This window comes from Cetorhinus maximus, chromosome 12 (genome assembly GCF_964194155.1).
Source record: "Cetorhinus maximus chromosome 12, sCetMax3.hap1.1, whole genome shotgun sequence".
Classification (NCBI taxonomy): domain Eukaryota; kingdom Metazoa; phylum Chordata; class Chondrichthyes; order Lamniformes; family Cetorhinidae; genus Cetorhinus; species Cetorhinus maximus.
Window position 1 is genome coordinate 68,325,394 of NC_135890.1, and position 103,196 is coordinate 68,428,589.

The 103,196-nt window shown below is 43.8% G+C and overlaps 1 protein-coding gene across 1 annotated transcript; it reads left to right on the top strand.

Annotated features, from left to right (window-relative positions):
- Window positions 1–17,565: 17,565 nt before the first annotated feature.
- crkl (v-crk avian sarcoma virus CT10 oncogene homolog-like) lies at window positions 17,566–93,294 on the top strand. Its single transcript, XM_078553816.1, has 2 exons — window positions 17,566–18,712; window positions 87,953–93,294. The coding sequence occupies exons 1-2, from the start codon at window positions 17,912–17,914 to the stop codon at window positions 88,085–88,087; spliced, it is 936 nt and encodes a 311-aa protein (XP_078409942.1). The 5' UTR covers window positions 17,566–17,911; the 3' UTR covers window positions 88,088–93,294.
- The last annotated feature ends 9,902 nt before the right edge of the window (window positions 93,295–103,196 follow it).

Genomic DNA, 103,196 nt, shown 5'->3' on the forward strand with positions numbered 1-103,196 from the left:
TGTACTAAATAAGCCTATTAAACTATCTAGAACTGTTGTTTCGAGACACCAGTAGTTTGTTCAATCAGAACCCTTGTTGCTGCATTACTCCCATTATATAACTGCTCTGTGTCTGCCCAGTTTCCTGACACAAGTCTTGAGCCAGTTAGTGAGGAGATAGCCCTTGTTCCCAAGCAACCATCTACTACCCAAAGGCCTGAGTGGAACAGATGGATATTGAGGACTGACACACAATGAAAACACCACTGAGTGAAAGAAAAGCCTTCCTGTTGTCAAACAGTGCTGGTTCATGTTTGGGAGTATGCAGGGCCATGTGCCTGCAGTCAATGGTGGCCTGCACCAGCAGGAATCCGACAATGTGGGCAAAGCCTAGTGCTTTAACTTTCAGTTAGCCTCCATTGGGCAGTTGTTAATGTCATCAGTGAGTGGCCATGAATGCAGCTTGGAAGGAGTCAAAGGCATGAAATATTCAAGCCACAAGGACCTTCAGTGCCACAAGCAGTGCAGTTCATGCCCTGCCATTGGGATCCAATTCTAGCTGCAACAGACAGCACAGGACAGTCATCCTGCAAATAGAATCAGAGAAAGATTCTCCTCATTTATCAAAACCATTCCTCTCAACCTTCTCTGCTGTAAGGAAAATAACTCCAACTTCTCCAGATTCTCCCACAGTCTTTCATCCCTGCACCATTCTATTAAAACTCTTCTGCACCCTCTCCAAAACCTTGACATCCTTCCTAAATTGTGAGGCTCACAGTGGAACAGAATACTCCAGCTGAGGCCTAACAAGTTTTGTATAAAGTTTTAGAGAAGCCTCCTTGCGTTTGTACTCTATTCCCCTCTTAATAAAAGATCCCATATGCTTTTCAACAGCCTTCCCAACTTGCCCTGTATCAATTTCCACTTTCTGTGTCTGCCACATGTCTGTCCATTTAATCAGCCCTTGTCCTCCTCATTCTTCATTATTTTTTTGAGTTTTGTGTCATATGCAAACTTTGAAATTACGTCCTGTATTCCAAATATCAACGAGAGCAGTGGTCCTCATACCCTGGGGAACACCACTCTCTCCAGTAAACAACCAGTAAACAACCAGTCACTGCTACTCTCTGCTTTCTGTCCCTTCGCCAATCTTGTATCTATGCTGTCATTGTCTCTTTAATCTCAACGGGCTTCAATTTTGCTAACAAGTTTAATATGTCAAATGCCTTTGTCCATTTAAAGAACATCAACTACACAACATCCTCATTGACCCTCTCTGTTACTTTATCAAAGAATTCTCAATCAAGTTAGTCAAGCATGATTTTCCTTTAATAAATCAATGCTGACTTTCACTTATTGATCCACACTCTTCCAGGTGACAATTAATTTTATTCGGAATTGCTATTTTGAAAAATGTTGAAATGCAGCTGCCTTACACACTGCTCCTCTGTGAGGTTCAGGCACGACGATCAGTTCCTGAAGACCTACATGCTCTAAATTCTCCTGCTGTCTTGGCTTCTTCACCCTCTTGCAGTCTGTACAGGGTTTTTTTTCTGCCTTCCTTGTTGATACTCCTCCTGGTTTGGGACCCTCAGTGCTGAGCCTGGCAGCATTCCCATGTTCAGCAATTAGGAGAAAGCAAATCCTGTGAAATACTCATCTCCTCCAGGAGCTTACTCTGTGCATAAGTACGCTTAGCAAGACAGCCAAAAACTTGCCAAAAGCAGCCTAAAATGGCCAGAGTCTTGCCTTGATAGAGATGAGGGTCCTTTTTGAATACTGCTTGTGAAGGCTGCTTACTGATTGTTCCTAGCATGGATTGCTGAGTGGGTTAAGGAGGTGAGATTTCAGACAGACACCAATTTAACAAAAGGATCTGAATTAAGTGCAAGACCCTGATTATGAGTTACAGACAGCCAAAGTGTCCACTGTGGTCTCCTATTGAGTATCCATACTGATGTGGCATCATTTGATCTTTCGGTGCAGACTGTCACGCTGCTGTATTCAACTTCATGGTGCCTGTTTTTTGGCCTGTTAATGTCATAATCTCCCCCTTCAAAATGTGTGCTACTGCAGTGTTTTTAGTAAGAGCTTTGTCATGCCTCACACCAATCAGATAGCAAATGAAAGCTGAGTTTATAATTTCCCCCACTATCTGTTTCATCATAGAGCTGGAACCGTTCCATAGGAAACTTTTGGCGGTTTCTATTTCCCCTCACACACCAGCAACCCCACCTGTTCTCAGCATGTATTCATTGATGCTACTGACCTCACATGACTGGAGCCTTTGCATCAAGATGAGAGATAATGCTGCAAGGCTAATGGAACAACAAACTTACACAGCCCCTGATTGCCTCAAATTGTGCCTGCTAAAGTGAAGCGTGGGCCAAATGCAGAGTAAAGCTCCAATCACTCAGCCCCAACAATGTGCCTTGTCCTATGCCAATATGACATTTTTCCATTTCCAAGGTATGGCCAATTTGTGCAAAATTATGGGTTAATTTGAGCTGTCAAAAATAAATCCCAAACCCCAACAGACAAGAAGAGACATTCATTTTATCATTCTAGATAGCATTTGAACCCAAGTCCCAAATAAAATAGGAGTAGCTAGCCTGCCCACCATTCTCAGAATGACATTAGCCGCTATGGAATGCTTTCAGTACTAAGAATGTCCTCACCTCAGTACAGCTGGAGATGGCCATTTCCTGGCATATTCTAAAGGCCTCACACTGGAGTTAAGATCCCAGGGAATTCAGGCTGATTCCAGGAAAGATTTCTGGGAAAAAGAGGAAGAGGCACAAACATCAGCAAATATCTTCCAGCAGGACGCACTTGTTAAAAGGTGGTATTCCTAGAGGTGGACAATATTCAGACTGGGATTACTGCCAGTAATTGATTAGAGCTCTCTTTATGGTATATGTAATGAAAGGTCACAGAGCACTGTGAGTTTATTAAAACAGGGGACAATTACATTCAATTACCAGACATTTTTATAAATTTATTCTTAGGATGCGCAAGACATTGTCACAAGGTGCCCTGAATAGGTGATAGTGGGCCTTCTCTTTGAATGCTGCAATCTGTTTCATGAGGGTGCTGCTAGATCAGGAATTCCCAAATGATGACCCAACAACAATGAAGGAACACTGATACATTGTCTAAGTAATAGAAACATAGGATCAGAAGGAAGCCATTCATCCCCTTGAGCATCTTCTGCTAATCAATTAGATCATGGCTGATCTGTAGCTTACTTCCATCTATCCGCCTTGGTTCCATAACTCTGAATTCCTTGCCTTGTATGCACCTAACTCAGTTTTAAAATTTTCAATTAATCCCTAGCTTTAATAGCATTTTTGGGAAGAAAGTTTCAAATTACCCCTCCCCTTTGTGTTGCCATAAACGCTTTAATCACAGAAAGAGGTTCATCTTCAAGGACTAAGAACATTCTGGAAGAATTTGCGTTTTTTAAAAGACACTGTTCTTTAAAGGGTTAATGCAAGGACTCTCATTGTTGCTGTTCCTGGAAAAGACAGCATTTTACAAGAATGGGTAATTAAACACTTTTAAAGAAGCTGAAAACCTCTTGACCTTGGTGGACAGTTTGCGAGATGGTCACCTGGTAGTTTATGGTTTTGAAAGAAACCACGCCTTGAAAACAGAGTTTAAAAGCTAGTAGGCTGTTTTGCTTTGGAAAAAGAAGGATCAACTGCTTGAGTAAAGAAGACATCAGCTCCTGAAATACCAGACCCAGTCCAAAGCAGAGGGGGAATGGAAGTTGTTCCGAAGTCACTCTACATTCTGAAATCGACTGACTGCAAGTTTTCCCTGAAGTCCACCTGAAAAGTAGTGCGAGAGTCATTGATTGTTTCACAGGCCAGTGCTGAGAAACCAACTGTATAACCTGGATGTCTCTTCAAGGATGCCATCATTTATCCTTTTCCCTTGAATCATTTGGCAGAATTTCTCTATTTTATTTTATTATTTTTTGCTGTGTGTGTGCTTGTGTGTGTGTGAGAAAGAGAGAGTATTTAGAAAGAGTAATTATTATACATTTGTATTTCATACTATATTATAATATTTGCCTTTCTACTTGACAAGTATGGTTTTATAATAAACGAATAATTTTGTTGTTTACTGAAGAACATATTTGTCCATATAGCTAGCTGGAAAAATCATTTAAATATATGTTGTGACCCACGGGGTAGTGGAACTAGGGACAGACAGTACACTCCTCCCACCTCGGTTGTAGCAGTGTGAAGAAGCACTTCCTGACATCAGCTCCATGTGGCTTAATTCTAATTCTAAGGTGATGCTCTTTTCTCATGGATTCTGTCACCAGAAGAAATAGTTTCGCTCCATCTGCCCTATCTAATCCTTTAATCTTCTAAAAAAGACAGCTCAATTAGATTGTTTCTTAGAGGTGACGGCATTTCCGTAACATTTCTCCTCTTATCCTTGGGAAAGAGCAGGAGCTGAGCTGTTCATAAAAAATATTGCAAGGAATGGAGGTTCACTGTATATGAGTGCAGTAAATAGGAGATGGGCATTTCAGAGAGGGAGGTTAGAGGTCACAACACACATGATGACGAGATGAGGCTTTCGATTCATGACTTGCACACCTCCGCCCTTTGGATCTCAGTTGAATAATGGACTGGATGTCAATATCCTAGAGTAATGTCCAGGCATTTATGAGCCTGGAGAGTCAACATCATCAATAACTACAACAACTTGCATTTATATAGCACCTTTAATGTAATAAATTGTCCCATTGTTTCACAGGAATATTATCAAACAAAATTTGACAATGAAACACAAATAAATATTTGGGCAGGTGACCAAAAGCTTGATCAAAAAGGTAGATTTTAAGATGCATCTTAAAGGAAGTAAGTAAGATTGAGAGGTGGAGAGGTTTAGAGAGGGAATTCCAGAGCTTTGGATCTTGTAAGCTGGAGGCACAGTGGAATGATTAAAATTGGGAATGCACAAGAGGCTAGAACTGGAGGAGCACAGATATCTTGGAAAGTTTTTGGGCTGCAGGGGATTGCAGAGACAGGGAGGGCAACACTGTGGAGGGATTTGGAAATAATGATGAGAATTTTAAAATTAAGGTATTATTTAACTGGGATCCGCTGTGCAGGTCAGTGAGCACAGGGGTGATGGGTGAACAGGACTTAGTGCAAGTTAGGACACAAGCAGCTGAGTTTTGGATGAGTTCAAGTTTATGGAGAGTGGAAGATGGGAGGCTGGCCGGGGTGCACTGGAATAGTCAAGTCTAGAGGGAACAAGGATATGGAGTAGGGTTTCAGAAGCAGATGAGCTGAGAAAAGGCAATGTTGATCAATATTATGGAAGTGGAAGTAGACAATCTTAATGATGGTGTGGATATGTGGTTGGAAGCTCACCTCGGAGTCAAATATGATACCAAGTGTGCAGACAGTCATGACCAGCCTTAGACAATTACTAGAGAAAGGGAACAGACATTGTGGCAGAGGCCGAAACCAATTACTTTGGTCTTCCCATTATTTAGTTGAAAGAAATTTATGCTCATCCAAAATTGGATGACAGACAAGCAATCAGGCAATTTAGAGGTAGTGGAGGGATCGAGAGAGGTGGTGGTGAGGTAGAGCTGGGTGTTGTCAACGTACATGTCAAAACTGATGCTGTGCCTTTGGATGATGTCGTCAAAAGTCAGTAAGTAAATGAGCAAAAGGAGAGGCCAGAGATAGATCCTTGAGGGACCAAAAGCAACAGTGCAGGAGAGGGAAGAGAAGTCATTGCAGGTGATTTGCTGGGTATGACTGGACTCATTGGAATGGAACTGGGCAAGTGCAGTCACAACGAACTGGATGACAGAGGACAAGCACTGGAGTAGAGTGGTGTGATGGACCATGTCAAATGTTGCAGATAGTTTGAGAATGAGAAGTAACTTACCATGACACAGTTACAAAACATGTCATTTGCAACCTTAATCAGGAACACGGAAAGTTAGCATGCAGGTGCAGCAAGCAATTAGGAAGGATCAGTAAGGGGCAGGCGAGGAGGCCAGCAACTATGCCGGAGTGAGATGGAGACAGAGTGAGTAGCAAATTAGGTTCACGTGGGAATTCGGTGCACAGGGGAAAGAGGTTTGGTATTCTAAGTTAGTTAAGTGAGCAATTAAATTAAGTTAACTAAGTAACATAAGTAACAATGCCAAGACAGGTGTTATGTTGCAGCTGTGGAATGTGGGAGCTTTTCGACACCAAGGCGACCCATGACAAACACATCTGCAGAAAGTGTAAGCAGTTAGGGAAATTCTGAATCAGGGTTACTGATCTGGAAACCGAACTGCAGACACTGCGCAACCTAAGAGAGGGGGAGAAATACCAGGACACTTTGTTCCAGAAGGCGGTCACGCCTCTTAGAATAGGGTCATCTGTTTTGGTCAGCAGTGAGGGACAGGGGGACGTGGCCATGAGTGAGGCAGGTAAAGGGGTTGAGCAGAGAGTAGTGGAGGAGCCTCAGACTTTGCAATTATCAAACAGATTTGAGGTGCTCACAACCTGTGTGGACGAAAGCAATGTCTGCAAGGTGGACGAGCAGGCTGGCCATGGCAACATGGTACAGGAAGCAGTTCAAGCCAGGGGAGATAAAAAGAATGTAGTGGTAGCTACGTACGTAATTAAGGAGGAGAACCTCAAAGGTAATAATCTCTGAATTATTACCTGAGCTGATCCATATGCAAATTAGCATAGGGCAAATAAGATTAGAAAGATGAATGTGTGGCTCAAAGACTGGTGTGGGAGAAGTGGGTTCCAGTTCGTGAGGCACCGGCACCAGTATTGGGGAAAGTGGGGGCTGTACCATTGGGACGTTCTACACCTGAACCTTGCTGGAATGAGTGTTCTTGCAAATCGCATAACTAGGAAGTAGAGAGGGCTTTAACCTAAACAAGGGAGGTGAGGGATCAAGTTTGGGTAGAGGTAGCAAATCAAGGCATAGATTCAAGGCAGGAGACCATACTAGTAATATGGGAAATGAAGGTCATAGAATAGCAGGAAGGGACAGAGAGATAAAACCTAAGAATAAACCAATAGTCAAGACTAGATGTTACAAAGATAACAAAAAGACAAAACTAAAGGCTCTGTATCTGAATTTGAGTAGCATTCATAACAAAGTAAATTAATTGATGGTGCACATTGAAGTAAATAAATATGATCTGATAGCCATTATGGAGACAAGGTTGCAGGATGACAAGGATTGGATCCTGAATATTGAGCAGTATATGACAGTCAAGAAGAATAGGAAGATAGGAAAAGGTGGAGGGGTTGATCAAAGATGGCATTGGTGCAATAGTTAGAGGCGACCTTGGTTCAAGAGATCAGGATGTAGAATCGGTTTGGGTAGAGATGAGGAATAGTAGGGGAAAGAAGTCACTAGTGAGAATGGTCTATAGCTCCCCTAACAGTAACCACAATGTAGGACAAAGTATACAAGAAGAAATATTGAGTGTGTGTGATAAGGGGATGGTAATAATCATATGTGATTTTAATCTATATATAAACTGGAAAACTCAGATTGACGGTAGTAGCCTGGGTGAGGAGTTCATAGAATACTTTCAAGATAGTCTCTTAGAGCAGCACGTTCTGGAATCAACCCGAGAGCAGGTTATATTAGACTTGGTATTGTATAATGTGACAGGATTAATTAATGACCTCAGTGTGAAGGCACCCCTACGTAGCAACGACCACAGTATGATTGAATTTTACATCCAATTTGAAAAGGAGTGGGTCTAAGACTAGTATTTTAAACTTAAATAAGGGCAACTATGTGGCCATGAAAGCTGAGCTAGCTGAAGTGAACTGGGATACAAGGCTAGGGGATAGATCAATAGAGAAGTAGTGGCAGACATTTAAGGGGATATTTCAGAATACTCAGAATAAGTATATTCCTACTATAAAGAAAAATTCTAAGGGGAGGACCCATCATCCATGGTTAACTAAAGATGTTAAGGAAAGCATCAAGCTTAAGGAAACAAATATAACTGTGCAAAGATGAATGGCGGTCAAATGATTGGTCAGAATGTAATGAATGGCAGAGAATGACTAAAAGGTTAACCAGGAGAAAGAAATTAGAATATGAGAGGAAGCTAGGTAGAAACATAAAAACTGATAGCAAGAGGTACTTAAACAGGAAAAGAGTAGGTAAAGTGAGTGTTGGTCCTCTAGAGAGTGACATTGGGGAGTTAATAGTAGATAATAAGGAAATGGTGAATGAAATGAACAAATATTTTGCTTCTGTGTTCACTATAGAGGATACTGCAAATCAGGAAGTGGAAGGGAGAGAGAAACTTGGTGAAATTACAATTACTGGGCAGCAGTACTGAGCAAACTGATGGAGCTGTGGGCTGAAAGTCTCCGGGTCCTGATGGACTTCATCCTAGGGTCTTAAAAGAGGTGGCTAATGAGGTACTGGATGCGTTGATGTTAATTTTCCAAAATTTGCTAGCTTCTGGAATGGTTCCAGCAGGCTGGAAAGTAGCAAATATAACCATTTTAAAGAAGGGAGGGAGGCAGAAAACAGGAAACTATAGGACAGTTAGCTTGATGTCTGTAGTGGGGAAGGTGTTAGAATCGATGATTAAGGAGGTCATAGCTGGGCACTTAGAGAAACTCAAGGTAATCAGGAAGAGTCAGCATGGTTTTGTGAAAAAGAAATCATGTTTAACCAATTTATTTGAGTTCTTTGAAGGAGTAACATGCATTGTGGATAAACGGGAGCCTGTAAACATACTGTACTTGGATTTCCAGAAGGCATTTGATAAGGTGCCACATCAAAGGTTATTGTGGAAAATAAAAGTCCATGATTTAGTGGGTAACATATTAGCCTGGATAGAAAATTGGCTGGCTGGCAGAAAACAGAGTGTGGCCAGGATTTTCTGACCCCGTCACGGGCGGGACGTGCGAAGTCCATTGACTTGCAACGGGACCAGACAATCCCAGCAGCAGGCAGGTGTGGAAAATCCTGCCCGGTATGCATAAATGGGTATTTTTCTGATTGGCAGGATGTGATGAGTGGAATCCCGCAGAGGTCTGTTCTGGGGCCTCAACTTTTTACAATTTATATCAATGACTTAGATGAGAGGAGTGAAGGCATGGTAGCTAAATTTGCAGATGACACAAAGATCGGTAAGAAAGTATGCTGTAAAGAGGACATAAGGAGGTTGCAGATGGATATTGATAGAGTGAGTGGGCAAAAATCTGGCACATGGAGTATAATGTGGGAAAATGTGAAGTTGTTCACTTTGGCAGGAAAAATAAAAAAGCAGAGTATTACTTAAATTGGGAACGGCTGCAGAATTCCCAGGTGCAAAGTGTTCTAGTGCATGAGTCACAAAAAGTTAGTATGCAGGTACAGTAAGTAATTAAGAAGGAATTTAACATAAAAGTAAGGATGTTATGCTTCAGTTATATAGGGCATTGGTGAGACCACATTGCGAATACTGTGTGCAGTTTTGCTCTCCTTCTTAAGGAAGGATGTGAATGAGTTGGAGACGGTTCAGAGGATGTTTACTGAATTGATACCTGGAATGAGTGGGTTGTCTTATGAGGAAAGGTTAGACAGACTGGGCTTGTTTCCACTGGAGATTAGAAGAGTGAGGGGTGACTTAATTGAAGTACATAAGATCCTGAACGGTATCGACAAGGTGGATGTGGTAAGGATGTTTCCTCTTGTGGTTAAGTCCAGGACAAGAGGGCACTGCTTTAAAATTAGGGGTTTCACTTTTAGGAAGAAGTGAGAGGAGTTGTGTGACTTTGGAACTCCCTGCCTCAGAGGATGGTGGAGGCAGGGTCAATGAATATTTTTAAAGCAGAGGTAGATAGATTCTTGTTAGACAAGGGAATTAAAGGTTATTGGGTGAAGATAGGAATGTGGAATTCGAAACACAAACAGATCAGCCATGATCTTAATGAACGGCAGATCAGGTGCGAGAGGCCAAATGGCCTACTTCTGCTCCTATTTCATATGTAAATGGCATGTCGGCCTTTATTGCAAGGGAATTGGAGTGCAAGAATAAAGAAGTCTTGCTACAATTGTACAGGGTGTCACCGAGACCACATCTGGAATACTGTGTGCAATTTTAGTCTCCAAATTTAGGGAAGGATATACTTGCACTTGAGGCAATACAGTGAAGATTCATTAGATTGGTCCCTGGGATGAGGGGGTTCTCCTATGTTGAAAGACAGAGTAAATTGGGCTGATATTCTCTGGAGTTTAGAAGAATGAGAGGCGATCTCATTGAAATCTACAAAATTCTGAGGGGGTTTGATAGGCTAGATGCTGAGATCGTCTTTGTTGGGGAGTCTAAAAGATGGGGGCACAGTCTCAAGGATAAGGAACCAATAATTTAGGACTGAGGAGAAATTACTTCACTCAAAAGGTTGTGGATCTTTGCAATTCTCTACCTCAGACAGTTGTGGATTTTTGGTCTTGCAGGGAATTAGGGGATGTGGGGAGTGAGCGGGAAAATGGAGTTGAAGCCCAAGATCAGCCAAGATCGTATTGAATGGTAGAGCAGCTTCGACAACCATACGATCTACTCCTGCTCCTATTTCTTGTGTTCTTGTGAGGCACTTTGGTAATGTGGCAGGGCCAGAAACTGGATTAGAGGGATTCAAACATCTGGTTCCAGGGAAGATGAACAAGGGCTTGGGAGGCAACAGCACATTTAAGGAAGTTGGAGAGGAAAGGGAGGTTGGAAATTGAGTTTGCAAGGATGGAGATATCAAGGATTTTTTTTGAGAAGGTGGTGACAATGGCAGATTTGAAGGAAAGGAGGACACTACCTGAGGAGAATCAGCAAGCTTTCTGACTATCCAAGTCCAGCCCACTTCTGGCCCCACATGACATCCACACAGACACTGTCCACACCCAGACAAAGGCCACGATATTTTTCTGATTTGAGCCTAGGGACCTTGAGCCCTATTATAGCATTACCCCAATGCTACTATATCTGAGATGGGCCAACTCAGCGCAAATTAGAAATGAAATCTATGAACTGATGGGGAGATGTGTCTGTCTATGCAATACCCAGGGGAAAGCATAATTTATGTCTCAGTTCTCAAAAGAAGTGAATTTGACTTTTGTGACATCACAAAAGGTGACTACAATCCCAACTGAATTTCCAAAAATATGGGCGGTGAGCACTGGCCTGCCCGGAACAAGGAAGCATTAAGCTGTTTCCAGTTAATATGGAAACACATTGAGTCGGACCTTACAGTCTGTGCTGTATAGGGAAGTAGCCTGGTGCCACTCTCCATTTCATAACAACACAGAGGTTTTCAGCTGCAGTATTTTCAAAGTGTAAAACAAATAAATGTGTCTATGAAGCGAACCCATGTTGGCACCTCACTTATGCTGTTTCTTTGCATCAGTTATTTTGCATTTTTCTTTTGAGTGACAGTAGAACAAACTTACTGGTGGAAACTCCAGGGGATGAATGTTGCCCTCCTGACGCTAAGCAAACCCGCATCAGGAGGCCCAAACTGGAGGCGTGCAGGGATGCAATTTTATACTTATCATGGCTTTCCTGACGGACGCCATTTTCCTGGGGCAGGAAACATGGTGGGTCGTGGCCCAATGTTTTCATAAAGTGATGGCGGGGTCACCATTTAAATGTCTGCTGCAAATGCTTTCTTCCCTGACATTGGTATTTTCGTTGAGGCAGGTGGGTTCCTGAATGCTGTGGGAACTACACCAGGTAAGTCAATTCATGAATCCTGGGGAAAGCCTGCTATGGAATAGAGAACCTTTGACAGGTAAGTTTAAAGGGTCTTTCAACTTTCAAATGTGAGAGTGTATGATGATTCAAGTATGTTTTCAAAGCACTGATTAAGCGTAGGGCTCTGTCCTTAAAAGGTAAGTGACCATTAAATTGACCAGAATTGTATAAGAATTCACATGCATTAGAGTATTTTATCCAGTGAATAAAGTGTCATTATGCATTCAACAGTATTGAGAATCTGAGTTAAATGGATCATCTGCACACCGTGCTTTGAGTTTTACATTGACTTAAAGTCCAGAGATCTGTTGAAACTTTGAAAGAAAAGCTGAACAGATGTCCGACTTCTTTGATTGAAACTCTGAGCCTTTGTGAAAAGGGAGCAGATGGCTGGACATCCGGTCAGGCAATTTCAAAGACTGTACTTATTGAGCTCTGTTGGGTTTGTTTATTCAGCTGTGCAATGTAATCCCATTATGAATCCATGATGGAGTGGCCTTGATTCCACAGGCCCACGATACAGGGCCAAGAATTGTCCCAAATGAACCAAGCTGGCAACACAAGAGTAGACTCTCAAAGAGAACCAACATTTTCCAGGGAGGGGTTATATTGCAGATTCTTTCAGAAGTAGAGGCTTTACTACTCAGAGTTCCCATACTCTTTAACTAGGATCTAAATCTGTCAACTGTTACTGGGGAAGCTGAGAGATCCCCTGAAACTGGTGGTCTGTATTCTAGAGTTTTAAAGGAGGTAGTTACGGAAATAGGGAATGCATTGGCTTTGATCTTCCAGAATTCCATTGTTTCTAGAATGATCCCCCATGAATTGAAAGGCAGCAATTGTAAACTCGCTATTCAAGAAAAGAGCGAGCATGAAAACAAGGAACTAAAAGCTAGTTAACTTGACATCAGTAATAGGAGACCTTATGAAGTATTACAAAGGCACAAAGTATTTGCAGCTGAGAAACAGGCTGTTCAGCCCAACAGGTTCATGTCAGTGTTTATGCTCCACATGATTCCCCTCCTACCCTTCTTTGTCTAACCCCAACAACTCAGGCATGGTAGCATGTTGGTTATGTTACTGGATGAGTAAACCAGAGGCTTGGAATACTGATCTGGAGACATGAGCTTAAAATCCACCATAGCAGTTGGGGAATTTAAACTCAATTAAATGAAATCTGGAATAAAAAGCTAGCATACAAAATGGTGGCAATGAAACTACTGAATTGTTATAAAAGCCCATCTGGTTCATTAATGTCCTTTAGGGAAGGTAATCTCCTTCCTCACCTAGTCTGTCCCACATGTGACTCTAATGTTAAGTCTTAACTGCCCTCTGAAATGACCTAGCAACCCATACAATTGCATCAAACTACTATGACAAAGCACATCAAGATTAAAACCGGGCGGACCACCTGGCATTGGGCTTGGGCACACCAGCCGAGAGGAATACTTTGTAAACTTCTGGAGTTCTGCTCACTAATATCTGAGGACTTTTGCTAAAATTGGCGAAGCTGTCCCATACAGTAGTCAACCAACAGTCTAACATAAAAATACCCACAGAATCATATCTTTCAGCCAACATCCCAGACTCCTCCATCATCATTCTTCCCACATACAAGACATACTCCTACCAGAGGTGGCTCTGGATCTCATGAATTCTCATGGAATCAAGTCAAACCAGCAAGGAATCCTCCTGCTGATTACCACCTACTGCCCTCCCTCAGATGACGAATCAGTGCTCCTCCATGTTGAATACCACTTAGAAGAAGCACTGAGGGTAGCAAGGACACAGAATGTACACTGGGTGGGCGACTCAATGTCCATCAGCGAGTGGCTCGATAGCATAACTGACCAAGTTGACTGAGCCATAGCTGCCAGACTGGCCCTGAGGCAGGTGATGAGAGAAGTAACAAGAGAAAGATCTACCTGGCCTCATCCTCATCAACCTACCTGTCACAGATGCATCTGTCCTTGAGTAATTAGTCTCTGTGGTGCTTTCACATTGTGACTGCAGTGTTAGTAGGATATCAATGCTGCAGTTACAGTGTAAATGAGGCCTGAATCCTAAAGCCACAAACTGACTCTGTATCAAGGAGGAGGCATGTTCACTACATTTGAGTCAGTTCAGGTTTTGATAATTTGCAACACCACAGGTTTGTTGTTCAGTGCAAAACCTGTGCTATAAATGCACTGCAATTGACACAGGAAAAGCTGCAAAGGGATGTAGACAGGTTAATGAAAGGGAAAGAAGGTGGCAGATGGAGTACAATTTGGGGAAATGGGGAATTATCCACTTTGGGAGGGAGAACGGAAAAGCAAATTTTTTTAAAAAGGTGAGAGGCTAGTAAATGCCAGAAAGATTTTGATGTTGCAGTACATGAATCACAGGAAGTTAACATGCAGCTAAAGCAAATCATCAGGAAAACAAATTATATGTTAGCCTTCATTGCCTGGGGGTTAGAGTTATTTAAGGCTTTGGTGTGACCACATCTGGAGTATTATGTACAGTTTTGGTCTCCTCACCTAAAGAAGGACTTAGAGGGGTTGCAATGAAGATTCACTGGATTATCTCCTGGGGTGAAAAGATTGTCCAATGAGCAGAGATTGAGTAAAATGGGCCTATATTCTCTGGAATTTAGAAGAATGAGAGGTGATCTCATTGAAACATATAAAATTCTTAGAGGGCTTGAGAGGGTATTTGCTGACACACTATTTCCCCTGGCTGGAGAGTCTAGAACTAGCATCATAGTCTCAGGGTAAGCGGTTATAGGAGATTCCTTCACTCAGGGGGTGGTGAAGTTTCAGAATTCTCTGCCCCAGAGAGCCATGGTTGGTTGGTCAATCATTAAGTATATTTAATATTGAGATTGATAGATATTTGGACACTAAGGGAATGAAGGGATATGGGGATTGGGCAGGATAAATGGAGTTGATGTAGACTATCAGCAATGATCTTAGACTCAAGAAGCCATATAGCCTACTCCAGCTCCTATTTCTTATGTTCTTATACGGACTTTTCTATAATTTCACATTTTTCTACACAACGCAAATGTAGGCTACATTTTATTTAAAGCGAATTTTCTATATTGTCACATATGCATATCAAACAGCACCATTTTTCAATGCTCCTTTAGAACTGCCTCTTGTTCTAACATGCCATTCAACATACATGTCCTCCTTTCTACAATTGCCCTGTTTCAAATATAATGCCTAAATATTAGGCATTTCACCACTGCCTGCGATTTGCAGGCTTTCAAGTTTGGTGTCAGTGTTTTCTTCTAGGGTCATTACAGCACAGAAAGAGGCCATTCAGCCCATCAAGACCATGCCGGCTCTCTGTAGAGCAATCCAGTCAGACCTACTGACCTGCTCTATCTCTGTAACCCTGCAAACTTATTTCCCTCAAGTGTCCATCCAATTTCCTTTTGAAATCATTGATTGTCTCCTCTTGCACCACTCTTGTAGGCCTCTTGAGTTCCAGGTCATTACCACCTGTGGTGTAAAAGAGCACTTGTCACATCCCTCCTGCATCTCTCGCCTAAATCCTTCAATCTGTGTCCCCTAAACCTTGTGCATAAGGTAAACAGAAGCTTTTCTTTGTCTATCTAATCTAAACCTTCAATAATCTGCACACCTCTACCAAATCTCCCCTCAATCTCCTTTGCTTCAAGTTGAACAACCGCAGGTTCTCCTAACCTAACCTTGCAGCTAATTTCCCTCATCCCTTCTCTTGGAAAACAGTACACCACATTGGGCACATGGCACTCGTGTTGGTTCAGCACAGTGTTAATAAGATGATACCTAAACTGCTGTTATGGGTTAGTTAAATCCTAGTCCCTTTCCTTTTCAAATATTTGATTGTTTCCCTCTTACAAAGCTGTTATGTATCCTGCATCCACTGTAGGACATGCCATTTCCTGAAAGCCATGTGTGAAACAGATTGCTCCAAATCTCTGCCTTTGTTCTTTTTATAATGCTCTTTTATTTATGCGTTCTAGCAACTAACTGAGCAACCAGTGGAATATTCCATCCTGCACCGTGGGCTTTTGACCATCAGCTGGATTTAGGAATCAAGACCAAACTAACCAAGATGATAAGTGCTTTTATATCATAGGAATAGAAGAAGGCCATTTGATCAGATCGTGGCTGATCCACACGTCAGCTCCATTCATCCGACTTTGCTTCATATCTCCCAGGAGAAAGCTAACTTAGCTCTTATTTTAAAATTAAGTCCAAATGTTGTGAATTCCCCACCAAAAGAAATGGCCTTCTGAATCTATATAGGAATTGTTAAAACAAACCATCAAACTCACATAAGTAAGAGCCCATGGGATCCAAGGCAAAGTACAAGTTGGATCCAAAATTGGCTCAGGGCAGAAAACAAAGGGTAATGGTTGATGGGTGTTTTTGTGACTGGAAGGCTGTTTTCAATGAGGTTCTGCAGGCTCAGTACTGGGTCCCTTGCTTTTTGTGGTAAATACCAAAGATTTGGACTAGGGGTATGATTAAGAAGTTTGCAAGCGATATAAAATTGGGGTGTGGTTAGTAATGAAGAAAAAGGCTGTTGTCTGTAGGAAGACATAAATGGACTAGTCAAGTGGGTGAAACAGTGGCTAAAAATGTTCAATCTGGAGAAGTGTAAGGTGATACATTTGGGGAAGGAAAAGTATGATTGCACTAGAGATGATAGAGGAGATTTACAAGGAGCCTGGGTTGGAGAAATTTAGTTACGATGAAAAGTTGAATCAATTGGGGTTCGTTCTTTGGAACAGAGGAGGTTGAGGGGAGATATAACTGAAGTGTATAATATTACGAGGGGTCTAGACAGAGTGGCTAGGAAGGCCCAATTCCCCTTGGTTGAGGGGTCCATAACAAGGGGACATAAATTTAGGGTAAGAGGAAACAGGGTTAGAGGGGATTTTTTTTGGGCAGGGATATTTTTCTGCCAGCAGGTGGTGGGGATCTGGAATTCTACCTGAAAGGGTGGTAGAGGCTGAAACCCTCAAATCTTTGAAAGGTATTTGGATGTGCATTTGAAGTGCCATAACCTGCAAGGCTACAGACCAGAAACTGAAAACTGGGATTAGGATGGATGGCTCCTTGTCGGCTGGTGCAGATATCATGGGCTGAATGATCTCCTTCCATGCGGTAACTTTCTAGGATTCCATGACTTTTGATCATCCTGGTAGTCAAATGATATAATGATGAATAAAGTTGTTGAGGAATTGAACAATTATCTTCTACAATTCTCCCTCTCACAATCTTCTGCCATTTTTAAACACCTCAATCTCCTAAATCCATGGGAATACAAACTAGGTCAAGCAGGGATTGATTAACCTCCAGTGTACTCCATTTTAGCTGTGAAAATCACTTAACCCAGAATTATTATCTCCCATTATGGGGAGATGGTGGCGTAGTCGTAATGTCATTGAACTACTAATCCAGGAGCCCAGCTAATGCTCTGGGGATGTGGGTTCACAATCTCACCATGGTGGTTGGAAATCTGCCATCCTTAGCCTGTCTGGCCTACTGGTGACTCCAGACCCTCGGCAATGTGGTTGACTCTTAACTGCCCTCTGAAATGGCCGAGCAAGCCACTCAGTTGTAATAAATGTTGGCCTTGCCAACGACGCCCGCATCATATTAAAGAAATTAAATAAAGAAACACCAAGGGTAAACTGTAATAAAACGAAGGGGAAACACTTCTTCAGTTATAATTTTCTTTCCTCCAGCCAAGCCAATGGGTTTTGTATTCTTCCCGCCAAAAGTGCCACACACGACGTGCTATCATGACGTCACGGCGCCGGACGCCGCGATACTCTGACGTCACGACGCCGGCGGCCGAAGGCCAAGCCCAGCGCCGCCGCCATCTTTGTCCAGAGGCCAGCGGAAGGCGGGCGGTGGGAGAGCGGGAACCGGGACGAAGCGGCAGCCACACAGCCAGCTTACAACAACCCTCCCCCCTTCCCGGCCATGAGGAGGCGGCTGTGAGGAGGAGGAGGAGGGCAGCGGGAGCCAGCCGAGAGCAGGCCGCAGTGAGCGGCGCGGCGTGAGCGAGAGGGCCCCGGGAAGGAACCGCCGTCGCGGTGTGTTTGCTGAGTGTGTCCCGGGGCCTCGGGCTTAGGCCTCGGGCTTGATTAGCTCAGGGGGGCGGGAGGAGGGGTGGGGAGTCGCCATGGCGGCCGCCAAATTCGAATCACACGACCGGACGAGCTGGTACTTCGGGCCGCTGAGCCGGCAGGAAGCCCAGGCCAAGCTGCAGGGCCAGCGGCACGGCACTTTCCTGGTGAGGGATAGCACCACCTGCCCGGGGGACTATGTGCTGTCCGTGTCCGAGAACTCCAAAGTCTCGCACTACATCATCAACAGCCTGCCAGGCAAGTTCAAAATCGGCGACCAGGAGTTTGACAACCTGCCTGGCCTGCTCGAGTTCTACAAGATCCACTACCTGGACACCACCACCCTGATCGAGCCGGCCCCCCGAGCCGCGGGCCCGGCCGCCGCCGCCTCCTCCTCGCTGGGCAAAGGCCAGGTCCTGATGGGGCCCAGCTCCTCCCCGGGTTCGGGCGGCGACGAGAGCGCCGAGTACGTGCGGACTCTGTACGACTTCCCCGGCAACGACGTGGAGGACCTGCCCTTCAAGAAGGGCGAGCTGCTGGTCATCGTGGACAAGCCCGAGGAGCAGTGGTGGAGCGCCCGCAACAAGGACGGCCGGCTCGGCATGATCCCCGTGCCTTATGTCGAGGTGGTGGTCAAGTCGTCGCCCCAGCAGCAGCAGCAGCAGCCGCCCGGCTACCGCAACTCCAGCAGCTACGGCATCCCCGAGCCCGCACACGCTTATGCCCAGCCCCAGACCAGCAGCCCCCTGCCCACCGGTGCCAACCCCCTGCCCACCACCCAGAACGGACCCGTCTATGCCAGGGCCATCCAGAAGCGAGTCCCCTGCGCCTATGACAAAACGGCCTTAGCATTGGAGGTAGGTGCAATGTTCAGTTGGCCAGGAAAAAGTTGATTAAAGAAAAAAACACGTTGGTTATGTATAACAAAAGTCTTGCCCTAGATTTTATTTGACGGTGTTTCTACCGTTTAAAAAAAAAACCCGAGTTGAGGGATAGTTAGGTGGAGAGGTTGTTGAAATAAGAATAATTCTTGCAGCAGAGAAGGTCCTGGGGAGATTAAATAGAAGTTATAAAAGTGGGTAGGGAGTATGGCAGAGGCACAGATTTGGGAGATGTGCAGCAAGTTATAAATTGGAACCCCCTCCCTGAAAAGGTGATGGAAGCAGATTCAGTAGTAGCTTTCCAAAGGGAATTTTGCATATACTTAAAAAAGCAATGGACATAAGAGTGGGACTAAGTGTGTCACTCTTCAGAGAGGCACAGTACAATGGGATGAATGGTTATCCTTGCTGTCTGACTTTCTGTTTTTTAAAAAGATCTGCATGCAGATTAAAATGTGAACTGGTTTCTAAGCATACTGTAACCAACAACACCAATCATAGATTGAATGTTGGATCACCCAAAGAGTAAATCACGAATAATACTTGAAATCAGCGAAGAAAGCAGGAGTAAAGGATGTGAATTATTTTTTAAACTTGTTTGAAGTGATCTGCCAGGTGTGGTATTGTAGGCACAAACAGGGCATTCAAGAGGAATGTGACTTCTAAGATAGAGTTTGGGGAGGGAAGGCCCAGTTTATGACTGGGTGGATAGCTTGACAAAACTTCGTTCCTATTAATTTGCATACATCAAATGATGGACACTAAATTACTTTGATTAAAGATCCACCAGTGAGGCAGCAGTTCTTAAAAACTACCCTTCTGCAAACCTTATAATATCTAAATCAAACTGGTGAGTGAGAAATATAAGGGTAAATAAGATTGTCTGAGGCTAGGGGACTGAATCTGGGTGTCATCTTAGGGTACTCGAAGTTTGATGAGTGGTTCAAGTTTTGTTTTTTCCTCTTGTTACGTTCCTATTTGGGAGGATTATTTTAAGATGGTTTTGTGTTGTAATTTGTTTCAGAAACCTCTCAAGTCTATAGTCAATGCAGCAGCCATTATTTTGTATTTGCAAGCTGCCTGTTTACATATTGAGGTTGAGTGCAAGTTTGCAATGCTGGTTGTCAACATTCCAATTGAGGTGTATGATCTGAAGCTGGCCTGCTTTATCACAAAGCATGGCCGGTGGGAAAGCAGTATGACTGCATTGTCAACTCTCTGCTGTAAGAGAACCTAAGTGGTTTTGGGTTAACAGCATCAGGTAATCTTTTGGCTTGTGAAAGTGCACAGAAGGTTGGATGTTTAAAGTTAACTCAGTGATTTTGGAAACTGTCATGTTTTGAAGAGCCAGGAGTAAGAAAGACAAGTATGTTGCTGGTTTGGCCAAGACTGGACACAGTAACAAGGGAGGAAAGAACTGGCAATCCACTAAAGGTGAACTGTAGACAGCTTTAGAATGACTATTTCAGACTGGCTGATTGCAACCTGAAGGTGGTTCTTTGCTATCTTCTGATAACTGGAAATGTGTATTGCCATCCTATGATAACTAGATGTGTGTTTTTAAAACTGAAAGTATGAAACGAGGCAGAGCAGTGAAACATCTCCCTGAGCGGGTAGTGTAAAATCTAAGCTGTAATTTACTAACACAATAGAATTCTTCAAATGTGGTCAAGATAGCCAATGAAGGCCTTGCAATTGAAATTGCCCTGTCATTTCCTAAATTTGCATTGTATTTTCTTTGGGTTTGTAAGTTGGTATTGCGACAAGATTTTCACAATTTCATTCACTGTTAATCAGGCAGGGCGTGGAAGTGCCACTAAGCCTTCTATTTTCCCTAGTGTGAACAGTATAGATATACATCCACAGTATTTGGGCATGCCAAAGTAAATGACAATTGATATTACAAGTTTCGAGTCTGCTTTTGTCTGATTTTTGAGCTAGTTATGAAAGAAGAATGATTTTGGACCTGGCAACTTGCAGGTAGCCATCAACTCAGCAGCACTTCAGACTGTAACCAAGTTATGGAACTGATGCCATGTCAGTTGGCGAAATGTCACGAATAAGGCCACTGCAAGTTAAAGGGTTGTGATTCCAACCACTTTTGCAGTTCAAGGCACCTTGATGCATTAACGTTCAACCAAATTGACTGGCCTGTATTTTCTTGCATTATGCAGTTAACATGGCTTTTTAAAAAGAGAAGTTGAGAATTACAAAGTAGTCTTAAGGATCTCTGGTTAGGCTGGTTGCTTTTTCTTTGATTATGGTCACTTAATGTTGAGTTTGTTGCTTGCATCGTATGGGGGATGAATCATTAGTTTAAATCATTAACTTGTATTTCTCCTAGTAATAGGTTATCTGTTTCCTATTAATTTTTTCCCCTCCTCCCTTTGGAGGTCATTGTTCAAACAGAAATAGAAAGGAATTATAGTTGATCTAAATTGTTGTTAATTGGCTGACGTTTAAAAAATTGCTCTGAGCTTCTGCGAATTGTGACTTCTTCATTTTCGTCACTTGGGACTTTAATTATCTGAATACAGACTGGGATGGTGGTAGTGTAAAGGGCAGATTCCTAGAGTATGTTCTGGGGAACTTTCGACAGCAGCATGTGTACAGCCCATGAGAAAGAAGGCACTGTTAAACCTAGTTCTTGGGAATGAGATGGGCTGAGTAGATCAAGTGTCAGTAGGAGAACTTTTAGTGGACAGTAATCATTGTATCTTAAGGTTTGGGATGATTATGAAAAAGGACAATGAACAATCCAGAGTAAGAATAATTAACTGGGGGAAAACCAACTTCAATGGGGTAAGAACGGACCTGGACCGAATAAATTGGAGCCAGATGTTGGCAGGAGAAACAGTTGTTGATCAGTGGGCTAACTTCAAAGGCGATATGGCTTGGGCACAGTCAAGGTGTATTCGCTCAAAAGGGAAAAGTAGGGCAAACAAATCCAGAGCTCCCTGGATGAAAAAGGAGTAGAAACTAAGAAAAAGTGTGCTTATGACAGGTGCCAGGTAAAAGCTACGATTGAGAACCAGGCTGAATATAGAAGGTTCAGAGGGGAGGCGAAAAATCAAATAAGAGAAGCAAAGAGGGAGTATGAAGAGAGACATGAAAGGGAATCCCAAAGACTTCTAAAAGTACGTAAATAGTAAAAGGAGTAGTAGGTCTGATTAGGGACCAAAAAGGGGATTTACATATGGAGGCAGGGAGCATGGCTGAGGTACTAAACATCTGTCTTTACCAAGGGAGAAGATGCTACCCAGACCATGATAAAAGAGGAGGAAATTCAGTCACTAGAAGGGTTTAAAGAAGTGGTGGCATTGGATAGGCTGTTGTGTACTTAAAGTGGACAAGGCACTGGGACCGGGCGAGATGCCTCCAAGGGTACTGAGGGACATGAGACTGACAATTGCAGAAACATTGGCCATAATTTTTCAGTCTTCCTCAGACCTTCGTTTAACTTCGGTGGTGGAAAAGCTTCGAGAAACTATAATTTGGAACAGATGTATAGTTGCGTGGACAAATGTGGGTTAATTAAGGAGAGCCAGCATGGATTTCTTAAGGGAACATCATGTTTAACTAACTTGCTGGAGTTTTTCAAAGAGGTAACAGAGAGGATTGATGAGGACAATGCTGTTGATGTGGTGTACATAGACTTCCACAAGGCATTCAATACAGTGCCACGCAACAGATTTGAGAAAAAATTATAGCTCATGGAATAAAAGGGACAGCAGCAACATGGATACAAAGTTGGCTGAGCGACAGGAAACGCAGAGAAATGGTTAATGGATGTTCTTTGGGCTGGAGGAATGTTTGTAGTGAAGTTCCCCAGGGGTCGATATTGGGACCCTTTTCCTGATATATGTTAATGATCTAGACCTTGGTGTACAGGAACATTTTCAACATTTGCAAATGATACAAAACTTGGAAGCATTGTGAACTGTGAGGAGGACAGTGTAGACATGGAGCGGATGTTTACACTTGTGGGGCATTCTAAAATGAGAGTTTTAGGCTAAGGGGTGGTAGATTTAAATCAGAGATGAGGAGGAATAACTTTTCTCAAAGGGTCGTGAATCTGTGGAACTCGTTACCTCAGAGTGCAATGGATGCCAGGGTGCTGAATAAATTTGAGGAGATAGATTTTTAATTAGTAACAGGTTATGGGGAGAGGGCGGGAAATTGGAGTTGAGGCCGAAGTGGGATCAGCTATGATCGTATTGAATGGCGGGGCAGGCTCGAAGGGCTGAATTGCCTACTCCTCCTTGTTCTTACGTAGAACTTCAAAAGGACAATAGACAAGTTGGTGGAATGGGCAGATAGGTGGCAGATGACGTTAAATGCAGAAAAATGAGAGATGATATGTTTTGGTAGGAAGGACATAGAGGGACAGTATAAAATAAAGGGTACTACTCTGAAGGGGGTGCAGGAGCAGAGAGACCTGGATGTATATGTGCCTAAGCCATTAAGGGTGGCAGGACAGGTTGAGGGAGCAGTTAATAAAGCTTATAGTATCCTTGGCTTTATTAATAGGGGTGTAGAGTACAAGAGCAAGGAGGTTATGTTGAACTTATATAACTCACTAGTTAGACCTTAGATGGAGTATTCTGTACAGTTCTGAGTGCTGCATTTCAGGAGGGATGTGAAGGCATTGTAGAGTGTGCAGAAGAGGCTTACAAGAATGGTTCTAGCGGTGAGTAACTTCAGTTACGAAGATAGATTGGCGAAGTTGGGACTCTTCTTGGAGAAAAGGCTGAAAGGAGGATTTGATAGAGGTATTCAAAATCGAGGGGTCTGGACAGAGTCGATAGGGCGAAACTGTTCCCACTCTTGAAAGGATCGAGAGTGAGAGGGCACAGATTTAAAGTAATTGGTAAAAGAAGCAAAAACCGTAGGAGAAAAAACTTTTTCACACACCGAGTGACTAGGATCTGGGATGCACTGCCTGAGAGTGTGGCGGAGGCAGGTTCAATCAAGGATTTCAAGAGGAAATTAGATGATTATTTGAAGAGAGAGAATGTGCAGGGTTATAGGGAGAGTGCAAGAGAATGGTGCTGGGTGAAATGTAGACATGGCAGGCTGAATGCCCTCCTTTTGTACTAATAATTCTGTAATCATATAGTTAATTCTGGAGAAAGGATTATTTGTGTTTGCTGCAAGAGGCATGTGGGATATTGAATCAAAATTTATAAAATCACTTAAACTGGATTTATTAGGAACAGGAAGCCATTTTGCCACTCGGGCTTGTTCTTCCATTCAGTGAGACCATGGTCAATCTGCAACCTAACTCTGGCATATTGGATTGAAATAAGTCTTCCAAATACAGTAGTGCCATTGCAATGCAAGTTTCTGGTGTCCATATTCCATCTTTAAGCTTATCTCTTGAAGTGTTTGGCTTACTAGGAGTTCCCCTGTTGTAACATTCTTGTACTGCTGCACTTGAAAGATGCCCAGGCCCCTGATGTTGTGGATTGTTATCTTGTAGAAGGGTGGAGAAAGACAGAAGTATGCAGCATTGTTAGTATCTAATAGGTTCTGTTTCACCAAAGTGGTGGAAAATCATATCCTACCACCTTATACTTGGTTTCAGTCATCCTGCCAATGTTAATGAAATTCCAACGCCAGGTTGTGAAGAAGACACTGAGGCTAGGATGCCTTGTTAGAGACTGTTCATTGCTCGCCACAGAGCTTGCTTCCCCACTCTAACACAATATTCGTCCAGTGCTGGCTGACTCTTTATATACACATCTGAGTCCAATTTACTAATCAATACCCACACCTGTTCACCTTATTATCTTAAAACGACTGGGTATTTAACATCCATCAACAGAATCTATTAGGTATTAACAAGAGAATTGAGTGATTAAACACATGGCTGCAAAGCTGGTGTAGGAGGGAGGGCATCAGATTTCTGGGGCATTGGGACTGGTTCTGCGGAAGGTGGGACTTGTACAAGCTGGACGGTCTACACCTGAACAAGATTCGGATGAGTATCCTCGCAGGGAGATTTGCTAGCGCTGTTGAAGGGGGGCATTTAAACTAGATTGTCGGGGGGTGGGAACCTGAAGGCAAAGTCAGAGCAGGGAACGGGAAATGGAGAATTGGTTAGTAACTCTGAAAAACAGAAAAAGCACAGGTTAAAAAGTGTACAGCACAGAAATTTGGCAGTGTTAAAAGGTGCATGTATAAATGCAAGGAGTATAGCAAATAAAGCCGATGAGCTGAGGGCACATACAGACACATGGCAACATGATATCATTGCTATGACAGAAACTTGGCAAAAATGGCAGCTCAATGCCCCTGAATATAGAGTTTTCAAACAGGATAGGTAGGGGGATAAAAAAAGGTGGGGGTGTAGCATTATTGGTTAGAGAATCAATTATAGCCGTGAGGAGGGATGATATACTAAATGAGGTATCAAATGAGGCTATATAGGTTGAGCTCAGAAATAAAAAAGGGGCAGCCACACTGCTAGGAGTGTACTATGGACCCCCAAATAATGGAAGAGAGGAGAGCAAATATGTAGGCAGATTTCTAAGTGCAAAAACAGTAACAGTTTAGGACTTCAACTATCCTAATATCAGTTGGGATATGAACAGTGTGAAGGGCACAGAGGGTGCAAAATTCTTGAACTGCATTCAAGAGAACTTTTTTAGCCAGCACATAACAAGCCCAACGAGAGGGGGTGCAATTCTAGATTCTGTCTTAGGAAATGAAGCTGGGCAAGTGGATGATGTAGCAGCGGAGGACCATTTTGGAGATAGTGACTTTCATACAGTTAGGATTAGCATCATTATGGAAAAGGACAAAGAACAGGAGTAAAAGTTCTGAATTGGGGGGAAGACAAATTTTACAAAGGTTAACGGTGAGCTGGCGAGAGTGGATTGGATACAGCTATTAGAAGGGAAAACAGTGTCAAATCAATGGGAGGCATTCAAAAGTGAGACTCTACCGGCACAGTGTAGACATGTCTCCACAAAAAAAGGGTGGCACTGCCAAATCTAGAGCTCCCTGGTTGTCCAGAAGCATACAGGCCAAGATAAAGCAGGAAAAAAAAGCTTATGACAGTTACAAAAGACTAAATACTGTAGAAAGCCTAGAGGAGTATAGAAAGTAAAAGGGTGAAGTAAAAATGGAAATTAGGAAAGCAAAGAAAGGATATGAAAAAATATTGGCAGGTAAAATCAAAGAAAACCCAAAAATGTTTTACCAGTACATTACGAGCAAGAGAATAATTAAGGACAGGGTAAGACCTATCAGAGATGTACATGGTAACTTGGACGCTAAAGATGCGGGCAGGGTTCTCAATGAGTACTTTGTCTCCGTCTTCACTAGGAAGAGGGATGATGCAGATATCCTAGTTAAAAAGGAGTGTGAAATATTAGATACAATAAGCATAGTGAGAGAGGAAGTACTGGAGTGACTGACATCCTTGAAGGTGGATAATTCATCAGGGTGGTTAAGTCACCAGGACCAGATGGATCGTATCCCAGCTTGTCAACGGAAGTCAGGGAGTAAACAGTGGATGCCCTGAGGATCATTTTCCAACCTTCACTAGATACAGGTGAGGTACCAGAGGGCTGGAGGTCTGCAAATGTACCATTACTTAAAAAGGGTGCGAGGGATAGGCCAGAAAATTATAGACCAGTCAGCCTGACTTCAATGGTGAGCAAATTATTGGAATCAATTCTGAGACAGGATGACCTGTCATTTAGGGACAGGTTGATCAGGGCAGTCAGTATGGTGTCTCACTAACTTAATAGAATTTTTTGAGGAAGTATTGAGGAGCATTGATGAGGATAGTTCAGTGGATGTTGTCTACATGAATTTTAGAAGGCATTTGACAAGGTACCACACGGCAGACTGGTCAGAAAAGTGAGATCCCATGGGATCAGGAGAAGGTGGCAAGTTGGATCCAAAATTGGCTCAGTGACAGGAAACAAAGGGTAATGGTTGATGGATGTTTTTGCAGATGGAAAATGGTTTCTGGTGGTGTTCCACAGGGCTCAGTGTTGGGACCCTTGCTGTTCGTTGTATATATTAATGACTTAAATGTGGGAGGTATGATTGGGAAATTTGCAGATGATACAAAAATTGGCAATGTAGTTGATAGTGAAGAGGATAGCTGTCGACTTCAGAATGATATCAATGGTTTGGTTGAGTGGGCAGGAAAGTGGCAAATGGAATTCAATCTGGAAGAGTGAGAGGTAATGCATTTGGAGAGGGAAGTTATTGAGAGGGGTTGAGGAAGTGAGATACCTTCGCGTGCATGGCCATAGGTACCTGAAGGTGGCAGGACAGGTGGATAAGGTGGTAAAGAAAGCATATGGAATGCTTTCCTTGCATGAGCTTTTGAATACAAAAGCAGGGATGTAATGCTGGAACTGTATAAAACTCTGTTTAGGCCACAGCCATAATTTTGTGTACAGTTCTGCTCATCACATTACAGGAAGGACATAATTGCCCTTGAGAGAGCACAGAGGAGATTTACAAGAATGCTGTCAGGGCTGAAAATTGCAGCTATGAGGAGAGATTGGATAGGCTAGAGCTGTTTTCCTTAGAACAGAGGAGGCTGAGGGGTGATTTAATTGAGGTGTATAAAATTGAGGGGCCTAGATTGGGTAGACAGTAAAGACTTGTTTCCCCTAGCTGAGGGGTCAATTACTAGGGGACATAGATTTAAGGGTGATTGGTAGAAGGATTAGAGGGGACATGAGGAAAAACATTTTCACCCAGAGGGTGATGGGCATCTGGAATTCGCTACCTAAATCGGTGGTTGAGGCTGAAACGCTCAACTCATTTAAAAGGTACCTGGATCTGCATCTGAAGTGCTGTAATCTGCAAGGCTACGGACCAGGTTCTAGAAAGTGGGATTAAAATGAGCAGCTAGTTTATTTTTCTGGAAGGCACAGACATGATGGGCTGAATGGCCTCTTCTTGCACCATAACTTTTCTATGGTCCGAAGGCTCCCTGGGATTAAATTGACCCCAAGTTAGCCCATTTGGCAATGGTAGGTTAGAACTATTAGTGATCTGTTTTTGACCTTGGTTGGGGAATAAATAACCAGAAATTAAAGGCCAGTATGGGGGATAGAGGACTAAAGGAGAAAATGTGAGATAAGACTGAACAGAGAAAGCCAGAGAAAAGAGGGAGCTAGAAGTGGGGAAAGGAGTTGCAAGATAGAAAGCAGAAAACTTAGGCTTTGAAAGTGGGCAAAGAGGGTTGAGGGGATGGGTGGGGGGCAGGCCGACAGGATGAGAAATGATTGCGAGAGGAAACAGGTGGAGTCTTTTGGTGCACTTAGATTTGGAGCTCTTTGTGCAATGGTGGATCTTGTTCTTCTGCGTAATTGTGTGTGGAGCACACATTAGTTTAGATATGATATTTGGCCTTCAGCTCAAAGTTTGAACATGATGGCTTTAAATGTCCATGCTAAAGATTAAGGAACAAGTCCTCAGTTATCCGGTAGTTTCTTTTACATTTTCTTTGTTTGATAAATTAACTTTTCTCACTCTCCCTATGGCTACTCTATTCTGACTTAATTTAATTTGGGGACTTGAAGTCGGTACGTTAATTTCCATTCAACTGATAAAAATTTACTCCAGTATGTTTGGGGTGGGATGTTAAGTTAGATACTAGGAAAGTGGAAATGTGTGGGTCAGTCAACATCAATAAAGAGTAGAGAGATAAAAGCAAAAAACTGCGGATGCTGGAAATCCTGAAACAAAAACAAAAATAACTGGAAAAACTCGGCAGGTCTGACAGCATCTGCGGAGAGAGATATAGTTAACGTTTCGAGTCTGTATGACTCTTCACCAGAACTAGAGAAAAATAGAAACGAGGTGAAATATAAGCTTGTTTTTTTTTGGGGGCGGGGTGGGTAGGTAGGTAGGACAGGTAGAGGTGGATAGAGGGCCAGTGATAGGTCGAGATTGCCAAAAGATGTCATAGACAAAAGGAATGTGCGAATGGCGACATTAAGGGTAGAAAGGACGAGCAAGGTACAAATAGCCCGGGTGGGGTGGGCGAAGGGATTGAAATAGACTAAAAGGTAGAAATAAAACAATGGATGGAAATACATCTAAAAATAATGGAAATAGGTGGGAAAAGAAAAATATAGATAAATTATTGGAAAAAGGGGGTGGGGTTGGAGGAGAGAATTCATGATCTAAAGTTGTTGAACTCAATATTCAGTCCGGAAGGCTGTAAAGTGCCTAGTCGGTAGATGAGGTGCTGTTCCTCCAGTTTGCGTTGAGCTTCACCGGAACATTGCAGCAGGTCAAGGACGGGCATGTGGGCACGAGAGCAGGGTGGTGTGTTGAAATGGCAAGTGACAGGGAGGTCTGGGTCATGCTTGCGGACAGACCAAAGGTGTTCCGCAAAGCGGTCACCCAGTCTGCGTTTGGTGTCTCCAATGTAGAGGAAACCGCATTGGGAGCAGCGAATGCAGTAGACTAAATTGAGGGAAGTGCAAGTGAAATGCTGCTTCACTTGAAAGGAGTGTTTGGGCCCTTGGACGATGAGAGGGGAAGTAAAGGGGCAGGTTTTGCACCTTCTGCGGTTGCATGAGAAGGTGCCGTGGGAGGGGGTTGAGGTGTAGGGGGTGATGGAGGAGTGGACCAGGGTGTCCTTGAGGTAATGATCCCTGCGGAATGCCGCGGGGGTGGGGGGGTGAAGGGAAGATGTGTTTGGTGATGGCATCATGCTGGAGTTGGCGGAAATGGCGGAGGATGATCCTTTGAATGTGGAGGCTGGTGGGGTGATCAGTGTGGACAAGGGGGACCCTATCATGGTTCTGGGACGGAGAGGAAGGTGTGAGGGCAGATGCGCGGGAGATGGGCTGGACACAGTTGAGGGCCCTGTCAACCACCATGGGTGGAAAACCTCAGTTAGGGAAGACATGTCAGAGGAACTGTTTTTGAAAGTGGCATCATCAGAACAGATGCGATGGTGGCGAAGGAACTGAGAGAATGGGATGAAGTCCTTACAGGAAGCGGGGTGTGAGGAATTGTAGTCGAGGTAGCTGTGGGAGTCGGTAGGCTTGTAATGAATATTGGTGGACAGTTTATCACCAGAAATTGAGACAGAGAGGTCAAGGAAGGGAAGGGAAGTGTCAGAAATGAACCATGTGAAAATGATGGAGGGGTGGAAATTGGAAGCAAAATTAGAGTAGAGTAGAGAGAGCCTGGTTACAATGATTTTGGGTATGCACCCTGCAGTTTTGCAGGCCAAAAGATAAAATAATGAAGATTGTAGACTTAATGCAAAAAGGGAGGTTATCTGAGTGAGGCTTCAGTAGTGGGTGTAACTGACTTCAAGGGGGTCACTGAGAAATTATTTTGGCTGTTGGCGAAGCTGCAAGTTGGGATATGATCTGTTTTAAAATTTTTAAATACCCATACTGGCATCAAGCACATTCCAATTTGGTTTACTGCATACGCTAGGAAACCAGTGTTTTGTTGCTTGCCTTCTAATCAAAGTCCAGAGAATAAACAGTTCCACAATCAATTATTTTAACTTTTATGTAAGTTTCAGTCATTAAAAAAAATCTAGGGGGCTTTCTTATGCCTATGAATTCTAATTAAGCTTGTCATATTGATATTCATGCTGAGCTTTGCTGTGATAGAAAGAACATTAACAATCTGTATATAATTCTGAGCAGGAATTCAATGAGATGTAGTGCTACACTGCAGCGTTTTTACAGTTTTATGTAGAGTGAGTATAATTGCTTTTAAAAATATCTTGCATTTATATGGTGCCTTTAAGATACATCCCAAGGCTCTTAAAATAAGCCTGGGGAAATGGTCACAACAGGAAGGAAAGCTTTGGTGGCTGAAAGCTGTGACAAAGAAATGCGTTTGGGATGTAGGGAAGTTGTTTTAAAGATTAGAATCAAAATGGCTGGGGACTGTGCCAGTGGAGGGGCTGGGATATACAGAGGCAGGAGTGGCAGCAGTGAAGAAGATAAAGAGTTGAAGGAGTTTGCAGATTTTGCAGAGTTTGTTGGTCAAGGCCATGGAGAAATTTGTAGGCAAGGGCAAGAACTTTGAATTAAATGTGTTGTTAGGCACTGTAGCACTGAGAAGATTTGGCATATGTGGAGCTGGTTGGTGAGATGAGTGCATGGAATTTAATGCAGGCCAGAATATGTACAATGGCTTTTGGAAAATGTAGAGTTTGTTTAGGACTGGACATCCAAAGAGAGACTGTTGAATTTGAAGGTGATAATGTTATCGAAAGCAGTCAATGGTACAAAGGTTCTCTTTATTCATTAGTGCAATTATACATTCTGCGCTCAAATCTGGAGAACAGCATTTAATAACATTAATTTCTCTTGGTCAGAGGACTGTCATTGAAGGTGAAAGCAATTTATGATCAAGTGTATGGTATATATTTTTTCAGACGCCTGCCCTTCTGCAGTAATTGGTAGAGTTTTCCTTGGAGCTTCAGCAACCATTATGGTGTTAGGTGGCTGAGTTAGGGACCAATACATTGTCTATTGGTAACAAATTTTGCTGCAAAACTTTTTGGTTCAGTAAAATTTTAATGCGGGTTGGGTTTGGTCCTTGTATTGTGTAAATGCAGTAATCACTGGATTCAGGACGGCTCGGGAGGTTTATAATTTTCCCAAAAAGCGTAGCAAGCCCGAGGAATGGGAGGATTTTAGAATTCAGCAAAGAGTGGCCATGAAATTGATAAAGAATGAAGAGTAAACCTAAAAGAAAGAGGTTAACGAAAGTAAGCATGGGTCATAACATAAATAGCAACAGGAGTAGTCCACGTGGTCCTTTCAGCCAGCTCTGCTATTCAATCTGACCATGGCTGATTTTCTATCTCTATTTTCCTGTCCGCTCTCCATGTATCTTGATAGCCTGTCTCAACCTTAAATGTATCCAACGATGGAGCGTCCATAACCCTCTTGGGTAGACAGTCCCAAAGGTTCACAACCCTTTGAGGAAATTCCTCCTCATTTCAGTCCAAAATGATCAACCCCTTATCCTGAGACAGTGGCCCCGTGTTCTAGATTTCTCAGCCAGAGGAAACAACCTCTATGCCTATTTGTCAAGCCCCTTCAGATTTTTTTAATGTTTCAGTGAGATACGTCTTATTCTTCTAAACTCCAGAGTAGAGGCCCAATTAACCCAGCTGGTCATATGAAAACCCTCTCATCCCAGGAAGCAATCTGGTGAACCTTTCAGAGCTCTAGTGCAAGTGAATCCTGTCTTAAATATGGAGACCAAAACTGCAGTCAGTACTCCAGCTATGGTTTCACCAAAGTTGTATACAATTGTAGCAAGATTTCCTTATTCTTGTACCCTAGTCCCCTTGCAATAAAGGTCAACATGGCATTTGCCTTCCTAATTGCTTGCTATACCTATTCTAACTTTGTGTTCCTGTGCGATCTCTCCCAAATTTCTCTGAACATCACATATATCCTGCTTTTCTATTCTCTTGAGCAAAGTGAATAACTTCTCACTTCCCCACATTGTTCCATCTGCCACCTTGTAGCCCACTTAATTAGCATCTCTATATCTCTTTGCAGCCTCTTTGTGTCCTCATGGCTTACAATTCCACCTAAGTTTTGTATTGTTAGCATCAGATACATTATTCGCTGAAAGGTTCTGATGAAATGTCGTAGATCGGAAACGTAAACTTTTTCTTTCCACAGTTTCCGCCTGACCTGAGTATTTCCAGCTTTTTCTGCATTATACTCAGCCTCTTTGTCTAAATCATTAATACAGGTTGTAAATAGCTGAGGACCCAGGACCGCTCCATGTGGCATTCCACTAATTTCAGCCTGCCAACTTGAAAATGCCCCATTTAACCTTACTCTTTCCTTCCGGTCTGTTTACCAATCAGCTATCCATTCTAATACGCTAACCTCTCCAGTCCTGAATGCTTGGGACCAAGTTATTTCTATATTATTGAGTGATGTTAGAATACTTGAGTACAAGTGAGAATCGGAAAACACCATAGATATAAATATTTACCTGAAACCTAAAACAGTAATAAAAAATTATAAAGCAGTAATAATTGTTTTACTTATCCAAAATCTTCCATGTTTCTGCTCCCAAAGTAATGTACTAAAATAATGCAGATGAAGTTGAGGTTCTGCTCAAAAAAATTCCGAACAACTGGTGTTTCCAAACAATAGATTTCCAGACTGGAGAGGTTACAGTGTATAATAACTCCCAACTTCATGAGCACTAATCTTGTATCTTAACCCTCAGTGTGGTACTTGTTGAATGCCTTTTGGAAATCCAGGAACGTTACATCTACTGGTTCCCCTTTGCCCTGATAGTTATGTCCTCATCAGGAGAGGTGATGGCATAGTGGTATTGTCGCTGGACTAGTAATCCAGAGACCCAGGATAATACTCTGGGGACCCGGGTTCAAATGCCACCACAATGGTGGAATTTGAATTCAATAAAAATCTGGAATTAGAAGTCTAATGATAATCATAAAACCATTGTTGATTGTTGTAAAAACCCATCTGGTTCACTAATGTCCTTTAGGGAGGGAAATCTGCCATCCTTACCTGCCCTGGTCTACATGCGACTCCAGACCCACAACAACGTGGCTGGTTCTTAAATGCCCTCTGAACAAGGGCAGTAAATGCTGGCCTAGTCAACAATGCCCACATCCCATGAATAAATTTTTAAAAAATCTTGTGTAAATTTGTCCAGCACGGTTTCCCTTTCATAAAATCATGTTGATTTTATCTAATCATATGATTTTCTAAAGTGTATTGTTAAGACTTCCTTAATAAGGATTTATTTTCCTGATGACTCTCCCAGGCTAACTGGCCTGTAGATTTCCCTGTTTCTCTCTCCCTCCTTTCTTAAATAGCAGTGTTACATTTGCCAACTTCCAATCCACTGGGACCATTCTGGAATCTAGGGAATTTTGGAAAATCATAACCACATCCACCATCTCTTTCTCCTTTAGAACCATCGGGTAGGCAATTACACCCGGGGGATTCGTGAGTTTTCAGCCCCTTAAGTTTTTCCAATACTTTTTTCTCAGCTGATATTAATTACCGTAGATTCCTCACTGTTATTAGCCCATTGGTTACCCTCCTTGTGGCATGTGATTTGTGTCTTCTCGTGTGAAGATGAATGCAAAATATTTGTTCAGTCTCTGAAATTTTCTCATTCCCTGTGATAATTTGTCCTGTCTCTTCTAAGGTACCAATGTTTACTTTAGCTACTCTGCTACTCTCCTTTTTATATACTTGCAAAAGCTCTTGCGATCTGTATATTCCTAGCTGTTTTTCCCGTTTTTGTCAACTTGGTTGCCCTTTGGTTTCTAAGACACTCCTAATCCTCAGACTTACTACTATTCTTTGCCACAATATAAGCTTTTAATCTAATACTATCCTTAACTTGTGTTTTTCAACGGAATGTATTTTTGTTGAACATTTTGATTTGTTTCTTGAAATGTTACCCACTGTTTATTTATCGCCGTATCATTTTAGCCTATTTACCCAATTTAGCCTGCCAATCTTCCCCTCATACCACTGTAATTGGTTTTGTTTAAGATCCTTGTTTGGGACTGGAGTATGTAGCTTTTAAACTTAATATGAAATTCTATGGTACTATGTCACTTTTTCCCAGAGAATCTTTTACTATGAGATTACTAATTAACCCTGCCTAGTTGGTTCTACAATGTATTGTTCCAGGAAACTGTCGCAAAAGTATTCTGCAAACTCATCTACAAACTTTGTCCAGTCTATGTGAAAATTAAAGCCCCTCTCAATTATTGTATTCCCTTTATTACAAACTCCTATTATTTCTTGCTTAATACTCTGTCTAATGGTAACTACTGTTAGTGGACTCCCACCTGCACTTTCTGACTCATATTGAAATCCCCACTTGCTATTTTACTACTTAATCTTCTGAGCCAAGATCTTGACTCTTCAAAGCCTGTCTACCGTCTAAAAGGCACAAATCAGGAGTGTGATGGAATTCTCTCCACTTGCCTGGATGAGTGCAGCTCCAACACTCAAGAAGTTTCAGAACACAGTTCAGGACAAAGGAGCCCATTTGACTGGCACCCCATCCACCACCTTCAACGTTCACTCCCTCCACCACTGACACACAGTGGCAGCAGTGTGTACCATCTGCAAGATGCACTGCAGAAACTCACCAAGGCTCTTTCAACAGCACTTTCCAAATTTGCAACTTCTAGCACCTCGAAGGACAAGGGCAGCAGATGCATGGGAACACCACCACCTGCAAGTTCCCCTCCAAGCCTCACACCATCCTGACCTGGATACATATTGCCATTCCTTCACTGTTATTGGGTCAAAATCCTGGGACTACTTAATAGCACTTTGAGTCTACCTACATCGAATGGATGACAGCAGCAGTTTAAGGTAATGACTCACTTAGGGTGGACAACAAATGTTGGCTTGGCCAGTGATGCTCATATCTCTGGGATGAATTAAAAGAAAAGCCCTGGCAGTGCTGCAGTGTAAGTGAATGGGGTTGTTGGAGAGCCTATGTTTGTTCATGCAGTTCTGTTCTCTCCCTGCCCAGCCCCAAATATAGAGCTCTAGGGCAAACACTTTGTGTTCTATTGTAACGTTGGGTTTCTTTGGTTAATTTGGACCTCAAGATGTGCTTAGACTGCTGCAGGTGTCGCACATGCAATGGCAGGCTTCTGTTTTCCACCCTAATGGACTTCGTTTGTGTGGCTAAAATTTTGCTGGTAAATTAAGCCTATACCCAGCTATCATTAATTCATTTGTTTAAAGTTTGGGCAGGGGAAAGAATTAAGAATAAGCAATACAACAATGCTGGCCTGTGAATGCTATTATAGTCCTGCAGCTGTTACAAGGGTTATGAAATACTTCCTCAAGCAATGAATACTTGGCTCAAGTTTCTTAATGTTTTCTGTCTTCCAGACAGAGCAACATTTAATTGTGTAATTCAAGCATCTTTGCCAGTTCAGATGGAATGTAGCCAATTTTGTGTTGGGGCACAATAGTGCTTAAAAAATGGTTTGATTAGTAAGGGTAATAAAACTTATTTTATGTATTGGTGAGTCTTTGATGCGAGCCATTGGCATTCACAATTTGTCATGTCTTTTTCCAGTTTTTGCCATTTCTCAAGTTGGTAATATGCTGGGGTAGTGTTCCACAGATCCTAGAAGTCCTCAAATACTTCATCTGGGTGCTTCTTTGTGGAATGCATAATTCACACCATTAGACCTAAACCTAGGCTCCTGTAATATCCACATACACTTTGCACCTTAAGTTACTGAATAGTGGTCTGGCTTGTGAACTGTGGCTAACTTATTCTCTTTCTTCATCTCTTCCCTTGTTGTCTCCTATGGCCTGGAGCCACCAGGGTCACGTGTCATGTTCCTTGATAAGGCGGGAGTACACAGGTGGAGAATTTGGTGCCACAGTGGGTTAGACTCTAGCCTTTTACTGTTGGCATCTGTGGCTCCATCTAGTTTTGTGCCTTAGGATGAAAATTGCCACCTTGACCTTGAGTCCTAGTCCTATATGAAATAAGTTTAGGGAATCCCATTTCACTTGCCGGCTAATGTTGGCCAGAACAGCTTGTAACTACATAATGCTTATAGTATTTGACAAGCCCCTGACTTAGCACTTAAATGGTACATAGACTCAAGGAACTAATGGCATTGTGGAAGTGAGGCATAGAAATATTGCACTAATCTAGATAGGGTTGAGACACACTGAGGTTGAGTTTATCTGTGCTGCCCTTTGCCTCAAAATGGTGGTGTAGTGTAATGTCACTGGACTAGTAATCTGGAGGCCTGGGCTAATGCTCTGAAGACATGGGTTCATATCCAATCACACAGCAGCTGGTGGAATTTGAATTCAATTAATAAACCTGGAATATAAAACTCGTCTCTGTAATGGTGACCATGAAACTACATTCGATTGTCATAAAAACCCATCTCGTTCACTAATGTCCTTTAGGGAAGGAAATCTGCCATCCTTACCGCCTATATGTGACTCCAGATCCACAGCAATGTGGTTGACTGTTAACTGCCCCCTGAAATGGCCGAGCAAGCCACTTAATTCAAGGGCAGTTAGGGATGGGCAACAAATGCTGGCCTTACCAGTGATGCCCACATCCCATGAAATAGTAAATTAAAACAAAAAATTGGGGGAAGGCCAATTTCAATGGGATACAAATGGATATGGCCCTGGCATCAAATCCTTCTGTGCTGTAACCATTCTATGTTCATATCACAGCAGTGGGCTCCATTTGAAATGGAGATGGTTTAGGTAGTGAAGGTACATTCCCATGAGGGGAATGACGGGACAAACAAAACCAGAACTCTGTGGATGACAAAAGAGATGGCGAGCAAGATGAAGCAGGAAAAGGGTGCACATGACAGATGTCAGGTGGATAATGCAGGTGAGAACTAGGCTGAATATAGTGAGTTCAGAGGGGGAGAGGAAAAATGAGAAACAGAGCATTAGGAAGAGACTGACAGCTAACAAAAGGGAATCAAAAGTCTTCTAAAGTCATCCAAAAGGCATATAAATAGGAAAAGGTTAGTCAAAGGAGGAAAGGGGGCTGATTAGGGACCAAGAAGATTATTTATACATGATGACAGAGGCTGAGGCACTTAATGAGAACTTTGCAAATGTTTTTAGCAAGGAAGTTGATGCCGCTGGGCATAGTGAAAAGGGGGGTAGCTGAGACACTGGATGAGTTAAACTTGATGAAGTAGGTACCATAAAGACTTGCAGTACTTAAGAAGTCACGAAGACGATATCAGCTGTATCTGAAGGTACTGAGGGATGTCAGGGTAGAAATTGCGCATCCACTGGCCATTATCTGCCAATCCACTTTGATAAAGGGATGATGCTGGAGGGCTGGGGAATTATAAATGTTTACACCTTTGTTTAAAAAAGGCTGGAAAGAAAAGTTCCGCAATTACAGGCCAGTTAATTTGACCTCTGTAGTGGGAAAACTTTCAGAAATGATAATCTAGATGAAATCAACAGTCACGAGGACAAATGTGGATTAATTAAGGAAAGCTAGCGTGGATTTGTTAAGGCCAATCGTGTTTAACTAATTTGATTGAGGTTTTTGATGAGGGTTGATGTGTATGTGGACTTCTGAAATGCATTTAATAAAGTGCGATATGACAGCTTGTCAGCAAAGTGGATAAAGGATATTCCCTTGGAATAAAATGGGCAGTGGAGGCATGGAAATGAAGTTGACCAAAGAACAGGAAACAGCGAGTCATGAGCGGTTGTTTCTTGGACTGGGGGGAAGGTATATACGGGAGTTCCTCAGAAGTCGGTACTAGGAACACTGCTTTCTTGATCTATATTAATGAACTGGACTTGGGTTGCAGGGCACAATTTCAAAATTTGTGTATGACACAAAACTTGAAAGTAATGTGAATCATGTGGATAGCGATAGACTTCAAAAGGGCATAGGTAGACAAGCTGTTGGAATGGGCAGACCCTGGCAGATGAAACTTAGTGCAAACAAGCGTGCAGAGATGCATTTTGGTAGGAAGAGTGAGGAAAGACAATATAAAATGAAGGATACGATTCTAAAGGGGGTGCAGGAGCAGAGGGATCTAGGGGTATATGTGCACAAATCGGTGGAGGTGGCAGAGCAGGTTGAGGAAGCAGTTAATGTGGTGTACAGGATCCTCGGCTTTATAATTAGGACCACAGAGCACAAAAGCAAGGAGGGTATGGTGAACCTTTGCAAAACAATGGTATGGCCTCAACTGGAGTATCGTGTCCAATTGTGGGCACCATATTTTAGGAAAGATATGAAAGCATTGGAGAGGATGCAGGAATGGTTTCCAAGAATGGTTCCAGGGATGAGAGACTTCAGCTACGTGGGTAGATTGGCGAAGCTGGGGCTGCTGCCCTTTCAGAACAGGTTGAGAATAGATTTGATAGAGGTGTTCAAAATCATGAGGCATCTGGACAGTTTGGATATAACCATTCTGATTCTAGATTCAGAACACATCTAGCAGCTCTGAACTGGACATCCATGAGGTAGTGCGGGCAATCAGCAGCAGCAGAATTATATTCCAACCCAATCTGTAACCTCAAGGCCCGGCACATTCCTTACTCTACCATTAGTATCAGGCGTGTGGAAGCACAGGTCAACAATGCTTTGAGTAGAAGGAAAAAAATCAGCATCTTAAACTCTATTCTAAAGGTTTCATTGACCTTGTGCCTGCTACGGACCTGTCGGTCATGTTGACCAATAATTTCTGTGAAAGCAGTAAATTACAGTTTGTGATTAAAAAGGCTAAGTGGCTGAAGTTCAGTCCTGAGTCAGGGGGAGCTTTCCAAGTCGAGAAAGGATAGTTCTCAGTCAGCATTGGAATTTCATACTTGGAATAAATTTCTGCTGTAACCAACTGTAAATTGGACTTAGTGTCTAAGACATAGCAAAATGCTCCAAGGCCTTTACCAAAGGGACCAGGGGAGGAGCTAAGAGGATAAATTTTGAACTACGGAAGCCCAGTCGCAGCGGTATTGGTGAGGGATAGCCTGCATTCCAGTTAGAACTTGTTTTTTAAATGCTGCGTTGTGAATTGTGAGGCAAGAGGAATAGCGTTGTGCATTTTGCTGACAGCTGCATCCAGGTTCTCTAGTTCCCTGCGCACCTGAGAGCCAGTTTTTGCAGTAACCCCAACTAAAATAGAGTTATTTTGTGGTAGCGCTTTCTCTTTTCTAGGAGTTTGCAGCACATAACTTGTGTTTGAAACATCTGATGATTTTCTAATTTAGGATGTATTGGCGGGGCAGCTGCTGGTCAGCAGCTCAAATTCAGAATCCAGTCAAGCAGAGCCCTGTTTACATTGCTGGCTCCTATCTGGCTGGAACACTAATTGAGCTGTTTAGGAGAGAGCGTTTCACATACCTGGATGCACATATGGGTGAACTAGCCCCTGCTCTCTTAAGCATCTAAATTCAGGTCGAGTAGTTTTGCAAACTCCAACAGCCTGGGGACAGGCAGGCTTCTGTAATGTAAACCAAAGTGCTGTGAGGCTAACCTACCTCCCACACCCCCACGGGATACCAGCATGGAACAGAAACTGTACGGTGAAGCAAACTAAAATTAACTTTCAACAGTGAATTCTAATCCTCTTGTAACATTTTAAGGATAGAAGAGTTGATCCTGAAAGGCTTTAATCCTGGCACCATGCCTCTGAGACACAGTTTAGGGGATCTCTGGTGAAGATCAGCTCAGCCGGTTTTTGGTGCTTCCAGTTGTTTGTGAATTCAAATGGTCGTCATGTACATCAGATTCTCGGTAATCCTGTAGTGTGGGATACTTCTGTTGAAAAATTGGTCCTAAATTCCCTTTCAGCAGTAGGAAAAAAGACATTCAATTAGTAAATGTGAAAGTATTAAACATGGGATCAAACCACTTACCATGTTAAACCACCAAACCACAAAAAAGGGTGAATGCAGAAACACCAAAGTGATTTTGCAGATGCTCCAGCAATAGCAAGGAGTCCTCTGGAGCAGCAAATCATTTCCTGGATCAACAGAGCAATTCATGTTCAGAATGGAACCACCACCCGGTTTTCCTGCTGCTCTTTGTTAAGATTTGTGCCCAGCCACCTCACTCGTACCGTGTGGTATTCTGTAACTGGAAGAGAATCTGGGATGGAGACCACTTTCAACTGTTTTATTTGCCACACGGGTGAAGGGGTGCAACTTTACAGTTCTGTATAAAAGAAAACATTGTGGCTGTTTCTGTTGTCCTGGAATCATGGGCTTAATTCCAACTGGATTAGATGTCCAATACAGTACATTTAATCTGATTGACCTTCACATTTACTTCCATTAGATTTTTGACAGCAGGAACAGTGTGATGGAGCTCCTGTTATTACCAAACTTGGATTAATGTTAGCAATGTGTTACAGAGGAAATGGTGCACTTCAGCTCAATGCACTGTGCTACTGTGATGTCCCTCATTACCACACTGGAGCCTAGGATATTACAGCTCAAAATGTTTTTCATGTGCACACCAGTACAATTAAATTGCATCAAATATACATTTTATCTATTGTATGTTTTCATTTTTGTCACACTTGTACCAAATTGGATGAAAGTTTGTGCTCATTAAAAACAGCTCACAACTGGACAGGTACCAGTAGTGTACCAGTCAGAAGTAGGAGTGAAAGCTCCCACGCAGTGATTTAAAGTGGAAAAATCATAAGATTAAGAATGAAGAAGTAGTTAGCAAAACTGAACTTTGTGTGTCGTTGGGTATTTTTAAGAAGGCTACAATTAAGCTAAAGGAAAGCAGCCGCTGGTTTGTTCTGATCTATTTGAGCTACACGATCAGCCTAAGGTTAGTTTGTGATGCTTTCACACTGTGACAGCAGTGTTAGTAGGAATTGATTCCATATTGTACCAATGCTGCAGTTAGTGTAAATGCAGCCTGAATCCTAAGCCATAAACTGACTCCATAGCAAGGAGGAGGCAGTGTTCACTCTGTTTGAGTCAGTTCCGGTTTTGACAATTTGCAACACCAAAGGTTTGTTGTTCAGTGCAAAACCTGTGCTATAAATGCACTGTAATTGACACAGGAAAAACTGCAAAGGGAATAGGTTAAATAAATGGGAAAGAAGGTGGCAGATGGAGTACAATATGGGGAAATGGGAAATTATCCATTTTGGTAGGTAGGAAAAACAGTTTTTTTAAAAGATGAGGGACTAGTAAATGCTAGTACAAAAACAAAATACTGCAGGTGCTGGAACTGACTGAAGCAGAGTAAAGACTGTCTGCACCTTGCAACAGAGCCCCTGACTTTAAGATTCAAGCTGCATTTGCACTGCTGTGATCAAATGACATACACTGAAACGTGAACTCTGTTTCTCGCTCCAAAGACGCTGCCAGACTTGCTGTATATTTCCAGCATTTTCTATTTTTAGTGTACAGAAGAATTTGGAGGTTCTTGTTCACAAATTAAGTCATGCAGGTCTATCAAATAATTAAGAAAACAATGGTATTTTAGGCTTTATTACAGGGGGGGTTTAATTTATATAGGGCTTTGGGTAGACTATATCTTGAGCATTGTGCACAGTTTTGGTCTCTTAACTGAAGGTAGGATATATTTGCCGTAGAGAGACTGCAACAAAAGTTTACTAGATTGATTCCTAGGATGAGAGTGTTATCCTATGAGGAAAGTTTGAGTACAATGGGCCTATATTCTCTGAAGTTTAGAAGATTGAGAGATGATTGCATTGGAATATATAAAATTCTTCAGGTGTTAGTATTCCTTCTCCTGGCTAGAGAGCCTAGAGTTAGGGTCATAATCTCAGGATAAGGGATTAGCTATTTTGGACTGAGAGGAGGTATTTTTTTCACTGAGGGTTAGATTCTTTGGAACTCCTTAGCCCAGAGAGTTGTGCATGCTCACTTGTTGAGTAGATTCAAGTTTGAGATTAATATATTTTTGGACAGCAAGGGAGCAATATTCCCTCTAGCTTCTCTTTGTACTGGGTGGGTTACAGACTCTTCTTAGCACTACCTTTTGTCCATGGACAGCTTCCATTTTAAGTCAGTGTACTTCCATGAAGTTGAGTAACTTGTACATTTCTATGCACGGTGCATTCCAGATTGCTGCAAGGCCATGCACTTTAATGGGAACATTGCTCTCCTCTGACTTCTCCTATTCTCACTCTCTTCCTCATGTGCTATTCTTCTGTTCTCAAAGGTGCCACACCACCTCCATCTCTCGCTGATTCCAATCCACCTCTCCTTTAAAAGGTCCCATTATACTTACACAATCCTACATTCCAATTCATCTGTCTTTTCCCTGGCCTGTTTTCTCTCTACTCTCTCTCTGGTCCTATTCTAATCATCCTCACTTGTTTCAATCTTGCTCTCTTCACACGCATCCTCCCTTCCCCATGCCCACCCTGTACTCCTTGACTGTTAACGCCCCATTCCAGTGCAGGAGCTCACACTTTGAGGAGAAATGCGAGAGGACAGGGAACACGAGTTAATTGTGTAGGAGTGGGGAGATCAGATTGTGTGTTTATCTGACCATGATGTGCAATTCCACTGGGTTTGTGACCTTTTTTTCTTTTAGCCTTTCAGTTTCATGTTGAGTTCTGGGCCATTGAGAACTGTTAAATGGGAAACAATGCTGGGTCTCGCTCTAATCCAGTGCTGGCAACCAGACACTCCTCGGTCCCTTCTCTTTAAACTGGCTCAGCCGCTCCCTCGTACACGGACTGGCTATATGGGAAACATTCCCCAAGTCTCACGCTCTTCTTGGCCAATGGATCTGGAATTCTCTCACCTTCTGAAGTTCACTCGTGCCTGGGAATCTTGAGGTCTTGTCTGGCTCCTTGCCTCAGACCCTTCTCTCTGTCTATTGCTCACTTCTGGATGTGCACACTCTCGCTCTCTCTCTCTCTGTCTCACTCTCTCTCTCTGTCTCACTCTCTCTCTCTGTCTCACTCTCTCTCTCTCTGTCTCACTCTCTCTCTCTGTCTCACTCTCTCTCTCTCTCTGTCTCACTCTCTCTCTCTGTCTCACTCTCACTCTCTGTCTCACTCTCTCTCTCTGTCTCTCACTCTCTGTCTCTCACTCTCTCTGTCTCTCACACTCTCTCCCTCTGTCTCTCACTCTCTCCCTCTGTCTCTCACTCTCTCCCTCTGTCTCTCACTCTCTCTCTCTGTCTCTCACTCTCTCTCTCTGTCTCACTTTCTCTCTCTGTCCCTCTCTCTCTGTCTCACTCTCTCTCTGTCTCACTCTCTCTCTCTGTCTCACTCACTCTCTCTGTCTCACTCACTCTCTCTGTCTCACTCTCTCTCTCTCTGTCTCACTCTCTCTCTCTGTCTCACTCTCTCTCTCTGTCTCACTCTCTCTCGCTCTGCCTCTCACTCTGTCTCTCTCTCTCTCGCTCTGTCTCTCACTCTGTCTCTCGCTCTCTCTCACTCTGTCTCTCGCTCTGTCTCTCACTCTCGCTCTGTCTCTCACTCTCGCTCTGTCCCTCACTCTCGCTCTGTCCCTCTCGCTCTGTCCCTCTCGCTTTGTCTCTGTTAAATGGGAAACAATGCTGGGTCTCGCTCTAATCCAGTGCTGGCAACCAGACACTCCTCGGTCCCTTCTCTTTAAACTGGCTCAGCCGCTCCCTCGTACACGGACTGGCTATATGGGAAACATTCTCCAAGTCTCACGCTCTTCTTGGCCAATGGATCTGGAATTCTCTCACCTTCTGAAGTTCACTCGTGCCTGGGAATCTTGAGGTCTTGTCTGGCTCCTTGCCTCAGACCCTTCTCTCTGTCTATTGCTCACTTCTGGATGTGCACACTCTCGCTCTCTCTCTCTCTGTCTCACTCTCTCTCTCTGTCTCACTCTCTCTCTCTCTCTGTCTCACTCTCTCTCTCTGTCTCGCTCTGTCCCTCGCGCTCTGTCCCTCGCGCTCTGTCCCTCGCGCTCTGTCCCTCGCGCTCTGTCCCTCGCGCTCTGTCCCTCGCGCTCTGTCCCTCGCGCTCTGTCCCTCGCGCTCTGTCCCTCGCGCTCTGTCCCTCGCGCTCTGTCCCTCGCGCTCTGTCCCTCGCGCTCTGTCCCTCGCGCTCTGTCCCTCGCGCTCTGTCCCTCGCGCTCTGTCCCTCGCGCTCTGTCCCTCGCGCTCTGTCCCTCGCGCTCTGTCCCTCGCGCTCTGTCCCTCGCGCTCTGTCTCTCGCTCTGTCTCGCGCGCTCGCTCGCTCGCTCTGGCTGGCTCTCGTTCGCTCGCGCGCTCTGGCTGGCTCTCGCTCGCTCGCTCGCTCTGGCTGGCTCTCGCTCGCTCGCTCGCTCTGGCTGGCTCTCGCTCGCTCGCTCGCTCTGGCTGGCTCTCGCTCGCTCGCTCTGGCTGGCTCTCGCTCGCTCGCTCGCTCTGGCTGGCTCTCGCTCGCTCGCTCTGGCTGGCTCTCGCTCGCTCGCTCTGGCTGGCTCTCGCTCGCTCGCTCTGGCTGGCTCTCGCTCGCTCGCTCTGGCTGGCTCTCGCTCGCTCGCTCTGGCTGGCTCTCGCTCGCTCGCTCTGGCTGGCTCTCGCTCGCTCGCTCTGGCTGGCTCTCGCTCGCTCGCTCTGGCTGGCTCTCGCTCGCTCGCTCTGGCTGGCTCTCGCTCGCTCGCTCTGGCTGGCTCTCGCTCGCTCGCTCTGGCTGGCTCTCGCTCGCTCGCTCTGGCTGGCTCTCGCTCGCTCGCTCTGGCTGGCTCTCGCTCGCTCGCTCTGGCTGGCTCTCGCTCGCTCGCTCTGGCTGGCTCTCGCTCGCTCGCTCTGGCTGGCTCTCGCTCGCTCGCTCTGGCTGGCTCTCGCTCGCTCGCTCTGGCTGGCTCTCGCTCGCTCGCTCTGGCTGGCTCTCGCTCGCTCGCTCTGGCTGGCTCTCGCTCGCTCGCTCTGGCTGGCTCTCGCTCGCTCGCTCTGGCTGGCTCTCGCTCGCTCGCTCTGGCTGGCTCTCGCTCGCTCGCTCTGGCTGGCTCTCGCTCGCTCGCTCTGGCTGGCTCTCGCTCGCTCGCTCTGGCTGGCTCTCGCTCGCTCGCTCTGGCTGGCTCTCGCTCGCTCGCTCTGGCTGGCTCTCGCTCGCTCGCTCTGGCTGGCTCTCGCTCGCTCGCTCTGGCTGGCTCTCGCTCGCTCGCTCTGGCTGGCTCTCGCTCGCTCGCTCTGGCTGGCTCTCGCTCGCTCGCTCTGGCTGGCTCTCGCTCGCTCGCTCTGGCTGGCTCTCGCTCGCTCGCTCTGGCTGGCTCTCGCTCGCTCGCTCTGGCTGGCTCTCGCTCGCTCGCTCTGGCTGGCTCTCGCTCGCTCGCTCTGGCTGGCTCTCGCTCGCTCGCTCTGGCTGGCTCTCGCTCGCTCGCTCTGGCTGGCTCTCGCTCGCTCGCTCTGGCTGGCTCTCGCTCGCTCGCTCTGGCTGGCTCTCGCTCGCTCGCTCTGGCTGGCTCTCGCTCTCTCTGCCCTTGAACCCTCTGGGACATCCTCCTTCTGCAGCATTGCAATGCTCTCCTTAACCAATACCGCCACCTTTCCTCCTTTTCTTCCTTTCCTATCTTTTCTGAACACTTTTGTACCCAGGGATGTTTAACAACCAGTCCTGCCCTTTCTTGAGTGAGTTCTCTGTTATCGTCATGGCATCATATTTCCACATGGCAAATTGTGCCTGTAACTCCCCAATCTTTTATACTACATGCATTCACATAAATGCACAGTAACTCTGATTTATACCTCATTTCTTTCTTCCTTACTTCGGCTCCATCTATTAACTTACTATTTTCTATACTGGTGCTCTCTGCCTCTCAGTATTTTCTGTGCCCTGCTATTTGTGTCTCATACTCTTTCCTGGTTCCCACACCCTGCCGAGTTGGTTTAAGCCCCCCCCCCCCGAACAGCACAAGCAAAACTAGCAAGGAATTTTGTCCTGGCTCTGTTCAGGCGCAATGCATCCGGCTTGTATATGTGCCATCTTCCCCAGAGCCAGTCCCACTGTCCCAGGAATCAAAAGCCCTCCCTCCTGCACCATCTTTCCAGCCACATTCATCTGCCTTATCCTCCAATTTCTGTACTCACTTGCACATGGCACTGGGAGTAATCCAGAGATTACTACATTTGAAGTCCTGCTTTATAATTTTTGACCTAGCTCCTAAAATTCTAATCACAGGACCACATCGCCCTTCCTAAGTCATTGGCACCAATGTGAACCACGACCTTTGGCAGTTCACCCTCCCCCAGAAGAATATCCTGCAGCAGCTCAGGGGGAGAGTTACCTGGACGCTTTGTTTCAGGAGGCGATCACACCCGGTAGATTAAGTACCTCAAATTTGGTCAGTGGTCAGGGTCAGCAGGGTGTGACTGCAAGTGAGGCAGGTAGAGGGATCCTGTGTTCAGGAACAGAGGAGTCTCAGCTCTTGACCTTGTCCAACAGGTACGAGGTACTCGCTCCCTGGTTGGATGAGGAACAGGGCTGTAGGGAGGATGAGCCAGCTGACCACGGCACTGTGGCACAGGAGGCCATTCAAGAGGGGGTGGCAAAAAGGCAAGTGGTAGTTGTAGGGGATTCTATAATTAGGGGAATTGATAGCATCCTTTGTAAGCAGGATTGAGAGTCCTGCATGGTATGTTGCTTGCCCGGTGCCAGGGTGAGGGACATCTCTGACCGGCTTGAAAGGATATTGGAGAGACGGGGGAGGATCCAGTTGTTGTGGTCCACGTCAGGACAAATAACATAGGTATTTGGAAAGAGGACCTGTTTGGGGATTATCAGGAACTAGGAACTAAATTAAAGAACAGGTCCTCAAGGGTTATAATCTCCGGATTACTAACCAAGCCACGTGCAAATTGGCATAGGGACGCGAGAATAAGGGAAGTAAACATGTGGCTAAAGGAGTGGTGAGGGAAAGAGGGGTTCCATTTTGTGGGGCACTGGCATCAGTATTGGAACAGGAGGGATCTGTACCGTTGGGAAGGTCTCCACCTGAACCAATCTGGGACCAATCTTCAAGCGAAAAGGGTAAATAGGGTGGTCAACAGGACTTTAAACTAGAAAGTGGGGGAGAAGGGTAAAACTCCAGAAGTATGACTAATGGGAAACAAAGCAGCAGGTTAGCGTGTTGGGGGGGCGGATTCAACTTCATGGAAAATTATGAAAAAACTGAAAATAAAGGAGAGCCCAGGAGAGGCTATTAAAGTCTCCAGAACACAAAATAGGACAGAATGTTTGGAAAGGGCTAGGAATCTTAACTTCAAGCACATCAGATAAAGGGACGACAATGAGAAGGAGGACGGGAAATACAGGACTGAAGGTGTTGTATCTGAATGCACGCAGTATACGAAATAAGGTAAATGAGCTTGGGGCGCAGATTGAAATTGGCAGGTATGATGATGTAGGCATCACGGAGACATGGCTGCAAGGGGATCAGGACTGGGAGCTAAATATCCAAGGATATACATCCTATCGAAAAGATAGGCAGGTTGGCAGAGGGGGTGGGGTTGCTTTGTTAGAAATGAAATTAAATCGATGGCAAGAAACGACGTAGGGTCAGATGATGTAGAATCTGTGTGGGTAGAGTTGAGGAACCGCACAGGTGTAAAAACCATAATGGGAGTTATGTACAGGCCTCCGAACAGTAGTCAGGATGTGGGGCACAAGATACACCAGGAGATAGAAAAGGCGTTTAAGAAAGGCAAGGTTACAGTGATCATGGGGGATTTCAATATGCAGGTAGGCTAGGAAAATCAGGTTGGTAGTGGATCCCAAGAAAAGGAATTTGTGGAATGTCTACGAGATGGCTTTTTGGAGCAGCTTGTGGTGGAGCCCACTAGGGAACAGGCAATTCTAGATTTAGTGATGTGTAATGAGGCAGATTTGATAAGGGAGCTTAAGGTGAAGGAACCCTTAGGAGGAAGTGACCATAGTATGATAGAATTTACCCTGCAATTTGAGAGGAAAAAGCTGGAATCAGATGTAACGGTATTACAGTTGAATAAAGGCAACTACAGAGGCATGAGGGAGGAGCTGGCCAGAATTGACTGGGAGATGAGCCTAGCAGGAAAAACAATGGAACAGCAATGGCAGGAGTTTCTGGGAGTAATTTGGGGGAGACAGCAAAAATTCATCCCTAGAAAGAAGCAGCATACTAAAGGGAGGACGAGGCAACCATGACTGGCAAGGGACAGCATAAAAGCTAAAGAGAAAGCCTACAATGCGGCAAAGAGCAGTGGGAAGCCAGGGGATTGGGAAGCCTACAAAGACCAACAGAGGACAACTAAAAATGAAATAAGGAGGGAGAAGATTAAATATGAGGGTAAACTAGCCAGTAATATAAAAGAAGATTGCAAGAGGTTTTTTTAGATATATAAAAAGTAAAAGAGAGGCAAAAGTGGACATTGGGCTGCTGGAAAATGACACTGGAGAAGTATTAGTGGGGAACAAAGAAATGGCGGAAGAACTGAATAGGTACTTTGCATCAGTCTTCACGGTGGAAGACACAAGTAACATCCCCAAAGTTCAAGAGAGTCGGGGGGCAGAGGTGAGTATGGTAGCCGTTACCAGGAAAACTGAAAGGTCTGAAGGTGGATAAATCACCTGGACCAGATGGATTACACCCCAAAGTTCTGAAGGAGATAGCTGAAGAGATAGTGGAGGCATTAGTGGTGATCTTTCAGGAATCACTGGAGTCAGGGAGGGTCCCAGAGGACTGGAAAGTCGCTAATGTAACCCCCCTGTTTAAGAAGGGAGTGAGGCAAAAGATGGGAAATTACAGGCCGATTAGCCTGACCTTGGTCGTTGGTAAGATTTTAGAGTCCATTATGAAGGATGAGGTTTCAGAATACTTGGAAGTGCATAGTAAAATAGGGCAAAGTCAGCATGGTTTCATCAAGCGGAGGTCATGCCTGACAAATCTGTCAGAATTCTTTGAGGAGGTAACGCAGGTTAGACAAAGGAGAGCCAATGGATGTTATCTACTTGGACTTCCAGAAGGCCTTTGACAAGGTGCCGCACAGGAGGCTACTCAGTAAGATAACAGCCCATGGTGTTAGAGGCAAGGTACTAGCATGGATAGAAGATTGACTGTCAGGCAGGAGGTAGAGAGTGGGGATAAGGGGGTCCTTCTCAGGATGGCAGCCGGTGACTAGTGGAGTTCCGCAGGGGTCCGTGTTAGGACCACAACTTTTCACTTTATACATTAATGATCTAGATGAAGGAACTGAGGGCATCCTAGCTAAGTTTGCAGATGATACAAAGATAGGTGGAGGGACAGGTAGTATTGAGGAGGTGGGGAGGCTGCAGAAGGATTTAGACAGGTTAGGAGAATGGACAAAGAAGTGGCAGGTGGAATACAACGTGGGGTAGTGTGAGGTCATGCACTTTGGTAATAAGAATAGAGGCATAGACTATTTTCTAAATGGGGAGAGAATTCAGAAATCTGGAGTGCAAAGGGACTTGGGAGTCCTAGTCCAGGATTCTCTTAAGATTAACTTGCAGGTTGAGTCAATATTTAGGAAGGCAAATGCAATGTTGACATTTATTTCGAAAGGACTAGAATATAAAAGCAGGGATGTGCTGCTGAGGCTTTATAAGGCTCTGGTCAGACCACATTTAGAATATTGTGAGCAATTTTGGGCCCCGTATCTCAGGAAGGATGTGATGGCCCTGGAGAGGGTCCAGAGGAGATTCACGAGAACGATCCTAGGAATGAAAGGCTTAACATATGAGGAACGTTTGAGGACTCTGGGTCTATACTCGATGGAGTTTAGAAGGATGAGGGGGGGTCTGATTGAAACTTACAGAATACTGAAAGGCCTGGATAGAGTGGACGTGGGGGAGATGTTTCCATTATTAGGGAGAGACCAGGACCCGAGGGCACAGCCTCAGAGTAAAGGGAAGACCTTTTAGAACAGAGATGAGGATAAACTTCTTTAGCCAGAGAGTGATGAATCTATGGAATTGATGGCCACAGATGGCTGTGGAGGCCAGGTCATTGAGTGTATTTAAGACCGAGATAGATAGGTTCTTGATTGGTAAGGGGATCAAAGGTTACAGGGAGAATGGGGTTGAGAAACTTATCAGCCATGATTGAATGGCGGAGCAGACTCGATGGGCCGAATGGCCTAATTTCTGCTCCTATGTCTTATGGACATCCTTGCTCCTGGCACCGGGGAGGCAATTTACCATCCTGGAGTCATGTCTACAGCCGCAGAAATGCCTGTCTGTTCCCTTAACTAATGAATCCCCTATCACTATAGCTCTTCCTTTCTTCTTCCTCCCCTCCTGTACAGTCAAGCTGCTCGTGGTGCCACAAACTTGCCTCTGACTGCACTCCTCTGAGGAGCCAATGCCCTCACCAGCTTGCAAAGTGGAAAACCGATTAGCGAGTGGGACCCCAGGGGAATGTTGCACTACCCGCCTGGTTCTCTTAGAATGCCTTGGACCCATTCCCTTTCTGACTCCAGGTCCTGAGCTGCCGTGTGACCACTTCTCTGAACATGCTATCCACGTAGCTCTCAGCTTCGTGAGTACGCCACAGTGACTCCAGCTGCCATTTGAGCTCCAAAACCCGGAGCTCACGTTTCTGCAGCTAGCAGCACTTCCTGCATGTGTGGTTGCCTTGGACACCAGGAGTGTCCGTGACATTCCCACATATTACAGGACACGCATTCCTCTAGCCGGGCCTGCCCTGCCATGTCCTAACTTTATTTTACTTCAGTTTACTTATATTACTGTATAGTGGCCCTAACTGTCCCTTATTCCTGGTGTTTCTCACTTAAATCCAAGTATAGCTACTACTTTAAAAATAATGCGCTTTTCTAATGTCCAGCAATTTAAAGACAGTCCCTAACAGCAGCAGCTTACCAACCAATGAACTTAAGTGTTTCCTGCTGTTATGGCACAGCTGTTGGGAAAAGCTGAGCTGTTCAAATCCCAAAGGGAAACTTGAAACAACTGCCCCAATTTGCAATTTGTAGAAATTTTGAGATGCATGCCTTAAATTCAGTAGTAATAAGACCACCGAGTCTTATAGGTTTCTTACAAAACTAAATTAAAACTTTATTAATAGAAGGAATTATTTTAAATACATACATAGATCTATAAATTACTACTAAGATAACTTCTAAATCCCCTAGTTAATCTAACTCCTAGTTACACTTTTCGATACAGCAACAGTAAGACATACAGATTTTAAACAGACCGAGGGCAAAGCGCACACCCTGAACAATCCGGTTCAAAGTGAGCTTTCTTAACTTCATTTCTCTGTAGACAGCAGTTTGGGCACAGAGGCTGGAAGCTTTTTCACACTTCTTAGATCCTAAAATGCTTACCGTTACAGCCTTCTCTCCTTTAACCATATTTCCCTCTTTGAATGCAAATTCCCATTGTTTCACTATGCTTTTGGACTTGTTACCTCTTATGATAATCTCAGTAACAATTTTACCAGCAATCTTTGGGAAAAATAAACACGCTGTTTCTTAACTGCTACTGGCTAGGTGAAACATTCACACCTCTTTTGAATTGAATCTAGTTTGATTTATTAAAAAATGCAAATTTTACCTTTACACCTATGTTTACCTACTTAACATTTTAACCCTAGCTTATCTTCTGTAACATCAAAGCCTTCAGACCAGCTGCCTTTAATGTAATTAAGATACACACACACACACCCTACTATTGCTCTACTTTACAATAAATTCCAATAACTTTGAGTATTATTTTCCTGACACTGATGTCACTTATCTGTTTTTCTCACCCTCCTTTCAAACTGCTTTCCGGCTGCTTCTGAACAGCTGACTTGATGTGCCCCTCCAACTCACAAGGTAGGCCTCATGCCTCGGTCCTGAATTATCTGCTCCTGCTCTGGGCAGCTCACTCGCAGGTCTGCCGCCTCTGACTCCCACCCCACCCCACTGCGCTCTCTCTCTCTCTCTCTCTCTCTCTCTCTCTCTCTCTCTCTCTCTCTCTCTCTCTCTCTCTCTCTCTCTCCCCCCCCCCACCCCCACCCGGTTAGGGAAGGAAGCAGTTCAAGAAGTTCAGTTGCTAATTATTAGGTTGTTTTAACTAAGTACATTTGGTTGTATAAAACGGATAACAGCTGAGACTAGTGCTGTCTGTGGAGAGTTTTATGACAAGCAATAAAACTCTGTCTGAAGGAGTCTGTCTTGGATTCGGTCTTCATTTCTGAACAACTATTGGAACTTGACCCCCCCACCCCCCTTTCCCTCCACCCTCGAGAGTATGTGGGAAGGTGGAGTTGATATAGAAGGTCAGCTGCAATGTTGGATTAGGCTCGAGGGTCTCTTGTAGCCTCCTCTTTCCTCTGTTTTATGAAAGTCTAACTGATGTGCCTGTGGTTCAAGGAGATATACCAAGTTACACTTGCAGTGCGGTAGTAGCATAGTATTGTATGTTGCGTGGTATAAAACTCAGCAGGAGCAAATGTGATTAAGTAAATCTGTAATTGTGTACTTTCCACTTGAACTATCAAAAAGGTTTGTCAAAATGAAATCGCAATGATATGGTACTCGATTACGGCGACAAATGCCTGATCCTTTATTTCAGGCACTTTGTGCTTTTTTTATTACTCAGCAGCTCTGGCAGCATCTGTGGAGAGAGAGTTAACATTTCAGATTGATGGCCTTTCATCAGAACTGACTTTTTTGACTAGAATTTCAAACTGAGAAATGGGAGTGTAAACTATGTAACCTGACAGATGCACAGTCAGCCAACGGTGCCTTCTATGGATCTCTAGAAATGTTACTTTTACTTCAAGTAACACCTGCCTTTTGTTGGATCTTGCTTGTATTGTTACTAATACTCAGGAAACATTGCCAGCATGATTAAATATTGGGTGATGCTTGTTTCAACCTTGCACCACCACCAGAAATCGACCTGTGACCAGCAGTACTTCACCCCAGTAGTGTACAGCATAAAATTCTTTCTACCGACACAAGGTTAAAAGGACAAATTGACAACTGTGGCGCTGGCTGGTGTGAAAATTTCACACCATCATTGTTACCCTTTGCTGATATCCCAGCGACCATGTCAATTCACGTTTGGACATGGAGGAAAAGTAGGGGTTTGTAAGATTGGTGCTTTGTGACTGAGACAGCTCTTATTTGATTTGAATTTAAAAGACAAGTAACGTTATGGATCTAATGACTATCATGAAATATTCTGCCTGTTGCCCTGCCCCAGCTGGCAGCGCCTGGTCGGATCATCGTCAGGAACAAGAGCTGTTTCTTTCTTCCTTCCAAACAGTGGTACTTGGGTCAATTGTCCCCAACTACTCCTGAAAGCAGGTTTGAATAGATATCAGAATGCTATGATAGTTGATTTCTTCCAGCAAATTTCTTCCTCAATGGTTACAGTGCAGAAGCAAGGCCATTTGACCCTTTGTGACTGTGCTGGCTCTCTGCAGGAACAACCTGGCCAGTACTACCTTCCTGCCCTTTTCCCATAGCCTTGCAGATTTTTTTCAATTCAGGTTCTTATCCAATCCCCTTTTGAAAGCTATAATTAAATCTGTCTCCACTGCATTCTCAGGAAATGAATTCCAGATCCTGACCACAGCACTGTGGGTGTTCCTCCAACACATGGTTCAAGAAGGTGGTAGTGTAATGGCATTGTTGCTGGACTCAATCCAGAAACTCAGGGTAATGCTCTGGGGACGAGGGTTCAAATCCCACCACAGCAGATGGTGGAATTTGAATTCAGTAAAAACCTGGAATTCAAAGTCGATTGACGACCATGAAACCATTGTCGATTCTCGTAAAAACCCATCTGGTTCACTAATGCCCTTTAGGGAAGGAAATCTACCGTCCTTACCTGGTCTGGCTGATATGAGACTCCAGACCCGCAGCAATGTGGTTGACTCCTAACTGTGCTCAATCCACTAAAAAGTCTAAAAGGAATGGAACAGGAAGGACCACCCAGCATCGACCTAGGTACGGGAAGCGACAACGGCAAACTCAGCCCTGTCAAGGCTGCAAAGCCCTCCTTACTAACATCTGGGGGTTTGTGCCGAAATTGGGAGAGCTGTCTCACAGACTAGTCAAGCAACAGCCTGATGTAGTCATGCTCACGGAATCATACCTTACAGATAACGTCCCAAACATCACCATTCTTGGGTATGTCCTGTCCCTCTGGCAGGACAGGCCCAGCAGAGGTGGCGGCACAGTGGTATACAGTCCGGAGGGAGTTGCCCAGGGAGACCTCAACATCGATTCTGGACCCCGTGAAGTCTCATGGCATCAGGTCAAACATGGACAAGGAAATCTCCTGCTGATTATCACGTACCGCCACCTCCCTTCCCCCTCAGCTGATGAATCAGTACCCCTCCATGTTGAACACCACTTAGAGGAAGCACTAAAGGTGGCAAGGGCGCAGAATGTACTCTCGGTGGGAGACTTCAATGTAGCACCACCACAGATCGAGCTGGCCAAGTCCTAAATGACATAGCTGCTAGACTGGGTCTATGGCAGGTGTTGAGGGGAACCAGCAAGAGAGAAAGACACACTTGACCTTATCCTCACCAGCTTGCCTGCTGCAGATGCATCTGTCCATGACAGTATCGGTAGCAATGACCACTGCAAAGTGCTTGTGGAGATGAAGTCCCGTCTTCACATTGAGAATACCCTCCATCGTGTTGTTTGGCACTACCATTGTGCTAAATGGGATAGATTTCAAACAGATCTAGCACCCATGAGGCGCCTTGGGCCATCAGCAGTGGCAGAATTGTACTCGACCGCAAGCTGTAACCTCATGGCTCGTTATACCCCCCACTCTACCGTTATCCCAAAGCCAGAGGATCAACCCTGGTTCAATGAAGGGTGCAGGAGGGCTTGCCAGGAGCAGCCTTAAAAATGTGTCAACCTGGTGAAGCTACAACACAGGACTGCTTGCATGTAAAACAGCCTGAGGAGCAAGATAGATGGAGCTAAGCGATTCCACAACCAACGGATCAGATCTAATTCCTGCCACATCAAGTTGTGAATGGTGGTGGACAATTAAACAACTCACTGGAGGAGGAGGCTCCACAAATATCCCCATCCTCAATGCTGGGGGTGTCCAGCACATCAGAGCAAAAGATAAAGCTGAAGCATTCGCAACAATCATCAGCAACAAGTGCTGAGTGGATGACCCATCTTGACCTCCTCCAGATCTTGCCCAGCATCACAGATTCCAGTCTTCAGCCAGTCAGTTCACTCCACGTGATATCAAGAAAGGGCCGAAGACACTGGGTACTGAAAAGGCTATGGGCCCTTACAACATTCTGGCAGTAGCACTGAAGGCTTGTGCTCCAGAACTTGCTGTGCCTCTAGCCAAGCTGTTCCAGTACAGCTACAACACTGGCATTACCTGGCAATGTGGAAAATTGCCACGGTATGCCCTGTACACACAAAGCAGGACAAATCCAACCCGGCCAATTATCGCCCATCAGTCTACTCTCAATCATCAGTAAAGTGCTGGAAGGGGTGACCAACAGTGCTATCAAGTGGCACTTGCTTAGGAATAACTTGGCTCACTGACACTCCACCACGGCCACTCAGCTCCTGACCTCATTACAGCCTTGGTTCAAACATGGGCAAAAGAGCTGAACTCCAAAGGTGAGGTGAGAGTGACTGCCCTTGACATCAAGGCAGCATTTGACCGAGTGTGGCATCAAGGAGCCCTAGCAAAACTCGAGTCAATGGGAATCGGGGAAAACTCATCTGGTTGGAGTCATACCTAGCACAAAGGAAGATGGTTTTCGTTGTTGGAGGCCAATTATCTTAGTTACAGGACATCACTGCAAGAGTTCCTCAGGGTAGCGTCCTCCCATCTTCAGCTGCTTCATCAATGACCTTCCTTCCGTCATAAAGTCAGAAGTGGAGATGTTCGCTGCTGATTGCAAAATGTTCAGCACCATTCGCAATTCCTCAGATACTGAAGCAGTCCATGTCCAAATGCAGCAAGACCTGGACAATATCCAGGCTTGAGCTGACAAGTGGCAAGGAACATTCGTGCCACACAAGTGCCAGGCAATGACCATGTCTAACGAGAGAATCTAACTGTTGCCCCATGACATTTAATGACATTATCTGAATCCCCCACTATCAACATCCTGGGAGTTACCATTGACCAGAAACTGAACTAGGCTAGCTATATAAATACTGGGACTACTAGAACAGATCAGAGGCTAGGAATTGTGCAGCAAGTAACACACCACCGGACTCCCCAAAGCCTGCCCACCGTTTACAAAGCACAAGCCAGGAGTGTGATGGAATACTCTCCCCTTGCCTGGATGATTGCAGCTCCAACATCACTAAAAAAAATTTGACGCCATCCAGGACAAAGCAACCCACTAGATTGGCACTCCATCCACAACATTCACTCCATCCGCCACCGATGCACAGTGGCAGCGGTGTGTACCATCTACAAGACTAACTTCAGGAATTCACCGAGGCTCCTTAGGCAGCATCTTCCAAACCCATATGACCACTACCATCTAGAAGGACCAGGGTAGCAGAGACATGGGCACATCACCACCTGGAAATTCCCCCCCAAGCCACACACCTTCCTGACTTGGAAATGTATCAGCGTTCCTTCACTGTTGCTGGGTCAAAATCCTGGAACTCCCCCCTTACCAGCACTTTGGGTGTACCTTTGGGACTGCAGCGGTTCAAGAAGGCAGCTCACCACCACCTTCTCAAGGGCAATTAGGGATGAGTAATAATTGCTGGCCTGAAGTGCTGACTAAGGAGCCATGGTGTGTTTCTGCAGTCTGTCTTGTAGATGGTACACACTGCTGCTACTGTGTGTCGGTGGTGAAGGGAGTGAATGTTTGTGGATGGGGTGCCAATCAAGCGGCTGCGTTGTCCTGGATGGCGTCAAGCTTCTTGAGTGTTGTTGGAGCTGCGCTCATCCAGGCAAGTGGGGAGTATTCCATCACACTCCTGACTTGTGCCTTGTGGATGGTGCCCAGGCTTTGGGGAGTCAGGTGGCGAGTTACTCTCTGCAGGATTCCTAGCCTCTGACCTGCTCTTCTAGCCACAAGATTTATATGGCCAGCTCAGTTCAGTATCTGGTCAGTGGTAACTGCCAGGATGTTGATAGTGGGGGATTCAGTGATGGTAATGCATTGAATGTCATGGGGCGATGGTTAGATTCTCTCTTGTTAGAGATGGTCATTGCCTGGCACTTTGTGGCACAAATGTTTCTTGTCACTTGTCAGCCCAAGCCTGGATGTTGTCCAGGGTCTTGCTGCATTTGGACATGGTCTGCTTAACAAAGAAATAAAGACCAACATTCCACTTGCCTTTCTAATTACTTGCTGTACGTGCATACTAACTTTGATACATGCCCAAGGGCACCCAGATGCCTCTGTACTGTAGCATTCTGCGCGTCTTTCTATTTAAATAATATTCTGCTTTTCCATTCTTCCTGCCAAAGTGGATGACCTCATATTTTTCCACATTGTGCTCCATCTACCAACTTACCCCATCTGTACCCCTTTGGAGATTCTTTGTATCCTCCCCACAACTTGCTTTCCTACCTATATTTGTATCATCAATTTGGCTACAATACACTCGGCCCCTTCATTGAAGTAATCTAATTTGCCAACTTGAAAATGACCCATTTATCCCAACTTCGTTTCCTGTTAGTTAGCCAATCCTTTGTCCATGCTAACATATTACCCCAGCACAGTGAGCTCTTATCTTGTGCAGTAACCTTTTATGTGGCACGTTATCGAATGTATTTTGGAAACCCAAATACACTGGTTCCCCTTCATCCATCCTGCTTGTTACATGCTCAAAGAGCTCTAATAAATTTTGTTAGACATGATTACCCTTTGACACAATCGAGCAGAGTCAACATGGTTTTATTATAATTTTCTAAATGTCCTGCTACAACCTCCTTAATAATGGATTCTAGCATTTTCCCAATGACTGATGTTAGACTAACTGTCCTATGGCTTTCTGCTTTCTGTCTCCCCCACCTTCCTTGAATAGTGTGGTTAGATTTGCGGTTTTCCAAAATCTAGAGAATTTTGGAAGATTACAACCATGCCTGCACTATCCCTGTCGTCTTTCCCTTTAAGACCCTAAGATGCAGGCCATCAGGCCCGGGTTGCTTGTCAGCCTTTAGTCCCATTAGTTTTCCTACTGCTTTTTCTCTGGTGACATGATTGTTTTAAGTCCCTCCCTCCCTTTACCTTTTAATTTTTCTTGGGAAGCTTTCTGTGTCTTCCACTGAGAAGACAGATCCAAAATACTTGTTCAAAGTCACTGCCATTTCCTTATTTCCCATTATCAATTCACCAGTCTCATCCACTAAAGGACCAACTCTTACTTTAGCTACTGTTTTCCTTTTTAAGTACTTGTAGAAGCTTTTACTATCTATAATTTTATATTTCTTTGGTAGTTTACTCTCATACTCCAATTTGTCCCTCTTATTTTTTAGTCATCCTTTGATGGTTTCTAAACCTCCTGGCCTATCACTAATCTTTGCAGCATTGTGCATCTTTCTTCTTTCAATCTGATACCTTCCTTTAATTTCCTTAGTCAGCCACGGATGCTACATTCTTCTCGTAGCATCTTTCTCAATGAAATATATCTTTGTTGAGAGTTGTGAATTATTTCCTTAAATGTCTGCCATAGCTTCTCTTTTTCCTCTTTTAACCTATTTTCCCATTCCACTTTAGCCAATTCTGTCTTATACCTTTTTAATTGCCTTTATTTAATTTTAAGACACTAGTTTCAAATACAAATTTCTCCCCATCAAACTGGGTAATTCCATCATGTTGTCACTCTTACCTAGAGGACCCTTTAATATGAAGTCATTGATTAATCCTGTCTCATTACGCATTACCTGCTCTAAAATGGCATGTTCCCTGGTTGGTTCCAGAATGTATTGTTCTAAGAAACTGTCCTGAATACACTCTATGAACTCATCCCCCAGGCTACTTTTGCCAATTTAGGTCATCCAATCTGTATGAAGATTAAAATCTCCTACAATTATTTCAATACCTTTCTTACAAGCCCCTGTTATTTCTTGATTTATACTCTGTCCAACAATGTAGCTACTGCCAGGGGGGCCTAAGCCACTTTTACCAGTGACATCTTTCCTTTGCTATTCTTAACTTCACCCAAACTGATCACCTGAACCAAAATAATTTCTTGTTACTGTACTGATCTCACCCTTTGTTAAAAGAGTCACCTCACCTCCCTTTCTTTTCCTTCCTGTCCTTCTGTGATGTCAAATATCCTTGAATATTCAGCTCCCAGATGTGGTCACTTTGCAACCATGTCTCTGTGATGGCTGTCACACACTCATTTCTATTTGTACTATCAATTCGTCCATCTTGTTACAAATGCTGCTTGCATTCAGATAAAGAGCCTTTAATTCTGTCCTTTTACCACTTTTTCCCTACTTTGACCTTACTTGCTGGTACACTCTTCTGTTTGTATGCTTTGTCCCTTCCTGTCATACTGTGGTTATCATTACCTGCATGACTATCCTGCACTATTGCCTGCCCTTTCCATTTAACCCACCACCACCACCCTATTGTTTAGTTTAAAGTCCTCCTGATAACTCTAATTGTACAATTTGTTAGGACACTGGTCCCAACATGGTTCAGGTGAAGACCATCCCAGTGGTAGAGCTCACTCTTTCCCCAGCACTGGTGCCAGTGCCCCATGAATCAAAACCACTTCTCCCACAGCAATCTTTGAGTCACACATTCAGCTCTCATGTTATTTTCCCTATACCGATTTGCTTGTGGCTCAGATAGTAATTCAGAGATTGTTACCTTTGTGGTTCTGTATTTTTAATTTAGCCCCTAGCTGCCTCAGCAGAACCTCATTCTTAGCCCTACCCATGTCATCAGAACCCCCCTGTACCATGACATCTGGATCTTTTGCCTCCCACTGCAATTCCTCTCCAGTTCGGAGGAGATGTGCTTAACCCCGGCACCGGCAAGCAACATGCCTTCAGCACTCTCGCTCTCGGCTGCAGCGAACACTACCTATCCCCCTAACCATAGTGTCCGCTTCTGCAACTACGTTCCTTTTTACTCCCCCATTTTGTTGGTTCCATGCCCCCCCCCCGGCAGCCTCTGCTCTCGTCCACACAAGCTGCAAGTGCCTTGAACCTTTTGGATAATTGCAGGGGCTGAGGCTCCTGCATTGCTACCTTTTGGATCCTCATAACTGCTTCACTTGCAATCACACCCTCCTATCCCTGACTAAGGATCAGGTCCGAAGTGCCTTTCCCAAGATGTGTGACTTCTTCCTGGAGTCAATGTGTGCAGGTAACTTTTCCCTTCGCTGACGCGTCAGTGTCTGAAGTTCAGACTCTAGCTCATCAACTTTGAGCTGATATTCTTCGAGCTGCAGACAATTAACTGTAGATACGGTTACTGTGGATCATGCTGGTGTCCACCAGCTCTCGCAGCTGGAACATGTCACCTGCCTTGCCACATTTATTATGTTTAATTTAACTATTAAGTTTCAAATTTAGAAATATCACTCAACCATAGCTTGTTGTACCAAGTACAGGTACAGTGTCTCAAATCTGGCTGTCTGAAAACTGGACATGCTTATAAGCTGCCACATATCAATTTTAATTGTTATTAAATGAGTAAAATAACTTGCGAGGATAATTTGACAAGGTGCTGCATTGGCATGGTCGCATGTCAGGGCTAGTTATTGGCATCAGCCTTTTCCTGTTCTGCTAATAGCCTGAGCTACCCTTGACCCCACCCATGCCTGCAAGCCAGCCTTCCTTACATTATTATTTATTTTTTCAAATGTTGTTTCCTCACTTAAAAGTATTTTTTCAAACTTTAAGTAAAAAATAAACACATTTATTTAATTTCATGTGTCTTCTATTAATTGAATTAAGATTCCAGTTGTTTTCTCCGAAAACCAATTTCCAAAATCCTGCATGGACTTGGTCTGGAGGTTGCTGGTTTTGAGATACTATATCTGTACTTGTTAAGCAATAAACTTAATGCAATACTTCTGTTTCCCTTGTATTGGTTTAAACTACTGTCCAAGTTTAGAGGGATAAAATCTTAACTCCGTAAACAATCATCTATAGGCTCACCTAATTAAGCCCTGAGCACTCACCAGTTTCTAGAGATTGTAAAAATGATATAAAAAGCAGCATCCCCCCCCCAAATCAGTTGAGGGCAAACCAGTGTTTTATAAAGGTTTATCATAACTTCCTTGCTTTTGCACTCAATGCCTCTATTTATAAAGCCCAGGGTCCCCAAATACTTTTCAACCACTTCCTCACCCAGTCCTGCCACCATCAATGATTTGTGCACATATACCTCGAGACTCCTCTGCTCATGCACCCCTTTTAGAATTGTACGCATAAATTTCATCTGCCGTGTGTCCATCCATTCCATCAGCCCTCTTGAAGTCCATCACTATCCTCCTCACAAATTACAATATTTGATTTTGTGTATATATAGAGAAAAACTTAATAGTTTCCAGTACTGCCGTGCTGTGGCTAAGCGCACTTTCATGTTTCTGCCTTGGCCAGGTAAGTTCCTCATTCCTGCTGTTGTCATGTGGAAGTGCTGAGTGGAGGTTAGATACAGGCCCACAGGAAGGAACATTGGTGGGAGAGTTGTTTGTAGATCCCATTCCACAGCACCCTGAAATGTAACATCCTCCCACAAGCTGGTAGAAGGAAGACATGAACAGAGGGCTGAGTGGCAGTATGTTCAAATGTATCATGGAGCTTTGAAGAAAGGAAAGAAACTGGCATCTGCAGCAAGGAAAATAAACTAGGTTATTAAAGTATTGGGTGATTAAAGAATGATGCACTGTGGTTTTTAGCTAACTGGAGAGCAAAGTATTTTAAGTAGCCCCAGTCCACTTGCTCTAATTATTAAAATAAATAATGCCCTATTTAAATTAAATACTAAGTGACATCCAAAACCAATTTTGGAAAGAGATGATTGTAATCCCAAAGTTCAGAACTAAGCAATTAATCTAATATGTCTATGCAAAATACTAAATTGAGCTGCTTCTCATGTTTGGAAATTTCCTTGAGGTATCCCAACTCTCCTTTCTCCTCTTTTCATTCCCAACAAGAAAAGTTGTAAAGATATTTCTTGTTTTATGGAGTTTGCGAAGTGAAGTGTTCAACCTACTGGCATTTGCCTTAATGTTTTCGGGGCTGAGCATCTTGCTGCTTCTTGAATTATTGCAAGGTGTAAGCTTAATTCAGGTACTTAGATCCACTGGGAATATTGTTTTCCATCAGGTAAACACATATCTCTACCTGCTCTACAAAATCACCAGTTGTGCAGAGGTTAGTTTTGTTGACCTTGTGGAACATGCATGGTTTGACCATTGAGTTTTGGGTACTTTATATCTCCAGTGTTCAGAAATTAAAAATCCCTACTGGACACCCCTTGCTGATTGTTGTTAAGTGCATTGCCCCCTATTGAACTGAGCCAGGCCAGGAAGGATCCAGGTTTAATCCCTAGCCTGTACTGAGTTAGCTAGTCACAGCCCAGTAGTAATAGCACCACAACAGTCTTTGGGCTGGGAGGGGGAATTCAGGCATGAATGAATTCAGGCATGGAAGTCAGCATAGATGGATATTGAGTAATGACTGGTTTGAGTTGTGCTGTGATTCTCCTCATGCACTATGCTTGGGATCTTAGCCATTCAATATTGCCTTCCAGCTAATTATAGGAAGCTGGAATAGAGTTGTGGCAGCTTTCCTTGTCTCAGAGCGAGTTGTTGATTTGTCTGTCTTCATGAGAGGAAACTTAGGAAATTGCAATATTGTCATTAAAGCATATTGGATGATGACTATACCTTCCAGGTGTCCATTCTTCATTGAATATGTAGTTCAAGAGCAGGGCCCCTTCGCAGCCGACTCTGTCCTCCCCTGATGTTTATTCAAGTGGGGTTGACTTGAATGCCATTGGGATTGGACCAGAACATTTCACCTTGGACAGCAGCTTGTTGCCCAATGCAAGTGCAGCCCAGTCCTCAATGGACTGGGGTTACTGGCTGCCCATGGTCCACTCCAGGAGAAAGTCCACCCAAGATCTCGCAAAACATGCTTCACAGGAGTGTGTCTAAAATTCCAGACTCTGCTGCTCTCTGTCTATGAAACTTGACAGCTTACTGACTGACACTTGCGTGTTGAGAAAGATGATTTTTTTTGTCCTGTTCAGGATTTTCTTTTCTGATTAGATTCGTTACACTTGTGCAGAAGGAATAAATGGGAAGTCAAGTCAGTAAAAGTTTGTTAATTCTCTTCCCTCCTTTGCTGGTGTTCAGCCCTAGGAACAGAGGCAGGCCTCTAGTATCTGGCCTAGGGGAGTGTCTGTGAGGGCTATTCAACCATTGAAGGGATTGCAGGCAAGCTGAATCCTACCATCACCTCATATCTCGAAATACAACCTGCAGGTGGAATCTGATTGGGTGGTGTGGTCACGGGGGTGGGGGTGGTGCTGGTTATATATGTACATATTTCTGTTCTTCCAATGGTTGGAAAGCCTGCTAGGCTCAAATAAAAAATAGGGAATATTTGGGAAATATGGCAGAGGGCGTCTGGTGCCATGGAAACATACACCACTTTATTTTAGAGTGGTCAAAAGGCCCCTAATTTCCTTCAATGGAAGGAGTGTGATTAGCATGATAACCCTTGCTGCCACTGCTTTGTCTCCTAGGTGTTTTCTTGTCCCATTCCCTGCCACAATATTCAGCCTTGGGCACCGGTTAGAGTAAAAGGACTTGTAGCAGCGAGAGCATTGTCATCCAACAGTATTACCAGTATTACCAGACTTGTGTTTAAACTCAGTTAAACCTCTTGTTTTGCCGACTTGATGCAGCACTGATTTTGTCAGGATCTTAAACAAGATATCAAAAGATGATGTTTAAAATATCTGGGTAGTTGATGTATGGACGAAGGACAAGACCAACCAGCCCACTCATCAAATGTGATACAACTTCATCCACCTCCTGAATCGCCTGAAGAGGCCAAAGCAAACCCCATACTGTTTCAGGAAAAAGTCTAGGAAGTTCCTCTTTGTTTCCCTAAGGAAATGTGGAGAGTATGTAGTATGGAAGTGTATGGAAGCTCACAATCACAGCTAACTAGCAACTTATCCTCAAAACATTGTGTAGGAATTTCTTGGCTACCGTACAAATAGAATCAGTACGCTCCACTTGTTTAGGTAATCTATTCCAGAGGACGATGAGTCTCAAGAATCAACCTTAGACCAGCACTATTATCCAACTGCACCCCAAATCTTCCAGCTCTGCTAGCCAGAAGCGTTCTTTCTTTCCATTGCAGTTAGTTTCTCTTCTACAGCCTCCCCTTTGTGACCTAACTTCCTTTCTGAATCTTTTATACCCTTTAAACTGCATTCCAATCCTTCTCCTACTGCCCAACTAAGGTTGAGACACCTCGATATCTCAGTGCTATACGGGAGCAGACATTTCTACTTCCAGCACGATCATAAAACATTCCATGCATGTGTTACCTGTTAAGCATTTGACTACCTTGTTCTCTGTCATTGAATTTATTTAATTTTTATTACCATGAGTTCTGATTTGTGGTTACAGAGAAATTACTCAGTGCCTGTCCCAACTTGTTTAAATACCTCCCAGTGACAGTGGCTACATTAAGACTCAACGTTTCAACCCCATGTTGATTCTTAGCGAACTCCATCCAAAACATTACTGTCTCTAGAAAATGTCTTCTAACCATCCCTTCGCTCTGCCACAAGCAGATGATTCGGCTATTGCTATCCTATCAGCAAACAGGGTAGCAGCAATCCTAGCTTTATCTTCAATGTTTCTGACAATCTTTGTTAATTGCCCTTTACTAGGAAAGCAATCCTTAATTTATCATGAATACCTTTGGTAAATCAACCACAGTTCCTCCCTTTGTCACAGCATCTATCCCATCACAAATATCCTTTAGCTCCTGAAAACACAGCTACCCTGTCAGACGATCTTTCTCTACCCAGTACACAATCTGCATGTTCATAATTGAGGCTGTAACTAGCCAGACTTGGTTACTTGTAGGAATGTGGAGACAGCAGTAAGATATTTAGCCCATTGCACCTGTTCCACAATTCAGTGAGATCTAGCTGATCTGTGACCTAACTCCATATACTCACTTTTGCCCCAAATCCCATAATATCTTTGGCTAGCAAAAATCTATCAATCTCAGTTTTAAAGTAACAGTTGATTAGCATCAATTGTCATTTGTGGAAGAGAGTTCCAAACTTCTGCCACTCTCTGCAAGAAGTAGTGTTTGCTAATTTCACTCCTGAAATGCTTTTACCCGGCTAGGATGATCCAACTCTCTCTCTCAGAATTTTGGACTTGGTTGGTGTAGAGTTGGAAAAATCAGTCAAAGTTTCACAAAACTGAGAAATATCCACCTTATGTTTCCACTCTGGCATCTGAAGTCTAGTGAGTTCTCTTTTTAGGGATGTTTTTCTTATTGGGACAAGTAAACTGAGTTCTAACACGTTCAATTCCCCCTCCATCCTGCTTTCCAAAGCAACTTTGACAAAAAGTGTGCACATCACAGTCCTTGTATTGAGGTTCTTTTCCATATCTGTCTTGTTCAGAGGGGTGAAACAAATAGCACAACTCTCCAGAAAGATCGGAATAAAGCACACTAATTCTCTCAGACCAAGCTCCAAATGGTCACAGTTCCCCTAAAGGAGAAAAGGATTTCCTTACACTGCCAGAGCCCCCTCTCTGAAGTCTCCCTTAAGTGACCAGTGACTGGCTAGAAAGCTGCACTTAAAAGTCTACCTCTAGAAATTATAAATAAAACCCATCCCAAAATTTGGGAATGATTAATGTCTGGAGGTATGGCAGCTTGACTCAGTTGTCTACATTTGAAAGTTGTGTGTTTGTTCCATTCCAAATGATGTAAGTACAGTACTGTGGGTATCTGGAATTGTCAAGTTTCAGATGTGACATTAAACAGAGGCCTTGTCTGATTTTTCTTATAGGTGTAAAAGATTCCAGTGCCCTATTGGATGAACTGGGAGTTCTCCTGGTGTCCTGGCTAACATTTAGCCTATAACCATCAAAACCAATCAACTAGTCTTTATCAATAAATGGATAGAGTACAAAAGCAAGAAAGCTATGATGAACCTGTATAAAATCCTGTTTCAGCTTCAACTAGAATATTATGAGCACTTCTAGGTACAACACTTCAGGAAAGATGTGAAGGCATTAGTGAGGGTGCGGAAAGATTTATGAAAATGATTCCAGTGCTGAGAGACTTCAGTTATGTGGATAGATAGGAGAAGTGGAAGTTGTTCTCTTAAGAGAAGATTAAGAGATTTGTTAGAGGTGTTCAAAATCATCTGGAGTCTGGATAGGGTAGATAGGAGGGTCTGAGACCAATTTTAAGGCGATTAGCAAAAGAAGCAAAAGCGATATGAGGATTTTTTTTCACGTAGCAAGTGGTTAGGATCTGGAATGCACTGCCTGAGTGTGTGGTGGAGGCAGATGCAATTGAGGCTTTCAAAAAAAGAATTGGATAATTATTTGGAGAAAGGGCAGGGAGTGGGATAAGATTAATTGCTCTTGCAGAAACCTGGGAAAGATATGATGGGCCAAACTGCCGCCACCTGTGCTGTGTAATCATTCTAGCCATTCATTTCACTGTGGGTCCTTTGTGCAAATTGACTACCATACTTTGCTATTGAATAAGCCACACTTTCATCAAATAATTAATCGGTTGTCAAGTGTTTTAGGACATCCTGGGGATATGAGCGGTGCTAGATTGTGAACCAATAATCAGATGGCTAATGTGCTACTGTATGCAACCCAAAGGAGAGTGTCTGGTTTTCTGATATTCAAAGCAGTGCACGTGTTTGAGTTTCTCAGTTTCTCCTTCCAGGTTCCAAAGGAGTTGTAATTCTTCTCTGCCAGCAGTTGTAGGTATCAGGTTATCTCTCAATGGGGAAGTAACAGATGCTGATGTGGAAATAACGGCACATATCACCATGTTAGCATTGCTGCAATACACTGGCACAATGTTTAGTCCAGAATATCTGCTGCAAAAATAACTTCGCATTCTTGCTTCATACCAATCCATAGACACATTTGTGTGTACTTCTCATTTGAAGCAATATAAACCTAGAGAGGGGTCTCTGCCAGTGTGCCGGTACTGGGACACCTCTAGGTAGAGGGAGGAATGTATGCCTGCTGACGGTTCCAAATACATTTTATGGGTCAAACAGAAACTGTGGATGTTGAATCATTGAATATTTTCGAGACAGGTTGATATTTTGGGTGCTGAGGGATATAGAGATGGGGCAGGAAGGTGGAGTTGCGGTAGAAAATCAGCCATCATCTTATTGATGGCGGCACAGGCTCAAAGGGCCCAAATGGCCTAACCCTGCTCCTGTTTCTTTTGTTCTTAAAATCAACTGGCCTAATTTAATCTACATCGATCAGGGATACCAGTGGTGATCAGGAGCGTTTGGAATAAGCTGAGGAACAAATCTCGTGTTGGTTGATTCACTGTGGTGCTGACTCTCTGCAATGATTTGTGACAAATCTTTTCATGTGCAAAAGATCAGGGTCAGCTGAGCTGCTGTGACACATGTTTTGATCATAAGGGAGTGACTGGGAGTGGCCGTCTTCCTGCATTCCCTTATTAAAACCAGCTCTTATCTTCTGGAGCTACTTTTTGTGGATGCGATTCTGTTACAGTGACAAGGGATCTGATTTGAATAGTGGATGTCAGACACTTGAATCCAAGGAAAATACTGATGTAGAGATGCTATATGGGGTAATGGAAGCTCTGCTGATGTTAGAAGTTCAGACTGGAGAGCTTCCATATGAAGTATCAGGCATTATAGTCACTGTCCCGGCCAGGGTGTGAGAAAATCTGCTTTTGTATTGGCTTTAATGTTAGTGTTTGGGTTCCCCATGCAAAAATCAGCTGATGGTAACTCAAAATAAAGCTGCAGGATTTGTGAATGCCGACAGCCAGAAAACTAGGTTTTAGAGCAAGAAAATGGTCCTTGACCACAGTTTACTTTGGGGTTTCTGTTGGCAGAACAGGACCCACAAGTTTGGCTGCCAGGGACACTGGCTCCCTCCAAAATCAATATAGAAACAGCCAACACATCAAACTTCTATATATGAAAATAATCTGGAGGCCTTTGCACTATTACCGTGAGAGTGTGTAGGGAAGATTAAACTCAGCTGCCTAGCTGATGGATAAACATTGTGAATTGCTTGCTCAGCTCTGATGATGACCCCCAAATTTAGTGACCAGATAATTGTGTAGTCACCATTAAAAAAAAGATCAGTATACTAAACTTGGTGTTCATAAACAGAAATGTAAAATTTTCTTAAACGCTATATGACATTAAAGCAGGTAAGACACTAAAGTATGAGGTTTCCAACTTCCAACTCCTCCCTCATGCATGGTCAGTGGTTCCCACATTAGCTTGTTGACTGTCCGTTTGTCTTGTATTGAACTCCCATTCCTGACCCCGTCTGGCTGAATAACAATGCTTTGACTATTGTTGTTTTGGGATTGTACACCCTAAGCTTTTTCTAAACTTGTCCCTTTGACAATGCTCCAAGAGACTAAAGAGCTCTGTAATCCAGGTTTTATGATGGTCATTGTCTGACTACGCTGATGTCAGTAAATACTTGAGCAAGTCTCTTGAAGCAGGCCTGCAGTATCAGACTAAATAACAGCAAACTTGTATTTAGGTAGCACCTTCATTTGGTAAAAGGTGCTTCACAGAAGTGTTATTGAAAAATTTGACACACAGGTGGGTTTTTAAAAAAAAGGTAGAAAGGTTTAGGGAGGGAATTCCAGTTCTTGGGGCCAATGCAGCTGAATGCATGATGCCACTGATGGAGTGATGGTGATCAGGGGATGTGCAGAAACCTTGGAGATTGTTAGCCTGGAGGATATGCCAAGGCCATGAAAGTATTAGAAAACAAGGATGAGAATTTTAAAATTGTCGTGGGGGGCCAATGTAGATCAGCAAACACAGTGAAATGGGACTTGGTGTCTGTTAGGATACAGCCAGAGTTTTGGATGAACTCAACTTTATGGATAAGGTATAAAGGTGCTGAAGTTTACAGTTCATCTTTTATTTAACTGAATGTACCAGCAAACTCCTAGATTGAGCTAGAGAGGCAAAGCCCTGGAAGTCTGTCTGTAGCTGTGGGCTAAATCCAAAGTTATCTGTGAACACACGGAGCAGATTGTACAGTATACCCATGCAAGATGTTGCCCCATCATTGAAACTTCCCAGTGGTTATGCTCAGTCAACACTGAATCATTCTGGTAATTTGTGTTTACACCGTTGAGATTCAGAGAAAGCTGTGCTCAGGAGAGCACTGAGCTGTGGTGCCAGACTCTCAAATGCTAGCCCATTACTGCTACATGTGGGTTGACGTATCTTTAGCAGGAAATATGTTTTAGATTAATTGTGCTGCTTCATTGCCTTGGCCAGTCACTGGTTGGTATATATTTAAACCTTAACCCTTGTGGTGTAAAATCCCCATTTCACTTTAAACTGCTAAAATTGCGGTGTGATATTAGGGAAGGTGAGTTGGAGATTGTGTAACATTGGCTGGCTGAGGTGGGGAATGTGAGCTTGCTCACATGCTGACTCAAAGCTCTTGTGTCTTTTGGTGCATCGGGGCTATTATCATTGTCCTCAATAGGACTACTTTAAATATAGGACTCAATGTCTCTGTGCACATCCTTCAGCCTTCTCACTGTATATTACTGCTTCTCTTTCATTCCCTGGACCTTCACTGGAAGATAATCTTTGTCACTATCACTATCCTTGCCCACTGGGATTCTTATTCTTCCAAAACCATGCTACACAATACCTATCTCCCTGCCTTTGAAATCCAACTAGGAACATTGTGTTCTGTGCACCCAATCCCTGAATTTGCCCCAGATGAAAATACACAAACTTGCCAGCAGGACTCACTGAATAAAGATCTGGAGCAGCTACAAGGATTGAAAATCAATATGATCTATAGGTGGTGTATTTCAGGGCATTGCTTATTGGTATACCACCATTCATATAACATTTAAAAAGGAAGGGTTACTGTAGAAGTTTACAGTGTATAAGATGGCCATTGCCCATATAAGTCTGGCTGTTTAGGCTGTAATTCAAAATGAGTCCCATTGCTCTGTTCTTTCGCATACCCCTGTATCATCACCTGTAAATATTTGCTTATGCTGTCCATACAGGATGCAATAATCTGTACATCAACTACACCCTGCGGCAAAGCATTCCAGACTCCCAAAAACTCTGCCTAAAACATTTTCCTTAACCTTGTTTGCTCCTCATTTGCTAACTTAAATTAATGGCAGCTCTTTGCCGACTCTTCAACCAACAGAAATAGTCACACTGAAAGCCCTTCATAATTTTAAACATCTCTGAAATCTTCTCTTAGCCTGCTGTGTGCCAGTGGAGTTAATCACAGTAACCCAAGTCCTTATGAACTATACAGTGTGACCAGTGTACTAGTTTCATTGCAAATATTATTTAATTTTTAATTAAATAACCTTGGCGTAGTTTTGTCCATATAGATAAATAAATGCTAATTCAGCAAAGCATCAATAGCTGGATTTCTGTACACCTGACCCTTTCATCTCGATACCTGCTGTCAGTTGTTCACAATTGCCTTTAATAAGAGGTGTTTGTGTGGACTGTCAGCCGCCTTATTGGAGGTTGCCACTCATTTTGGATCAGTTGTTATAGGAAATAATTAACAAATGGATTTGTTTACACTCTTCCACTTCCCCTCATCCCAAAAATCCCCAAATCATTCACACTATTAGATTGTAGTTTTATAGTTCTGGCCAATGCTGCTGTTTGGTTGACTTAACCATGAGCAATACAGGAAGGAACCTTTCCTGCCACCACTCCCCTTCCCCCATGTACAATGTCACAGGAATGCATCGTGTAGAATGTAGAAAATAAAACTGCATTTATGTAGCACACCATGAAATATCCAAAGCACTTCAGGGGAGTTGCACAGTCATTAATACATAGTTAACCCTGGGAGCCATTTTGTACACACTAAGATTCCACAAAGCAGTAATTATATGAATTGTCAGCTTTTTTTTTTGATAGTGGAATTTGGGCAGTGGAACCAGGAGGACTCTGTGTTCTTCTATGGATTGTTGTGTGAGAGCTTCAACACTGAGATTCTGATTAACACGTAATCCTAAAGACTACCTCTGATGGAACACTCCTCCAGTACTGCACAGGTGTGTCAGTCCAGAATGGGGCTTGAACTCAAAAGCTTCTGACTTGGGTCAGGATACTACCATCTCTGACAAGCCAACACTAGCTGACATGGTTTGTAGTTGAGAACAGAGGAGTACATTACTGATTCTCTTTAAGGTATGAAACAATCTTGAAATAGGATAACCAATTTAACGTTGCCACAAGGAAGGAAGGTTACTGCAGGGACGACATGATATCTTAACCCTTCAGGTAAATGGCACCAATGTTGAAATTTTGTGTTGCATTTAATATTCTACCTCTCATTTCTTTGCTAGGATCATTTTTTAATTCTTTCAGGGGATGTGGGCGTCACTGGCTAGGCCAGCATTTATTGCCCATCCCTAAGGTGGTGGTGAGCCCATGTGCAGTCCATGTGTAGTTAAACCACTGCTGTTAGGAAGGGAGTTTCAGGATTTTGAATCTACAGGCTGTGGTGTTCCCATGCGTTTGCTGCCCTTGTCCTTCTAGAGTCATAACTGTGTGCAAATTATTGATTGGGGGAATTTTTCCCATACCAGCCCAGTTTTTTCCTTCACGTCTCTCTCGCCATTGGAGTGGAGAAGTGGACAGGTGCAGTTCCTCCTCAATCTCATCTCTCCTCCTGCATATTCTTCTGGGGAATCTGTGATGTGTCGTACAATTTGAAAGTTTAGCCTGGGATTATTGGGCTACAAGTACCAGACAATGACTGCCTCCAACAAGAGAGAATCTAATCACCTCCCCATGACATTACCATTGCTGAATCCTGCAGCATTAACATCATGTTAATCAGGTTAACATTGACCAAAAACTTGACTGAACCAACCACAGAAATACTGTCGCTACAAGAGCAGGTCAGAGCCTGGATAGTCTGATTTCCCAGAGTGTTTCCAGCAAGGCACACATCAGGAGTGTGATGGAATACTCTCCACTTGGCTGGATGAGTGCAGTTCCAGTTATACCATCCACAAAATGCATTACAGCAACTTGCCAAAGTTCCTTCGACTGCACCTTCCAAACTCTTGACCTCTACCACCAAGAAGGAAAAGGGCAGCAGATGACCACCACATGCAAGTTCCCCACCAAATCGAGCACCATCCTATTTTGGAAATATATTGCCATTATTTCATTGTTGCTGAGTCAAAATTCTGGAACTCCGTCCCTAAGAGCACTGTGGCTGTGCCTACACCACATGGACTGCAGCGGTTCAAGAAGCACCACCACGTTGAGGGCAATAAGGAATGGGCCGATTAAATGCTGGCCTTAAGATAAAAGCAAAATACTGCGGATGCTGGAAATCTGAAACAAAAACAAAAATAGCTGGAAAAACTCAGCAGGTCTGACAGCATCTGTGGAGAGGAATACAGTTAATGTTTTGAGTCTGTATGACTCTTCATCAGAAGAGTTCTGATGAAGAGCCATACGGACTCGAAACGTTAACTCTGTGTTCCTCTCCACAGATGCTGTCAGACCTGCTAAATGTTGGCCTTACCATCTACACTTAAATTCTGAGAGTAGATTTTTTAAAAAGCACATATCCAGCATACTGCTTTGTCATACATTACAAACCAATGCTAGTTTGCAAGTCCTTTGAAGAAAATATTTGGGGAGAAATTGCTATGGGCCATTTTAGAGCAGATTTATATTTTGACAGCTTTCTCCCTTGACTGAAGATCTGGCTCTTACTGGGGTATGATTTAATAGCCATTCTCCTTTACCCAAGTAGCTGCAATTCATGTGAGCCTAGATTGTTCGGAGGAGGGATGAGCATCACAGCCTGATTGTAATTAAAAATGGGGAAAATTTAACACACACAATTAAATGCTTCCTGTGTTACTTTTCAAGATGAATGTATATGATAGATATATGAAAAATCAAGGAATTCATGATTTAAACATTTGCACAATTTTGGATTGTCAACTGTACTTGTGATAGTCCATTTGGCCCCTAGTTTGGGCTGTTAGGGGTAATGACAGCCAGACTGAGGTGGCAAAATAGGAAGGAGTGAACCCATGGCCCCCCTTCTCTTCCTAAACCCTACAACTTTACTAGTTGCCTTTCACATTAACCATTGCTTTCAGTTACTTCCTTTAATTTGTCTCCTGCAATTTCATGGTATACATTTCACTCACCCACCCAAGTGTATTTGCCATTTCGTTCGTTAAAGAAGGGGTGGTCTCTTCATGGTAGCCTCTTGCAATATGAGGTGTTCCAGACAGCTTCACACTCTTACTACTGAAGTGCTGCCTTTCTTGGGTTTTTTTAGGCTATTGCAGCACAGAATCACAGAGTGCAGACAAGGCCCATCGAGTCTGCACCGACACGCGAGAAACACCTGACCTACCTACCTAATCCCATTTACCAGGACTTGGCCCATAGCCTTGAATGTTATGACGTGCCAAGTGCTCATCCAGGTACTTTTTAAAGGATGTGAGGCAACCCGCCTCCACCATCCTCCCAGGCAGTGCATTCCAGACAGTCACCACCCTCTGGGTAAAAACATTTTTCCTCACATACCCCCCTAAACCTCCTGCCCCTCACCTTGAATTTATGTCCCCTCATGACTGACCCTTCAACTGAGGGGAACAGCTGCTCCCTATCCACCTTGTCCATGCCCCTCATAATCTTGTACACTTCGATCAGGTCATTCCTCAGTCTTCTCTGCTCCAATGAAAACAACCCAAGTCTATCCAACCTCTCTTCATAACTTAAATGTTATATCCCAGGCAACATCCTGGTGAATCTCCTCTGCACCCCCTCCAGTGCAGTCACATCCTTCCTATAATGTGGTGACCAGAACTACACACAGTACTCCAGCTGTGGCCTCACCAAGGTTCTATACAACTCCAACACGACCTCCCTACTTTTTGTAATCTATGCCTCGATTGATAAAGGCAAGTGTCCCATATGCCTTTTTTACCAGCTCACTAACATGCCCCTCCGCCTTCAGAGATCTATGGACACACACACCAAGGTCCCTTTGTTCCTCAGAACTTCCTAGTGTCATGCTATTCATTGAATACTTTCTTGTCAAATTACTTCTTCCAAAGTGTATCACCTCTCACTTTTCAGGGTTAAATTCCATCTGCCACTTATCTGCCCATTTGACCATCCCATCTATATCTTCCTGCAGCCCAAGACACTCAACCTCACTGTTAACCACCCAGCCAATCTTTGTGTCTTCCGCAAACTTACTAATCCTACCTCCCAAGTAGTCATCCTACCTCCCACATAGTCATCCTAACAGCAGCCTAACAAAATGTCTAAACTGGCCAACTCATTTGTTTTCTTTTGATACTGAGGGATAAATGTTGGTCAGGACTCTAGACTTGGAGCACAATGGCTTGTTGCCAAGGTGAGATGCAGTGATGTCCATACTGTACTCTCCCTTCTCGCTCTCTCTTGCCCAGTGTGCCCTTCGAAGGTACTAGCCTTTCCAGTGGAGAATGAGTTCAGGTTTGAGGTATTGCTGCACCAACCGTTTGTCTCTTCCTATCCTGATGAATTTTAATGGGAATTGAGTCAGCCGCCGTGACCTGTTGTCCTCTGAGTTGTCATATCAGCTTTAATGTAAATGTACCTATTTGATTTTGGATTCTGAGTTTTTTGAGGAAGGAGATGTCAGTACTGTGACCTGGAGTTGATGTTCCTGCTGTATTTCTGAACTTCCCTCATCGATTGTCCAGTTGCACAACTCAATCCAGTGATGCAACAGCCTTGGTTATGGTAATGCTTACCACACAAGGTTTTCCTGCAAAATTGGAAATGTGCCAAATTTGCAATATCTTTGTAATTGACGTTGAATGCTGCACATTGGCTAATGATTATACGTAGATTAAGAAAGCATGATGTGTGTAAGCTTTTGAAAATCGTTTTTTAAATTTTACTTGTTGAATTAAATTGTACCGACTGATTTCTGCTAGGTTACATGGCTGAAGGAAGAGATTTTAACATGGGGTCCTATTAATACAATTAGCTAGTAGACTATTCTGTTGTACTTAAAAATTTGCTTGTTGACTGGATTTTTATTTGGCTAACAGCTGTGTTTTGCTGGGTACATCAACGTTTGAAATGTGGGACCGAGGCCTTGCCAGCTTTCAGACCATGCCGGCTGTTGGGCATTGCCGGCTTTCAGGTCAGCCAGGGTTGGAGTGGGGTCAAGGGTTGCTCAGCATGGGATAGACTGGCGTGCAACCAGCGAAGTGGGTAACTAGTCAGGCCCTGCACTGTGCCAATGCAGCTCCTAACTGAATTGTCCAGGTGAGTTTTTAATTTTACACAATTAAAATTGATGCATGGCGCATGCTAAATATATCTGGTTTTCAGACAACTCTAGTTTTTGGAAGGTCAGATTTGAGACATTGTACTGGAGAACACGATTCACCTGGAAGTGATCCTATTTCACTCAGTCACCATTATTAATCAGGGTTACGGAATGCAGAACATTGAGTCATGTCCTTTTATTTAATTTGAACAAAGGATTCTCAGTCTTTAGTACTTGGAATTCCTGTGAAGATTGTGTTGGTCTTTTAGTGCGTAGAATCCCTGTGCTTATAAGGCTGGTCTGTAGACTCTGGAATCTGAAATGAAAACAAAGTGTTGTTACTGCTCAGCAGGTCAGGCAGCATCTATGGAGAGAGAAAAACAGAGTTAATGTTTCTGGCCAGAGACCCTTGATTAGTTTTGAGGCATTAACTATGTCCCCAGATGCTGCCTGATCTGCGTATCAATAGCATTTTCTGTTAATTGACAAGTCAAGGTGCCTTAAAAGGCAGCATGGCATAACAGCAGTGTCTGGGCCAGCAAATACTGCATTTCATGTCACCATTGCCAAAATACAGGGAGTGCTGTTGGAGGCCAGAAGCACATTGCAAGTATCTGAACAATAAAAATGCCTCAGTGCATTAAAAGACCCTAACTGGGTACTCAGCTGGACGTAAAAGATCCCATGGGACAATTTTGAAGAAGAGCGGGAGAGTTCTACCCAGTGTGCTGGCCAATATTTATTCCTTTAAATACACCAAAAAACAGATCTGCTTGTTATCCCATTGTTGTTTTTGGGAGCTTGCTTTTGCGCAAATTAACTGTTGCGCTGCCTACATTACAGCGGTGACTACACTTCATTGTCGTACAACATTGGCTATGAAACACTTTGGGGCATCCTGAAATCTTGAAAGATGATTTAGAAACACAAGTCCAGGTGTTTTCTTCTGTATTCAGTGGCATTTTGCTAGTGTAGCAACCGATTCATTTTGTTTTTGTAAGAAAAGTGCAGAAAGGCAGGCGCAACCATGGCACAAGGGTGTCCAGCTAACAAGGGAAATATCTGTTCAGTCCTGCATCAACAAAACTGCCTTGTATTACTTTGGGATGTAGGCTGGAATTCATGACTGATCATTAAGGAGTTATTTGACGGGACAGAAGGCAGTTGTGTCAGGTGTTCAGCTGGCAGGAACTTAATTTCTCATCTAGACTTCATGAAAATTGAAATCCTTTTTCTGCCATGTAGGCCATGGAATAAAATGGACACCAGCAGCATGGTTACAAAACATGAGTGACAGGAGACAGAGTAATGGCGAAAGGCTGGCTTTTGGGCAGGAGTAGGTACAGAGTGGGGACCCCTAGGAGTCAGTACTAGGACCACTGCTTTTCTTAATCTATATTAATAACCTTGACTTGGGTGTACAGAGCACAATTTCAAAATTTGCAGATAGCACAGAACTTAAGTATTATGAACTATGAGGAGGCTAATTATAAACTTCACAAGGGCGTAGGCTGGTGGGATGACTCTTTTATTGAAACCCAAATAGACTAAATTAACAAATTAAGGGACAAATTAAAAGGCAGCCCCTTAAAGGGATACTGCAAAAAAAAAACCAAAATCTTAAAGGAAACTTACAAACATCAAATCAAAACGTGATTAAAGGGGTCGATAAAGCACCCCAGTCCCTGTGGTGCCCACCGAGCAAGGAAGGCCTAGTGGGATGGGTGGACCAGTGGCAGGTGAAATTTAATACACAGTAATGTGAAGTAATGAACAGTGATTTTGGCAGGAAAAGCGAGGAGAAAATGTAAAGGATACAATTTTAAAGGTGGTGCAGGATAAGAGGAACCTGGGAGTTTATGTGCACACATTATTGAAGGTAGCAAGGCAGGTTGAAAAAGTGGTTAAAAAGGACTTCTGGGCTTAAATAGAGGCATGGAGTACAGAAACAGGTAAGTTATTGACCTTTTTTATAAAACACTGGTTTGTCCTTGATAAGAGTACTATGTTCAATTCTGGGCACCACATTTTAGGAAGGATGTGAAGGGTTAGAGAAGGTGCAGAAAAGATTCACAAGGATGGTCCCGGGGATAAAGGACTTCAGTTATGTGGATAGATTGGAGAAGCTGAGGCAGTTTTCTTTAGGGAAGAGAGGGTTGAAACGAGATTTGATAGAGGTGTACAAAATCATGAGGTGTCTAGATAGGCAGAAATTGTTCCTATTGGCGGAGAGGTCTAGAACCAGAGGATAGAGATTTAAGGTGGATGATTAAAGATTCAAAGGCAACATAAGGTAAACCTTTTTCACAGTAAGCAGTTAGGATCTTGAATGCACTGCCTGAGAGGGTGGAGGAGATGCATTCAATTATGGCTTTTAAAAAGGAATTGGATAAGCAGATGAAGAGAAAAAAAGATTTGCAGGGTTGCAAGGAAAGGGCGGGAAATGGGCCAAGCTGAATTGCTCTTGCAGAGAGCTGGTGCAGACTCGACTGGGTGAATAGCTGCCTTCTGGGCTGTAACCATTTTATGCCGAGGGCCTTAAAACCTGCACGAAAATTCAGTTGAACAGAGCACAAGTATAGTGGAGCAGCTCAGTTACAAAATCTTAGTGGAAGACAGTTGGGCACGTGGCTTCAGCACTGGCCTAGTGAGGGAAGATATTGACCTGTACAGGTGACAGTACCAATTTGACTCCCAGCACATGCTGAATTAATTTGAGTTCAGCTGGAATAGCAGCAGCATGGAGGCCATAATTGGCCTTGGGCCACCTGGCTCCAGACAGAGAAAGAGATCCTGTTCATAACTGCTAGTTAGTTACCAGCAACAACAAATTGCATTTGTACATTTACAGCCCTTAACATAGTAACCTGTCCCTGAGGATCATTTGAAACATAGTTTGACACCAAGCCAAGCACAATGTCAGGACAACTGCCCAATAGCTTAGTCCAGGAGATAGATTTTAAGGAGCTTCTTCAAGGAGAGAGAGATGGAGAAGTTTGGGTTGGGAATTACAGAACTTGATGGCTAGCAGCTGAAGGCACGGCCACTGCTGGAGAGGCAAAGGAAATCGAGCTGCACAGGAGGTCAGAATTAAGGGACTGCAGTGATCTTGGAGGGTTGTAAGACTGGAGGAGGTTACAGAGGTTGGGAGGGGTGAGATCATGAAAATTGCTGCATTATAAGTCACCCTTGAATAGAAACTGAAACTTGTAGCTATTTGAGCCCAGTATTTGAGAGCTATCTTTGTATTTTAACAGTGCACTTCTGGAAAGGGAAAGCAAAAGCAAGAAAGACACTCTTTTCTGAAGGTGTCGTCTCGAGTGAGACAAACTGAGGTTCACCTGCCTGCTTGCGTGGGTGTAAAAGATCCCGTGGCACTGTACAAAGAAGAGCAGGGGATTTCTCCCTGGTGTCCTGACCATTTTTTATTTCTCAAAGAACACCACAGGAACAGATATCTGGTCCTCATCACCTTGCTGTTTGTGGGACCTTACAGCGTGCAAATTGGCTGCTGTTTCCTACATTCCAACAGTGACTTCATTTCAAAAGTGCTTCATTGGTTGTAAAGGACTTTGGGATGTTCTGAGCTTGTGAAAGGTGCTATGTAAATGCAAGTATGTCTGACTTGAGAATTGCAGGTGTTCCTGTAGAGGTTCACATATTAGTTGCTTCTCTTTGTTTTAGCTTCCAAAGGGCCAGGATTGGGTGAGAAAGAATGGGTCAGAAGAACAGATACAGACTCAGGATTCTGCATTTAGTGATGGTCTTCCCTGCTAATAATAAAATAATTTCATGGTAATTAAGCCTCTACGAGTCAACACGTGCAGTCTATAATTTGTTTCCAATCCTCGTCAGTGGCGGCTCTCCCAGCAAAAAGATCAAATTCACAAAAATCTCAGATTCCTACCGTAAAATTTTTTCTGCAAGCCTCTGCTATTAAGCATATCAGCCTGGTTTACGTGCAAATCTTACAAGCACTGTATGGGCATGGGCAATCTTCGCAATCTAGTGTACGTGTGCGCATCTGCAGGCAGCATTCATTATTTACTGGTACCCTGTTTTACAGGCTAAGCTTACAGTGTGTGATCCTAACCAAGACCATAGATCTGTGGCTTTTGCAGAAAAAATGCACAGGTTTGAAATATTTGATGGCCATAATTCCATTGAATTAACAGTATTTGAGTAATTTTGGTCTGTGTTAAACTGTGCTCCATCCAATGTATCATTAATGTACCATTTCATAGAGTCTTGTTGGGTATTGTGCCTAGTTGGGTCTGAGTTAGGCTCCTGATTATGGCCTTAATTCCTAGGTATTCCAATATGGGTCTTTAAGCTTTGCCTAGAATCCATACTAAAAGTTGCTTCCTAATTTAATTTGGGCGGACAGTTTTATGCCATTATCATACCTATCAATGTGCATGGATGTATGTAGTGCCGCAAAGTTGGTGTGTCATGTACAGAGCAATGCAGAATGTTGCAGCAGTTAGGGAAAGGCCAAAAGCAACCTCGTGACCGAGCAGCAGACAAGTGAAGTGGATAGTTCTGTGTTGTCTGCATTGTTGTTATCTTGCAGAGTAGAGGTCTGCAGAGAAGATTTAAAAAATTCTTTAACATGTACAATAATGATTTTTCTGGAACCATTAAACATTTTGATTGCATGGTGCTTGTGAAAGGGCTATATTGATGAATCCAAGTTTTTTTTAATGTGACCTTACTGAGAGCTATATGGGACCATAGAATTGACAGCCAAGTTTTGGAACCCTTAGAATAGGGCTTCCCAAACTGCATCCTGCCCCCAGTGGGATGTGAGATGAGATTTTATGGTCACGAGCTCTGAGGCAGAAATGGTTGCAGTGAAACTCGGACTATCTGATGCGAGGCCCTAGCAGTTACTTTTTCCCAATGGTGGGCATGGCCTAACCCGTCAATTTCGAGGCCTGATGCCGGTTCCAAAGAAACCAGTGAAAAGGTAGGTGATTCTGTTCACAAAACCTAGCAGTTTACACCACCCTTCCCTCTGCCACTCTCATCTCTCCTCTAGCACCCTGCTCTCAATCTCTTCCCTATTCCCCTCATCCCATGCTCTTGTAGCTCTCTCCCCCACATAGCTCTAACCCCCCACCCAGCTCACAGCAATTTTCAAACCTCAACACGGGCTCAAAGTGGGAAACGGTTTGAGAAGCACTGCCTTAGAAAGCAGTGAGTTGCAATATATTGGAACCGTCTTGGCCCTTGATTATTAACTGTGCACTAAGTTGCTAAACCTGGAGCATGTGAAGCAGTTTGACTCCCTGATTAATTCTTTATAGGCTATAGCTTTGTACTGATGAGGTGCAGTGTTGAGCCTGTTTGTAAGTCAGTAAATGCAGAAAGAAAACACACTGTGCTAGGTAACATGTCTGCAGTTTCTCCTCCTATTTCTGCATGAGCTTGCAGGTCCCTGAGATCACTTTTGTACACTGTTCAGATTAGGACAAGGGCAGCAGATAGATGGGAGCACCACCATCTGGAAGTTTCCCTCCAAGTCACTCACCATCCTGATTTGGAAATATATCACCGTTCCTTCGCTGTTGCTAGTCCAGAATTCCCTTCCTAACAGCACTGTTGGTGTACCTACACCACATGGACTGCTGCGGTTCAAGAAGGCAGCTCACCACCACCTTCTCAAGGGCAATTAGGCATGGGCAATAAATGCTGGCCCAGCCAGCAAAGCCCACATCCCATGAATGAATAAAAATAAAAGATTCTCAAATGCTAGTTTGAAAACCAGTTTTCGTAGATTTAAAATTCATATAATTTTCCCCGACTAACCCTGCTTCACCCACATCTCTGTTTAAACAAGAAAGCTGGGCGGTCTCCAGCTCCTTCATGCTGTTTTAAAGTGTAATTCCAGCCATACTGATAGGAGTAAATGAATGCTGCCAATTGCACACTCCCAACCACCCTGGGAACAGCTTCCCATGTGGGGAAGCACAGCTCCCATGTGGCTGACTGCAGTGAGTTAACTGCTTGATGTACTGTACTAGTTGTACAAGTGCTCCACAGATACCAGCCTGAGGCCAATAACTACAGTCTACACCTCTCAAGGAACTGTGTCAAGCTGAACAATGGAAAATATGTCTTTGCAAAGGAAACTAGGCTATTGTGTTGATATTCTTGCTCCTGAGAATTGCAAGATTTAATTCGAAGCTCCTTTCTCTTGCAAAGGAAGTGTGTGTAAGGAGAGAATTGAACATTTTTCTTTTGCACTTGATGTAATATCAGTTATTTATAGATAAGACGCAGCTAGCTGTGAGCTTTTCACAGCTACCTAAATTAAACTAGACTCTGAACCATAAATACATGTCATGCTGCACTTGGAATGACTGCTGGATATCCAGAGCATTACACACTGTTGTTGATTGAGTGCACTACCACTGAGTCAATGCGGACACAAGTCAGCTACCCTATTCATTATCCAAACATAAGATAGATCAGAACAGTTTGCAAATCTGCTTTATTTTACAAAGGGCAAGAAAATACAATCTCAAGGAATCAAAAATCCGAAACCCATAGTTTCAAATGATACTGACATCAGCTCAGTCAGAATCAAACTTCAAATCCTACATGAGAACCTCCTGAAGAGCAAATAAACACACATCCAACATGACCATCATAAGCCAAGATGTCAAGGTATTGCTTGCACATCACCATGACCTCGGGTAGCAACAAGAACCTCCCAAGAGCTTGAATTGCACCCTCATCCAGCAGCAGGTTTGGTCAAAGAGCTAGGTTTTTAAGGAGTGTCTTAAAGGAGGAGAATGGGTTAGAGAGGTGGAAAGGTGTTCAAGGAGCTTGGGGCCCAGATAGCTGAAGATACAGCCATTAAGAAAAATCAGGGATACTCAATAGGCCAGAATTGGAGAAGAGTTCATTTATCAGAGGGTTGTGGGGTTGGAAGAGATTAGAGATACAGAGGGGCCAAAGTTAAAGGCATGGATGAGGGTTTTATTAGCAGATGAGCTGAGGCAGGGTGCAGTTGGGTACTGTTATGGAGGTGGAACTAAGCAGTCTTAGTCATGGTGTATATGTGTGGCCAGAAGCTCAACTCAGTGACAGGTATGATGGTGAGATTGTGAATAGAATGGCTTCATCCTCGGAGCTGTCAGGAAGAGGGATGGAGTTGGTAGCTAGTGAACAGAGTTTGTGGCAATGATTTTGGTCTTCCCAGTATTTGGTAGGAGGAAATTACTGATCATCCAGTACTAGTCGTTGACAAGCAGTCGGTAATTTGGTGATAGTGGAGGAGTTGAGCGAGGTAGTGGTGAGGTAGAGCTGGCTGTCATCAGTGCACGTGTAAAAATTAGCAATTTTTTCTGATGTTGCCAAGGGGCAGCAAGTAGGTGAGAAATGGGAGGGGGTCAAGGATAGGTTCCTGGAAGATACCAGAGATAACGGTGCAGGAGCAGGAAGAGAATCCATTGCAAGTGATTCTCTGGCTACGATTAGATAGATAAGAATGGAACCAGGCCAGAGCAGTCCCACTCAGCTGGATGACAGTGGAGAGGCATTGGAGGAGGATGGTGTGGTCAGCCATGTCACAGGTTGTAGACAGACCTAGAGGGATGAGGAGGGAAAATTTACCTTTTCACAGTCACACAGGATGCCATTTGTGACGTTGAGCTATTTCGGTACTGTAGCAGGAGACGAAACCTGATTGGAGAGATGGAGTTCTGGGAGAGATAGACACATATTTGGGAGGTGACAACTCATTCAAGGACTTGAAGAATCGATGGTCATAAGAAATAGGAGCAGGAGAAACTCATTTACAAAGAAGCAAACATATGAATTAGGAGCAGGAGTATGCCCCTCAAGCCTGACCTGTTCGATAAGGTCATGACTGATCTGATTGTGCCTTCAATTGCCTTTTGTACCTGCCCCCCCCCACAACCTTTCACTCCCAAAAATCCATCTTAACTCAGCCTTGAATATATTCAATGACACTGCTCTAGAATTCCAAAGCTTAACCCTCTGAGAGAAGGAATTCCTCTTCCCCCATGTCCTAAATGGGAGACCCCTTATTTTGAAACTCTGCCCCCTAGCCTGAGATTTCCCCCATGAGGGGGAACATCTGTCAGCATGTACCCTATTAAACCCTCTCAGAATATTATACATTTCAATAAGATCACCTCTCATTCTTCTAAACTCCAATGAATATAAGCCCAACCTGCTCAACCTTTCCTCACAGAGCAATCCCTTCATCCCAGAAATCAGCCTAGCGAATCTTTTCTGGACTGCTTCCAATGCAGTATACCCCTCCCTAAATAAGGAGACCAAAACTGTACAACGTTACTCCAGGTGAAGTCTCGCCAGTGCTCTGCACAGTTGGAACAAAGCTTCCCTACTTTTCTACTCCGTTCCCCGTTCTACTCCAACATTCCATTAGCCATCTTAATTATTTGCAGTACCTGCCTACTAACCTTTTGCGATTATGTACAAGGACACCCAGATCTCTCTGTACTGCAGCAGTATGCAATCTCTCTGCATTTAAATAATGTTTTTTTCTATTTTTCCTGCCAAAATGGACAACCTCTCATTTTCCCACATTATACTCCATCTACCAAATGTTTTCCCACTCAACCTATTGATATCTCTATGTCCTCACAATTTGCTTTCCTACCTTTCTTTGTATTGTCAGCAAATTTGTCTGCAATACACTTAGTCCCTTCATCCAGGTCATTAATCTGGATTGTGAAAAGCTGGAGCCCCAGCACTGATCCCTGTTTGTTACACTTTGCCACCCATTGAAAATGACCCATTTATCCTGATTCTGTTTCCTGTTAGTTAGCCAATCCTCTGTCCATGCTAATATATCACCCTAAACACTTTGAGCTCTTGTCTCGTGTAGTAACCTTTGGTGTGGCACCTTAATAAATGCCTTTTGGAAATCCAAATACACTACATCTACTGGTTCCCCTTTATCCACCCTACTTGTTAGATCCTCCAAGACCTCCAATAAATTTGTCAAACACGATTTCCCTTTCATAAAACCATGGAGAGGAAAGGGAGTTGGAATTAGTAGTTTGCTGGGGTGGAGGGGTCAAGAATTGCTTTTTTTTTGAGAGGGGTGATGACATTGCAGCTGGTTGAAATGATCACAACAGCAGTTGGTAAAATACTTCTATCCAATGTTGCAAACTTTCAGAACCAAGGGTTTCCCAGAAAGTTAGTGCTGTAACTAACGTCTAGTTCCCCAGATTCCAGGCTTCACACCAACAAACAAAAGCTCTGGGAATTGCTGTTTGTCATCCAATCATCTAGATCAAACCTCTGGGTGTGGAGCCAGCAAATCCAAGGTGCATCAAGTGACAAGCTTCAAAACCACCACCTTGCCCAAATAAAGGTTTGCATATGCTCACACATGGTTCCCTGGGTACTGACAGACCTCCAAAACACTCAATTTATCTTTTTTCACAAGTTGTCTTAAATGGTGAGGGTTGGCAAGCTGTTTCATTGGGTACTCGGGCAGAGCTCCAGGCTCATCTATACTCATTCGAGCAGTGTCCACACACCTTTCCAAAGTCAGTCATGGACTATATGCACTTGGTATTTCCACAGTGGACTATATGCACTTGGTATTTCCACAGTGAGACTGGCAACAGTAAAAATTGGAACTCATTCTCTCGTAGACACTTTTGAGTCAAGGAAGCATATAGTTCCTCAGGACTGCCTGCAAGCCAGCTACTGGCATAAACTGATGCCCTTAACCCAACTGCCTTGCCACTTTAGAATCGCTAGTTTTATGCTTGTTTCTCAAGCTGAATGAGGAAGGGTGTCAAGTTGCTGAGAGATTTTTATGGGTGCAAGTTTCTTCAATTTCTTAAAAGTTTGCTCTTCACAAACAGAGCTTGCTGTCAATTTATCAACTCCCTTTCTGACTTGACACAACTTGGAGCTGTGCTTCCTTCATAGTGCAGTGCTACCGAGGTCAGGTCAAATTTTAAAAGCAGTGAGTTATTGGAGAGGTCCAGAGCTACCTGAGGAGTTAGTACTGAGGCTCCGTTTGGTTAGCAATGTATAGTGAGAGTTGCCAGATTTTCAGGCTGCTGCTGGCCCTGCAAGTATACAGGTTAATGAGTTGTTTTTGCATCACTAGACTATGGACTTTCTCTCCCTTTCCCATGTTGTTGAAGTGCTCACACTGCCTCCTTTTGTCTCATCACTGCCTTTGACAAAATCCTGAAGATCTGGAGAAAGGCTACTTAATAGGTTAGGGCATGAAATGACTGAGATCAGGTTCTGAATGAATCACACAAGTGGCTGTAGGTGACTTGTACTTGCCATGTGGAGGATGAATGAGGAAGATTTTATTTGCAGTGAGTCGACTGCCATCTGCTGCTCTCATGGGTTGTCTCAGTCACTGCCACCTGTGCCAAACTGCTCTTGAACTTCCAGTTGAACCAGGTGTTCATCTTTACAGAGACAGTGGTCTGTTTTCCCAGTGGCTGGTGCCAGTGACTCAGGAGCTGTTTGTGAACTGCTGCTGGATTGGAGCAAAGAAACCAGTAGCAGTTTACATGGAATGTCGACTGCACATTCAAAGACCCAATTTTATTTTGTGGGTTTGTACATTTGTTTCATACAATTAAATGTATGAAGACTGGAAACTGTCCAGTGTTCCTCCACCTAGAATCTGAGCATTAACAGCACCAGGATAAAAGCAGCTTACTGATATGTAATCTTTTAAGTGTGATCCCAGTTTCAAACGGAATTGAAGGGATCATTTGTTTCATTCATGGAATGTGGGTGTCGCTGGCTAGGACAGTATTTATTATTCATTCCTAATTGCCCTTGAGTAGGTGCTGGTGAGTGAGCTGCCTTCTTGAACCGCTGCAGTCCATGTGGTGTAGGTACACCCACAGTGCTGTTAGGAAGGGAGTTCCAGGATTTTGACCCAGTGACAATGAAAGAACGGCGATATATTTCCATGTCGGGATGGTGTGTGGCTTGGAGGGGAACTTCCAGATGGTGGTGTCCCCATGTGTCTGCTGCCCTTGTCCATCTAGGTGGTAGTGGTCGTGTGTTTAGAAGGTGCTGTCGAAGGGGCCTTGTTAAGTTGCTGCAGTGCATCTTGTAGATGGTACACACTGCTGTCAGTGGTGGAGGGAGTGAATGTTAAGCTGGTGGATGGGGTGCCAATCAAGTGGGCTGCTTTGTCTTGGATGGTGTCGAGCTTCTTGAGTGTTGTTGGACCTGCACTCATCCAGGCAAGTGGGGAGTATTCCACTGCACTCCTGACTTGTGCTTTGTGGGATGGTGGACATGCTTTGGGGAGTCAGGAGCTGAGTTACTCTCCGCAGAATTCCCAGCCTCTTGAGACAGCTTCGAAACATGCTTCCAAGTACTTAAGCAACTTTTTAAAGTTTTTTTTTGTTGGCTTTGTTATCTGTGTGTTTCTGGTTTCCTCAGTGTTTGTGGTTAGTCAGAAGTAGTAGTTCTATTTTGAGTATGGTGCTGGTTATAAAAAGCTCCACGGGATTTGGATGCAGAGGTCAGTAGAGAGCTCGCCTGGTTCTAGTGCTGCAGTAGATACTCGCCCATTAACAGCTGAAATTTATCCTGGTTTAGTGCGATCCCACCCCCATAGCAAGTTGGTGTTGAACTGAACTGACTCGGGGAGGGGTGATGGGTACTATAAATACAAAGCATATTGGAATGGTTTTTGTGTATTTTAGGAACCGTAGCGCAGCCTGTTAGTCAGTCTGGTGGTCTTTAGCAGGGACTCGGTATGTTAACTTGATCAGCATCAAGTACTGTAAGATTGTGAAATGTGCTATACCTACCAAACCAGCATTTTTTTAAACACTGGTGAGGATGTCATGGGCGTGGGTACAGACCTGTTAACAATAAAATTAAGATGTCACTCAATGAAAAGTATATTGGTTTGTTCTTTGTGATACAGCCTACTCCAGAGAGTTCAAAGTTGTCATTTTTCACTAAAATCCCAGAACTACACAATAATTGCAATTGAGCGATGTAAATAAGGTAGCCTGGACAGATTTTGGTGCTAAAACCAGTTTTGAATTAAGAGTGGACTGTACATGATGGATACAAGCAGCAAATAAGAGCCAAAAGAAGGTAGCCTCCATGTTGCTGTGACGTCCCACACCACTGCTTTTGATTGACTTAACTCCGATTCCATGCAGTGACTTGAACTCTGGTTATTTTTCTCTCTAACAGGTTGGTGACCTTGTGAAAGTGACGAGGATGAACATCAGCGGCCAGTGGGAGGGTGAGGTGAATGGCCGACAGGGACTGTTCCCTTTCACTCACGTCCAGATCATTGACCCCCAAAACCCTGAAGAGAACGAGTGACCTAAAGATCTGGGAACATGTGGTCACCTCCATCTGCCTGTTCATCGCACACGGTATCAGCATCACATCTGGTGCATCGCTTCCAGACTAATGGGGAAACCATCATTTTGCCATGGAACCGCGATTGGATTTTTGAGTATCTGCTTACCTGCTGAAATTTAATGTTTCTGTCTGAGCTCTTCCCACGTACCATTAAAGCTATATGATTACTAACAATAAATGGAGAAAAGGACGGGAGAGAGGCAGTCTCGATCTCAGTGCCGCAATAGATAATGCTTCAGTACAAGTTTGAAGCCAACTGGGATAACCGAGTGTATTCTTGGCTGCACCCCTTACACTTGGAACACTTGATGGATATTCCTGCTGCCTGTGACAGGCATGTAAATGTGGTGATCCCTTGCCAACTTACTGATTGTGGTAGTTAGGGATGCTACTGGGACTAGATTCATCTAGCCTCAGTTATTATCTTGAGTGCTTACTTAATGTAAAGGAGCTGAGCGAATAACTGAGGCATTGGACTCAGAAGAATGATTTTAAATGGTTTGGAGTACAGCCTATATAACGTTAGTCTGTGGTGCCATATCCAATATGTAGAGGAGTCACAATTTTTTGGATACAATCAGATAGATAGCTGTAGAAAACAATCATGAATAAGTCACTTTTACAGTTCTGTAACACCTGTAAAGACTGAGCCTGTAAAGAGGAAACACTCTGGCTAAACGAGAACAGAATTGCTCACACTTGTGAATCTAGATAGGTTGCCAGGTGTAGGCCTGGTGAGGCACAAGGATCTTGGATAAACTGATGATACACAGCCTTAAGTAGTGCTGGGTGGGCTTGGGTGCAGGCAATCTGCAAAAAGATTGGCTTGTGGGCTTCCGATTCAGTAAGGCAGAACCATTCCATGTCTCTTAACATGGAGATTGTGGGTCAGATTTTAGTGAATGGCCTTCAGAAAATCTGGAATGGCACAAAACATCTGGCTAATGGGCAGAAATATTCCAATGGAGATATTAGTGCCTTCCCCTTTTGGAGGTTTTTCCTAAAAGCAGTTTATTGATCCTACATTTCTGTGATGATCCTCCATGTCGGACAGCTCCCTTGGTAAACTCATACCCAGCATGTACAGTCTGCCTCACTTATGCCAGTGTCCAACTCAAGTCAGATGGTCTTCACCTACTCCGAGTGGCCAGAGGGTTTTGTGAGGAGCCAGATGTTGTCAGTCTGATTTGGGTGCACTGCATTTTACGGACGGAGTCCTGCTTAACCTCTGAAGCCTGAAATGGGCACTGTTTCACGCACGCACACACTCACTGGTTTCTTGTGCATGTGCCACTTAGTTTACGTTTTTCACCTTCTTTCTCTCGCTCCTGCCCTTGCTTCACTTTCCCCCTCTCCCGCCCTTGCCCCCCTCTCCCATCCTCGCCCACCCCCCTGTCTGTCTCTCCCCCTCCCTCTCCCCCTATTGCCTCCCCCTCTCTCTCGCCTCCCCTTCCCTCCCCCGTGCCTCGCCCCTCTATCTATCTATCTATCTCTCTTTTTCCCCCGTGCCTCCCTCTCTCTCTCTCACGTGTGCCTCTCTCTCGTGCCTCCTTTCTCTCTCTCTCTCTCCCATGCCTCCCCCTCATGCCCGTGCTCCCTCCCCCGTCTCTCGCCCGTGCCTCGCCTCTCTCTCGCCTCTCTCTCTCTCCCCTGTGCTTGCCTGTGACTTATTTTCCTCTCTTGTATTGTACATTGGTAGTAAGGACTTGATCACTCCTCCAAGCAGTCTTTTTAAAAAAGAGTAGTCCGAGGTAATCTGTATTGAAATTGGCTTCCCTTGGCTGACTAACTCATTTTAAGTAATAATTCAAATGAAGGAGTTCAAGCCTTATATGTTTTAATATCTGTGCACTGACTGTGCTTTATTTAATAACCTGGGTGAAAGAATTGTCACCTGCAGTGCAACACTAAAATCAAACACTGTTGACAAGCTATCACCCCACCTAGCCGATTACTGAGGGGTGCTGCACTCCGTTTGAGGTATTGGGCCTGATCCTTTGCTGTGGAAGTCTAATTTCCCCTGTAGATGCTTGTGGAATAACTGTACATAAACTGTTTTGTTGGATTGAGCAGCAGTGCACCACTGATGTGCCCCCCAGAGGTGACTGTGGGAAATTGATTGTCTCCATTGTTGCTCTGTTCCCAGGCAGCACAGCACACTGCAATTTAACCAGGTGGATGTACAGTAGCTGCCAGTAATGGTCATTTGCTTTTTTTCCCTATTGGAAAATTGTTATTGATTGGATTTTATCCAGTTGCAGTGTGTATGTAACGAATCCACGTGAGCTTTCCTCTTCTCCCATTCGGTGGCTTGGAGCAGTCCTTCCCCATGAATAGCTATAGACAAGTGTGTGCTATTGTAACTGGTTGCTTAGCAGTGTTCATTTTGCACTGTTTTCATGGTACACCATAGTTACTGGTTATTAAAATGAAGCCTTGGCGCTCTACACCTTCTTGAAGCTCACTGCTTATTCTGAACATTGAGGAAATCACCTGGTGGAATAGGGGGGAGGGGGACCAGATGAGTTCCTGAGGTCAATTCACCATCGAACCAAAGTATGCACCTAGTGCCTAAAATAAAAGTGTCCACTGTATGGGTGGGAGCAGGTTGAATTAGATTAGCTATCACTGTGCTGGTTACTTTTTGAAGGAGATTTTTAGAATTCATATTTGCACAGGGGCTACCATGTTGTGGCTTCAGACGTTTTAAAACCAACACTTTTATTTGCCTTTCACTCCAATTCTTGCCTTGCTGAGGTCTTCAGGTAGTTGAACAGATCCTGGGTTGTAGGACTAACCATGACATAGTATTGACCCAACAGGCTTTTATTACAGAATCACACATTCTTTGGATATGCCTCAGTTTTGCTACTCATACTAATGCGACTAGCTTTGTGCCTTGTTCTTTTTTTTGTTTCCTTCATCAAACCACTATAGCTCCTTTGGTCTGCCTGCCAAGCTATTACACTGGACTCCTAAAATTCTGTCTAGTTGCCAGAAATGCCCTGTGAGAATGGACGATGCCCTACATTTCCTCCACACTGCCACCAGCCCCCCCCCCCCCCCCCCCCCCCCGCGCGCCGCCCCCCTTCATCCCTTGATGATTCAGTTCCAGTTTGAGTGTTTCCCCTTTCAGGTTCTTAGTACCTGGCCGGCTTCTCTTCCTCCTTAGCTTATCAGCTTCCATAATATTATAACCGGGCTCGTGCACTACAGGAAGGAAATAAAACACATGTCCGCGCCTCTTGTAAACGTTGCGCAGTGATTCAAGCAATGAATCGTACTGTGGAGGGTGAGCGTGTATTCAGCCTGCATCACTTGCCTGCCTTCCCACTGCATTTGTCACCAATAAAAAAAATTGTTTACAACACAGCAAATTCACAACAGGTTTTTAATATGTGCTCATAGCTTAAACTATTGGAAATGTTTGTCTGTGGCCTCCATGCATGCTAGTCTCTTTTATTTTTGTAGAAAGCTTTGTGCTGTCTGCTCCAAGAGAATTATTAATGCATTTTGTTTAACATTCTGGGAATGGGAGCCTTTTGCCTGTGTACAGTACAGATCATGTCTAACCCTTGATTGAATAAATCTAGTGTTTGGAAATGCAAGTGTCTAGAACTGTAAACTCTGCTCACAAGCCCCATTAATCTATAAAATGCCATTTGCTTAAACAGGCTTTTTGGTTGCTTTTAGTTTGTGTGTTTCAGAAATTAACAGTATTACAGTATTTGCAGGTTTCATTGAGGGGGTATGTCTATTTCCTTAGTTTTCATTTAGGTCAAAAGTAGAAATGCCCCATTGTTGAAGCCAGTGTTTGTACATATTAAATAAACTTGACAATAATTCACACTTTCTCCCCTCTGCAATCTTGAAGCAGCAACAATAGTAGAAGCTCATGTGGATATTGGGAGAAAGCTAAAAGAGTGACAGGAAAATACAGCTTCTGTGTAATACACCAAGTACTACTACATCAGAGTAGTCTGGATTTGGGAATCAGGGCAGGCCTTCTGGTGGACTCTGTAGGAATGTTAATAATTCAGATGGTAGAATGGAAGACTGAATCCACCAGGCAATCTGGTTAAGTTAAAAGGGAAGACTTTTAGCCAAACTACCCAACTCAGATAGTGGGTTTATTTTACTCGCAGTCTACCTGTAACCCATGTTTTAGATCGGCGACAAACTTAATTGCTATTGTGGGTTTGATATCAGCTGTTGATGTTGAATGTTTCTTGAAACCACAGGCTGCTAAAAAATCTATTGCATCTCATGCCACGGCAGATGCATCTTTTAGTTTGCAGCATTATTTTCAACACCAATTTGACTCATTACTAAAGTGGTAATGGTAATACTGAGCTAATTTTAGCTCAATGCCTCTCTGCTCTGTAGTACTTTGGGAAGGTTTGCTTGCACCTCTTGAGCTACAGGTTTCTGTCCCATGAAACTAGCCACCCATTCTTGGAAATGGCTACCACTCAGTGACTGCAGCTGCACAGCCTCTGACCTCCCCCACTCCATTCTTCGATGCTGAAGCCCTGGTGAGTGTGGGAGAACAGTTGAACCTTTGTGGAACTTTAAAAAGACCCACAAGTTCCACAATAATGATAATAAGTATTTAGGACATACTTTTAAGGGCAGCCCTCTCCATTTGTGTGGAAAGTATACAAATACTAGCTGAAAGGAGGCCTTTGCTTAGCCTGTTTATTTGGCTTCCAGGTGAGCAGGCAGACCTTATCTTGCAGCTGTTGGAGAGTGGACAGTTAATAGAGGATAAAAGCCAATGGTGGGGAAAGATCTGGTGCTTTATAGTCCAGCCCTTGAGGTTTATGCACTCTTGTGACTGGCTGGATAGTAGCAGCCTCACAGCCATCTTTGGTTAGCTTCTCTCGTACGTTGCTTTTGCAATGATGTTTGCCTGCTGTGTTTTGAGGAACACATCTAAAATCTCCAAGTTTAACCTCAACACTTTTCTTTCTGTTCCATTATGGTTTGGGTTTTCTATTGCCACCCCTATTCCTGATATATTTGGTCACATGAACATTTTTGCAAAAATATTCTTTGTGGTGTTTATAAATTATCTATGTTGAACCAGAAATTGATACTAATGGTTTGAAATGACATTGGGGCTGTTTTGTCTAAAATGTTACAATAAAGCAGAATTAACCCTTGTTCTATAACCATATAATTGTTTTCATGAGCCATCCAGAATTCCATTTTACAAGCTCTTTCATTTTCTCTCAAGGTACTCAACAACTGTCAGCTGAACAACATTCAGGACAAAGTAGCCCACTTGATTGGCTCCCCATCCACCACCTTAAACATTCACTCCCTCCACCACTGACGCACAGTAGCAGCAGTGTGTACCATCTACAAGATGCACTGCAGGAATTCACCAAGGCTCCTTCAACAGCATCTTCCAAACCTGTGGCCCCTACTATCTGGAAGGACAAGGGCAGCAGATAGATGGGAACACCGCCTGGAAGTTCCCCTCCAAGTCACTCACCATCCTGACTTGGAAATATATCACCGTTCCTTCACTGTTGCTGGGTCAAAATCCTGGAACTCCCTAACAGCACTGTGGGTGTACCTACACCACATGGACTGCAGCGGTTCAAGAAGGCAGCTCACCACCACCTTCTCCAGGGCAACTAGGAATGGGTAATAAATGCTGGCCCAGCCAGCGAAGCCCACATCCCGTGAATGAATTAATAAATGGGGGGAAAAAAGTTAGGGATGGGCAATAAACGCTGGCCCAGCCAGTGACGCCCTGAACACACATTACACAGCAGAGAATGGAAATCTAAAGGGGTGAGTGATTTTGACTGGGGGAAATTTCTTTTGTTCCAAAAGCTTTAACCCCAGTGTTTGAAAGGAACACTGATCTTGGCATTTCCACTCAAGAAGGATTCACTAATTTAAATAGGATTTGTTGGGAGGGATTCATAGAGCAACATTGGCCTTGTGTGGGAGTAGGGAGTAGGAGCACTGGCCTGGACTTGGTTGTGGGGGCGGGTAATGCTGGGAGGAAAGTGAAGAGAGTTCTAGAACAACAACAGGCAGGGGATGGGACCATTGGCCCTGCTTCCGGCCTACACAGTTGGTTAACCTCAGGACTCCACAGTCTCACACAATCACTTGAGCAGGGACTGACGAGTAGCCAATGCACCTTTATAAATTACAAGCTCGTTCTTTTCATGAGAGGAGAAAGCTGAAGGGAAAAAAGGCAACCTTTTTGGATTAATCATCTACATTCAGATTAGAGATCAAAACTTAAGCCTTCTAATCTTTGGCTCTGTGTAACAGAGCAGTTCATATGGACCATTCAAAGTGTCCAGCTCTTGTCCCTCTGCTTTGTGAACATTACTTTGGACAGATGGTGTTTCTGCCATCAGTTTACAAGTTTAGTGCTTCTGTTGGAGCTGGGGTTTCAGGAACATACCATCTAGAAAAAGATGTCCTTCCAACACAAATTTGTGTCTGAAGAAGTCATATTGAACTCAGTTAACTGCTTCTCTCTCCACAGACACTGTCAGACCTGCTGAGTTTTTCCAGCACTTTAATTTTATTACAAAGTTGTGTCCTCCTGGAGATTTTTTTCTTAAGTTCAAAGCTAGCAGCTGTGTAATTGTTTGCTCAGATGATGTTTTGCCGTGTCCTGTTCTTGATGTTGCTGTCCCATTGCCACATAATTACTATATTAGCCTGGCCATTTTATTTTTCTATTGGTCCTGATGTTTAACACTGGCAGGCAAATATCTGGTTAGATAAAAGTGGTCACAAATAAAGTTAAATCATTGATGGTCATGTATTCACTGGGGAAGAACTGTTATGGTTCTTGCGCTTCCTGTCAGGATAAGACAGCATATCGTGTGAAACAAACTGCCACCCACAGCTGTGCTGCTCTTTTGAGTCACTTCTGCCAACACATGAGCAGCCTGGGAGCAATTAATGATGCAGAGAATAATTTTGTGACTCTTGTGTCTGTAGAGCTGGCTTTGTGCCAGAAAGAGGGGGATTGTCAGACACCATTCTGTCATCTGCGGGCTCACCACTATTTTTTGTATACCCACAACCCAAAAATAGTAGAGATACTGGGGCAAAGAATCACTTTGCACAATTCACATGATCTTGTTCTGTTCACCTTTATAGTGCTGCTAAGTAACAATCCAAGATGAACTTAGAAAGTACTGCTGGGAAATATCATGGCCTGGAATGCCTCACTTTCCAGATTTGCATAGGCTGGCTTTTAACCAGTGGATTAAACCTATTTAAATGAAAACATGCTGCTTATATACCTCTTTTTAAAGAGTAAGTTCTTGGCATCCACTGCTTAAGTTATTCTGGAGATGGGCTCAGGAATTGCTGTTTCTTTGCAGTTTAACATCATTTTTCATGTTGTCTGGAAAGCCTGTATCCCTTTACCTTGGACATTGTACTAGTTTTAAAAATCCTTTCAAAATTCTGAAAACTTCAATCACCTCAGATTCTGTTACAAAATACAAAGCCAACTTCCTTAACCCTTCCTAGTATCTAATGGTAAGCTGTAATGATCATTCCCATACACTGTTGATCCTACAGTTAACTACAGCCCAAGTCAGATGGTTGAGTTCAAGTCCCATTCTGGAGACCTGAGCACTGCAACTTGTGCTGATACTCTGTTGCTGCACTGTTGAGGTGTGCTATCTTTCAGATGAGATATTAAACTGAGGCCATGCCTGCCTTCTCAGATGGACATAAAAGATCCCATGGCATAATTTGAAGGGCAGAGGAGTTATCCTCATTGTCCTGGCTAATATTTATCTCTCGATTAACATCACTAAAACAGATTATCTGGTCATTATCACATTGTTGTTTGTGGGAATTTTGTTCTGTGCAAATTGGCTGCTAAGTTTCTTGCAACAGAGACTACACTTCAAAAGTGCTTCATAGGCTGTAAAGCACCTGAGGCTGTGCAAACTGCTATTTAAATGCAAGTCTTCCTTTATGACGGGGGCCTTGAAAGACTTTGTATTGTGACGTAGATCCCACTCTACAGTGGTCAGACATTAAGGTTCAGTTACTTTGCAGTAATGTTACTTACAAGGTCTGCAGATCCATTGCCTGGAATTACAGTGCCCTCATCCTCCAGAGTAAGAAGGTGCAGCATTTGAGGAATGACCTGACAAAGTATTGATGCTGGGTTTACACCAATGAAATGCTGGAATGGCAGGAAGGAGTGCTACAATGATGCTTGCCTTCCTTCGTTCTGATGAGTGGTTTTGGAACCTGCGAAGAGTGAGTTGCTGAGTGTTCTTCAGAGATGAGAGTCCTACTCCTGAGTACCACTGAGGGAGAGGCTGAAGAGGACTGCTCACCTGCCTGTGATATCAGAGGGTCACTACCACAATGTCTTTACATCCTGCTTCCCACACCATGGCAGAGGGATTCAATCTGTTACATATGATGTTTTTATGGGACACTAAATCATCTTAAATTTCAGTATGTGAATCAGAGGGAGCTAAGCAATATTTGTGAACGAACATTGCTGAATAAAAATTGTACCTCACTCTGAGCTTGAACACCTGGAGCTCAATGACTGATTTGGTTACCTACCCTGATGGCATATCAATCTAGCAGTTTCAGATGTGAGGATTTTACTGGTCAAGTCAAATATTTCATTAGTCAGGGAGAGTCTGAAATTCAACAGTCCCATTACATGGAATGCATCCTTATATATAAAATTTGACCTGTAAATTGCTAGAAACATGAATTGACAACAGCATAGCGAGATTATCTGGGACCTTGTTGAATGTCAGAACAGTCCATTTCCTTAATGATATTTTAGTGTTGAGGAAAAAAACAGGAAAGACTGATGGATCGAATCAGTCACAGAAAGTGTAATAGGGAGAGAAATATTGGATTGAGAAAAAAGGCCAGCAAAAAAAAAAAAAAAAATTTTTTAATATTAACTTTTTAAAGTCCCTACGATGTTACTATGCCTGCAATGAAACTCAAAACAGTTTTAAATTGTTCCCTTTCAGGGCCAGAGAGGTAAATTGGCATTGGATTAACAACTATCAGACACTGCAGCAAGTTTAATGGACAATTAATGTTCAAACCCAGGAAGTTCTTAACAATAACAGGGAAGCTAAGGGTGAGATGTTGTATGTGTGAGGAAATTCACAACTCATTGCGTATCGCTGCTTCCCCTATATTTGATGACTGATTTCCACTTTAGTAGTGGCGGGCAGTGTGAACTTTTTGTGACCTCAGCACGTCAGTATAACAGTTAAGGTTGAAGCATTTGCAACCATCTTTAGCCAGGGTGCTGAACAGATTCTCCATTTGGGCCTTCTTCTGAGGTACCCCCACCATCAGTTGCCAGTCTCCGGCCAATTTGATTCACTTCATGTGATATCAAGAGACGGCTGAGGATACCACAAAGGCTTCGGGCCTGGCAACATCCCGCCTGTAGTACTGAAGGCTCCAGAACTAGCTGCGACCCTAACCAAGCTGTTCTGGTCCAACTACGATACTGGCATCTATCCAACAATGTGAAAAATTGCATAGGTTATGTCGTGTCCACAAAAAGGAGAAATCCAATCGCCACCCCATCAGCCTACTCTCAATCGTTACTAAAGTAATGGAAGGTATCAAGCAGCACTTGCACTGCAACAACCTGTTCACTGATGCTCAGTTTGGGTTTCATCAGGGCCACTTGGCTCCAGATCTCTGTAGCCTTGGTCCAAAAATGGACAAAAGAGCTGAACTCCAGAGGTGAGGTGAGAATGACTGCCTTCGACATCAAGGCAACATTTGACAGAGTGTGGCATCAATGAGCCTGAGTAAAATTGAAGTCAATGGGAATCGGGGGCAAAACTCTCCACTGGTTGGAGTCGTACTTAGCACAAAGGAAGATTGTTGCAGTTGTTGGAGGTCAATCATCTGAATCCCAGGACATTACTGCAGGAGTTCCTCATGGGACTGTCCTGGGCCCCAATATTTTCAACTGCTTCGTCAATTACCTTTATATTCTTTCAAGGGGCATTGACATCGTTGGCTAGGCCAGCATTTTTATTGCTTAAATGTTGTCCATCATAAGGTTAGAAGTGGGGATATTCACTGATGATTGCAGTGTTCAGTGCCATTTGTAGCTGCTCAGATACTGAAGCAGCCTGTATTCATATGCAACAAGACCTGGACAACATTCAGGCTTGGGCTCATAAATGACAAGTAACATTTGTGCCACATGTGCCAAGCAAAGACCATCTCCAAAAGAGAGAATCTAACCATCTCTCCTTGACATTACCATCACCGAATCCTCCACCATCAATATCCTGGGGGTTACCAGTGGCCAGAAACTTAACGGAACCAGCCATATAAATACTGTGGCTACGACAGCTGGTCAAAGGCTGGGAATTCTGCAGCGAGTAACTCACCTGACTCCTCAAAGCCTGTCCACTATCTACAAGGCACAAGTCAGGAATGTGATGGAATACTCCCCACTTGCCTGGATGAGTGCAGCTCCAACAGCATTCAAGAAGCTTGACACCATCCAGGACAATGCAGCTCGTTTGATTGGTACCTCATCCACAAACATTCACTCCCTCCACCACCGATGCACAGTGGCAGCAGTGTGTACCATCTACAGGATGCAGTGCATGGACTCACCAAGGCTCCTTTGACAGCACCTTCCAAACTTGCAACCTCTACCATCTAGAAGAAGGGTGACAGATGCATTGGAACTCCACCACTTGCAAGCTCCCCTCCAAGTTACAAACCATCCTGACTTGGAAATATATCTCCGTTCCTTCATTGTCGCTGGGTCAAAAGCCTGGAACTCCCTCCTAAACAGCACTGGGTGTACCTACACCACATGGACAGGTAGTATTGAGGAGGCGGGGAGGCTGCAGAAGGATTTAGACAGGTTAGGAGAATGGGCAAAGAAGTTTGGCAGATGGAATACAATGTGGGGAAGTGTGAGGTCTTGCACTTTGGTAGGAAGAATAGAGGCATAGGCTATTTTCTAAATGGGGGGAGAATTCAGAAATCTGGAATACAAAGGGACTTGGGAGTCCTAGTCCAGGATTCTCTTAAGGCTAACTTGCAGGTTGAGTCGGTAGTTAGGAAGGTAAATGCAATGTTGGCATTTATTTCAAGAGGACTAGAATATAAAAGCAGGGATGTGCTGCTGAGGCTTTATAAGGCTCTGGTCAGACCACATTTAGAATATTGTGAGCAATTTTAGGCCCCGTATCTCAGGAAGGATGTGCTGGCCCTGGAGAGGGTCCAGAGGAGGTTCACGAGAATGATCCCAGGAATGAAAGGCTTAACATATGAGGAACGTTTGAGGACTCTGGGTCTATACTCGATGGAGTTTAGAAGGATGAGGGGGGATCTGATTGAAACTTACAGAATACTGAAAGGCCTGGATAGAGTGGACGTGGGGAACATGTTTCCATTAGTTGGAGAGACTAGGACCCGAGGGCACAGCCTCAGAGTAAACGGAAGACCTTTTAGAACAGAGATGAGGAGAAACTTCTTTAACCAGAGAGTGGTGAATCTATGGAATTGATTGCCACAGAAGGCTGTGGAGGCCAGGTCATTGAGTGTATTTACGACCGAGATAGATAGGTTCTTGATTGGTAAGGGGATCAAAGGTTACGGGGAGAAGGCGGGAGAATGGGGTTGAGAAACTTATCAGCCATGATTGAATGGCGGAGCAGACTCGATGGGCCGAATGGCCTAATTTCTGCTCTTATGTCTTATGGTCTTATGGACTGCAGCGATTCAAGAAGGCAGCTCATCACCACCTTCTCAAGGGCAATTAGAGATGGGCAGTAAATGCTGGCCTTACCAGCGACACCCACTCCAAATTAATAAAAAAAGGTCCCAGAAAATGTGTAGATGAACTTATGGAGACAAAAATAACATGTGAAAATAATGTACAGCAATTGGAAGGAGTAATAAGCAGGTAATTGGTATTGTTATATCAGAACAAGCAGAATCCCTACTTTTAATAAATCAAGAATAGGAATAATGGCAAACATTCAGGATAAAAATGATAACTAAAACCAACTGATCTCAAAGATAATTATGTATAGCGGGTTTCTACTTGAATTGGAAAAAGGGGGTTAAATCACAATATTTAAGGAATTGCATCCAAAATGTTACATTAGGTAAATGAAACTGAGATTGGTGTTGAGTTCAAGCACTGGCAACAGAGGAAATCACAACTGGCACTGGCACTTTAACAGGGAAACCAGGTAGTGAGTAACGGAGGAAACCTGTTACTGGCAACAGGTGCAGACTGAAGCTATTAATGTTTCCCCTCTCTGATGGGGTGAAGGTGCTTCTTGCCTCCTGTATCTTGCTCAAATGGTTGGTTGTCTTGGGTGTAAGCCTTTACCGTGCATATTAGCCGACTATTCAGCTGCAACTACCTTCACATCTGAACCTAACCCTGTCCTCACTACAAACATACAGGGGGGCTTTTCGCCAGCATTGGAATCAGACATCAGAATCCTGGCCACTCCACCTCCATAAGCACAGGGCACAGAGGTCAATTATAGCAGCCCTACTGCCCCACCTTGACCATCATCGGCAGAGGTTGCAAGGCTATCTGCCTCAGCTAATCACTGAACCACTGAGGGAAGCTCTCAAACTGCTCTGATGAGGAATGTGCTGTGTGCAAAATGCAAGCCATTTGGTGCTTGGTGTGTAACTGTTGCAGCAGTCGAGGGGTTAATGGGGGAGCTGACCTACTTACTGGCTGAAAGCCATGGTTCTGAACAGGGCTGGTTTGATCACATCATTTTCCAATGGGGTGTAATGCAGATATTGTGCAAAGTGCTCAATGCAGAATCAGTGAGGAAGTGGTTGAGCAGAATAGTACCCAAGTCAACTGTCCAGCTCACTAACCCACGATTATAGCAAGGCAGCTTTAGTTTCATTTGTTAGCACAAGATCGGCAGTTTTTTGTAAGAATTTGAGATATTGGACCACATCACAGAGCTGCAGAGTGTCAAAACATGACACAGGTCTATTGATAATACCATTTGTTTGAGCATCACCTTTTGCTGCCTACTAACCTTTGAAAGCAGCTGGCTCAGGAGTAAACTGACATGAGTGTCAAAACTCAGAAATAAAGGCAGACTTGCATTCATAAGTGACTCCAAACTCACAGCAATGTGGTTGACCTTTAACTGCCCTCTGAAATAGTCTAGCAAACCACTCACGTGTCAAGAAGGTGGATCACCAACACCTCGAGGGCAATAAAGGATGGGCAACAAATGCTGGCTTTACCAGCAACGCCCACATCCCATGAATGAAGATAAGTACTTTATTTTGTCTTTGGGATGCCCTGAAGTCATGAAGGTTGTTACATAAAGGTAAATTCTTTCATCAAACGGTTGCAGCACAGGAGGCCATTTGTCCTGTCATGCCTATGCCAGCTCTCTGCAGGAGCAGCTCAGCTAGTCCCACTCTCCTGCCTTTTCCTCATAGCCCTGCAATTTTTTTCTCTCCATATGATGATCTGATTCCCTTTTGTAAACCAAGATTTAACCTCCCTCCACCACACACTCAGGTATCGCATTCCAGATCCTAAACACACGCTGCATAAAGATGTTTTATCCTCATGACGCTTTTGGTTCTTTTGCCAATCACGCCAAATCTGTGCCCTATGAGGTTCTCGACCCTTCTGCCAACGGAAACAGTTTCTCTCTATCTACTCTGTCCAGACCAATCATCATTTTGAACACCTCTATCAAATAATTTCTTAGTCTTCTCTGAGGAGAATTGTCTCCAGCTTCTTCAACCTGTCCACATAACTGAAGTCCCTCATCCCGGCAACCGTTCTCGTAAATTGTTTTTGTATCCTCTCCAATGCCTACGTACACTTTAATCTGCAGTGGAGTGCCCATTATCAACATGACAGGATTTTTTCAGGTTGCAGCATTGTGTGAGAAATCACCTTGTTGCATCTTTTCATATTAAGGAAAACATTTGGGTCTGAACTTCTATGGAGTGGCGTTCAGTGTCAGATTGCCGCTCCATTCCTACTTTCCTACCTTGAAATCCAACCTTCTGACTCAGGCCGGGCAAGATCGGTGTAGGACAGCGCACTCCTGAAGCCTTCACTTGAGGGATGCACAGTTGGAAGTCAAGGAGGCTATGCCCCCTTTTTTTACAGCATCAGCTGGCATAAGCTGGCAAGTTTAAAGGTCCAGCCAATTTCAGCCCAGGGACAAAGAAGGTTTGTCAAGTAAATGGGTGGGGGGGAGGGGGGAGGGCAGGAGCAGTGTCAGGTGGTCAAGGGGTGTCAGGTCAGCTGGGAGGGGTCAGTGTTCGGTCATGGGGGTGTTGGTTAGTCGTGTGGAGTCGGTTGATTGGGGTTGGGGCAGATGAGGGGGGTTGGGGGATCAATGGGGTGGTGGAAGTCGGGTGGTTAATTGGTGGGGGGAGGGTTCAGTCAGGTGGTTTGTGGAGGGGTCAGTGAGGAGGATCAGGAATTCGGGGGGAGTCCCATGGGGGGGGGGGGGGGGGGGGGGCGATCTGTGGGGGGTCTATAGTTACCCAGGAGATTTTCTGGGTAACTTCTTGTAAGACGGTTGAAACCATCCAAAGTTTGCAATTTAAATCAGAATATCGGATGGTTCCCATTGCAGGGTAATTGCCCAACGGAAGTTTGAACTTCTTGGGCTATCCTTACGTGGGGACTTCCGGGAGGGGAGGGGAGGGGTGGGAGTGGAGTTCCCCAGCGCATATTTGGGGTACCCCTCACATACCCTCCCAGAAGCTTGGTATTACAGGCCATTGCTTCTTGTTGAAGGGGTTGCTGTGCCTTATGTTTGAAGATTATTTGTTAAAGATTCTCAACTATTTGCAGTGGAGGATGCCCTTATTGCCAAACTGAAATAATGAAGTGACATATCGAGCCTCTACCAACAACCTACCCCCATAAAAGAAAACAATAAAAACACAATCGGAAGAGGAAATGTCTCAGTTTGACAACTCCTATTTGATGAAGCATTGTGTGTTCAGTTGTTAGGCATAAGAAGAAACAAGTAAATAAACAGATAGTGTTTTC

Coding starts and splice junctions, on each gene's coding strand:
- crkl (XM_078553816.1), top strand. CDS start 17,912: ATGGCGGCCGCCAAATTCGAATCACACGACCGGACGAGCTGGTACTTC. Junction 18,713..87,952: donor AAACGGCCTTAGCATTGGAG/GTAGGTGCAATG, acceptor TCTCTCTAACAG/GTTGGTGACCTTGTGAAAGT.